General features: G+C 35.2%; 2 protein-coding genes across 8 annotated transcripts; one reads left to right on the top strand and one right to left on the bottom strand.

Annotated features, from left to right (window-relative positions):
* Positions 1-15,801: 15,801 nt before the first annotated feature.
* LOC138695874 (arginine/serine-rich protein PNISR) lies at positions 15,802-80,772 on the bottom strand. Of its 5 annotated transcripts, none has more exons than XM_069820199.1 (13): positions 80,676-80,772; positions 69,725-69,838; positions 67,260-67,475; positions 64,892-65,142; positions 63,368-63,557; positions 61,625-61,830; positions 60,867-61,046; positions 55,117-55,219; positions 54,473-54,529; positions 40,644-40,750; positions 37,693-37,879; positions 31,193-32,266; positions 15,802-25,343 (listed from the first exon to the last, which is right to left on the bottom strand). In XM_069820199.1, the coding sequence occupies exons 2-12, from the start codon at positions 69,798-69,800 to the stop codon at positions 31,221-31,223; spliced, it is 2,619 nt and encodes an 872-aa protein (XP_069676300.1). In that variant the 5' UTR covers positions 69,801-69,838; positions 80,676-80,772; the 3' UTR covers positions 15,802-25,343; positions 31,193-31,220. The 5 variants fall into 5 exon arrangements, with proteins under 5 accessions (XP_069676300.1, XP_069676301.1, XP_069676302.1 ...); XM_069820200.1 differs by having other exon boundaries at positions 80,580-80,733; XM_069820201.1 differs by having other exon boundaries at positions 80,550-80,733.
* A 71-nt stretch (positions 80,773-80,843) lies between these two features.
* Positions 80,844-101,810, top strand: Taf12 (TATA-box binding protein associated factor 12). 3 transcript variants are annotated; one of them, XM_069820210.1, is made up of 5 exons: positions 80,844-80,975; positions 81,772-81,998; positions 87,056-87,340; positions 95,529-95,721; positions 97,166-101,810. In XM_069820210.1, exons 2-5 carry the CDS (start codon positions 81,792-81,794, stop codon positions 97,291-97,293), a joined length of 813 nt encoding a protein of 270 aa, XP_069676311.1. In that variant the 5' UTR covers positions 80,844-80,975; positions 81,772-81,791; the 3' UTR covers positions 97,294-101,810. The 3 variants fall into 3 exon arrangements, with proteins under 3 accessions (XP_069676311.1, XP_069676310.1, XP_069676309.1); XM_069820209.1 differs by lacking the exon at positions 80,844-80,975 and adding an exon at positions 81,003-81,118; XM_069820208.1 differs by lacking the exon at positions 80,844-80,975 and adding an exon at positions 81,028-81,208.
* Positions 101,811-103,212: the final 1,402 nt, after the last annotated feature.

Genomic DNA, 103,212 nt, shown 5'->3' on the forward strand with positions numbered 1-103,212 from the left:
CTCAACTGAAATGATGAAAACTGTAGCCTATTTCATTGACTCTACAACAAGGCAATTCCTCTCTTTAGATCACTGCATTTGAATTAAAGAAATGGCAAAATGCTTGGCGAGCATGGCAAAGAACTTGCAATCCTTGCCTGAAAGCTTGTGTGAACCAAATTAAAGTAATAAGACAAACAGAACCTTGTGTGAGTCGTTTGTGAACTTACCAGTGAAGCAGTAAGGAGAAGAAAATGGAAGTGAAATGAGCTCTGTACTTCAAATCTTCAAAAAATATCGAGTATCATTCTGAGCTCTTGACTCATGAGTAAAACAAAGATGCAATGTATGTCGAGAATCTTAGCTCCCGTTGTTTAAAAGCCAAGCTTTTTTTTTTTTTAATTAAATCCATACGTCCAATATCCGAACATTCGCACTGATTTTGAAAATTCCTCCCAAATTCATTCAACCCTTGAAAATTACATGTCCAGGAAAGTGAGGATGTATGGTAACCTTACATTTCTAGCTAAAATTCTGAGTATCAGTGTTCGATTCCTGATAGGAAAATAAAAAATGTATAATTTTGTCAGTGGCAAAGGTTCTACAAATCTTTTGAGGCTTAGCCTATTAAATTCACCGTTGTCAGTCATTCCAATGTGAGAGGCTTCTGGTAAAAGCTTCGTAGTGATGCACAATGGCCTTGCTCACAGGGAAGCCTGAAGGAAGACTGGGGAGGAGGGGGTATCAATTCACTATGAATCAGTAGCAGAATGCGGGGCTAGCCTCAACTGTGATATGCTATGCTATGTTTGTCTTCTGTGAATGTGCTGCATTGTTGAGTGTTACTGTAATCAAAAGTGCATGCATGTATGTGTTACATACTAATTTTGTGTAAAATGGCTATACTGAGAGAACATTGAGGTCATTATTTGCAGAATTAAAAGAGAAACCATTTTCAAGTTGGGCGTATGAAACAAAATGAGCTTCGAATATAGGAGATCGACACTACATTTACATATTAAAATAGCAGATGGAGGAAGACAGAATAAAAAATTTCAGTTTTCATGATACAGTATAAAAATTGGATTGGTGTCTGCTAGAGTTCCTGGGTAGCTCAGTTGGTAGAGCATTGGTACATTTAACCAAAGGTCCTGGGTTCGATACCCAGCCCTCGAAATTATTCAAATCAACTTTACAGGGAGTTATACCTAAAAGCTCGATTTGCATAATACACGTCACTGTTCGTTAACAGAAAACCACACTTTAAGTCACACAAAGTTAGTGTGCACTTAATGTTGGTTCCTTGATGGTTGTCAGCCCACTGTGAGGTCTGTGGATATAGAGGGAAAATTGGATCGGTGTCTGGTAGAGTTTCCGAATAGCTCAGTTGGTAGAGCATTGGTACATTTAACCAAAGGTCCCGGGTTCGATACCCAGCCCTGGAACAATTTTTTCCCTCGAAATTATTCAAATCAACTTTACAGGGAGTTATACCTGAAAGCTTGATTTGCATAATACACGTCACTGTTCGTTAACAGAAACCCACAATTTAAGTCACACAAAGTTAGTGTGCACTTAATGTTGGTTACTTGACAGTTGTCAGCCCACTTTGAGGTCTGTGGATATAGAGGGAAAAATTGGATCGGTATCTGGTAGAGTTCCCGGGTAGCTCAGTTGGTAAAGCATTGGTATGTTTAACCAAAGGTCCCGGATTCGATACCCGGCCCCAGAACAATTTTTCCCTCGAAATTATTCAAATCAACTTTACAAGGAGTTATACCTGAAAGCTTGATTTGCAAAAAATGTCCTTGGCTAACAGGGTGTTCTGAAACAATTAAGTTTTATTGTTTTACCTGTATTCTGTTTGGGAGTGAAAATGAGTGGTCATCATCATCTTGTGGAGTCTGTGTCACAAAAGATTTTGATAGAAAAGCCGAGGAACATCTGCTGTATAAAAAGACATAAGGAAAGCAGATTTTTTCATCCTACCCAGTATTTACACCTTAGCTTCATCACTGCATTTTGTCAGAGACCAGCTGTACCGGTGGTACCTTTGTGTCACTGAAGAAATTTGAAATTCTATCTGACATCTACTGTATCAGTAACAATGTGGAACAGTTTGGGAAAGGCGAACGGACTGAATAACTGGTGTTTTTTTCTTTTCACAAAAGAAAGCATGTAGGTTTTGGAACAGCACTACTGTTATCTTGGTGTTTGTACAGTGTTTTATTACAAGTACATTACAGACTTTCATTTATTTCTTGTAAGATTACTTTTTTTTTGCTTTTTCTCGTAATTTAGGCCTGACAATAAATATGCATGTGAGATAAAAGATGAGCATGATGTAGGGTCAGAATCTCAATAGCATAATGTGGGAAGATAGGCTATTTATGCTTTAAATTAGTGTTTGGTTTCACTAACATTAATTGAGGACTTTGCCGGAAGAAAGGCGGATAGACCTCTACGCCCTTCTTCGGCAAAACGGTTTAAAATGTAGTGAATAATTCGCTAATTATAGTAGCGAAATTTTGTTTCGATTGTACTGTACATACCTGCAGGACAGGGCTCGTGCGTGTATAACATTTTATTCAGGTATGTTTTAAAATCTTAGACTGCATGTATCTCAATTCGCCATATTGACATATACGCCCTTTTTCCAGCAAACCCCTCAATTGTTCTGCATGGCTTTATATTTTCAACTATACATACACAATGCAGGTTACTATACCATTGAAAATATACACCGTGTACATAAAATAATGTAACAAAATACGGTAATATAAAAATATCTAATAACACGATCATTGAATTATGGTTACGGTATTGTAAGATGTTAACAAAAGATGATGATGATGATGAAATAATTTTGTATGTGTTCTAGTTTTTGTATATTAGTGTGATGTATATATCTACACAGGGTGATTCACGAGGATTTACCATCACTTACGCAGCTTATTTTCGAAGATATTCTGAGCAAAAAAGTCATATAGGCCAAAACATTTGTTCTAATCTCAATATTTTCAGAATTACACTAATTTCAAGTTGTTTGTAAAATACCTTTTTTCTTTAGTTTTAAGGATACAAGAATATTACAAATAGAGAATAAACTATTCACAAGTATCATTTCTTTGATTGTCTAGTGTTCTGAAGTTAAAAATGTGTTGTCATTTGCTTTGTACAGATTTTGTTTTTCAATTTTTAACTAAAAATGGCACCTTTCTTACGCACTTGTCACAAAAATTATTACAAATCATATGACTTTAGGAACTTTATTCTTTACAGTTTAATTATGCATCCTAATGTACAGTCTTGAAGAATTTACAAGAGTGGCGTGATTTGTAACAATTGTTGTGATAAATGCGTAAGAAGATGTCATTTTGAAGTTAAAAATTAAAAAAAAAAAAAAAAAAAATCTGTTGAAGGAACTATGGAATTTACAACAAATTTTTAGCTTCAGAATATTAGCTAATTGAAGAAATTATACTTCTGAATAGTTCATTCTTTATCTCTAATATTCTTTCACCCTTAAAACTCAAGAATAATGGTATTTTACAAACAATTTCAAATTAGTGTAACTCTGAATATATTGAGATTAGGACAAATGTTTATATGACTTTTTTGCTGAGAATGTCTTCAGAAATAAGCTCTGTATGGGACAGTAAATCCTCTTGAATCACCCTGTATATATAAATCCCACAAGGATAGCTGCCCTTCAGTAAGGGTTGCCAAAAGACACAGCACACTGAACAAATAAAAATAAACATTTGTATTATCAGTATTTTTTTTAGTAGGTTATTTTAACGACGCTTTATCAACAGCTTAGGTTATTTAGCATCTGAATGAGATGAAGGTGATAATGCCGGTGAAATGAGTCTGGGGTCCAGCACCGAAAGTTACCCAGCATTTGCTCATATTGGGTTGTGGGAAGACCCTGGAAAAAACCTCAACCAGGTAACTTGCCCCGACCGGGAATCGAACCCGGGCCACCTGGTTTCGCAGCCAGATGCGCTGACCGTTACTCCACAGGTGTGGACATTATCAGTATTATGAAGTTACCCTTGGGAAGATACGTTTAGTCAATAATTATTAGTAATCAGATACAATATAAAGTAATTTGTATATGTGATTACGTAAAATCTGAACAATATTTCATTACGTCTATAGCAGTAATTTTCAAAATTTTTAAAGGAATTCCAAAAGACTTAAAGCATTCAACTGAGAATTTTGGAATTGTTCCGCTTTTTTCTGTGTTTGTGTGGTGTTTTCTTGTTTGCGTTTAGTCTTTCTTATGATGTCTATTATGTTGGGGTTGTATCCATTTTCCTGTGCTGTGTATTTAACATACGAAAACAAGAACATATATAAAATTGCATCATCATTCAAGAAACTAAAATACATCATTGCATACAGAACACACTACAAAAACGTCTTAACACATAGATAAGACACAAATAAATACAACGCAACAGTTGCAATGACTTCTACATTAGACCAGGATGCGAATTAAGATTTCTGATGAGGGGGGGATAGAATCCTAGATAGAGAAAACCACACATAAAATTATTATTATTATCCTCATTCGATACGGCTCAACGCTTGGTCGTACTGAGTTGCTTGTCTTGCATCTTGATCATAATAATAATTATATCCATGAGCAGGCTTAAGATAAGATGTGTAATTCCTAAGTTATTGATTGTTGTCAGCTTGCTGGTGATGATAATACAGAAATATTATTTTCTTTGCTTACTTTATACTTTATAAAGTACATATACTCGTATTAAAACATATTTGTGAGGGGAGGATAGAAGTTATCCCTGGTAGGGATGTTAATATGAATTTATGAGAGGGGGGATAACTTTCCAACAGAAGGGAGTCCACACCTGTGGAGTAACAGCGCGTCTAGTCGCGAAACCAGGTTTACCGGGTTCGATTCCCGGTCGGGACAAGGTACCTGGTTGAGGTTTTTTCCGGGGTTTTCCCTCAACCTAATATGAGCAAATGTTGGATAACTTTCGGTGTTGGACCCCGGACTCATTTCACCGGCATTATCACCATCTCATTCAGACGCTAAATAACCTAAGCTGTTGATAGAGCGTCGTAAAATAACCTACTAAAATAAAAATAAAAAAAAACACGGGAAATCTACCCCATCCCCCCTCCCCGTTAATTCGCACGCTGCGTTGGACAGGCTGGAAGATCATTTCAAACACGTTACAAAGAATATATCACAGCCATAACCAGACTACACAACAAGTCAACCTACTCAGAACACATCACAAACTCCAACCACAGCTACAGCAACATAAACGACATGAAAATACCACACATCCAGCCAAAAACCGAAACATGGCACCCTAGGACAGTATGAAATTTATAAACATACAAAAACACACCTATATCACATCCTGAACACTCAACTCAATTTCAAAACACACACCTTTTTCAACATGATCATGAACACACCCCACCACAACAGAAATCAGAAGATAGCGCGGGATCTCCAATAGGCTTTGGACAATAAAGCACAAGACTTCGAAACTAGTCAAGCAAGGTAAATCCTAAAGATTAACACAATAAAAAAGTTGGAAATTTAATCAGTGATATATAAGTGTTAAAAGTGAGGGGTAATTTGCTAGGAGACGTCGTTGCATATAGACCACTTTTACACTAAACCTAACCTATTGTATACAACATATACTAAAACACTAACGTAACCTGTCACAGAGTAAGGAAAAGGTTAGGTTAGGTTAGTTTAGGGTTTTAGTATATCTTGCAAAAACAAATTTTAGGTTTAGTGTAAAAGTGGTCTATATGCAATGACGTCTCCTAGCAAATTACCAAAGTGTGTACCAGTATAGAAAAATGAAGAATCAAAATCTCAAATGTCTTTTACATAAATGTATTACACATCTTTCATGAACAAAAGGAGAAGTCTGCTAGTTTATGAATTTAAATGAAGTTACTCATATTTGATTTGAAGAATTACTTAAATTAATATTCTTTATTATGTTAGTCTTACAATATCTAGTGTGGAAAGTGTTATACTGAATGAATGTGTTGATAGTATGGTAAATAATAGTACAGGTGTACTCTCTTAATATTTTGTTGACGTTGTTAGAGAATCAAGAAACTTGTTACAATGTAATTAGACAGAAATACACAAGAATTCAGTCACCACAAAGTGGCATAACCTGCTAATTGAGCCTTCTTGATCAAATGTTACTGTTACTGTATTTGTTTGTTCATAATGAGATGTCTTTTAGTAGATGTAATGGAAAAAATCCACCACCTGCTCGAACGCATCCAATGGCTGCTTATACTGCCTGCTCATTCAATGATCAAACATGTAAAGTGAATAGAAAAAAATTGTCACTAGATGGCAACTCCTAATGGCTAGTGAAATCGCTTGTGAAAATAGGTCCTATGCTTTATGTTTGTATTATGTCATTTAAATATTACCTTGTTTCGTGACTCTAATAGCTTCTTCCTCTTCGTTAATCCATTACATTCTTAAAAGAACAAGAAAATCGAAAAACTTCTTCTGTGTGGAATTTCCTTACATTAATAAGTAGAGGTTATACGAATTTATCCACCAGAGTTTCTGACACAAGTTTGTGATGGTTATTATTCCTTCTTTTCATAGTTTAGAGGAGACATACGGATGAACATAGTATATTTGGTGCTGCCATCTACCATTCCAGCGAAAGGATTATTAGAATGGTCTTATGATAGGTGTCTAGTATAAACAGTAATCAGATGCGTTCAAGCAGGCAATGGAAAAATCATGTTTGTTTAATATTTAGTATTGAATTAAGTAAAATGTGTCATGTGGTGTAAAATAAAATACAGACAATTTAAGATTTACACAAGTTGGTATAGAAGCCATACTGTACAGTAGTGCACAATTTTTATCAATATTTTTTGCTCTTGACAGAAATGAAAGTACCACATCTAAGCTCCAGCAAGTATTATGTGCAAATGCTGTGCAGAAGAAGACCTTTATCAAATTACTCAGTTTCATTGACATAATAGCTTATCAGAAATGTAACTTCTTATTTTTTCACTTAATTATTACTGTGAAACATACAATAAATTACTTTATGCTCGACCATGCCGAAATGTAGTAATTATACACCTGGTAGCAGCCCTTTAATGGACCTTATTAAAGTACACCTATTCATTAAAGTTCAGGTGTTCCACCAATCAGAAAACACCATTGTAGCAATATGAAAGCGCAAGTATCGATTATTCTCAGATATGCAATTGAAAGACAACTAACGAGACGTCACGGAGGCTGGAAATCCAATACTGTCGCAGAAGGTTATGTTCTGTTACTATAATAATTAGAGTTAATTGTAAATAATATTCAAATAAATTCAATTTGTCATCTCGTTTTTCAATGTCTAAATCAATTTCAAGGTCATATCAAGATTAATGTTTATTTTACTCTCTAGATTATATCAAGGTCAATGACATTTGTTTCTCGGAAAAAATCAAAACTTTCGCGTCTGCGCACATCTCACAATTTACGAGATATTGCACAAGGTCAGTTCCGCTCTCCAGTCAGATAAGAATAACATGAATAATTTCAAGTTAGAAATATGGTCGAGCATAAAAAGTCGTATGAAACTTGCCTATAATGGTAATTTAGACACTCGCACGAAAATTACTACCATTATAGGCTCGTTGCATAATGTACTATTATTTTACAATACATGCGTTATGTGAAAAGGATAATACTGTACTCTATTATAATAAGCATTGTGAAAAATAAGAAAAAAGAATGTTCCTTCCACAAAGAGATTAAATAAAAATATTCCCAGATATGTATATTTGGAGTGTGAAAGTGTCACTATGCTTAAAGAATGTATGACAGTGATGTGATTATTTATTATAGCAATTTGTAAACAAGAGTTACAATATACCATGCTGATGAATGGGTTCTGGACAACTTGCATGTGTGACAGTATTTTTGCATGTGTAATTTTTATAACATTCCCTCACCAAAGACTGATCTTTAGATATAATTAGCTCTTTTCATAGGTTAATGGACTATCATTGCACACATCAATTGGGCAAAATAAGTACGTCTTCACCATCAAGTCCGCGATGATTGACTGGCTGTGTGCCTGGTGGGAGGCCGCGCTTCTGCTACTAAGATGACGTGTATTCTCGCTGACACAGTTAGTCAAGACCATTCCCATTCATATCAACGCTACGACATCTATAAATAAAACAGTTTATATGTAACTTGGCCTCTGGCAGTACTCGTTTAGCTGAGATGGAGAACAGATCGTTTTGTCATGGTAAACAGATATTCATTAAGGTAACATATTTACATATACAACACATACATGAATGGAAAATCGTGTGCTTCAGTGATGCGAAAATTCAGAAGTAAATTTTCTGACAGGCCAATACCCTCAGTATTCACTCTCTCACTTTACTCTTCAATATTCTTCAAAACTCTAACCCTAGCTACTTAGCTTCTCGTTTTCAACATTTGTCCTCATATCACGAAATAGATACTCGCTCACAACACCATATCACACTCTCCATCCCTAAACACAGAACATCCTTCTACTCTTCATCTTTCACGGTCTCTGCAGCTCATCTCTGGAACTCTCTACCACAACACATGTCAGAGACTGTCGGACATTGTCTAGTTTCAAAAATAAATTAAAATTGCATTTTTTAAATTCTGATTTCTTTCAGTTATAAGCCCTTTTCTCTGCGATAGTTTTGTAAAAATATATAAATATCTTTTTTCTTCCTTTCCCCCTTTTCTTCTCTTGATCACCAGATGAATTTATTATCATACCCTTTTTATTGTGAATTTTATTTAATTTTCGTATTTCATTTCTTTTTTTTATTATTTTATTACATTCCATTTTGTTATATTCTTCCTTATGTTCTTCATATTAATTATTTGTACTAAATGAATTGCTTTTAGTATATTTCAATGTATTTTACTTTCTTTTTTTTTCTATTATGGTATTATTTTCATGGTGTTTGGCGTCGATTTATTATGCTATTATCATTATTTTTTTTGTAATATGTTAGTATTCTGTTCTTTAACTTTTTGTTAAATTTTTTACTGATTGTATACTTTGTGACCTGGTAGAGTGTAAGAGAAGGCCCTGTGGCCTTAATTCTGCCAGTATAAATAAAGAATTATTATTATTATTATTATTATTATTATTATTATTATTATTATTATTATTATTATTATTACCCTCTAGAAAAACAAAATTACGTTATTTAATAGGTTCAATGAAACAGGTTCTGTAAATGACAGAAAAAGACGACAAAAGTGCCGTGTCCTTACGGAAGAAAAACTGGATGAAATTGGTGCAGCATTAGAGCATAGCTCAAGCAAGTCTCTGAGATGTTTAGCACAGCAGACAGGAATTTCTAAAGCATCTGCGGGAGTGTCAACAAAATTATTGAAACTAAAACCATACAGAATTCCATCATGTCATGAATTACAACCCCAAGATTACAATCAGAGACTTAATTTTTATAATTAGGTGTTAGAAAAAGTAAATAATGAAGAACCTGAGCCCTGGTCGATTTTTTTTTCTGATGAGGCTCGATTTCATCTGCATGGCCACGCAGCATCACAGAATGACATATTGATCATCAGACACCCAGATATTGTGCACGAAGCTGCATTGTAAGTTTTAATGGGTTAAGTTGTGTGAGTGCACTTGCTATCTCAGCAGCAGAAGCGCGGCCTCCCACCTTACACGCGGGCATGATAGTGAAGATGCACTGTATTACCGTATTTGCTCGCGTAATTTGCGCCCCCGCGTATTTTGCGCACCCTAATTTTTAAGGGATTATTTTGAACTTTGTTTTTGCTCCGTGTATTTTGCGCACACATTTTACGTACATATTTTTTTCAGTGTAGTAGGGATTTTCCTTCCTTACAGTCCATCGTAGATCATTCACCAGCAACTGAAGTACCTGCTTCAGAAAGAAACCCCAAAGTCCCGCTACTTTAACAATGCTTGTCCTTGGTAGAGACAAGTTAACCGGTACCGGTATAGAAAATTAGCCCTACCGTAAATACTTACCTATACATATACTAATTGAGATAAACTCAGAACAGGACCTCTTATTTGAAAAATCCGCATATTTTACGCACCCCAATTTTTCAGTGGCCAAAGTTAATTAAAAAGTGCGCAAATTACGCGAGCAAATACGGTACAATGTTTCTTACAAAAATTAACATGTTAAATTTTGAGTTGGAGATATTTTATTGCTATATACTATGTACAAGTTGGGCCAAGGAAACGGGAAATTTTAATTTTGTTGTTGGTAGTACAAGAATTTTTTTTTAGTAGACTTAGAATTCATTGTCATTGTTTAGCGTGATTGTTGCAATTTATTAAATATGGAGCATTGGACTAGTGAGCAACGAGGATTTGCTGTAAAATCTTATTATCTAAATGGTCAATGTGCAGAAGCTGCTTGCAAGGAGTTTCACTGCCACTTTGAATTCCATTGTCATGATCCTGTGTCCTCCTCACATGTGATTAAAATCTGGGTTCGCAATTTAGAAGAAACAGGCTCAACAGTAAAGAAGAAACCTCCAAGCAAAGAAAAAACTGCCAATGGTCGTGTGCAAACTGTTACGGCAATTCATGTGATAACGATTTAAATGTTTTAATGTCAATTGAGAAGAAGAAATTTTCGTATCAACAGATCAACTTGGTTTCAGCAAGATGTGCAACAGCACATACTGCAGCCATCTCTATGACGGAAATGCGAAATTTGTTTGGGAATCATGTCGAGAAATGGAGACATTCCCTGGCCTGCATGATCGCCCGATTTAAGTGTATGTGATTTCTTTTTATGGGGGTGAGGTATACGCAAACAAACTGCGAAATATTGAACAACTGAAGACAGCAATTCGTGAAGAAATTTCAAACATCACAGTCGAAATGTTGCAAAGTGTAATGAGAAATTTCAAAGAGCAATTACAAGAATGTATGCACGTTGGTGGAGGGCATTTGAAAGATGTCGTTTTCAAGAAGCAGTGGTTACACGCAAATGGCATGCTATAATCTATATTTTCGTATAATAAAAGTTAATTCAATGCAATATCTGAAGTTTCATTTAACTATTTAAAAATCTCCTGTTTCTTTGGCCTACACTGTATAATGTATGTCATCATATGTAGTTTTGATTTACGTTTGCATTGTACAATAGGAAATGAGTTACAAATCTATACAGCAATGAAAAATAAGATGCACTGTGAAAGCTAAAAAGAAAACTAGGCTTATATTTACAAAATTATCATCACAAAAGTTCGTTCATGTTCCAACCAATCACGTGGTGTACAATTGTATTTACGTATGATTTGTCCGGTCATTTATTTCCATCAAGATAAACCTTGTGTGAAGTGTACCTTAGAATAATTATGTTGATTTATAAACTTAAAAGTAAGTGTGCTAATTCCACATAACTATGAAATAACAGTATTATTTAAATACCATAAACTTCTGTTGTTTAATTAATCATTCTGTTAAAACACATGTACCTAATGAAATAGATCTTATTTTTATCATGCTTTTGTTTAGCGGTATAATTTTATAACACATGTGAACCCATGTAAACACAAGAAGTAAGTAAATATTATAAAACTAGACTGCTGAGTTTTATCCTATGTGAAGTGTACATGTTACTGTGGTTATGAACAGTACATATGTAAATAATATATTGCAATACAGCAATACTGTCTGCATCTGGAAGAATTCTGGAACTGTCAAGGCGGAGAGGAATATGATGACAAACATCACTCTATAACCTGGCTAAATGGACTATTTACCTTTTGGCTGGGATCGCTAGTGTGGGAGGAATAAAAATAAATTGGTACACTCACCTACTGATGACAACCTTCTTCTCTGCTTATTTTGCATATCGTTGCTTTACTAATGCCCAACATTCTGACGACCCTTTTTAACAATACAATATTGTGATACCATTCTTGTTCTCTACATCACAAAATTTGAGAACATTATTTATGAGTCTTCGCGCTTGACCTCATAGCAGAGACGTAATTTACGCATGGGCCATGGCATGAGGGGGAAAGTCTGGGAGAGGGGGGGGGGGGACAAATTTTTTTTTGTCCATACTCGAGCTGTGAAAATTTGAGAAATTTAACCCTTAGGAACCGTGCGTCCATTATAGTGGCCAGCTAGTATTACGGTCATGACGCGATATAATATGTTACAAATTGTATGTTATACAGGGTGTTTCCAAGGTGGTGTTACAAACTTTCAGGGATGATGGCGAAGGGCACATGTATCAATTTGAGATAAGGAACCATGGTCTGGAAATGACCGAGTCGAAAGTTATAAGCAAAAATAGTTGTGTGGAAATGGAATTGTAATTTGGCACCACATGCCCTCTTTCCCTTAACCTTTGGAACAGTCGTGGAAAGATGGTATGGGCCAGATGTCTCCTACGTGGGTACTAGGCCCGATACAATCTGTGAGCTTGTCTACTGTTCCCACTGGCTCATCTGTATTCGAAAATCAGGTCACTTATTCCGCTTTCGTGTACTCCTCCATTTCACTAGGACTGATATTAACTGAGTGTCAGCTCTGAAACTACACCGTATGAGGAAGTGGGGGGCAAGGGAACATGACTCTACAGTCTACCAGGTTCCACACCACATTCCTGCCGCTGTTTCAGAGCTGATGCTCAAACAATAGAAGTATAATTGTATGTTTTATTCATAATGTGTAATAACGAGACAGCGGAGTTTCAGTCCAATGCTGAACATTAGGTGTACATCAGTTGCAGAGAGGTACTGAGCTCATTGCTAAGCTCCCTCCGTAAACCAAGGGACATAATATCTTGTCATGTAGAGGCCAAAAATCCACTGTGTGGTAATAATAATAAGCAAATCAGGATCTAAATTCAGGAATAAATAATACTAAAAAAAATTTTTTAAAAGGTGTCTTGGCAGAATTTTTTATTTTTATCCTCCATTCTAAAGATTCCGAAGTATGTGATGCAATTGCACCAAATGTTATCATACTGTAAGAAAGGAAAGGAAGATGGGATTTGGAGGTAACATAGAGACTACAATTGCAATATATTTTCACGGATTCAATGAATCAATAGTGTTTTCTGAATATGAGTATTTTGTATTAGGATTATCATGAGGAAGATTCATAAAACATGGCTAATGAAACTGAAAATTTGTTAAAAGACAGAGAGTGTGACAGATAAAATAATATATTACTTGCCCAAATATTTGCTATTATAAATTCAATACAAAACACAAATGGAATATAAACAGACTTAAATTTTACACGTTTCAAATTATTTTTCTAGAAAGCAGGCTTCTGCCACTGATTAGAAGTTCTGTTTACATATATTAAGTTCAAGTTTTTAACGAAGAGAATACACATCCGGGACCACAAATTTTAAAGATAATGTTTTGGATGGAACTTAATGATGTAACAAGACCAAATTACTGGGCCACAATATTCAGAGATAGCTAACAGTAAAAGTTGTGCTTGCTGTCTCTTCAGTTTATGTGCCTACCTTCTTCTCATTTCCAGTTGGTAGTTTTGATAGACCAGAGCTTACATGCGAAATTGGTAAAGAAAAGGTCCCGAGTTCGAAACCCTTTTACTATTTACTATGGCCTTTCTTTTCTTTCTGTTTCGCAATGTTTTTCGTATGTTTAAAATAACATTGATACTCTCTGTAATGCAGTATGTTATTGTGAGTGGTATTCCAACAAAACTACTCAGTCATCAGAAATCAAACTTTTACAGAATACCCAGAAAATAGACTTGAAAATCCTTGTGGGGTAATTAGAACAAAGCAAAAAACTCAGTTTAAATTTTATAAGGTTTTAGTAGTGCTAATTTGAATATATGGTAGTGAGAACTGGATACTAAAAAAAACACCCTGTACAAAAGTTAGGTGTCCATCCACAGATGATGATATGCGTGTGGTGGGCTAAAGATGGTATCATGTACTACGAATTGCTTTCCAGATACGTAACCATAACAGCTGACATATATTGCTAACAACTCAAACGTCTTGCAGCCGCAATTGAAGAAAAACGACCGGGAAGACTGTATCAAGTGCTACTGCAACACAATAATGCACGCCTACACTCAACTTCAAGGAGCTTGGTTTGGAGGTGTTTCCACATCCCTCATATTTTCCTGATTTAACGTCCTCAGATTTTCACCTTTCCCATTCTCTATCCAACAATCTTCAACAGAAGTCCTTTGATAACGAAGATCTTTAAAATTTGGCTTGATGACTTCTCTACCTCCAAACCAGCAGATTTCTTCAGATGCGGAATCAAAGAACTATCCCAACATTGGCAGTCATAGAAAATGTCTTCTAATCATGTCAAAATAAAAACTTTTGTCACAGTGAAAACACACTATGAATTTTTGCATCACTCAATATTTCATGTAAGCTCTGAACCATCGAAATTAAGTCCCAGAAATGAAAAGAAGAAACTAAAAAATCAGTAGACTCTAACCTTCATTGAAGTATTTCAACCACCAATGAGCATTGTAAAATGAAGATAGTAAAGCCAAGTTATACAGGGTGGGGCAGAGAAACTTGCTTTATTTCCATTTGATGCCCTGAAGCGACAGTTGCTCCGAGAAGGGTGGGGGTAAGCACATTCGAGGGGGTGGGGCGTAAAGTTGTAGCTCCGCTTAGTTTAGTTAGCATCATGGATTGGATGAAGGTGGAGCGCGCGTTCGCTGTCGAGGCATACTTTTCTAACGGTCACTCAATCATCGCCACGCATCGTGCATTCCGTACCCATTTCATATTGTGCCCCGTGGTCGTGTTCCTGGCTGGCAGTCGATTGTTTCATGGGTAAACAACATCAGGGAAACTGGTGATGTGAAGAAAAGAAAACCTGGGCTTCCACGAACAGCAAGGTCACCACAAAACATTGATGTGGTAAGACTTTCTGTTGTGCAATCCCCTCAGTGCTCTGTTCGCAAACATGCAGCTACTCTTGGGTTGTCTGCTCGTTCTGTGAGGCGAATCCTTCATGAAGAACTGAAATTTCATCCCTACAAATTGGCGGCAACACTTCCCAGGACGCCTCATCTCCTTGAGGGGTGATCTGCACTGGCCTGCACAGTTGCCTGATTTAGCCCCCTGCGACTATTTTTTATGGGGCTATCTAAAATCACTTGTTTACAACGATCGTCCTAGGACCCTGGCTCATCTGAAGAACAACATTCGTCAAGCTGTTGCCAACATAACCGTCGATATGCTGGAAAGAGTTGAATGAAACTTCCGAGTTCGATTAACGCAGTGTATTGAAAATAATGGACGCCATCTGCATGATATCATCTTTAAAACTGTGTAAACATAAAATTTACATGTTGTACTTGATGTTGTTCAAAGAATTAAATATATATCTGCATTATTTTTGTTGTAATTGAATTTTTAAATAAGCAAGTTGCTCTGCCCCACCCTGTACATGACTGTTTTCCATACAAAAGAGTACAATAAATATTAGTGGTCCAAAAGTGTATCCGCTCCCTGTATGACTAACAAATTATCTTGACAAAAGTCATTTAGTCTCAATACAAAATTAATTCAACAACCACAACTGTATATTTTCGACATGTATAAATATTTAATGTCGAACTCCAAACAGAAATTACCGGTACTTTTATATTTTCTCGTCTTACTCGCTGTTGAAGTAATATAAAAAATATTATATCAGACAAAACTGCGTACCTGAAATTTACAACTGTCAATTCTCTCTTTCTCTCCACAAGCTTTTCAATAAGGTATCCAAAGTTCAGTTCTGCTATATATATTTACAATCTGTAAAACTTGTACAATTTTACATATGCTAAAGATGTGTCAGGAAATAATGCACAATAAAATGGATCTCTCTCTAATTACAAAGCCAGAAATCAGTGAAATTTACGATCTACAGAGATAATGGAGAAGAATTTTATAGCATTTATAAGGAAGTAAAATAAGAGAGAAAATGTTTCAAATACAAAATATTCTACATTGAAAAGAGGTGTTATGAACGAAAGAGACTTTCCAAAAGATACAACACTTAATTTTAGTGGACCTACAAAAACAGTCTTTCAATGGCAGCATTCTCCAAGACTTTAACAATGGTAGTAAACTGCCAGATTATCATTTAAAATTAATTTGGCATTTCTTTACCTATGACAAATCATTTGACAGTCCCACGGCAAGCCACTTTTCATATAGTGATTGATACCAAGCATTGGCAATTCGTCATTACATGTTGCCAAAGTTTACATTTCCTTACCAACTCTTACCTCTAGATGTTGCCAACTAATCCATCCTCACCAACTCAGGTACATAATTGTAAAATTATAATTATTTAGGAAATGAGAGGAGAATTAAGTATACATTTAAAATTATTACAATAATGAGATTTGGTTAGATGTTTTTATGTATAGATAAAAGAGCTGCTCTCTCCCCAACATTCATGCTGTAAATTTAGTTCAATTTTTATTGAAATTTACTGCATTAGTATCGTTTTCAGTATGTCTAAACCAGACCTGGACGTTATTAACTCGATTCAGTCACTGCAGATCATTCCTTAACTCCCTATCAACCTTCCCCAGCTGAGACAGTTACATTTTGGTGTGGTACAAGCGGAAAGGAAGTCAGTGACGAAGTGTATTAGGCTCTCGATGGTCGCCTAAAATTCACTACTAATGCACAGAACTTTACTCTGCATTTGTTTATAAGGTGATGTAAGCAAATTCTTCATTCCTTTAATTTTCCCTATTATGCCCAGGGCTAGTCTAAACCTTCGTTTTTCACATTTATTTCCTGTATATTTCTAAAAATCTGTGCATACGCTCCTTTTCCAGAATCTTTGTATAGCCTCTGGAGTTATGTTTTATGGACAGTTACTTCTATACTCCTCTATCAGCTTTCTTACGTTTTTTCCTGATATAATTACAATATTTAATAAAGCATTAGTGCAGACAACACAAAACAAGAGATGAAGATTGGCAAGTGAAGTTGTAGTAATGATCACATCTTTACAGTTCAAGTGTCGAATCCAGACTAATATAAAATTATTTGAGATTGATGTTTTCAACTTCTCTGGAAAATAAAAATTAATCAAACTCATCATGTTCAGCCTAGATTCTTTCACTATTTTCAAATCCCTAAATAGAACGTCCTCAGACTATTATTTTTTTCACTGTATTTGTCTTTGCTAAACTTCCCTTGTCCCTAAAGATGTATCTTTACATAGTGTCTCTTACATGAATTAATGACATTTTTTAGACAAAATGCCTGCTAGAATTAACTCAATTTAAAACAGCTGAAGATCAGACACCGAAAAGAAAACATTTCATCATATGCCTTATGTTCAACTGTTTTTGTTTCTAATTAGTACGGTCTTGAAGTTTAGAAAAACAAAAACATACCCTTTGGTTCCTATATGCCTGCTTAGCATTGCCTCAGTGTTCTACATTGATCTGAAGCTACACTAACATACACTTCATGTAATTTCCTATTCATGTGTGCTTTCATATGACCTTCAAAGATAAATAAGGAATTCCTTTGCTCCCAGTCTTAACTCCTTGGAGTGTCATGATGGTGAGCTAAAATTTAAGTCTTTATCGGTTATATAAAAAAAATCAATATATAATAATATTATTATTACTTAAATAACATATAACATAGTTATTAATCTAATCTAATTCTAGCTTCCCAGTATTGGCTGCTTAAAGTGTCTCTTGCTAATTCAGAAAAACATGTCCTCTGTACAATAGCAGATATTTCTTCTTCTTCCTCCTCAGTAAGCACACAGACATTTACTACAGCATTTAGGTACGAATGGCCCATTGTGTGCCCCCCCCCCCCCCGAATAGAAGAAATAGCAGTTAATGTGCTAGTCATTTAATCTGAGGTTCGCAATTTTAAACCACCCAAAGATGAATTTTAAGGGACAATAAAATCCTTAGCATGATTTCCTCTGACAAGGAAGTAAAGCTGTTGTCCCAGGTCTTAGATTTACGGCACATAATCCTGTGAATGACAGATAGCTCCAGATATACTTTGCAGGCCATATCTCGCTGATATTGAAATTTGGATATAGTTAAATGGACCCATACCACTAGCCTAGGTACACTTGGTCTTGTCCCAACCTTTATTCATCTATATCCCTTCTCTTTTCAGAATGTTTTATAGTATTTTATGTTATGTTCCATAAACAAGCATTATTCCTAAATCCCTGTTTAGTTTCTTCACATATTCCGTTGTCGTTAAGTATAAGACTTGGCTGATACAATGAATACAACAAAACATAGTACAGAAGATAATTCTTTGCAGTCAAAGTTTTAATAACTACGTCAACTATGTTTAACTGTTGCACTGTGTACTGCAATAAGAAGTCTTTTTATAGTAGAGGAGGCAAGACTTGTCCTCTGAGATAGTATCATGTACCGTGCTATATCACCAATGGGTAGTAGTAGAAGTAGTATATATTTATTTAACCTGCTAGAGATAAGGTCTTCTCTTCCCCTCTACCAGGGGATTACAACTACAATATTAAGAATATAATTACAATTAATATTAAATTTACAATTACAATAAAAATCATGGAGGGTAGGTTATGGAGGGGGAAGATAGGTTTTAGTCTGAGATGAACTTCCATGTCAGTAGATTCGTATAATATTAACAATCATTAAACAAACTCTCTTTCTGATAGTTCATTCTTTCCTCTCTCACACAACTCACGCCGCCTCATCTAAACATGTTACAACTCTCTTGGACAGTCTCATAAAAACTATCCATTCTGAATGCATCTCATTCAATCATCTGACATACGTCATAAGAGCCTTAACCTATTATGATTTGTTTTGAACACACAGTGGTCCAAAACGCAAATCTAGCTGGACAAACGTCATTTTATCACTTTAAAGAAAGCTGTCTCAAATTCATATTCTACATTCTTTCCTTCATCAAATGCCATATCAACTTAAACTATTCATCATGTGCCCCAGTAGTGGTTCCGTAAACATAAACATCCAAAGGTAGCATTTCTGCTGACAGAGATATGAAAGTGTTTTGTGTTACAGTGAAGTCTATTTGTGAGTGTGCAGCTTTCAGGCACTGTAAGTAGACAATAAACTGACCAAACAACAATATATGTCTGCTCGCAGTGTAGGAAAAATGCATAATGCAGATACCTGTCTTCCCTATAGTGCTCTTCTTATGGGAAAAAAGCAGTGTTACTCAAATGGAATTGAAATATCGGAAGGATCTGCGGAAGTAAAACTTCAAGCAATGCTAGATAACACTATAACTAGAATAATGTCAGTTCAATATGATTATTTGGGACAAATTAATATAGATTTAGACAAGAAAATTCACTTGCGTGCAAGATGAAGAATCAAGCTCCAATTTTGATCTTCTTTTATCCCGAACTCTTCTTCTGTTCATCATTCCTTTCAGTGCATCCTTCAGTAGACAGTTTCTTTTCAGTCTGTGACACAACCAATTCCTTTTTCTCTTCCTGATCAGTTTCAGCATCATTCTTTCTTCACCCACTCTTTCCAACATAGCTCCATTTCTTATTCTGTCTGTCCATTTGACATTCTCCATTCTCCTCCATATCCACATTTCAAATACTTTCAGTCCAATGCCACACTCCACATAAAGCACTTTCCTAGTTCTTCTCTCTCCCTTAGTTCTTTTTCCAGATATCTGCAGAAGATGCTCCTTTTCCTATTAAAACCTTCCTTTGCCATTGCTATCCTCCTTTTGACTTCCTGGCAGCAGCTCATGTTACTGCTTATCGTACACCCAAAATATTTGAAGCTGTCCATTTGTTCTACTGCCTCATTTAGTATTTGCAAGTTTACCTTTTTTATTTTTCTTCCGACAACCATAGTCTTCATCTTGTTTGCATTTATCTTCATCCTATACTGCTCATAACTGTCATTTAGCTACACTAGCATATCCTTTAGAAGATAGATTATTAACTTCGTCTAATGAGACCCCTATAATGGGGCACTTCCTCTTACACAAACGCAGTCAGTTTGTATGCAAAACAAATATGTTACCTATATGAGTTTTTAGGCTTTCACAGTGACTGTGATTGGAATTAGGCTTTTTGATAATTCACCGTGTCCTGGAAGTTGACATTTCTAGCGTTTCAGAACTACTTACAGGTTCGATCAGGGTAAGACCAGAGAGGTCGTCTACCCTGTTAGACTCGTTATGCCAGGCTAATACAAAGTTGGAAGTGTCAAATTACAGGACACGGAGGATTACCCAAAAGACTAATTCCAAATATGCTACCTGCAACTACTGTAAAAGTTTCATGAAATTGTCCTGGATAGGAGAAAAGTTATTAATTCTGTCTAAATGCATCCTTTATAATGTGGTAGTTCATCTCATATAAACATTATTCAAAGTTTGTATAGAAAACAAATATGCTACCTGTAACAACTGTATAAAGTTTCACGAAAATCGAAAATCTGTTGGATAGGTGAAAAGGTATTAATGTTGCCTAAATGCACTTCCTACAACGAGGTAATTCTTCTATGGCAGCGCATCTGCCTCCACACTAGCCAGCTCAGGTTTGATTTTCTACCTCGAGACTAGGAGAGGTGGAGATGCACAACTTCTAATCATTAAATTGTGCACCAATACGCCCGGGTTAAATCCCAAATCTCTCTGCAGTGCATGTGAAGAGAAGGCATATGTCACTGTTGATAGTGATTCATCTGTCAGACGGGGACGTTAAGCCTAATGGCCTCCTTGGTGCTATTCGACAGGAGTAGGCTAAGTGTCGGCACTGGGTTTCCCCTTCTCCCTTCATCTTCATCCATTCTCTACACTACACTTAGACGAACATTTATACATACGGGCTATTCCATCTCAAATCGACCAAAATATAGAGAAAATTGACCTTGCAATTTTTAAATACAATGAAACTTTTTCTGTCCGTTGACAACTGTGATACAATGCTTTGTGCAAAGTTTGAGGCATCAGAACTTCATAGTGTTTAAATGAAAAATATTTAAATTTATCGTATTTTCATAAAATTAGCAACTTTAAACTGTTGTGGCTCCAAAACCCTTTCACCCAATGATCAAAATCATGGTTTACATTGATGCTGAGAAATTAAAGTTTATATTGACATGTAAACAGTTTTTCTTACTTTTTATGGAAACGGAGAAAATTAGATTTTTCTTCATTAAGACCCCTTTGACCACGAAAAAATATTTTTAAAATATATGGTTAGATTCCGCATTGAAAGTACAAATAAACATATTTTTTTACTGGTGCACTGTTGATAAAAAAGTATTGAACATATCAAATAAAGAAAATAAATGGTACGCGCGTGAAGGAACCAGCTGACTCCGAGATGGGAGCTAGCCGAGACAAGCAAGGCCAGGAGACAAACATGTGATGTTTCGTCTAGTAGCGCATAGCTGGGCTAGCTTTATCACAAGTTTTCATAAACACATGAGTAAAATGACGCCCAACGCTAGCTTATGTTCAGCTCTCGGCCAGTGCGTGCGGTACTGCGCCGTTCAAGTCTAGGCGTGTGAAAATAATTTATTTAATGCCTTCGAAACTTATTGTTGAGCCACTAAGCAAACAATGCCGAATGCCTCTTAATAATGCAAGGTTCTTTTCTCAATATTTTTTACATTTTTACAAATGGGCAAAACGCCTAAAAGTAAGTAAAATCAGATTATCTGTATCTCTGTATACAATAAAAATAAGGATTACTTCTTATCATAACCTACCAAATGTCAGCTACAAAATGAGCTCCTGTTCAATGTTCTGCAGTAAATGGTTCCAGAGTTCTGACAGCTGCAAGTCTCTTGTTTTTATAAAATACGCTAAATTTGTCGCTCAATAATACGAAAACCGTTTGACTTTCGATAGTATATTTTTGAAAATGCACTGTCCTCAGCACCTTGTATAAATAGGGAAAAAATTAGAGTATTAAAAAAATGCGAGATTTTTTTACTGATCGATTTCATATGGAATAGCCCATACACTCACCCTAGTACACGACATAACTCTTTACAGGTACACATCATGCAAGATGGAGTTAGCTGAAATGGTGTGCAACTTGAAAATTGGTCAGTCCTGCCATCTATTCGCAATATGCGGAACCCGAATCACGCAAGTGGGTAGGCATTGAAAAAAAAAAAAAGCATGCACGCATGCACACACTATATTATACAAATGAGAATTGTTAGGTAGGTGAAAAGTTATAATTTTGTCCAGCTAATCTGTTTTGGACCACTGTGGAACAATCAGGTGTTCAGACATGTACTGCAAGTCGCATATCGCAGTGTAAAGTGACCTTGGTTTGGCTTCGGATTTCGACTAGGTCTGGAACAGATCCTTGCACTTAGGTTTACATTGGCCCACTGTGCACCCTGTACGATTCTCGAAGACTGACAGGTAGCCTGAGTGCTGCTGGTTGGACTATTTTGTCTCAGCCATCACAGTACCAGTTCCTATCCTTAGATGAGTACCTAATAATGCTCGGAGCCCAAAGCTTGAATTTCATCCCAACCTATTTTTAACTACTGTAGATGATAGATGAAATGAGGGGAATGTGGAGAGAGCTGATGGAATGACAGAGGAAATGGGAATACCCTGAGAAAAAACCTCTGCAACATCTTGTCCACAATAAATACCAATACAACTTAGCCAGATATCGAAAGTGTGCTAGCACTGCGCCACAAACACGGCTGTAATGTAATGTGACCTTGACGAAACCAAGTACTGTCGGACCATCAGATCTTTGCCCCTTCAGCACTGTCGTTGTTCTTGGAAAAGTTAACGCCTCTACTCACCCCATTCCACCAGTTTCTCTCCCACTATGTCAAACAGCAGGCCACGAACCTTGCCGAATAGGGATGTTGCCAAGTTTCCGTCAAACAGTGTCATGTCTCTTGAATATTGCTTATAATACTGTAAGGTTAATTATTACTTATTCATAATTTAATTTAAGTAGTCTAATGACACTGACTGACTTATGCAAAATGCTATTACTTGCTTAATAATATTTCTTTCACCACTCAGTGCTGCAGTATTCATGTTGAGTTGACAACACAGGACTGCAAGTGCAAATAAACTGTCCCGCAAGAAGGCTCAACATTGTGAGTAGTGGGGGAGAGAAAGAGAGAGGGGTAGAAAAGAGAGAAATAGGAATACAGGGGGAGAAATGAATTGCCGAAGCTGAAAAGGAATTAAGGTTCAGTTCGCATATCTTACGGGGGCACAGATCCGATGGTCGGACTATACCACACTGTTTTTTTCCCCTTTTCTTTGTTGGTAACGTAAGTTTCCATAGACAGGTGACTATCGCTGGTTAACAGCCATTTTGCATCTGGTGTGTGATACATCAATTCATATCAATTTTTGATTGTAGAATCCAAAATGGCCTTCGGAATTGCTATATCACATAAGGGTTTTGAGATGTTTTAGATTTTATATGGATTTTTAAATATTTTTACGTTGTTTGTGTTGTCATTTTTTCAGAGATATTGTATAATAAATAAGAAATATGATGGTTAAACTCTTTATTTGGATGTAAGATACGGTGAAGACTATATTTATTGGGCTACAAATCTGGAAATTGTTGAAAGATCCTACCTTTAATGCAAAGCTCACAAATCTTGAGTTAATCCCTTGGCCCTCTTTCAAAACAATTGTTTACGGATTTCTGGGTAAAAGAGACGATAAATATATCCATAGCTACTGCTCTGCTAGATAACTTCAAGAACTCAAAATTCACATTTACACTCACACCTTGACTTTTTCCCAGAAAATTGAGGTGCTTGTAGTGATTAATAGGGTGAACATTTTCACCTGTACATCCTACCATGCAGAGTTGCTACCAAGATTATTGGAACCGCTCAATGATGGGTGATTACTGCTGGTTTCTTTTTAGAGATGGATGAGACACCATACAAAAGCATCATCATCCAATTTTGCCGAAAAAAATTGATTTTAAACATTGTAAATATTAACATCTTGGAATACTGTGAATTATTTTAGTGATTTTGTTGGTTTATAAGAATTTTTTTGTTATTAAGAAAACTTTAGTGGGTTTGAGTGTTATGTTATGTTTGTATTTAAAAGTGAGTTCTGTGTGTTATGTTGTGTTTGTATTTAAAACTAGCCACGTCTGCTAATGTTGCAATACTGTCTTTGAATTAGTGCTGTGTATCTAAGAAATGTGACGTGATAGAAAGATGATGATTTTTCCACTGAATTCAGCACCCCAAAATGAGGTAAATCCATCCATTTACACACCAGATACACGAAAAAAGTTTCAATTTGTTGACTAGTGCTATTACCTTCTAATTTCTGAAGTCCTGTTCGTATTTTAACTAATACCATAGTTATTTGTGGTTAGTACTTAAAATTGGTAGCATCACCTTTAACATCAGACAATTTTATCTTGACTATTCCATGGCTACATTTATCCAAATCACTTCAATTCAATTTTCGCTTTCATTTTCGGTTTTTTCTATAAGACATCAATTTTGACAGAACTGTTTGGCCTTATACCATTTTCAAAATCCACCTCTACCTTCAACATTACTCTGCTTTACTCTGAGTGTCTCGTTTATATATAAAACTGCCCCTCTGAAAGTGACTTGTCATAGGTAAAGTTTCACCTTTAATTTTATTGTGGAAGTACTCCTTTCAGTAATCTTTGAGCATTTCAAGGTCCTTTGGGATATAGTTCAAATTATCACCTAGTACTCAATTTAATGCAACTTCTTCACATGTGCATTTGTGTGTTCTTAGAGAACGAAATAAATAACTTTTTTTAATGTTAGTTCGAAGTTCATGTTAAAACGTATAAATTACCGCGTATTTATTTGCACAACATTACTGTTTCATTTATCATGGTGAAGACCTTGAAATTACCGTTTTCTATCACATCTCACATGTACTGCCTGAATTTGAATTAAAATGAGGATCACGTCCAATAAACCCTATTTCATTCAATGAGCAAATCTCTGTCCATCATTATGAATGAATGAAATACATTTCGACTCATGTAATCATCATCAAACATTTAATATCTGTAATATTATTAAATTTCTTAGACTGTATTCTAAGAAAAGAGACCTATCATACACGAAAACAAGATAAACTCGTAGTTGTCGATACATCACAACCCCAATTTGTCAAAACTTTCTTATTTCCTCTTGTTGGTGAGAAACCACTTTCTTTCACCTTACACGAAAACACAATTCTTCTTATCTGTGCTGACACTCTTTGAAAAGGAGCCTTGAATCATATCTTCATGCTCGAAGCACCTTCACTTCTGCCAACTGAAACAATAGACAAATACATCCAGGAATGGGGAAAAAACATTCTAAGCACCAAGGAAGAATTAGTGTACGATTCAATAATTATTATTCAAATGTATACAATTCTTCATGCACGCAATCTCTCATTTTGAGAGTTAACAGTGGAAAACGAAAAATAATTTTACATCAAATTTGTGCATAGCAGCAAATAACATTTTACAAATAATATGACCTTTCAATTTTTATAGATGAATATATATTGGGAATTGGCTTAGACCACAATGGCTAGACTAGAATTAAAAAGGGAAGGAAACAAAAACTGTATAAATCATTGTTATTCTTCCTTCCAAAATGTATTTGATATTATAAAATTTCCTATATTGTATGTAGAATATAGAGCATGTATGAGTAAGAAATTTATATGCAACGTAACACAAAAAAGGATCTGTTTCTCATATAATTTACTTTCATCCCTCTTCCAAATACTAAAAAAATGACAAGATGAACAACTCTTACATTTATATTACTTTTTCCCAAAATGTTTCATACTAACGATTTTGTCACTATGAGTTCATAGTACACTGTGATTATAAAACATGGACTCAATTTCATATGGCTATATTTCCTGAACTATAATTTATGTTGTATTTGAATGACCTACAGAACATTTTAAAGATTCTATGAGATTCCTCACTAATATTAACAACATCAAAATAACAATAGAAAAAAAAAGCACTGATTCAATATGAAAAACTTATCAGATTATCAGGAAACAATTGGCATTCATACAGTCCTCTCTGTAGATTAAAAACTCAAAAAAGTTTCATATCCATGGTTCAAGAATTAAAACAGAAAATCAATATCCCGAATTTAAAAGAAAACTTACAAATTAAACCAAACCCTTTAACTCTATTAAATATAGAATATAATCTAAATTTAACAGAAGAAATACTGAAATCAGAAGTAAGCACTGAAATAATGAAACAATTGTCTTTAGAAACAATTAATATTAGGTACCCTCCACAAAACTGGCTTCATTTATACACCGACGGATCCTTGATCTCCAGAGAACAAGGTGCCAGTGCAGGTGTTACGTGCCGTCTCTTCTCACTTTATAGATCTCTTGGATATGGAACAACAAGTTTTGATGGAGAAATCGTTGCAATAAGTGAAAGTCTCAGGAATCTTCTATTTCACATCAATACATTTAAGAATGCAGTTATGTCAGACTCCAAAGCAGCTATTCTATCAATAGTCTCTAAACACACACCTTCATCTCAAACAGCAGAAGTAACTAAAATGCTCTCTCAATTAATATCACTCAATAAAAGAATTGTATTCCAATGGATACCATCCCATTGTGGAATCCTGGGAAACGAGAATGCGGATGCTTTAGCAAAGAAGGGCAGCACTGCTACTTACAGACCTGTTACTAAATCTACTTATTACTCTTTGAAAAGATTTATTAAATCTACATACGTAGACTTCAACACACAAAATTTGATAACACAAGCTCAAGGGAAAAAATGGAACTCTCTGCATCACAATCCACAGTTAATTCCCGATTTACCACGAAAATCGTCTGTAGCTGCATTTAGATTGGTAACAGGCCATGATTGTTTGGCCAAACACCTGCATAGAATTGGAATATATCGGTCCCCTAACTGCCCATTGTGCAACTCAAACCAAGAAACGGATTCAGAACACCTCAAAATCTGTGCTTCAGTGGCTGACCATGATAATATCTTTGAAAAATATTGGAGTGCAAGAGGTCAAATGACTTTATTGTCAAACGCCTGGCATTGGAAAACAACAAACAACACCAACATTTTAAAGAGGATGTCCTAAAGTTTAAAATATTACCACTAGAGCACTTCTAAGTGCATAGTAGCGTCAATTGTAAGCAAGCTGGCAACTATGCAGCACAAGATTTTTTTGTGTTTGTGAGTTTAATAAAACTGGGTCTGTGGCTGCAGTGCAATGTGCATTTCGTCGTAATTTCAACATTGAATCTCTAACGAGAAAGAGAAAGAGCATTTGCTGTTGGAATCAACAATTTGGTGAAACTGGCGTAAGGGTAAAAGCCCAGGCCAACTGCATGTATCTGAGGAGAACGTGGGCCGAATTTAAGAGAGTTTTGAGTGTAGCCCAATGAAGTTAACCAGTAGATTCGGATTCAAAAGATTTCATTTTCCAACAGAACAGAGCTTCATCCCATTGGCACTGGAATGTTCGAAGTTTCCTGAATGAATCTCTACCTCTACAATGGATAGGTCGCATGAGGAATGAAGGCCTGGCGTTTTGGCCACATAGGTCTCCTGATATCACAACTTGTGATTTTTTCCTATCGATCTTCATGAGAGATGCAGTTTATGTACCACCTCTTTCCACAAATTTGAATGACCTAAGAAACCGTATCACAGCTGTGGTGAACTCAGTGACTCAAGACATTTATCAAGTGTGGGATGAATTCAGCTACCATCTAGATGTTATCTGTGCAACCAGAGGGAGGCACACTAAACATCTATAAACTTGAATGAGTGTATAATCAAATGTAATTTACATAAAGTAAAACCTGTCCTTATGGACACCCCCAAGATATGGACACTCCTCAAATACGGACAGATTTTTATGTCCCAAATGAAATAATATATAAATAATGATAAATTTAACTCTCGTTTACAGACACTCTCAGACACAGACACGGACAGCTGTTTCACAGTCCTGAAGCTTGCGTTACCTCCTGACTGCGGACAGAACTTGGTTTTTCAAGACCTAATGTGTTATAAAAATGGAAAATTTAGTTTTGAGAACTGTGCAGAAATTCCTTATAATATAGAAATAATGATAAATTTAACTCTCAGACACGGACAGCTGTTTCACAGTCCTAAAGCTTGCGTTACCTCCTGACTGCGGACAGAACTTGGTTTTTCAAGACCTAATGTGTTATAAAAATGGAAAATTTAGTTTTGAGAACTGTGCAGAAATTCCTTATAATATAGAAATAATGATAAATTTAACTCTCAGACACGGACAGCTGTTTCACAGTCCTAAAGCTTGCTTTACCTCCAGACTGCAGACAGAACTTGGTTTTTCAAGACCTAATGTGTTACAAAATGGAAAATTTAGTTTTGAGAACTGTGCAGAAATTCCTTATAATATAGAAATAATGATAAATTTAACTCTCAGACACGGACAGCTGTTTCACAGTCCTAAAGCTTGCTTTACCTCCTGACTGCAGACAGAACTTGGTTTTTCAAGACCTATGTGTTACAAAATGGAAAATTTAGTTTTGAGAACTGTGCAGAAATTCCTTAACATGAAAGAAGACAATAAGGGTCTCGTAGGCTACCACTAGCCCAGCCGGCTACCCCTTGTTAGCTGGAAGTGGGTGGATAAACAAAGTCATAAAATTTAACCTGTCTGATGGGTCAAAGAATTCAGCGATCGTGAAATTGTATTCGACACATGATTGGGTTAGTAGGATTATTCTCTTCACTTCAATCAGTTGTTCTGTTTCGAGAGACATGGCACCTGAATGTAAAGGTGAAGTTGAAAACTGTAAATTACAGTACTGCATAACTGTAGACATAGAATAAAATTGCTTGTCACAGTACTGTATTTTCCTTTTTCGGTCTTACCTACTGTAGTTCAAAGTTGCAAAGAATTTACTGTAGTACTGTATACTGTATTTAGAATTAAACTTCAGTAATACATTTAATTTAAAGCGTGAAGGGATACATAATGCATATCATAAATTCACTGTTAGATTGGGGAGCCTCCATCCCAAGAAAGGACACTTCCCAGATGCGGACAGATTGTTACGTCCCTTCGATGTCCGTAAATGAGATCTTTCACTGTAATTCAAATACAATGTATAGTTCAGGAAATATAGTCATATGAAATTGAGTCCATCTTTTAGAATCATGCTGTACTGTGATTAATTTCTAATGTTTCACAATTTATCAATTGGGTTTAGGAATACATTACGAAGCAATAACAATATGACGAAAGATGGGGTGTATTAAGAGCAATATAAAATTATTTTATGTAGTTTAAGAGATCCTAGAAGAGGTAGAACATATAGTAATTCTTTGAAAAGGGGGAAGTGAAAAAATTAACGTCATTCTGAATAAGAGGTAAGCTAATCTCTGTTGTTGCTTTGTATTTACTGAGAATGTTCTATATATGAAGCCACTAAGAATGGCAAGATATGCACTGGCTTATCTATCAATTTATATAACAAAGTCTAAGGGTCGATTCATAGTCGTCACTTATAAAATGAGGAAACACTTAAGTAATGAGCATTTCCTTAGCACTTATTTCAGATCGTATTGCAGAGACGCTACTCATTCATATGCACTGAGCATTCCCTTGACATCGAAAGAAATATGGCAACATGGCCAGACGTGAGCGCTTTCCTACATTCAATTATTTTCCAGCGCCTTCAAATTGTTAAATCGGCATTATTGTCATACACAAATACAGAAGTATATATTATAGAGCTAAAAATTATACAAGATGTCCAGAAAGCATTTTACAGAAAAGAAAGAAGTGAGCTAAGATAACTAGTTATGACATATGGAGATATCGTCAAAAGTAAAAAAAATTGATGATTATTCTCTCCAAAAGAAGAAATTGACATGGAACAAAATTGGAGTTGAGTTTAATGCAAACTCCGAAAATATTCCTGTAAGTAAACCATTTTACTTTATTTTTCAGTTATTTTTATGCTAAACAAAGTGGAAATGATATAATTACGCAAATTTTAACAGCTTATTCCTTGGGTAGAATACAAACAAAAATGCAAATAACACTTTGTTGGGACGTGAATACTTTTCGAAAAAAAAAAATGCCCCTTAAATCTACCTGAAATGCTGCTGTATCATAAAATCTCAAAGCAGTATTTTCAGCAGTGGCAAAATCGGTAAGCCTCATGGTTGTATTGTGAATTGAAATGAGAGACACCAGAATATTCACAACAGTGTTCTTGTCGAAACGGTATTTCCTCTTAAATTGTTGATCATTATACATCTCTAAAGGGTTTTCCATATCTCTGATAGAAGAAAAGCAAAGAAGGGCAGCACTGCTACTTACAGACCTGTTACTAAATCTACGTATTACTCTGTGAAGAGATTTATTAAATCTACATACTTAGACTTCAACAAACAAAATTTGATAACTCAATCCCAAGGGAAAAAATGGAACTCTCTGCATCAAAATCCACAGTTAATTCCCGACCACGAAAATCGTCTGTAGCTGCATTTAGATTGGCAACAGGCCATGATTGTTTGGCCAAACACCTGCATAGAATTGGAATATATCAGTCCCCTAACTGCCCATTGTGCAACTCAAACCAAGAAATGGATTCAGAACACCTCAAAATCTGTGCTTCAGTGGCTGGTCATGATAATATCTTTGAAAAATATTGGAGTGCAAGAGGTCAAATGACTTTATTGTCAAACGCCTGGCATTAGAAAACAACAACAACATATCTCTGATATATCTTTTGCTTGCCGAAACTCATTTTCATTTTAATTACAGAACTCAATAAATTAAATTAAATCATAATCATCGTCTATTGTATACTGAATCAGCTGATTACAATGCATATGAGGAAACACTTGAGTAAGCTGACCAGCTACCTCATTTGAATAAGTGTTCACTTCAGTGGGCTTTATGAATTGGAAATTATTATAAGCAACTGCTTAAGTGTTTCCTTATGATAAGTGTTGACTATGAATTCGGCCCTAAGCCACAATTTCTAAAATATTGAACTTATCATTCAGAAAAAATTTTTCTCTAACATTCGCTATTTTCCACTGGTGTTGTAAAATGAATATATAATGGACCATAGAAGAAAATACCACCTTGTGTATCCACCCCCTGGTGGCTGGGTCAGTCGTTGCGGCTGTGGCCGGACTTCTTACCCAAGGCCCTCTCCCTCTCGACAGACTGCGGAGAACGAGAGCTGGAAGATGACCGCCTCCTACGGCGAGATTTCTTGCTTGGAGCCGATGAACTTGACCTGGAACGGGAGTACCTTCCCCTCTTGTCCACTCGACGACTATCGTGTCGTTTAGATGATGGAGAACTAGATCCTGAAGAGTGCCTGGATTGTCTCTTGCTCCTGCTGAGCTTCTTGCTTTTCCTACTACTCGGCGAGTGACTTTCACGCTCGTGTCTGTATGCACGGGGTTTACTGCTACCACTACTATTCCTCCTCTCACTGTCACGACTCTTCCTAGACCCACTATCAGACCCGTGTCTGCTACTATGTCTTCCGTCATCTTTTGATTTTCTCCTGTCGTTTCCATCCCTACTTCGACTAGTGTCGGATCTACTCCTGCTCCTACTTCTACTTCGACCCCTGTGTTGATCTTTTCTGTCCTTCCCTTTCCTGTCCTTGTCACCTATTTCCCGTTTCCTATCTTTTCGATTACTCGACTTCTTGTCTGATTTCTTGTGTTCACTATCGTGGCTAGAACTACGTTTCCTATGACCGTTACTGCTTCTTTTCTTTTCCTGCTTTCTTTGACTTCCCCCACTTCTACTTTTTGGGCTCTTTTTTGAGCTCCGTCTACTATCTAAAGAACTAGACCGTGATGAACTGCTTGAGACTGAAGACGACGAACTATCAGAATTACTTTTTGAACTAATATCATCATAATTCTCGTCAGAGCTCACGCTACTTTTCTCACTCTTCTTGTGATGTAAAGGTGATGATTCGCCCCTTCTTGGGGACTGTTTTATTTTTCTATCTAATTTAGGATTATCAGCATTTCGCTCAGATTTAACTTCAGCATCACGGGAAGACTTTCTTACTGAATGTGGGGAAGTAAAGAGGTCTCTAGAAGTATTTTGTAATTTATCTTCATGTTTTATACCATCCTGTGCGTGAAAGGTTTTCTGCTTTTGGTCCTGTTCTTCTTCCTCTTCGGACCCTAAAATTATGGTCAGTCTGTCAATCATTGCATTAACACTGTACATCGAGCTCTGCAGAATTATAAGCTTTACAGAGATATGAAGCAGAAGGGCATTTATGCAGTAATAAAGTCTTAATATTTATCTGAAATCAATAAGCATAATTACTTGCATAAAACATATTAACAATATATAAATTTTATCAACGTGCTTAACTCCTTTAAATATTACTTGAATTGCTACAGGTTAATAACAATGCATCCTGTTCATGAAATAACAACAGCATAAAATGAATAAGTCTAAATGATTATATAAAATAATTCAATGTTTTCCACATAATATTACTTTCTAAGATTTATGAAGCAAAACAAAACAAAAGGACAAACAAAATGTTAAAATAAAATTACGAGGTTATGTGCCAGTGGAATGATTTTGAGGAAAAGATATTTTCCACTTAACATTTAACAACCGTTAATCCATATAACGTTACTTGTAAAATTACCATAAAAGATTACTAATATAGACCAGCACAGTAAAACACTGAGTATTTAAAAAAAATCATACGTTTTGTTTTATATAATGCTGTATGACATGAAATGTAATGTGTTCTTGCATTAGCAACATCTGTTTCAAATAAAATATGGAATATCAATATCAATATTACTGTATATGTCTTCCTTTTAACTCAGTGTTTAAAGACGCTGCATCAACTAAGCAGTTATTTAGCATCGGTGGAATTGGTGATAAGACTGAATCTAACAAGACGAGTTCGAGATTACATGACATCCACGTTAGAGATGAGACAAACTTTGCAAGAAAAATCCAAGCAGTATTGCAAGTGGGATTCGAATCCATACTCTAGCATAACATAGGAGCTCTTTTGCCTTAGATGAAGAGAATGTTTATTTGGTGCTGTAAGAACAAAAAGGCCTTATTTTGTAATTCTTATTCAATTTATTTTTTAAATCAATAAAATATGATGGTGATTTTTAGAGAGCTTGAAATTTATGTTCATGTGATTATTTCTATACAGTTCACTGTATATTTTAACAGATTTTATTAATGGGAATGAAATATAAAATAATGTACAAGGAACTGCCTACTGAAGGATGCACTGGAAAGAATGGTGAACAGGAGAAAAGTTCAGAGTAGAAGAAGATATCAAATGATAGACAACATTAATGTACACGGATCATATGTGGACACTAAGAGAAAGATTGAAGCAGAAAATACGAAAGATTGGAGAATGCTGGGTTTGCAGTAAAAGACCTGACCTTGAGCAGAAAACTATGAATGAATGACCTAATATATACAATTTAGTTACACAATGATGCAAAATGAATTATAGATAAAAATTCCTTTCATATTAATATAACACGAACTTAAGAAATACAAGATTTCTTCACAGCATGATGTCGAACACATACTGGTATTTATTTACTTCACATACTCTTTATACATTTACCAGTTATTGACCATGATACCTAGGTTTCACTTACACAGATGATTTAAAAAGTAAGGCCCGTAACACACTTGCAGAGTTTTTGCCAGCGAGAAATGTGTTGCAAGAAAGAGGCGAAGAGCCTTCCTCCACACACTTGGCGAGTTCTCGCTATCACAGATCACACCTCGCTATGATCATCTATGCACTGCCTTCATGCAGAAAGCATTTTTCTGATTATAGTAATGACTCGTTGGCAGAAATATTGTAGGTTATGTATTTACGTATATTGTCGTACCGTACTTAAATATATAATCTGTAAATATATTGTCGTACTTTACGTACGAACGCTATGTTGAATCTGAGTATTCAGATGATGAAGAAATGGAGTTACATGAACATATTTTGTTAATGAAAAAAAAAAGTAGGCCTAAAATTAAAGCCAGAAATATCTGAAAAATCACATTGTATCTTACGAAAATAAGGGCGAGTTTTGGACACTGGTTTCGATTTGAATGATGATATATTTAGGCGTTATTTCAAGTTGAATGGACCACAGTTTTTTCCATTCATGATACGATAGAGGATTCTTTGCTATATTCTGATTAAAATTATGTAAACTGTTAAGACATAGATACATTATTTCAAATGTTTAATTAATACTATTAAATCTCATCAAAATAAAATATAGCCCTATTTATTTTCAGATAATCTGATATTTATCTCCAGATTTCTTCTTTAAGTTTCATGTTTTTATAGTTTTCATCCCGTGTATCATATAAATAGGCCTACGGGTGACATCGTACAAGTTCGATAAGTTCCTGACTGCAATTATCAGCAGTCTTTCCTCATTTTCTAATAAAAACAACACAATTCATCGCCACCTGTGATATATTTTTCTACATTCAATCGTCATAAAGAGTACAAATGTCAAACATCTTTGATAAATGTGTCAAGAAAATTCGCTGAGCTACCGATTCCAGCGAGAAACTCGCGCGAGGTTTTTGCCTCGAGTGAGAATCTCTTCCAGTGTGTGGACGTCCATTTGAATCCATGTTATCAATTTTTTTAATTTTCTCGCAACACATTTCTCGCTAGCAAAAACTCTTCAAGTGTGTTACGGGCCTTACACTGAAATTTACGAATCTTATTTCTGACATCATTCTAACTGAACAATTTTGAATAGTTCTACACTTATTTCCTATTCTGAGAAATGCATCATTGTAAACCAACCTGTAGTATGCACCCATGTAACCTTTTAATGTGGTCAGACCAAACATGGCTGTACTCTTTCATTTGTTAATGGAGCCATATACACTATTTGTAGGGGTGTGATTTTTTGGAATTAAAGATATACGCGAAATGTGTTAAAAACTTAATTTTATGGATGGAAAATGCAAATCCCTTAATGAGAATGAATGACCTTTGGCCGTGTGGTACATAATCATAAATTGCCTTTGGGAGTCTACTATTACTATTGCTCATTCTTTCCAAATGATGTTTCCAATTAGACTGATATTGAACAATGTAATCTAAAACTGGTTGAGTTTTTATTTCCTTTAAAATTTCACAATTTCTTTTCAGATCCCATTTAGTATAGCCCACTGTTCTTCGCATGAATCACATTTCACAAGCCGTTATTTTATCTGCTTTCCTCAGTGTCCATGCTTTGCTGTCATAGCTGAGCATTGGTCGTGCCAATGTGTTGTAGAGACGTATGCGGGTGTGTTTCTGAACCAAGGATGGTTTCATCACACTATTTATAATGCCCATAGCTCTTGTGTATTTATTAATTTTCTGTGATATGTCCAATTCTTCAAAAATGGAAAGACTGTAACCAAAATATGGGAAACTATTACATCTTTCTAATATTTTATTATCGAGACAAATTTTACTTTGTATTGGGTATTTCCCATAGAATGCCATAATTTTTGTTTTATCTGTTGAAATTTCAATATTGTATGTGGTTGCTACTTGCTACAAATTATATATTGACCTTTGGAGGTAGTCTTCTGAAAGTGCTAATAATACCAAATCATCTGCAAAGAGAATTGAATCCAATTTAAGGTGTCTGTTAATTTGTATATATCTATGACGAGTTTGCTTCCACTCTTTAATTATTCGGTTCATATAAATAATAAAGAGAATGCGTGATAATCCACATCCTTTTCTTACACCAGTATTGATGGGTGTTCTAGATGATAGCTTACCATCTTGTTTAATTGCTATTTTATTTTGGTTATATATGTTATGAATATTGTGGATAAACTGTTGTGGAACATTGTCGTCGACTATAATTTGTAATAACCTTGATCTGTCTACTTTATCAAAGACCTTCTTGAAATCCACAAAAGCCATATGTGTCTTTGATAGCCTACAATATTAGTATCTGGTTCTGATTAAAATAAAATACAGTTTCAAATTGACAGAAGATAAACCTATTGCGGGATATTTCGAAAGGTACTGTAAATTGCAAAGGCAAATATTGCGAACTTTGTTTATAAAATTGGTAACAAAAACAAAATTTCAAATAGCCAAGACTACTCAAATTTTAAAATTTCAGTTTAAATTATTAACAGGCAAAATGTTCTAGATCTTTAAAATACTGTACAGTAACTACGTAAAATTTGGAAGCAACAACAAAAAATTTAATGAATTAATTTAATTCAGAATGCTGAAATTTCACAGTTATTATCAATGTAGAATCTATCTCATTTAATTTTTCTGTCTTGTTTCGGATTGACGATGAAACTAACAGAGCAAGAACTTAAAAATCGCCAAGAAAAACACACAATTACTCTAAAACAATAGATACGAGCATTCTGTCATATAGTCAAGTACATAGAAATGAAATCAACTTCTCTCATACACAGTTATGTCATAAAATTTGATAAATGTGGTATAAAGATTACATTACATTCAGTGTATGGAAATAACTTTGAAATATAAACGCCACAGATAACGGTAAAATAAAATAACTGAGAAATAAAAGTCTTACGACAGAAGCAATAAAAATTTCTAAGTGGTGCATATTTAAGATTAAGAGAAAGGAAACTCAAAACTCTTAAAATATGAATAGTAACCACACATTAAAAAATTACTTCACAGTTTTGTATCCCAATTTGTTTATTTAAGTCTACCTCTCTTCATGAGACACAAAATAAAACATATTACAAATATTTATATGCTTTATTTGTGTGTGTATATATATGGTCTTACTAATAAACCGTGTATAGTTTTTATACGTGACTTATGCAGCTTCGAGACAGAAAACGTTACTAATAAACCATGCATAAGCCATGGATGTATAAACAATCTGTAACTATACAATGGGAATTGCTTTGCAGTAGTTATGTATACGAAACCCCTTCTTTAAGCATTGTATATAGAGAAAAAATGGCCGCCCCTCTAACAGCTGTTCGTATCGACTGTCATTTTATGATGATGGATGCCTTGTAACCACAGAAGAACAAACCAAAAAGCACAGAATAAGTAGAATAATATTGCTGTAGCTTGTACTCTTTAACAAAAATATAGTGTGGTAATCGATCAGAGCCAGTTGTAATATCGATTCTTAACACGGCACACTAGAGCACTCTACCAGAGCAATAGAGAATCTCAGATATTCTATTACCTTTCGTAATGAAGTAATGACGAAACTATGACATAGCTGTGTAACTGTTATACACGACGTATGTAGTGATTATTAGTAAGGAATTTACACACGACTTATAAACGAGCTACTCATTGTATAAGACAGTTAAACACCTGTATATAGAGTTTTTATTAGTAAGACCGATATTATATATTTTTCCAATGAAAATCCACTGCATTTATCAGCATTAATAATAAGTAAATACATTAAGTTTAATGGTCAGACTGCTGATCACTGTACCTTAGAATGCATAACATCCTTGATATGTTACCAAACCACTAAGTGATGAAGTGTAAAAATAACTCCCACTTCCATGATCCTATGGCAAAAAGTAAGAAATTTGTACTCACCCTTTTGTACAAGATGCTTTGAATCAGTTTGGTTTTCTACCTGTCTCTCTTCTCTATCACTCTCGTCACTTTCCTCACCCATCAAACGCCTTTCTCTTTCCTTTTCTCGCTCCTCCTCCTCTTGCAGTCTTGCTTCTATCTCTCGCTCTGTTTTTATGAAGTCCATCTTCCGTCTCTGGATCTGATCCTAAACAAGTATTATTGTACTAAGCAGAATGTTCCTCACGAATTCCATAATGTCTATAAAAACTTGTTAAGTTAAAACATAAGCATTTCCTGCATTTCTGAAAATATTAAATATAAAGAACTACAGTGAAACCCCGATAATACACGCCCATTTGTTATGCTATCCCGCATTATAACGCTCTTTTCGTCTGGTCCCTTGATATCCCTATATAAAACCATGTAAAATCCACCTTTTAATGCGCTCAAAATCTCGTTTAATACTCTCTTTCATCTGCTGAAAATTCTAAAATATCGTACTTTAAAGGATACTGAGAAAATTTTCTTGGACTTCAACATTTACTGCTAGCACCCTCATATTCAAGGATTTGTAGAAGTCTTTGTTTGGTTAATACAATAGAATGGAATATGTTGTTGTTGTTTTCTAATGCCAGGCGTTTGACAAAGTCATTTGACCTCTTGCACTCCAATATTTTTCAAAGATATTATCATGGTCAGCCACTGAAGCACAGATTTTGAGGTGTTCCGATCCATTTCTTGGTTTGAGTTGCACAATGGGCAGTTAGGGGACTGATATATTCCAATTCTATGCAGGTGTTTGGCCAAACAATCATGGCCTGTTGCCAATCTAAATGCAGCTACAGACGATTTTCGTGGTAAATCGGGAATTAACTGTGGATTTTGATGCAGAGAGTTCCATTTTTTCCCTTGAGATTGTGTTATCAAATTTTGTTTGTTGAAGTCTAAGTATGTAGATTTAATAAATCTTTTCACAGAGTAATATGTAGATTTAGTAACAGGTCTGTAAGTAGCAGTGCTGCCCTTCTTTGCTAAAGCATCTGCATTCTCGTTTCCCAGGTATCCATTGGAATACAATTTCTTTTATTGAGTGATATTAATTGAGAGAGCATAGAATGGAATATGACCCTTGAGTACCTGCAAGACTACTGTATTCAGAGCCTGTCCTTCTTGCTGGCAGTTTTTAATCGCATTATCAGTGAAGAATTGACGAAGAGGAAGTGGAAGCGGTAGACGTTCCAAATCCTTCTCGCAACGAAGCCCTTGCCGCGGTATCTGTGATTCGTAGATCCGTTAATTTTCTAGTAGTCAAATTACTGATGTGACTTCCAATTTAAATCGTGTGGAAAATGCAATTTATTCATAATACTGGATCAAGTGCAAGACAGAAAATAATTTTTGACTTTTTTAATAAAGTGGCACTTTATTTGATAAGACAGTGTATTTGTTCTGACATTTTCTGAAAGGAAAGAAAATAAAATAACGTTTTTATCCTGCATAATTACAGTATTTAATCCTTAAATTTCTTCCACAAATGTTTATGCTGATTCATACTTTTGTGTTAAAGTTTAAAAAATTCAAAAATACCCATTCTTGCTAATACGCGATCCTGTTTAATACGCTATTTTCATGCGTTCCCTTGAAGAGCGTCTTACCGAGGTTTCACTGTAATATGAACATTTTACGCAACTAGTGTTCACTTAAAAATAGATTTCTTTTTTGTTAAAATTTCGAGTCTTTAAATTTTTTAAATCATGTTTTATTTAACGACACTCGCAACAGCCAAGGTTCTATCAGCATCACTGGTGTGCTGGAATTTTGTCCCACAGGAGTTTGTACCAACTGCACCACTTAGGCCGATTGGAGTCTGGGTCCGCATCTATCCGCAGTATGTGGAACCCGAATCACGTTAAGTGACATGCACACACACGCACGCACACACATAAAAAAAATAGAAAGTAACTTGAAAATGATCGACTTCATTGTGATTGGCTTGCTAAGAGAGTACTGTACTCTTAAAAAAGCATATGCTTTGAAAACTAACTCTAGTCTTACTACCTAAATGACATTTCATACAAGTTGAGAGGATGCGAAGGCATTTCTTTCTCCTTCTACTTGCCCTGAGTTCATCAGTAACAGACCGGTATCTGTTATCTCTTATACCTGCACCCCCCACCCAAGTTGTACACACAAGAAAATAAAATATTAAATAAAGTACATAAGTGGATATAAAATACAGTGACACAGATGTTTGACAATTATATGTTTCAGTATACTTTAGTGCCGTTCTTACAATATTTTCAACTAATAATTAATTCAATTAAGGGATGTTAGTTTGTATTATGAAGTCGGGGGGGAATTGACATAGTGCAGATTGTCCCATTGTGTATGCTGTAGAGTAGTAACTAGTGGTGAAGAAAACATTTATCTTCTGCTGTCAGTAGCTTTTTAATGTGCCAGTTGATATAAACAACAATAAAATGAAATATAAACGCTTAGTATAGATTTTCGAAATATAGATTACTGGTAAACATTTTCAATAATAAGAATTTTCACTAAGTTCAAAGTCAATTAGTCGAACGTTAGTAAGATGGACAGTAGCATCTTCCCCTTCACAGACGGTAAAGAGTGTGAGTAGAGGGGAAAGCCTATCAACCAAACTGAAATGGGGATTAGGTATTTTAGTTATGCAGAAAAATCAGCTTAAGTCCTGAGTGCTATGCAACCTAACTCAACAAAACGCAATGTCAAATAGCAACCATGCAAAAAATTATCTCTGTTTCACCCAGCATGAGGCAACAATTCCAATTCTTGCGATGTATGATGATCGTAAAATATTAAGGAAATGGTCTTGAAAATGATCTAGCACAAAATGAACAACTTTAAGGCAGATAATGCAGAGAAAGAAGTTTACATTTCATAATTTATTCTTCCGAATCTCATGGTACAAGATCAATGTCAGAACTTACCCTTAATTCCTCATCTGAGTCTGCCCCATTAGCTCGAGATGGAGAGTTATCCCCTGCGCCATCTTCACCGCTATCTGAATCCTCACTGTCACCATACATCCCCAGACCTGCATGTGTGGGATTTCCAATTCTCAAAATATCACTGCATCATCAATATGCTGCCTTAAGTTGATCAATATGTTAAAAGAAGTAACATAGATATACTGGATCTGCAGTAATACATTATTGTACATTTTTGTAATAATTATTTGTAAAGTTATACCAAATATAAGGATTAGATGCTGAAAATCATAACTATTTACCTACGAACAAAAGAAACATTAATGTTATTTATATTATTATTTACGTGTGCAATGTAAGAGAAGATATCTTTAAACTTTTATATTTTTAAATTTTGCTTGTGTGCATATATGTGTTCTCCCCCCCCCCCCACCCAATTTCTATTCCTCTTAATTGTAACTGACAATATGTCAACTATCTGACCAACCAGATAGTTATAATAACATGGCGAACTGGCGAATTATGAAGCCATCCTAAATAACCTGTTACATCAATGATTTGTACACCATAAATTTGTCAGGAGAGAGATTTGAACTCTAGTCGTCTGCACACATAGTACATTCACTGATCATATTCTCATAAACAAAATCATGAATTCTCTATATCACAATCACAGAAATTTCTCACCATGCATTATATGTAACAATGGTTTTGTAGAAAATAAATGTATGTGTATCAGTGTGAGTGTTATGTCATATGGGCTCCTTTTTAATATAATAACCACCCACAAAATTTCAGGACTTTCAACTTTACTACTAGCACTTGGAGGTATGCTTGAAATATGCAACAACAACAAATTCCACAATTTGGGACATCTGGCCGAAATCTACGGCTGACCACTAGGATCCAAAGCAGAGGTTAAATGAAAAATACAATATGATTGCGGAGAGAATACGGAACAATGATAAATTTAAAAATAAAGTACAATTTGATTTCGGAGAAACATGAGATGAAAATACATTGAAGAGTAATGAAATGAAGTGAAAAAAAATTACATAGTATTATACAAGTGATTGTGTAAAATGGATAATGAATCTCTCAATACCATTAGACAAATTTTGTTAATGTTCTCATTAGAAAATTTAAGAGAAAGGAGAATGGTTTTGATGAAAGAGTGATGGAACGGAGAAAAATTCTCTCCGGCGCCGGGATTTGGACCCGGGTTTTCAGCTCTACGTGCTGATGCTTTATCCACTAAGCCACGCCGGATACAACCCCGACGCCGGTCAGAATCGTCTCAGATTAAGCTCCATCTCTTGGGTTCCCTCTAGTGGCCGCCCTCTCCACTACGTCATAGATGTCTATGAACGCAGGACCGAAGTCCATACATGTGTTGAGGTGCACTCGAATGAGTGACTGGTTGGCCGAGAATTTTTCTCCGTTCCATCACTCTTTCATCATATGATGATGCAGAATATCTGCATGGAAATATCATATGTACTTCGGTACATCAAAATATATATGATATGTGTAATAAATCACTTCGTGATTTAAGACGGCGCCCATACCGTCGGATCCCGGCCAACCAGTCACTCATTCGAGTGCACCTCAACACATGTATGGACTTCGGTCCTGTGTTCATAGACATCTATGACGTAGTGGAGAGGGCGGCCACTAGAGGGAACCCAAGAGATGGAGCTTAATCTGAGACGATTCTGACCGGCGTCGGGGTTGTATCCGGCGTGGCTTAGTGGATAAAGCATCAGCACGTAGAGCTGAAAACCCGGGTTCAAATCCCGGCGCCGGAGAGAATTTTTCTCCGTTCCATCACTCTTTCATCATATGATGACGCAGAATATCTGCATGGAAATATCATATGTACTTCGGTACATCAAAATATATATAATATGCGTAATAAATCACTTCGTGATTTAAGACGGCGCCCATACCGTCGGATCCCGGCCAACCAGTCACTCATTCGAGTGCACCTCAACACATGTATGGACTTTGGTCCTGCGTTCATAGACATCTATGACGTAGTGGAGAGGGCGGCCACTAGAGGGAACCCAAGAGATGGAGCTTAATCTGAGACGATTCTGACCGGTGTCGGGGTTGTATCCGGCGTGGCTTAGTGGATAAAGCATCAGCACGTAGAGCTGAAAACCCGGGTTCAATCGGCGCCGGAGAGAATTTTTCTCCGTTCCATCACTCTTTCATCATATGATGACGCAGAATATCTGCATGGAAATATCATATGTACTTCGGTACATCAAAATATATATAATATATAAAATATATAGAATGGTTTTGGTTAACTTAACTGAAGTTCCCCTAGTGCCAAAAAGAAGTCCTTTCACTTCCCATGTATTAATATTCATTTTGTATCTCTCACTGAAGTGAGGAATACATGGGTTGTAAATAGACGTCTTTTCATCGTTAATGTTATTGGCTTGTTGATCATCCTTCTCAAAACGGACACTCTTTAAAAGCTCTAAAATGTTTTAATTTAAAAGAGTTCCTTTCAATGTATACTTGCAATAATAAATGGGACTGAAATTTTAATATTCAATATTCTTAAAATTCACAATGCAATAACTTGGCATAACTTCAATTTAAGGAATTATGCACAGATTTAAATCATAATTAAAAAAATTATATTATTATAAGCTCAGTAATTCATATTATATAACCCTGTGAGTTGAAGAGTTTGAAAGTTACAGTTTAATGTCAAATGAAACAGAAAATTCAATTTGTTTTAGAAATACCTTAGTTAAATTTTCTACTTAGGAATTTCAATAAAAGTATACTTTCTTATAGGAATTTTGGCAAAAGTATACTTTCTCTATAAATTATATATCTCTACAGATATTGTGATATGAAATAAAATTTTATTTGAACAATATACAAAATCAACAAAAGAAGTTTCAGATTGATCAAGTTTGAAACACTAGCTCATTTTATTTCAGTAGGGATTCAGAAGAGGGTACAGAAGCATGTGTTCCTCCCAAAAACTGGGGGCGGGGGAAGGGGGGGAGAACACACGTTTTTATTTTTTTAACTTGATTTCAGAGCATTTTTTTCTCCATTCTGTTATATATGAAGTCCACAAACCATTGCATTCTTTGGGAATGGCATTCATTTTTGTTATTCTTTCGGACTCAGCAAATGACCAACAGAAATCACATTTCTTTCCAAATGTTTTTAAATCTTTGTGAATTGAGCACTACTGTTGTGTATGCTATGTGAATATCAGTTTAAGCAAAGCAGGGTGGTGGGTTTGAAACATTTAACTGTTAAATATTTCTCATTGGTAATATTAACATCTTTTCCTGTATTCACAGTGGCATCAGGTACTTCAAACATCATCCAGAAAAAAGATTTAAGAAAAAATAATATTTTACATTTTTTCAAGAAAATAAAATCTAATTCAGAATACATATGTAAATGTTAGGTATTTTTTATTTTCTTTTATTGGGTTATTTTACGATGCTGTATCTAGGTTATTTAGCGTCGGAATGAAATGAAGGTGAAATGAGTCCGGGGTCCAGCACCGAAAGTTACCCAGCATTTGCTCGTATTGGGTTGAGGGGAAAACCGTGGAAAAAACCTCAACCAGGTAACTTGCCCCAACCGGGATTTGAACCCGGGCTACCTGGTTTCACAGCCAGACGCGCTGACGGTTACTCCACAGGTGTGGACAAATGTTAGGTAAAAAGCGAGTGAAAACAATTATTATTATTATTATTATTATTATTATTATTATTATTATTATTAAGGAAAATGGCTACAACTTAGCATTCATTTTCTACTCTGCAAAGAATCGAGACCTACTTTAAGATCTACAATGAGGCATCAATGGCTGAATGGTCTTACTACCCTGAACATCCATAAAGAAAAATACCAAGTGAAAGGTAATTCATATATTTGCAAGGAAATATACACGGAAACTGCAGCTTCAGTTTTTATAAGGTACTGGTAAGTGAAACATTTTAACAAGTTCCAATTAACTGATCATTTAAAAGTTAAAGTAACTTTAACACTTATAAAAAACACTACTAAAAATGCAGGTGCTAGATTAAAGAAAATATAAAATTAAAAAATATGAAAGAACAAGCAAAATAAACATTTTGTCGAATTTGTTTTATGTAAGGAATATTTTGGTGAAGTTTTGTCTTGCTAATAATTTGGATGTACAATACTAAGAAAAAATTTAAATTAATAAAGATTTATGTAAATTCTCCATTAATAATGCTTACTTTTGAAGAATCCTACAACTGCGCCTGAGTAATTTATACATTTAAATGTGGCTCATTGGTGTTTGCATTCAAGAATAAGATATCTCAAGAACAAGTTAAACTGTAATTAACGTGATTAATATTTGATGACGTTGGTTCAATAATTTTTATATCACCTATAGTAAGTTCTGATTTTATGTGACACCAACTTTTGTGTAATACAAAATACGAATCTTAAATCTGGTATAACTTGACAATAATTAACTTACATATATAGTACAATAATGAAAATATGGTAGTTGAAAATATATATTTCAGAACATAACTGTAGGTAATGAAGAAGAAATTAAACACAATGGGCAGGAATGACATACTTAAACTCCCATTAGTTTCAGGAAAAGTTAAAATTTGCATTTCATCATCTCAATTACCTGAATCTGCATAATTTGAAATAAAAAGTGTACAGTATGGTATACGAGATAAAAGGGAGAGTTAAGATAAATCATACTTATGTACTTTACTTAAAAAATCTACGCAGCAAAAGCTACAGCATTAAACATTGCCTTACATAAGTAACAGTATGATGAAATCATCTATAAAGTTCATAATAATAACAACACATTTCATATAACAAGTACAACAGAATTTCAGGAATATATTATAATCTGCAACATTTGTCTTACCTTTAGAAATAGAAATGTAATAAAAAATCTACAATTGTTTAGACAAGTAAGCTGTAAGAGTACATCCACTAAGTTGTTACGAATTTGAATGTTATGTTTTTGCTGCAAAAATTAGATACTGATGACAAACTATTACTTAATAGAATTATTGCTATTTCTTGCTATCACAATTCATATGGTGTACTTGGGATGTTATACTGAGAACATTTTACAGAAAGACCCTTTTGATATTTATTCACAATATAAAATTGTGAGGACATTTCAAACATTTTCTTATAACATTTCTTTATAATTATCACCGTTCAGCATGGATTTTGCTGACTAGAAACTAAACAGTGTTTTTGGTACAGTTTTTTCACGCTGATTATTAATAAGAAATTAGTTTTTGCCTATCTCATCAGAATTTTCCATAAATTGTAAATTTTCATTTTAGATATCACCATTCCAGGTAAACTGGGAATTCTAATGGAGAAGTCTTTTTCAGAAATATTTGTTTATTATTAGTGTAAGACATAGATATGGCTCTAAATTTAAATATTCTAATGTTTTATTTTCAAAAGGAAAATATTTTATAAGTTTTATGGGCAGTAGGTAGTAAGTTTTTATGTCGGAGTGTTTTAAAATCTTGGGCTGCAATATGAGTGCAATGGTTCATTCTTGCATATCCAACTGGATTATTTTCGTGAAAATCTAGGTGCTTTTGGTGAAGAACATGGCAAAAGGTTTCACCAGGACATTAAACAAGTGAAAACTAGATACCAAGGGAAGTGGAGTGTCAATATTATGATTGCTGATTATTGCTGGATGATTCAGAGAGAGAATTTTTCCAATGGTGCTTCTAGACAGTCAAGAAAATGGGAACAATGGTTATTAGAGAAGAAAAACTCGCTCCGAAACCAGGGATCGAACCCGGGTCCTTGGTTCTATGTACCAAGTGCTCTAACCACTGAGCTATGCCGAAGTTCAATCCACAGCACTGGATCGAACCCCTCTTCTCTAGTGTTTTTCCCTTTGTGACCTGACTCCAAGTTCGACATATAATAATCATTGTTACCATAACAGGTATATTCTGTAGGACCAAAAATTAATCTTTACGTAGATTCTTCACCCAACAGTGCATAATACTATGGAATCCTGGCCACCAAGTCACTCAATTGAGTGCGCTCCTTGTACAATGATAGTTAACTTTATATATATAGTATATATATATCAACATACATGTCGAACTTGGAGTCATGCCACAAAGGGAAAAATACTAGAGGAAAGGGATTCGATCCGGTGCTGTGGATTGAACTTCAGTGTAGCTCAGTGGTTAGAGCATTTGGTACGTAGAATCAAGGACCCGAGTTCGATCCCCAGCGCCAGAGCGAGTTTTCCTCCTCTAATAACCATTGTTACCATAAGAGACATATTCTGTAGGACCAAAAATTAATCTTTACATAAAAAAATGGAAATTTCAAACACAATGTAATAAATATTAAAATTGTGTCACTCAGTGTCATTTTTTTTGTGTAGTCTATAAACATTTATTAAGAAACGTTTTTATAAAAATTCTAATACAATTGAAATTTTATTTCTGTATTGTTTGCAAAAAATTCTGACGTGATAGCACAATTTGGAGGCCATTTTCGAATTCAGCATGAAAAATCTGATAAGAATCGCCTATCAGATCTAACTCAGTTTTCAAAATGAAATTGTGTTGTTATCAAAAGCTTGGCTCTGGCAATGAAGCCATTAGCTCTCTCGCTGTCCAGTGTCTCTCTTTGATGGATTCAGCAGGTAGTGCTTCATAGGTTTGAAGATTTCTTCAGCCACTTCCTCTTCTTTGTTGCACAAGGGACAATTTGGATTTGTTATTTACATAACAGTATTAATATTATGTACAATAAGTTTCTGTGATAGATATTAACTGCTCAAGTGCATTAAAATTATAATACATAAAAATCCTATTAAGCTGATGATTAAATAATCTAATACTGAAATAAAAACATCCTTATTTCAGAACATTAAAAAATTACTTCGTGAAATTTAATGATTATCACTGAACACATTCAGTTATTTTAACTACTTTCATAAATTAAATATATTCATTTATTAAATTTAAAATAAATCTAGAACTGACGCCTATTAGTTTCATCAGTACGTCCAAAAACAAATGTCATAAAACTACTGTGTGAAACACATAAACGTGAATTTCATTGTCAATAAGCATAACAGCATTTACAACGTTTTTCCCATTGACAGTTCCACATTTCATATAAACTCGTACATAGGGCCCATTTCAAGTATTTAGCATCTATTCTGAATGTGGTATCAAAATGAAGCATTTATTTCCAATGTGATTAAAATCTATAACTGTGACACAAAAATATCTAACAAATAAAGGTTAAAAAAATATCATAGATCATTAAACATGTAATCAAATTCTAGTCAAATGAAGTTCTGATACACTAAGTTCTAATAACTATATTCTGAAAGTATAACCTCAAAAATTAGTTTCTTAAAGAAATTTCATGATACCTTAATTCAAAACAATTTTTATCAAATAAATGAAAAAAACACATGCCAAGTGATGCCTTCATGAAAGCTGCAAAATAAACCAAAATTATTTGAAACATATATTCTTATTTCAAGTTTAAAGATCAAGAACACTTTACCATTAACGAATCCTGGTCATAAAATCAGACATAATCTTGAATGATTTGTAGATTAGACTGCAGTTGACGAAATTAGGGCATGATTATTTAATAAGAGGGTTTTCATCTCTATAGGAGAGTTTACAGTAAGTATTCAGACTTCAACATAATAAATATCACAATCAAAATATATATCTTAGTTTAATGACTTACCATCAGCAAATATGTCAACTCTCAAGAAAAGAAAATTAAATTGAATTAACAAAATAGAATCACATTTCTGAACCTGTAAGTCATAATAGTATATTACTCTAATTTTTCTATTCCCTTTTATCATTAGTAATCATATACCACACAGTACACTTTTACACCAATATTTCAAAATATGAAGTCAGTTTGTTACCTATTAGCATTGTAAGCGAATAGAGAAATATTATTATACAAGATTACATTACTATATAAGATGAGCAATTGTGTCTTTTGAACATGATTGTAATTTGACGTCTAGTTATGTTTATAAGTGGCTGCACAGTAAAAATATGAAAATTTTGTCTTATGGATACACAAATTTACATAAATTTGAGTCAATTATTAAAAGCATATATTAAATCAGGGTATGTGAAATATGTGACAAATATTTCAGCTTGTCTATCACTAATGGCCTTAATGCATTTTAGTTTCTTCATTTTGAGAGTAAGAACGTAATAAAATGGTTGACTTTGTAACTTTCACAAATTCATCTAATTGCAATGATTTTATGATTCACTCATATTTCTTTGCTATTTTTTTTGGGAAGCAGGACGGAAAGAGAAGTAACAGACAACATAAAATACAGAATATACTGTTTTCATGTACTGTAAGTCAGTATATTTTACTCATTTACTTTAGAAAGGTGTGCTTCTGAAACTTTTAAGCCACACAATCCTCCAAAACATAGAAAAAACTAATACTCTGCAACCCTCCTATGAGGGGGGGGGGGAGAATAATAATAATAATAATAATAAAAACTTATACGAGCAATTAGTCCAAAACTGTTTACTCTCTTTCCAGCTAAAGATTGAAGTAAATGTAAATAAATGCACGTGGCATAATGGTTCCTGATTGACTATTGGACGCACAACGCCTCCAAGGTCATGCTTGTCATCTTCTTCTTTCACATTAAAATAGTTCCTTCTAAAAATAATAAAATGTATACTATACATGGAACAGGATAAATTAAACATGCTTAGAAGAACACTTTCTTACGATTTAAACAATAAGTTTAGATTAGTAGTTTCAGACATTGCATGATAAATCATTGTAACGTGTATTATGGCAAAGCGCATGCGTAATAGGCATTAAACGAACTCCAAAAGTGACCTCCAGCTTCACAGAGCACATCAGCACAGCTGGTAACACAGTGCGAGATTCAGTGTTGCCAACTTCGAAGAAATTTCTGTAGAATTAAAGAAAATCCACTATTCCCAGTAGAGAAATAATGAACTCTTCGATATCAACTCGCATAACTTATATCCAACTAATGAAAATTCTTCGACATCTCTTTATCCCTGTTATTGAATCACCGTGTCTGTCGGCACAAAATTCGTCTCCCCTCTGCCTCTAGCGCATGTGCGTTCTGAGAACGATCACGTGAGAGATGCACACCTTGATCACGTGAAAGATGGCTTTGTGAATCCCCAACTCCGTCTTTCTCGCACCATCTGAGGTCGAGGTCAGTGTCTCAGTTCAGTGAGTCCTAATATTTTATTTGTGGCAGACGACAGTGACTATTGTATTGTAGTAGCCTATTGTTAAGCAGTCAGTACACGAAGCGTGTGTTGTGGTTGTGCCGGATATGGAGGGGATAGAGCCGCTATCAATTTTCGATTAATAGTATACGAGTTCACGCACTGACATAAGTAGAATCTAATTATTATATTAACAACATTTTAACTTCATTAAAATCATGTAAGTCTTGTTATTAACCCTCTGTGAGCATTTTACGAGTTAGTTTAATGAATATGTTGAAATGTGGTCTGCAATATATCAGATGATGGCTACCCTGCATGCTCACTTGCTGAAAATAATGCGCCCTGGTGGCTACTTTGGTAGCTAACTTGCGATTGCGGAATAATACATTTCGGTTTTGTTTATGTCTACTTCAATCTTTAGTTGGAAAGAGTATAGCTGCCTTGATAGTCATGTTTGATTCAACATATTTGTATGCGTATATTTTGACTTACAGAGTACACTGCATCCACCCAAGTCTCAACATGCTGTTTACCTGTGTCTGTTATAAAAGAAGCTGTATGGGAGACAAAGAATCATTTCCCAGATTGCAACTGGTGCTTTCATTCCATTTTCCAGAAGTGTAATTTCAGTAACTAAATCAACAGTTCATAGCATAAATACACGTCAAAAAAATGACTTTCATACTCCATCAGCAAGTCTATCGTGCTATCAAAAAGGAGTGCGTTATATGGCAGTAAAAATTTTTAATAGCCTCCCTATCGATATAAAAAAATGAAACTCAAAACATAAGATTATTTAGAGCCAAATTAAAGAAGTACCTAATTTCTCACACCTTCTATTCTGTAGGTGAATTCATGACATTCAATAACGCTTCATGAAATTGATACTAAAACTTTGTGTTGTACTAGTAAACTATATTGTAAATCTCTTCTGTATATATTTCATCTAAACTGTGACTTTAAATTAAGACTTTATAATAGTATTAAGTTTTTTGACTTGTTCCATATTCTAGCTGTAAAGCAATGTATGAATACCATGGAATGTTAATAAATACAATACAATACAATACAAAGTGCTAATTGAACTTTTAGATTTAATATACACTCAGAAAAAAATAATTCATTAAAGATTTCTTCAAATGGCAATGCAATATGTTGTTTGCTTTCAAGTTCCATCCACAGAAAATGTGAAACCATCAAAGTTGGTTTGGCACTTAGAAATCAAACATTTTTCTCTTAAAACCAAATCCCTTGAACTTTTCAAAACAAAACATCACTTTAAATAAAAAATCAACAAGCTTCTATATGCAAAACAAACCAGAGTAATAACTCAACATTTTTTTTTTTTTCAAACATTCTATCACGTACCATTAAGAGTAGCCAAGATGTGTAAGCACCACACAAACCTTGTACTGCCTTTTGCTACTAACATAGTCAATGTTTTAATTCTGCTACTAATATAGTCAATGATTTAATAGGCACAGAACAAAAAAAAAAAATTGAAACTATTCATTCCATTTCCATTTCCCAGTGATGCTGTGTTAGGTGAATCAATAAGATGGCTGCCAATGTTCGAAGTAAAATAATTTAGAAGGTGAAATCAAGTGAATTTTGTTTGTTATTCAGTATGATGAATCAAAGTGTGTGTTGAACATTTCTCAATTTTTAATGTTTTGTCAGGTATTAATGTGATAGGTCAATTGCAGAAAATGTCGTTTTGCAAATGAATACCTGGTAGTGAAACAATAAAAGGGCTTTTTAACATTTTTACAAGGATATATAAATACTGTTTAACATTCTTTGTCTTTGGCAACCTCACCAAGTTGAGGAAGATTTATTTATTTAATTAATAATAAGCATAATATTCTTAAACGTTTTATTTTACAACAAAACTTTTCCCATAGAATGTGCACCCGAATTTTTTCTCCATATTTTCAGTAAGAAAAAAAGTGTAATATACACGAACAAATAACAGTATATGTTCGTTTTTCTTAAAATATATATATATATATTTTATTGCTTGTGTACATGTTATTTTTATTTTGCGACCCCTTGATATGACCCACAATCCCCAGTTTGCTTTAGAATGATATTTTTTTTACACTTAATGTACACATTTAGTACGACTTTGCTAATCAACATTTTATGTCTTGTAACCCACATGTATTCTCCTATTAGTATATTAACTGTATTAGTATATCTGAAGTGAATTAATCGTCGTCGTGTGTGTGTGTGTGTGTGTGTGTGTGTGAGTGTGTGTATTCCCCTTATGTTATGTAACTGATTTTGATTATGTGTAATTTTCTACTTTATTTTATATATTATGTAACCGATCTTGACTATTTGTAATTTTATATTTTGTAACTGATCTTGACTATTGTAATTTTCTACTATATTTTATGTAATTTCTAAGGTACTTTCTTTTGTGTTGTTTTGTAATCTAATTTTGTATTTCATGTGAAACCTGGTTGAGTGGAAGAGAAGGCCTCGTGGCCTTAACTCTGCCAGGCAAAATAAACCTACTACTACTACTACTACTGCTGCTGCTGCATTTTTCAATGGAAATTTTGTACTTTGTGTATCATAAACTATGCAAAACTACAGAACTGTGATAGAATGGATAAATATCCATAAAAGAAATACTGTCAACCACAAAATTGATGAGAAAATCAAATAAGGCAATCAGATGAAATAACGTGTTTTTTTTTAATCAGTTATTTATAGGATAATCAACAAAGTCACTATTTCATATATGATTTACTTACGGCTTTTAGAGAACCCGGAGGTCCACTGCTGCCCTCACATAAGCTCGCCATTGGTCGCTATACTGTGCAAGATTAATCCAGTCTCTACAATCAAATCCCACCTCCCTCAAATCAGTTTTAATACTATCCTCTCATCTACGTCTTGGCCTTCCCAAAGGTCTTTTTTTCCTCGAGCCTTTCAACTAACACACTATAGCTCACAGATGCTACCCGATCTTCTCCAGGGACATAATGGGATTTTCTGTCTATGTTTTCACATGTGAACAATGTAAAGAGTAAAAATATGCGGCATGTGCGATTCGTGAAAACCACTCACATCTTCGTCCGACTCTTCCCGTTCACATGAATGACTTTTTTTTTTTGGGCCTAGCCACAAGTGCTGTTGTTTTGGTATTTCCGGTTATTTTGGTACCGGATACGAGGGATTTTACTGTAGATACGTAAGTACGTTAGAACTGAGGATTAATTGAACCCCTCTGTAAATGCCATACCATGCCAAATAAGGAAATTATTGGGAGAGTGTGGAAAGATGAAAATCACTGCAATCAATTTTGAGCAAATAACCATTTTTTCGGAATATGTATGGTAAGACTTTCCTGTGTTAAATTCCAAGTACCTTGTTTACATGTTTCGACCTATTTATGGGTCATCTTCAGAACTGGTCGTTGTTGGTCTTGGCGCCACTTGTTCTGTTTCCTGTGAGGGTGTGTTCCTGTGGCATAGTGTAGAGTCGAAGAGTGTGTGTGTTTTGAAGTTGAGTTGTGTTGAGAATTTCGTGGGTGTGTTTTTGTGTGTCTGTATATTTCATATTGTTCTAGTGTGTTTAGTTTGTGGCTTTTTGATTGGATGTGCAGTATTTCCATGTCTGTGTTGATGTCTCTGTGGGTTGGTTAGCATTTTGTGATGTGTTCTGCATATGTGGAGGTGTTTTGTAATTTTGTTATGGCTGTGATGTGTTCTTCGTAACATGTTTGAAACGATCTGCCTATCTGTCCTATGTAGAAGTTGTTGCAGGTGTTACATTTGAGTTTGTATACGCCTGTGTGGTTGTATTTGTTTGTTGGTGTGTTCAGATGTTTTTGTAGAGTGTTATTTGTTCTGTATACGATGTTGTAATTTAATTCCTTGAATCAGGTTGCACCCCAACGAAATTCTCAACACACAACTCAACTTCAAAACACACACACTCTTTGACTCTACACTATACCACAGGAACACACCCTCACAGGAAACAGAACAAGTGGCGCCAAGACCAACAACGACAAGTTCTGAAGATGACCCATAAATAGGTCGAAACATGTAAACGAGGTATGTTGAAATTTAACACAGGAAAGTCTTCACATACATATTCCGAAGTGATACAATCAAGATGTATAACCATTTTTTGCTTTTATATAGGAACATATCTGTCATAACACCATTTCGTAAGCAGATATAAATACAATTCTTAGAACATTTAAGAAGAAATGACTGTTCAAGAAAGACCAATTGCATGCCAAAAGTACTTTTTTGGTATGATTAATATCGAAAACGTAATTTTCATTAAAATCCTGGAACAGATTTTCTGCAGCTTTAAACTCGTGAACTAACAAATTAACAGAAAAGTAGAACTAATACTCATATAGCACACAATTGCTCATCATATACCATGCGTTTGAACAATTTACATGTAAAACCCAATTGTCTACAACGAGCATAATGCATTCTTGTATTCAGATATAATCCGAACCATTTCATTGCTATCTCAAATGATTTACATAAGCCTTGAAATATCACTTACCCAGCTTGCCAGTCAAAGATGCTAAAGCCTGGGTCTTCCGCAGTTGCAATGCTGGAGCTTTGTCATAAATATAAATGTTTAGTACAAGGCGACTGACACACATAAAGGAGAAGGGAGGATGTTTTAATTCTGTTCCCTAATGGACCACTGCACAGCCTTGAGGGTGAAAATCATCTGCTTGCCACCTTAATCTGCAAGTAGCCCACAGCTGATTGTTCTTTACATAACACTGCATACTGCAGCATCCTTGTAAACAGATCCATAGTAAGCAGAGAACATACATCTTACTGAAAAACTATTATTTATCAAGAGAAAGAGATTAGGATGATCTGAAAATTCAAGACAGTAAATAACCTCATTTAATATAAAGAATAATTTTAGTACACTAGATCGTATCAATGCATACATCAGTAAAGATTTCCACATATAAGGCTCTTTAATGCAAGTATCTGATTCTAATATATACTGAAAACAGTTGCTAAAAGCATAATGCGTAACATAGAATGCAATATTTCTATGTACAAAGCAGGCAAGATGTTGTTTAAAAAGTTCTCTATCTTGCACTTGACAATACACTTTTGATACTGAACGTGAAAATAATGAACTGAGCAGAATTGTGAATGTGTAATTGAAGTTTCTAGTACCTTTCGCCTTTGCTTTACTTAACACTTCATGTGCTACAGCTTCCATCTCCTCAGTTGTAACTTCCAAAAGAATTTCCGTCAATGTACGACGGACCTTTAACATCTGAAAATTAACAACAAAATCAATAGTTATTAAATTAGAAATAAGAGAAGATTCTGTAGAAGATATACTCGAAACTACCTCATTATTGCCAAAGTCAGACATGATCAAAATGCACTTTTCACAATGAAATTAGTAAAAGCCTACATGTAGGCAGTATGCTTTCACTGAAAACAGAACAAGATTTACATAGGGTCAAGTAGGACTAATATGATACAGTAAAAAAAGTCAGGCTAATTTGATACATACTTCAAAATCTACCAAATGCTCAGTTTAAAAATAATTAAAACTGCAATAGGGATATCCTGAACTAGCACCAACAGATAGCACGTGTGTACTTTGAGGGATGCGCTTTGCATGTGCATTTGTTTTCTGGTATATAAACATTGAGGATTTATGTAGCGTATTAGTACATTAAATACTCTTAAAAACAACTCAAAATGGCAAATTTTTGTATGTTCCTATATGTAAAAATCAGGGAAAGCCTTTTGTCTTCATTCAGGTCCCGAAATATTCTGAATATATGCTTTGAACCTTAAAAATTTAACTAACGAAATTGCGCCTTGAAAGTGTTAGCAATTAAAACTACTTCAAGTAAGGAATTGCTGGCTACAGTTTCATTTTGGAAGAGGAAAAAGTTATTTTCTAATGCCAGGTGTTTGACAATAAAGTCATTTGACCTCTTGCACTCCAATATTTTTCAAAGATATTATCATGACCAACCACTGAAGCACAGATTTTGAGGTATTCCGAATCCATTTCTTGGTTTGAGTTGCACAATGGGCAGTTAGGGGACTGATATATTAATAAAAGCATATGCAACCTCGACAGCAAGCTATGTTAGCTTACATTATATTCAGTACTTCTAGGAGTCTCTGAAGTTTACGCCTGCAGAAACTCTCGATTAACTGAGATGTTTATTATCTAGGACAATCCATAGTGAAATCCATTTCGTAAATAATGTTTTTAATGTGCTGTAGATTAATTATTAAAACCAAATTTTTACTTAAATTTTCAAAATCATCCTACATAGTATTCAAAACTGCATGTCCTTAACCTATAAAACACAGGAATAATCGTGATACTAGTCTTGCGATCATATTATATCATCTTATCAAACATTGGATTTAATCTTTCTGCAACTAGAGAAAAAAATACGAGGAATTCAATCTCGATAGTCCCTTCCCTATAAAAAAAATTGGTGGCTGCATATCCTGTTTTTAGTGTAGGCCTACGGTACTTACAATACTAATGATTAAAGAGGTAATATTTACCATACTTTCAACAAAGTTCCTATTTTATTTACTTATTATTTTTATTCGTGCACCTCGTTCTCAAAGTTCTCGTTTATGTTCATGCATATTCAATTTACTCGTATTTATATCCTGCATACTGCAGATTTCCCCATCCATCTCCCAGTATTATACAAGTTTACGCTATTATTTATTGTAAATTAAATTAAATTATGAGGTAAGAAAGTAAATTATACTAGGTTATATAAAATAATTAGAAATATAATATTGACACGCACAAAAAAACTTATTTACCCAACAAAGGGAGAACGTAATCAACTGCAGCATATGGCATAATATAGCCCTACAACATGTGCTGCATGGAACGCTCCTGCCATCTAACGGTAAAACTTCGCATAAGATATCCCTATTATAGAAATACAGATATGGAAATAAAATTTGGAGAGCTCCCTTATTGTAAGCAATACTTATACAATAAGGGAGCTCCAAATTTTATTTCAATACGTGTAATATTGAACAAAGTTAACAAAAATCATTATCAGTCTCATAAATGCATTTAAAAAAAAAAGGTAGTTTTGTGTATGTAAAAAAACTTTGACATGATGCTCGGTTACTTTTGTTATTGTTCTCAAATGAATAAAGATAGAATAATTTTTAAATTTTCCTTTTACTCAGAACATGTCTGCTTCATTTTCCTCTAAAGAAAAGCTGTGAATGTTGAGCAGTCTTACACTATAAGTTAAAAAATTACACATATAGAATTATTTACCTAACAATTTTAGCTTAATAGTCGTTCTTTTTACTGCTAAAATTTAACACAACTTTGGAAAATACATTCATCATTACTTAAAAACGTATTTTAATTCATTTTAGCAATACAAACTGTATCATAATTTTGTCAATCTATTTCCTTAGGTACCGAAAAATTACCTGGACATACATCAATTTTCTACACTGGCAGTAAGTATTAAAGTTTCATTAAATTGTATATTTTATTTTATGAGAAAGAGCTGTCATTACAAAAATTGCTAAATCTTAATCAATTTTAATGTGACTTCAACCAAACTTCTACAGGTCACACATTAAACATCTGTGTGTATGACAATAGCCTTACTTCATTGTTCTGTATAATATGGCCAGATTTATAGCACTGTATCAGAATAGCCCTCTGGGTGTATCACACTAGTCAACACAGAGGGCAAGTACGATACACTGTTTTGTTTTAATTTTATTCATTATCAATCAATCAATCAATCAATCAATCAATCGATCAATCAATATTCTTATGTAGCAAGCAGTCGTGGACAGCCGATGAGGGGTGGTCCTCCAGTTTGGGGGTTGGGCGAAGGGCTAACAACCCATCACCGTAAAAAACAGCTTGTTATGAAACCTTCAAATAAGCCTCGGAATAGGACTGATTCTCTGACATGACCACAGCAAATGTATGGGCGAATTCAGAAATGCATATAGAGTGTTAGTTGGGAGGCTGGAGCGAAAAAGACCTTTGGGGAGGCCGAGCCGTAGATGGGAAGATAATATTAAAATGGATTTGAGGGAGGTGGGATACGATGATAGAGACTGGATTGATCTTGCTCAGGATAGGGACCAATGGCGGGCTTATGTGAGGGTGGCAATGAACCTCCGGGTTCCTTAAAAGCCAGTAAGTAAGTAAGTATCCAGCTGTTTGCTGACAACATACATAAAGCCCACTACAGTCCATTGTAGTCTTTATCCATGACTATAAATGAAAAATATATATATATATATATATATATATATATATATATATAACTCCAAATCCTTCATATACGTTTAAAGTAGCACATCACTTAATTTTTTTAAGCTTGTATATGCTTTGATAGAAAAATTAAAACAAAAGACTGATATTTTGTATCAAAATAGCGCTATTTGACTCTACATTTTTTATTGATTATTTAACAATGCTGTAGTATCAACATGAAGTCATCTAGAGTTGACGGCAATTCGGAAGGCGGTTGTCTGCTAGCGTTTGCATCAAGAGAGACAGATAGAGAGAGCAAGGCAGCGTACAACATTGCCACATCGTACTTCACGAGCACGTGCAATACAAATAGCGCAGGAGAGAATTTAAATTATCAAAAGACAATAATGACCTTAGCCATTGATTACTGTAAGCATGACACCAAACAAACCCTCTTCCCTTCACTAACAATATTCTTTGCACGGTTCTCAATCCCACACCACATGCTTCTGCAGTCGTTTCTTGCATGTTGGCAACATTGCTCCCAGCATCAAGATGGCCGGCAGCGTTCTGCTCGTTAACATTTTTAAAATGGCTGCAAAAGGGTATCTGTCGGATACAGGGGGGACAGCCATTAATCCTTCCCATTGAAGGCTTTAAGGAACCAACCTGGACAAATACCCAATGTCCCATCCCTACGTTCCTGTGGTGCAGCTGTTAGTAAGCATAATTTTACGAGCTGAACTAAAGGGAGGGGCTACTCATCAATTAGCACTGGTCAGCTTGATGAGTTGATGACTGAATTGGTATAATTTTCCTCTATCCAATACCTAATTCCCTCTTTACCCTTTCCTATCCAGTCCTCTGACTGAACTCTTACTTTCTTCGATCCCGACGGCATTAGAGCATTCGAGGCCTAGGGGTTCATTTCCCTTTCCTTCCTCCTCTTCCTACTTTTCTGTTCCTAGTGCTGACCTGCTATGGCACTAAAATCGTCCTCCAGTGGCTTAAGGAGGGAAAGCTGGTGATCAACAAGATCTCCCAGCTATGTCCAATGGACCCGTCAACCAACAGCAGGTGTGGTCCTCCAGACATTCTGGGGGTTGTGTGTGAATGAAGTAGGCACCAAAACGTTAAAATATGATGTTCACTTAAATCGGCTACAACTTGCCGAAATCTGTGCTTCATTGGCTGGTCATGATAATATCTTTGAAAAATATTGGAGTGCAAGAGGTCAAATGACTTTATTGTCAAACGCCTGGCACTAGAAAACAACAACAACATTTTTAAAATAATTATACACCTTAAACACTATTTTCCGCGCCTGCTTGTGTAATACTTGTCTTTTTACAGTCGCTTCTTCCATTTATTTACCTTACATACACACAGTAAATGTTAGTTTTACTTATTCAATGTATTGAAACACTCGCACGTGAACAAACGAACTCGGGAAGTGCTTGTTATAGACTGATTCCGATTGGTTCTACTGTACAAGCTTGTGATGTCACATACCAGAAATGCTACGGCGCATATAGAAGCTAACCACCTTCCGAAATGCCATCTAGTCTAGCATTAGCAGAATTGGTGATAGGAAAGTGATATTTTGGCTAAATGAGGCTGAGATTCACAATTTTTTTTACATTCACCTTATAGCCAGGAAAAAAAGTCAAGCAAGTAAATCAACTCCAGCAGGATTCGAATTCACATCTGAGCACAGCCTTGAATCGCAAGCACAGTTTGTTATACCTGAGCTATGCTGGTGGCTAATTTATAGCTTAACAAGACTACAACAGAATACCTGGCAATGAAGTGGCAAATCAAATGACAAAAAATAGTACATTATGCAACGAGCCTATAATGAAGGTAATTAAGAAGTGAGTATGGATATTTATGAAACGAGCGCGAGTTTCATAATTTTCATACGAGCTTCTTAATTACCATTATAGGCGAGTTTCATACGACTTTTTATGCTCGACCATATTTCTAACTCGATATTATTAATTTTTTAGCAATGTCCCGTATGTTGTGAGATGTGCGCAGACACGAAAGTATTGATTTTTTCCGAGGAACAGATGTCCACATTGACCTTGCTAGGCCATAAGAACCTACAGAGATAACATTAAAATTAAATTAGACATTGAAAAACGAGATGACAAATTGAATTTATTTGAATATTATTTACAATTAACGCTAATTATTATAGTAACAGAACATAACCTTCTGCGACAGTATTGGATTTCCAGCCTCTGTGACTTTTCACTAATTCTCTTTCGATTGCATATCCGAGAATAATCGATACTTGCGGTTTTATAACGGTGGAAAGCTGACCTGTCATTGGCTGAACAATTGTAACCTGAGTCGTCATTGGCTGAAAGACCTGGCCTTTAATGAGTAGGTGTACTTTAATGACATGCATTAAAGGTCTGCTATCAGGTGTATAATTACTACATTTCGGCATGGTCGAGCATAAAGACTATTATTTAACTCTAAAAAATAGCAGTCCATTATTTTCTGTAAAGTCAAACATATAATCACAACATTAGGTCAGAATGATGGTATTAACAAAAGTGAAATTCCGAGAAATTTGTTCAGAACTTAAACTCTACTGTAGAAACTATTCATCTTCTTAATGAACTGAATACTAAGTTTGTGTGACTTCTATTAAAAATATACTCACAACTTCTTGCATTATTTCTTCACGAGACTTTGGTGGATCTGGCTCAATGCTTGAAAATCTTGAGGGCTGATGGGGTGATGAATTTGGACTGTCAGCATTTCTAAACCGCGATTTTCTTTTCAAAGATGCCTGGGAAGGAGTTGGACTTTCTCCACGACCAGATTCTTCTGAGTCACTTTCCTATTACGAATTAGACATTGCAGTGATAAAATTTGTATTCTCCATTTACAAAGAATAATTTTTCATAATCATACATATGTACAATCAACCCTGTGAAAACATATTTTCTTCAATGCTGAGCAATAGTCATTTGCGCCTCTGTCCACTTTTTGGCGACTATGAAGAAGAATACTGCTCTAAGATTGGTCATCCATTAGGTCGTGTTCTGTTAGCCCTGTATCTAGGCTTACAAACTTTTTTTGGGGGAAAAAAAAATACGGGAGACTAAGGAACTGACAAAATTTCACATAGAAAATGGACACATTAATCCAGTTCTGTTACTAAACAACAATGTTATTCTATGATTTAGCAGCTAGACTTAAATTTAAAGTATTTTGGGACAGATTTTGTCTCGTGTAAGGAGTTTCAGAATAAATCATCAGCAATAACATGACTATTGGATTATGTGACTGTGTGCAAACATATGGGGACTACTCCGAAAGTAACATACTGTAGTTGATTGAGAGTATAAATACATTTTTTATCAAACTAGTCAGACCTCTATACAGGTGAGAACTATAAACAATTCCTCTACTTACAAATTTGCTTTTCTTTGGAATCATAGGTTGACCACTATTCTTTTCTAATTCATTCATAGCATTTTCTTCTTCCTCTCTTTTCTTTTGCAAATATGCTTCCCGCTCTTTAATTTGTCTTTCCCTGTCTATTTTCTTTTGTTTTTCCCTTTCCATTTTTTCCAAGCCTTCTCTGATCCAAGCAGGCAACTGTCTCCGTTTTGCAGCATCTGTAAAAAAACTGCATTAGTCAAACTCTACTGTCAAACCTGTGAGTACCAACAGCTGCATTAAGCATGGACATGAAATACTATGCCATGCCGATGAATTTTATACTTTTATTAACTATATGAAGCAAACAAAATATTAAAGGCAGAAGATTGAAATGCATGCTTATGCTAATGTTTTTACAAGCTTGTTTCCATTAATGGGGGAGCTTCAAATCCACAATGATACATAGCGAAGGTGTTAAAAGAACATGAAACTCCCTTTACTCTGTTGTTGGCGAAAATGTCACCTTTATAAATGATAAGGCCCACCCCACAATGCTCACTGCAAGAAGAATACTTTGAAATAACAGGATATGGACTCTGAATTGGCCAGCATGAAGTCCAGATCTCAATCCCATTGAACACCTGTGGTATATGCAAGACCAAAACGTACATTTAACTTCAATGCCCTGAACCAAATACGGACAGCATTGTTCAATGAGTGAACACACAATCCTCAGCAGATGATCCAGGATCTTGCCAGCATATTGCAGCTCATGGAGGTCTTAATCAGTGATGATGACATCTAATATTATGGCAAGAAAGCTGCCATTGTGGTCTAGTGACTAGAGCACTTGGCTTATAATCCTGTGCACCCAGGTTCGATCCACAGTGTGCTCCCGATTTATAACTTGTGTTGGGCAACCTGTGGTCCAGGTAACACAAGTTTTCTCTGGGAGCTCCGGTTCCTCAGTGGCATCCCAACAAATTCCCATCATCATCTCATCGTGGGCATAGTGTAGAACAGACTCCTATGGCACACCTTGGGTAACGACTCCCGTTGGTAAACTGGTCTACACAACTGGCTTCATACGGGTGAATGACTAACAGTCAAGTACCCATCATTAGTAAACCAACATATTAATGCAAGATATAAGCACAATGACAGCACAAAAAGTTTCAGTGGCATAACCATGTAGTAAGGTCCCAGTAACTTCGTGTGATACATTTCTTGACATTTGCAAAGATTAAAGAATTTTAATAGTAGAAACAAGTGTTTGTCCAGCATAATCGTGTTTAGTCTTCAGGCAATAATGTTTGCATTATGCCCAATATGGTACACATTATCTAAATTTCTCGATTAACCATTAATCTCAGCCTCAGTTGTCGTAGTTCAACTGTATAGTTTTTTTATTTATTTAACGACGCTGTATCAACTACCGAGGTTATGTAGCATCAATGAGATTGGTGATAGCGAGACGGTATTTGGCGAGATGAGGCCGAGGATTCGCCATAGATTATCTGGCATTCACCTTACGGTTGGGGAAAACCTCGGAAAAAACCCAACCAGATAATCAGCCCAAGTGGGGATCGAACCCGTGCCCGAGAGCAACTTCAGACCGGCAGGTAAGCGCCTTAATCGACTGAGCCACACCAGTGGCTTTTTCAACTGTATATCCTATCCCAAAGTAAGAAATGATAATACTGCTTTTACAGACAAAGTAAACAAACATTCAAAAGTTACTACATTACAGGTTAATTATGTATATTGTCTAACCAAGAACAGTAGTTGTATCTTCTTCATCATCTGATTTCTCTGTTGTTCTGATGCGGTCATGTGAACGGTTATTTCTTCTCCAATCATGACGGTTGTGTCTAATGAAAGGTGATGGACCAGCTCCAGGACCAGGTGGTACACCACCTGTATCTGCTGGTCCACCTGAAGTCCAATAACCGCCAGCCATTACCTGAAAATAACCAGCACACAAAAATTAGTTTACTTATTTGACTGAGTGATATAAGAGTTCTACCGAAGAAATTTAAGAGGTTGCGGAGAGGTCTTAGGCAAGTATTTTGAGATAGGGAACTAGGGGTCTGCAGGTTCAAACTTGCACGTAATGGTGTGAAATATTTTTTGGACCAGTACGTCACTGATTGAACCTGCATGTGGCATGGCGGTACATTTAGAAATGTTGTTGTTGTTTTCTAATGCCAGGCGTTTGACAATAAAGTCATTTGACCTCTTGCACTCCAATATTTTTCAAAGATATTATCATGGCCAGCCACGCAAGCACAGATTTTGAGGTGTTCCGAATCCATTTCTTGGTACACATTTACAAATGTGCCAGATATAATACTGCTATGTCTCTGTGACACAATCGGTAAACACTGTAGATGGTTTTTATCAGAGGATAAAGTCTAACATTCAAACTTCAGCAGGTATGCAACTGTTTACTGTATGTAACTGTAGGGATTCCTGATCCAGTCGTAAATATCCAATGATAAAGAAGGGAAATACTGGTCAAGATTTCCTGACAGGGATTGCAGATGGTCGGAAATTTGAAATATATAATCTTCATGCTTGAATGCTTGAGTCTGGAACTGAGATAAGTATAGAAACGGCAACTGTATCTTTCAAAATATGTTTTTTTTTTTTTTTCAGCTAAGTTAGTGCAATGTCCGATGGAAAGAAAGGTATGGTTGAAATGCGACTGTTCATAAAAGATTTAACAGTATCTGCAGGACTCCTATTGTCAGGTCGCGGAACTCCCAAGGTTCCGCTGAACCTCAGCTGGAAAACGCTGTCCTCGATGTACAATGTATAATAGTCTCAGTATACAACATAACTGTTCACACATACACATCATGCACAGTGTGGCCCACTGAAATAGTGTCCAACTTGAAAATGGGTAACAGTCCTTCCACCTATCCACAATATGTGGAACCTAAATCACGCAAGTGAAGTGGATAGGCATTGGATATACACACGCACGCACGCACGCACGCACACACGCGCACACACGCGCACACACACACACACACACACACACATATATATATATATGTATAGCAGTCTTACATCAGACATTGCATTGATTTCCCTGAAAACAACTACCTGGTACCACAATTTCTAGTGCATTCTATAAAATGCAGAGTTGCATAAAATTGAAAAGGAGTAAATGAATCACCCTGGGAGTGTATGTGAGTGTGTGCATAAAATGACCAATTACTTGTTGTTAGAGAAATTAATAAAATATTGTATAATGAATAACAGTGCTTACATGAACATTTAATTGCATACCTGATTATAGTGCTCTGATCCAGCTGCATGGTTGTAGTCATATACACCAGTTCCACTGCCATATGCCTGAGAATTGTGTGGAAAGCCATACGGTGGTACAGCTAATGTCCCTGTAGATGGTGTACCCTTTCCTGGCACAAGTGGTTGTTGATTTGGTGGAGGCACACCTCCAGGAGGCACCATGCCTCCTGTTGCACCCCAATTCCAACCCCACTGCTGCCAATTTGGCCATGCTCCCCACGAATTTGTTTCTAGAAGTAAACAATGCAATTTAAATATTATAATACTAGCCGTACCCGTGCGCTCCGCTGCACCCGTTAGAAATAAATATAAAGTAATTAGTGTAATTACATAATTAAAATATGACATTTGATCCAGGGAACACTCGTGTTTGATATAAGGATAAATCGTTTATTTTGTTACTTAATTTAAACTGTATTTCCATAATTAAAATGCGATCATTTTGATCCAGAGACCACTCATTTGGTCATAAAATTATTTTAGGAAATACAGGAAACGAATGTACAGAATAGCCTATCAAGTTTTCTGTGCATAAGAAGCTATTTTAATCTTACCTGTCCTCGATTCATTCAGAAGTTACTGTAATAACATTATAGCATTATGTCCATACAGAGAAACTACACTTTCCAATGGTGAATTAATAATTAATTATACAAATCGGTTAATTCAGCTTCCGATATTACTTCATACAAACACAGAAACATTATCTGTAGGCTATCTTTCATAGCTTTCGATTGTTGCTGTCCAAGGCCCCTTATAGACGAAGTCATTTGTTTTTTAATTCATTACATGGCCTTAGATGGCAGTTATTTTAATTTTAAAACTCATTTATCTCATTAAATATCAGTCCTATCAAAATTTTTCAAGGAATAAAACTTATCGGAAATTATTTTTAAAGAAACTTTTGTTATGTAACATTTTTCACAAAAATCAATAATAAGCGAGATATTTCGATTTATTTAATTCAGGCCCCCTTATAACCCCCCTTTTAAATAATGTATTTTGAATGCCATATAGCCTAAAATATAAGTTACAACGAACTTAATTTATATTCCAATTTTCATCGAAATCCATTCAGCCATTATCGCGTGAAAAGGTAACAAACATAGACAGACAGACAGACAGACATACAAACAAAAATTTCAAAAAAGCAATTTTCGGTTTCAGGGTGATTAATTATATATGTTAGGACCAATTATTTTTGGAAAATCGAAAATTACCAGAAAAATTTCAGCTACAGATTTATTATTAGTATAGATTACTATATACACACCCATATACAGGGTGAACCGTAAGAAATGTCATTAATTTTAAGGGGTTATTCTTTGAGATATTTTAAACAAAAATGTTTAATTTCAAACATATCAGCACGTTAAATCCAAGATAACTCAGTATGTACAGACAACTGTCTTTTCAGAAACAGGGCATTAATCTAAAGAAGCAGGTTTTAGCTATGTTCAATTTTTATTTTTTTAAGCTATGCGGATGATGTGGTCATGACCGGAAGAAGGATACAAGACGTTGAAGAAGCCTTGATAGCATTGGATTACGAAACTCAGAAGCTGGGATTTAAAATAAATACAAAGAAATCTAAATTTATGTCAGTCACCAAAAGACAAAATGATCAAGTGAAGGAAGTTAAAATGGGAACATACAAGTTTGAAAAGGTAAAAGAATTTACATATCTCAGATCAATATTGACAGCAAATAATGACCTAAGGAACGAGGTACAAAGAAGAATAAATCTGGCTAACAGGGCATATTATTCACTTTTACCAACTGTTAAAAATAAAATAATATCTAGAGAAATCAAAATCAAGATTTACAAAACCCTAATAAGACCCGTTATAACATATGGTACAGAAACATGGGTCCTAAATAAAAAATACATGCAAACAACTAGCAATATTTGAGAGGAAAATCTTCAGAAGGATTTTCGAAGCAATTGAAGCAGTGGATGGATGGAGAGCCAGATATAATAATGAGATATACGAACTGTACAAGGAATCGGATTTGGAGACGCACATAAGATGTCAAAGCTTGAGATGGTTGGGACACGTCACAAGGATGGAAACAACAAGGAAAGTGAAGATTGTCTTCAATAACAACCCAGATGGAACCAGATTAAGAGGAAGATCGAGAACAAGATGGTGGAACTGTGTACGAGTGGATGTGAATAGATTAGGAATAAGGAATTGGAGGGAGTTGGCGATGGATAGAGAAGGATGGAAGAGAGCCATAGAGGAGGTTAATGCCCACTTGGGCTGTAATGCTAAATAAGAAGAAGAATTTTTATTTTAAGAACATAGTCGTAACTCTGAATAGAAAATGCAAATTTTAAGTTTACCTCCACTCTGAGTATTAGATGAATTTGAATTATCAGGCTCCTCTTTGGTGTCCATATCCATTGGTGCTTCCCCTCCTTCAACTTCTAATTCTTTTTTCTTATCTCCAGATTCTGTTTTGTCTCCAATTGGAGGTGGTGGAGGAGCAGGAGGAATTTGTTCTCCTGGATGTGTTTCTTTCATTTGGATCCATTGCTGTGCTAGTGCTGCCCAGTCAACTGACACAAAATGCAAGAAATTAGATGATGAAATTTAAATAATAAATAGTAAACCTGAATACAATTTCTTTTCAATAAAGAACTAAGCAAAGCTGACACTAGTTTCAAAAGTCGTATGAAAAGAATGGCCCAGAACAATACCCAATAAACACGATTCAAAACTGTCACTCTTTCGCCACTTCTTATACGTCCTTCCATTCTAGTGCTTCAGAGTACATTCATCAGTCATCTTTCATAACATATGTAAACTTTTACTACTATTCACTATCAGTCAAAACAATGCTTTTCCTCACAAGTCACAAAATATGCATTCAAGAAAATTGTTGTTGTTTTCTAAATGCCAGGCGTTTGACAATAAAGTCATTTGACCTCTTGCACTCCAATATTTTTCAAAGATATTATCATGGCCAGCCACTGAAGCACAGATTTTGAGGTGTTCTGAATCCATTTCTTGGTTTGAGTTGCACAATGGGCAGTTAGGGGACTGATATATTCCAATTCTATGCAGGTGTTTGGCCAAACAATCATGGCCTGTTGCCAATCTAAATGCAGCTACAGACGATTTTCGTGGTAAATCGGGAATTAACTGTGGATTATGATGCAGAGAGTTCCATTTTTTCCCTTGAGATTGTGTTATCAAATTTTGTTTGTTGAAGTCTAAGTACGTAGATTTAATAAATCTTTTCACAGAGTAATACGTAGATTTAGTAACAGGTCCGTAAGTAGCAGTGCTGCCCTTCTTTGCTAAAGCATCCCCATTCTCGTTTCCCAGGATTCCACAATGGGATGGTATCCATTGGAATACAATTCTTTTATTGAGTGATATTAATTGAGAGAGCATTTTAGTTATTTCTGCTGTTTGAGGTGAAGGTGTGTGTTTAGAGACTATTGATAGAATAGCTGCTTTGGAGTCTGACAATATAACTGCATTCTTAAATTTATTGATGTGGCATAGAAGATTCACGAAAATTAACAAAGGCCATACTTCCACACCTACAGATCATAATATACTCATTTACTATATAACATCCTCAGACTGCAGCTGCTTCCTTGATGTAATTAGAGTAATCAGGAATGTTCAAGCTGGGGAGAACAAGACTGTGTTATAGTGCGCAACTATTACGAGCTACATTCTGCACTCATAAATAAAGGATTCTGGAAAAAAATGTCCACTTCCCTGTCTTCACATTTCTATAACAACTAGTTACCTTAAAGCCAACAATGCAAATGAGCACAATTAAGGACAGAGAACATTCTGAAAGTGAAGAAACCACCAAAATCTAATATAGAAGTCAAAGGGTGACAAATCAGGACTGTAAGGGGGTGTTTCAGTGCCTCCCAACTGAATTGTTGCTGAGGTGTGACCATGGCATTTGTAATACAGGGCCTAGCATTGTCATGAAGAACAACAATTTCCTGAGACAGCTTCCCCCAACAATTTCATCCTCATGGCTCATGCAGTAACTCACAGTAACAGACAGCACTGATGATCAAGAACTTTCCACTTCTGGTGGAACAGTGAGCTATTTTCGATCTTGATTATCCTGGATGTTACTGTTCCATATTCATCCGTTACTGGATCAAATCATAAGCACCATGTCTCACCACCAATAACAATTTTGGACAAAACCTGATAGCCATCAATATGGAACCAAATCAGGTGTTGAAATACAAAGCCAATAAGATGTTGTGGTATCCACTGTAAGCAATCCTTGCAATAAGCCACATATTTGTGCAGTATCAGCACTGATGTGGAATGTAAGAGCAATTGCATCAATACCCATACAATAATTTTTCCATACCATATTATCCACTGCTTCAATGTTGTAGTCAGAAATGACGACATATGCTTGACCAGGTTTGAGGAGATCAGCAGCTTCCACATGCCCACTCCTGAATTCTTTGCATCATTTTAACACTGTATTCTTTTTGAAATACATAGAGGCTCATATATAAATACCAACTAATGTTATTCTAAACATATAATAATTATCTCTATATCATTGGGCATTTTTGTGTCATACTAGTCAAAAGACTTGATTTGCGGTTTTGTTTTTTTACAATAAATAGAAATTAGCACTGTGTGCATTAAAATAATCGTTAATGTCTTCTGCCACATTCCCCTAATAAGTAATTAACCATTTACATTTAGAGTTAATAATCAATACGAATATGTTTATATCGTAAAACAACACTAAACATTTAAAACTACAATTTTATATTTACAGCATAATGCATATAATTCTTACCTTCTTCATGTGACACATTTTGGTATGCTGATGGGTTCAACGCCCATTGGGAGTATTGTGGGTCCCCTGACCACATGATTAGAATTTATATTATCTCTTTTCCTAGTAATACACCTGCAAAACAGAAGGTACTGTTGTGTTAGAATTCAAAAACTGTGTAACTTATAATTCAGGTTAAAAAAATGGAGGTGTGTTTTCAATAAAACTTCATGTAATCAAATGTATTTTTAATTTGTTATTTTACGATGCTTTATCAACTGCTATGGAATCGAATGTAAAACTGGAAGACATGAAACAGTTATGTGAGCAGAAGAAAGGTCACATAAAACACAACTAAAGTAAGACCTGCAGGATAATATACTATTACTTAGTAGATTTTTGTTACATGAAACAAACTGCAGTAAAATCATCTTCTTCTTCCTTTCATGTATTAGGGATAATAGCCTGTTATGGTCCCATTCCACTATTTTAACAGACAGCTCAAAGATATTTTTCCTCATAGATAATAACTTATCATTTAGCAAACTATTCTTTCAGAAATTATTCAAATTAACTTTACAGGGAGTTATTCCTGAAAGCTTAATTTGCATAATACACGTCACTGTACGTAACAGAAAACCACAATTTAAAGTCACACAGAGTTAGTGTGCACTCAAATGTTGGTTGCTTGACGGTTGTCAGCCCACTTTGAGGTCTGTGGATATAGAGGGAAAAATTGGATCGGAGTCGGGTAGAGTTCCCGGGTAGCTCAGTGGGAGAGCATTGGTACGTTTAACCAAAGGTCCCGGGTTCGATACCCGGCCCCGGAACAATTTTTCCCTCGAAATTATTCAAATTAACTTTACAGGGAGTTATTCATGAAAGCTTAATTTGCATAATACACGTCACTGTACGTAACAGAAAACCACAATTTAAAGTCACACAGAGTTAGTGTGCACTCAAATGTTGGTTGCTTGACGGTTGTCAGCCCACTTTGAGGTCTGTGAATATAGAGGGAAAAATTGTATCGGAGTCGGGTAGAGTTCCCGGGTAGCTCAGTGGGAGAGCGTTGGTACGTTTAACCAAAGGTCCTGGGTTCGATACCCGGCCCCGGAACAATTTTTCCCTCGAAATTATTCAAATTAACTTTACAGAAAGTTATTCCTGAAAGCTTAATTTGCTTAATTTGCGTATTCTTTCAGAAGTCATTCTAAGGACAAGAGATGTCCATTTGGCTCTATAATTTTGAATATTTTCTAAAATTGCACTGAATTTTAATTCCTTTAAAATGACAGTATTTTATTTGTTGTCTAATTTAGTGTAGTTCTTAAGTTCCTAAGAACTTCATTTCACTGGCAGTGGATTGGGTGTTCATCACATTTACATATTATAGTCCAAGCTTTACTACCTACCATATACAAGAATTGAGTTTTTTTTTAATTGGGTTATTTTACAACGCTGTATCAACATCTAGGTTATTTAGCATCTGAATGAAATGAAGATGATAATGCCAGTGAAATGAGTCCGGGGTCCAGCACCAAAAGTTACGCAGCATTTGCTCGTATTGGGTTGAGGGAAAACCCCGGAAAAAACCTCAACCAGGTAACTTGCCCCGACCAGGATTCCAACCGGAGCCACCTTGGTTTCGCGGCCAGACGCACTGTCTGTTACTCCACAGGTGTGGACACAAGAATTGATCTTGCCATGTCTTGTAGGCTTTAATTTTAGCATGTTTTTCAAGAAATGAGGATATGATAAAGTTATTAATGGCATAGAAAGTAATTTTAGCAGAGATAAGTTCAGACAACTACTTATCACAAAAATTACCAATTTTTATAAAGCTCAATCAAATGTAACACAAATAAGCAAACAGAAATATTTTTAAGCTCATGTTTTCAAATGTATGTACCGTAATTATTTCTGTTCAACCCTGTTACACATCCAATCTGCACATAATGTGATGGACATTGTGGCACTGTGACACAGTGCATGAGGATTGGCCAATAAATGGAAACTAAGAGATGGAACTTAAAATGAGAAGATTCAGTCTGGCATTGGAACTGGAATCCAGTGTGGCTTAGTGGATAAAGTGTCAGCACATAGAACTGAAAACCCGGGTTCGAGTCCTGTGCCAGAGAGAATTTTTCTCCGCTCCACCCATCCTTCATCATATGATAATGCAGAATTCCTGCACGGAAATATCATATATACTTCGGTACATAGCAATAATATGATATGTGTAAATAATCACTTAGTGATTTAAGATGGCGCTCATAGTGTGTTGGGCATTGTGCCACTGTCACACATCTGTGACACAGGGCATGAGGGTTGGCCACTAAAAGGAAACTAAGAGGTGGAACTTAAACTGAGAGGATTCAATCTGGCATCAGAACTGGAACCCGGTGTGGCTTAGTGGATTAAGTGTCAGCGAGTAGAGCTGAAAACCCGGGTTCGAGTCCCGATGCAGGAGAGAATTTTTCTCCGCTCCATCCATCCTTCATCATATGATAATACAGAATTCCTGCACGGAAATATCATATGTACTTCGGTACATCACAGTAATATATGCGTAAATAATCACTTATGATTTAAGACGGCACTCATTCCATCGGATCCCGGCCATTTAGCCACTCGTAATGAGTGCACCTCTGCACATAGTGTGTTGGACATTGTGCCACTGTCACACATCTGTGACACAGTGTATGAGGGTTGGCCACTAAAAGGAAACTAAGAGATGGAAGTTAAACTGAGAGGATTCAATCTGGCATCGGAACTGGAATCTGGTGTGTCTTAGTGGATAAAGTGTCAGCAAGTAGAGCTGAAAACCCGGGTTCGAGTCCCGGAGCCGGAGAGAATTTTTCTCCGCTCCATCCATCCTTCATCATATGATAATACAGAATTCCTGCACAGAAATATCATACGTACTTCGGTACATCACAATAATATATGCGTAAATAATCACTTATGATTTAAGATGGCACTCATTCTGTCGGATCCCGGCCACTTAGTCACTTATAATGAGTGCACCTCTGCACATAATGTGTTGGAAATTGTGCCACTGTCACACATCTGTGACAGTGCATAAGGGTTGGCCACTAAAGGAAAACTAAGGGATGGAACTTAAACTGAGAGGATTCAATCAGACATCGGAACTGGAACCCAGTGTGGCTTAATGGATAAAGTGTCAGCACGCAGAGCTGAAAACCCGGGTTCGAATCCTGGTGCCAGAGAGAATTTTTCTCCGCTCCACCCAACCATCATATGATAATGCAGAATTCCTGCACGGAAATATCATATGTACTTCGGTATATCACAATAATCCACTATTATTATTTAAGAAATGGTTTGTAGTTTAGGTACATTCACTAACAGTTAGTGAAAACTAAACATTGGTCTTAAATAATCTTTTCATTAATAATTATTTGTGTTGTTGCATTCATCATTTAGGGAGCATTTTCAATGGTAGGCTTATCAATATGAAATAACTTCAAGATAGTCATCCGTCATACCACATTCAAAACTTCACACACACAAAAAAAAAAAACATGCACACACATACATAAAGATAAGATATATATATGTGTGTGTGTGTGTGTGTGTGTGTGTGTGTGTGTGTGTGCGCGTGCGTGCGTGCGTGCGCGTGTATACATACAAAGTGAGTGAAAAGCATGGAATAATGCTTACACCTTTTTTTATTACTATTTTTTAGTTTTACTGAAAAACGATATTTAATTTAATTAATTTATTTAATATTTTACACTTGAGCTACATTAGGCATTGCAGCCCGAAAGAGCAGAAGCTCATGGTCAGGTGCAGTTCAGATCAGTTATACAAAATATAGAACAACATTAAGAGAGTTCATTGAGCACAATAACATTAATAAATAGTAAAATACATACAGCATGTAATAATAGGGTCTATATACAAATAGAAAATATAAAACTACATAAATATATTAGAGTATCAATTTTTAACTCATTTAGCTTAAACAATTAAATAATTAATCTGATTTGTTTCTTAAATCTATGGGTGTTAAGTGTACTTAGCTCAGGATAAGCTCTAATTAATGCATTATATATTTTGGGTCCAAAATTTCTGCTGTGTTTTAATCCAGCAGTTGTGTGGCATTTGGGAGTATTTAGAAAGAAACTGTGGTTTTGTCTCGTATGGTATTCGTGAGGATCAAATTTAAATTTATTGTAGTTTTTATGGAAGTAAATAAGCAATGTTTGTTTATAAATTTGTTCTAGATTTGATACACCAAATTCCTGAAAAATTAATTTTGTTGGGTAATCAAAAGGTTTATATAGACAAATTTTGATAATGATATGTATGTGAATTGCTTGCAGTAAACCAAGAAATGTTGCACATGTTTGCAAAACATTAATTTTTCAGTTTCTACAAGATAACTTATGCAAAATAATACACAGAGCAACTCAAATTTAAGTTACTCCTACCAGCATTCTTACTGAGCCATGAGGTTGTCTTCTTATGAGAATTAAGTATGTTAAGTTGTCCCAGATAGCCATTTCCTCTGACCCAGGAACACAATTCTGCTCATACTTTGCATTGTAAATCTCCATTAATGAGTTGTGTGAATTGTATTCAGAAAGACGTATTTTCAATCATAGTCAGATGCACAGTACAACAACGCATTTTCTGTGTTGGAACACCTACTGAAAAAAGTCATACAAGTTCTATTTACACAAGTTTCAGTAGCGCTTTTTAGAGCCTACACAGCTACTGAAACAGTGAGTTAAATTATTATGTGGTGAGAAAAGGCTGGTCCACAATAAACCGGAAACGGAAATGATAACAAGAACGGAAATATTGTTAAAATAAATGTATTTAAATGTGAGCATTCACAATTAACGAGAAGCTTACCAGAGCCCGGTAACATCAAAATTAATTGTGAATGCTACATGCATTTATTTTAACAATATATCCGTTATCGTTCCAGTTTCCGTTCCTGGTTTATTTTGGACCAACCTAAACAGGTTCTGTTCTCAACAACAAGAAATGCCCAAAACATAAACATAACTTGCAAGTTACTGGTATAACTTCTTCAATAGGGAAGTTTCAATGAGAAAAATGCGCTGTTAGCCTGTGTATCTAAATATGGTTGAAAATATTTATTTTTTAATAAAGCTCTGATAAATCGTTAATGGTGATTGACGATGCTAAATACCAGCAGAAAAAAAAATTATTTATATATCTATACATATAATTTGACCTGGTAATGGAAATTACGGGAAAACGGCTGAATGGATTTTAATAAATGACCCCTCATTTTGAAGCTTGAAACCCAAAGTTTTTCAGAAAAATAGTAGTTTTCAGTGATATGTTAATTTTCCTACATCATTTTCCTATTTTCCAAAATCCATCTATCATCAGTTTTGAGAAATAATGGTTTTTCAGAATAAAACAAAATACAAACACACTACAATAAACAATAGGCTATTACACGAAGGCCATGACCTGCAGGATTGCTGACATATTTAGAGTTACAATTCAATTGGTTATTAAAAACTTCAAGACCTACTAAAAATAATTTACAGGTCTGATTCTTTGGTGTGTAATTTTCTGAGTACAGCTGTGAATTGGATATTAAAATCTACAAAACTTGAGGTTGTTTGAGGACATTATTACCATTAGAAATGAAATATTATTATAGTTAATGCCATGATGTGACTATTTTTCATTAATTATTCATATTAATGCTATATTGATGATATGAATGTGAAAAGTTTTGGGGATATATAAGTAGATGTAGAGAATATCTTAAATTAGATTTCTATAATTTACTAAGTGGCAGCTATTATATATATAAAACTACAAAACTTACATAAGATAATAACATCACAGTCTAGTATACTCGTATACAGTCACGAAGCTCAATACGTAGTAAATATGCATCCATAGATAGTTGCTAACCACTAGGATCGCTACTATCACCTCATTACAGACAATGTGAAATAGCATCTGCACAGTCTATTGTTCCTAGCACCCTCACAACTGAAGCTTCGTGACTGTATATACTAGACTGTGATAATATTTTTATAGTTATTAATCAAGTGGGGTTGGGTCTTTTTCATATCCTTAATGATGGTATGATGTAGATATTTATATGCATCATTCTCTTCAGTATTGGCTCAAGAGAGCGCAAAAATTACAGTTCCTAAGGAAAGACCAAAAGGTAATTATTTACTGATAAAATAAGAGGCCTATAAAATTTTGTAGTCTCCCGATCATTTCACGAAGATCTCTTAGAAGACTGCCTCCGTGGTCTGTTGGTCAGCAAGCTGGCTTCCGGGTTCAATTCCCGGGCTCGGCGCCCAGTGAATTTTTCTTGAAGAAGAAAAATTACCTGGGTGTCTAGAGTCTGGAAATTTGTATGATCTCTTAGCACGATAAAATGATTTTATCCTCAACATTTCAAGTTCTACATGCAGCAGCTATACCAAGATGCTATGTCTATTGTTCGAAAACATGGCAAACCTGACTTTTTTTTTTAACTTCCACCTACAATCCACAATGACCTGAAATAAGCTATTGCTTTACTCTCAAATGAAAAACCCACTGATCGTCCTGACATTGTTACTTGCATTTTCATGTTGAAACTCAAAAATTGAAGGTGGATAAGTTCAAGAAAAAGTATTTGGCATAAAAAAACCATACAGAGGGAGTATGTTTCATTATTATGGAAGCAAATAACTTTCAATATGTCTGGTATTCATCATTGAAAATAAATCTGAAAAAATTTTATTTGAACGTCTAATGAACTTAGTTTGCAGCAATTGCTGCACAAGCCACTAGTATATATATATATATATATATATATATATATAATACAGAGTGGAAGTGAAATAGCCTTGCAGATTTTCAGAACGAATAACTTTGCTCATGTTGTATGTAACAAAAAACTATAACATCATATTGTCCTCTGATTGAGGTTCTGGCTAATATGTACATCTATTATCAGGCAGTACGTCTCACTTGACGATATGTGTCAGAAGAAGAACAATTGTTTGTATGCATCTGAAGTCTGACTAATGTAATACGGGCGATGTATGCAATGGAGGGGGAAAGTAATTGGCCACTGTACTCCATTAACTCCTGGCCTACTTGCCTCATAAGTGATGCCTTCTTGATATCACTTGTCGGATTATTTAGCATCCATGGGATTGGTGATGGCGAGATGAGGCCGAGGATTCGCCATAGATTACCTGGCATTTGCCTTATGGTTGCAGAAAACATCGGAAAAAAGCCCAACCAGGTAATCAGCCCAAGCGGGAATCGAACCCACGCCAGAATGCAACTCCAGATCGACAACCAAGCACCTTAGCCGACTGAGCTATGCCGGTGGTGATGACACAGAGTATCATCCAGATGTCTTAGCTATAGAAGATGAAGCTGAGTCGTATCAGAAGACGAAAAAAGGGTCTTCTATTCTAAGAGAAGTTGAGCTAGAGCTTAGAAATGTTAAATGTTATGTTTTATTTAACAACACTTGCAACTGCAGAGGTTATATCAGCATCGCCGGATGTGCCAGTAAATCTACTGACATGAGCCTGTCGCATTTAAGCACACTTAAATGCCATCGACCTGGCCCGGGATCAAACCTGCAACCTTGGGCATAGAAGGCCAGTGCTATATCAACTCGCCAACCAGGTGGACCTAGAGCTTAGAGCAGTAGTGTCACAGTTGTAACTCCGAAACCGGTTGTGGTGCTAGAGACGTCCAGTTGGAGCGTGAACTTGCTTATGTCTGTGGAAGCACCGGAGCTCGCAACGAGTTTTTAGTGGAGCGCTCTGCTCCGTTTAGGCTGTGTCTGGCAACGCTGGCTTAGAGAAATGAAGAATGGGAATGAGCTGATGGAATCTCCATAGACTAGTGGATGGATGAAGACAAGAGGAAATTCAATCATTACGCAATGAAATATATGAGGAAAGGCTAATGGCCTGAAGATTTCACGGAGACAGTGTTACTCCCAATAGCCAAAGAAAAATAATGCCAAGAAATGTTATGAGTTCAGGGCTATCAGCCTAATATTGCATTTCGGTGAAAATCCTCCTGCAAATACTGAATCTTATATTCTAAGGTGGAGTGCTGGAAGAAGACCATTTTGTCTTCAGAAAGGGAAAGGGTACGAGAGATGCAATTGGACTGCTGCAAATAATCGGCAAAAGAGAGAAAAATAAAGAAGTGTACATAGTATTTGTGGACCTGAAAAAGGCTTTTGAGAGAAAGGATTAGAATAAACTTATGAGGTCATGAAGAAAATTGGTGTGGATTGGAAAGAGAGAAGGCTATTCAGTCATCTATATACGAAACAAAGATGTAAAGTCGGAATAGGAGAGGAAATGTCAGAGGGAAGTCGAATAGAGGGAGGAGTACGACAAGAATGCCCTTTAACACCTTCCCTGTTCAACATCTACTTGGAGGATTTAGTGAAGAACTGTTTTCAGAACATGATAGTAGGAGGAAGAAAAATAAAGTGCATAAGATTTGCTGATATGGTGTTATTAGCAGAAGAGAAGGGATATGTTATTGGACCTAAATGACAGCAGTGAGCAGAACAAGATGAAGAAAAACGCAAACAAGACGAAGACAGTGGTTATCAGAAGAAAAAAATAAAGTAGACGTGCGAATACTAAATGAGGCAGTACAGCAAGTCGATAGCTTCGAATACTTGGGGTGTACTTTGAGTAGTAACATGAGCTGCAATCAGGAAGTCAAGAGGAGAATAGCAATGGCAAAGGAAGCTTTTAATAGAAAAATGAGCATCTTCTGCAGGCCTCTGGAAAAACAACTAAGGAAGAGACTAGTGAAGTGCTTTGTGTGGAGTGTGGCATTGTATGAAGCAGAAACATGGACATTACGACGAAGTGACTAGAACAGGAATGCAAAACTGTGCTACAAGCCGCAACACGTAACTCATCCCTTCCCTTCAACCCTCGCGTCATTGTAGGGTAAGAGGAGAAGAGATATGTATTCAATGTGCTTGCCAAACGTCACAGAAACGTCACTGAAAGCTGCGGCCTTGTGGACGGGGAACAAACTCTTTCCCCATGCTCCCACTCCTCTCTTTCCCAGTTGTGCAACTCTGGACTAGAAGCATTTAAAATGTGGATATGGAGAAGAATAGAGTGTGTGAAATGGAAGACAGAATAAGAAATGAAGCTGTGTTGGAAAAAGTGGCTGAATAAAGAATAATGCTGAAAGTGATCAGGAAGAGAAAAAAGAATTGATTGGGTCACTGGCTCAGAAGAAACTGCCTACTGAAGGATGTACTGGAAGTAATGTTGAACAGGAGAAGAGTTGGGGGCAGAAGAAGATATCAGATGACTGACGTCATTAAGATACCTATGGATCATATGCAGAGACTAACAGGAACGGAGAAAATAGGATAGATTGGAGAATGCTGGGTTTGCAGTGAAAGATCTGTCTGGGACAGTACATTTCGGCCATGTATGTATGTTGCACACCAGGGTAATACAATGGCTTGAGTAGGCCTGTACAGGCTAATTTATTTACACTGTCCCATTAACAACGGCTGAAGTAGTTATATCTAGATTCTCGACTTTAGAAATTTCCATATGGCCTATATAATCTGGAATAGCTAATGAATTTTAATATTCTTAGCAGGATAATTGTCCTAACGTTCACTTATGCTGTTCTTGCGCTGAACATGCACGCATACTTCTAACACAGTGAATGAAAGACAAATGTATTTTCGTAAAATTTGAGTTATTCTATAGCTGCTTCTATGTTATATAATACTAGGCTAGGCCTATATAGTAATCCACGATAATACCAATACTATAAATCAATCAATAAAATAAGAACTGTATTTTCGTAAGAGAAAATTAATTTACCTCGAACTAAAATGCAATACAAATGAAGTAAAAATTAATGGACCAACAGAGGGTAAAGAACATATTACTGTTGATCACTATTGGGGCCAAAAATATAATGCTCGGTAATTTAATGGCATGTAGTAAGCAATGGCCAGGCCATCCTCCCGCATTGGAGGTACAGGGTACATTACATTATCAAATGTAGGCTATACATAGGCTTATACTTTAATTAAAACATTTTGTCAGCCTCTTACACTCTTAATGGAAAAGTATACTCCCTGGACCTGTATTGCGAGACGGCGGCCTGGCCGATAACAATTACCCTACCTATGAAGTAAAAATTAATAGTTCACCGTGGACCAATATATCGAACTCGTCAGGTTCCATAATATGACATAAGTGAACGTTAGGCCGAGTATACTACCTACTGTTCATTTTAATAAAGATATAATACATGAACTTTTAATATATATATATATATATATATATATATATATATATATATATATATAATACATGATAAAATCGAAAGACATAAGAACATGTCAAAATGGATCCTGATCTAAGCAAACTACAAAAATTAATTACTCTTGCTGGAGACGAATATTGCGGGCCCATACAATTTGACATCACTAATTAGAACCAGTCAATGACATAATTATATTTTTATAACACATAGAATTTAAAAAAAAAAAAACTGTACTTGTTTAAATAACTTCGTACGACTAACAGTTTCCAAATATTAAATTTAATAACGTCGAATATGAATGCAAAACCCTGATCTGTGCAATAAAACACATAGGTCTATATATTAATGTCGAGAGATATACAGAAAATACTTTTCGCTGAAACCAAACATTCAAAACTATTTTTCACAAGAAATAACACAAACACATGAATAACAATGTTTTAACTTAACAGAAGAGCTCACGTATGAAGTTATAAATGGAGGCCAGAATCAAGATGAGCAAGGCAAGTTAACATACACATGAATACTTCAGAGTTCTTATTCACACCTCTCAAGTAGTTCTTGAATTGGATTATTCCCAAAGAATACAAAAGATGTATAAATTGTAGATGTACAATATAATAATTACAATTTAGTTTCAAACCTTAAGAAATTCCATACTAAACACGAAACAATCAACAACTTCCTACGACTTCGATATGCCTCATCGCAGAATATCGAATGAAATCGCCGGTGTCGATGTAATTTTCGTCCATTAGATCGATATATTGAAGTATTGCCACAACATCGCGTTAATGACAAGTTGTATAATGTAGATTTACAAGAGTTATGTTTCGTAAGCAGAATTTATAAGTGATACATGTTATATACATTTCCATTTTAATTGTTAAAGCTTCAGTCAAAGAATTACAATAAAGCACTTAATTATAGGAGATTGTGAATGGTTTGTATTTTCTTTAGTTTGGTCATCCTTAATTGCGTAGGTGTTTTGTTTTTGTTTCGGAAGTGAGAGAACTGGTTTTATTTTATTTTATTTTCAGTGCAGTGAAGAATACAAATTAATTAAGCAGCAGTGTCAGTAAAGATGTGTGTATTATTATTTAATGGAGAAGTATTTCCGTTATATATTTTTAATTTTTCCCATAACTTGTAATATTGTTTCATCTTTTTTCATGTGTAAGTTTATATAATTTAATATGCGTCTAGGTTAAGGGACCATGTTAGGTTAGGTATTTAATCACAAATAACTTTGAATGAAACCATATTATAGCTATTAGTTATATTTGCATATTTAAATGGTTTCATTGTTATTATGTTTCCAAGTCCACTCGGATATTGATTCTTTGCAAATTTCATAACTCAGCTTTGTTGGAACGTAAAAATATATTGTAATCTAGCTCTTAATCAGGATTACATTACATTAGGAAATAATATTGACACGTTTTATTACAGTACAGAAGTTAGTTTAGGTTGGATAATGATGCCGTAGTTAGATGGGAGGTTTCTACCTGAATTGCGAAAAGGTTCATGAAAATTTCATCAGCATTGAAAGTCGTAAACCTCGTGAGATTTATACAAATATTCAAGTTTTATTACTGAAATACTATTTCTGTTGAATATAATTTACATGCTAGTTATGCAGTTAACAATTATATTGTAGAGGAGTATGCCTTATTCCATCAGCTGTAGGTATCTTACTCTTTTCCGTAGACCTAATAAGCTAATTTTTCTTGTTTCAGTATATTTTTAAAAAGAAGAAATGTCTTCGAATCTTGGAGCGAACTTGGGTCAGGCGCAAAATGCTGTCACGACTATAGGAAATATTACTACTGCAGCAGGAACTATTGTAACAATCCCTCCTCAACAACCTCAGCAGTCGCAACAGCAGCAAACGCCTCAGCAACAAACGGTGGCAGTGGGAACAAGCATTGATGCACCAATGGATATCGACTCAGCCATGCAGTCTGTAGGTGAATTTTATATATCAAACATTAAATTACATTCATTGATTAAAGTTCACGTTGACACTTTGTTAAAAACATAAAATTACTTAGTCACACGTTAAAAAGTGTTAAAATTTTAATCTTCATCTTACGATGTTGGATGACGTATATACGTCCGTTGATGTGACATATTAATGAATTTAAATACTATTATAGTCACAATAATGCCATGGTATGAAAGAAAAATTCCACAACCTCGAGCGGGATTCGAACCTGCGACTTCCTGTACTCCCTGTACTCCGGTCAGGCGCTCTACCACTGAGCTATCGCGTTCGTCTCACGCCAAAGGCTTGGAATTATCCTTTCATACTGGCGACTCTGTTATAGAGTACTGTCCATAGCGTCTGATCTAGTCAGCACTGCTTATGGGTGGGAAGAAACTTTACAAATGTAATCTTCATCTTACGATGTTGGATGACGTATATACGTCCGTTGATGTGACATATTAATGAATTTAAATACTATTATAGTCACAATAATGCCATGGTATGAAAGAAAAATTCCACAACCTTGAGCGGGATTCGAACCTGCGACTTCCTGTACTCTGGTCAGGCGCTCTACCACTGAGCTATCGAGTTCGTCTCAACTTTTAATCTTTTTAAATTTTTACCTTCGACAGACGACCCGTTTCGACGTGATGTTACGTCTTCATCCGTGTCTCTTAAACTACTGGTGATCTTGAATTCTGCGATGTGCATTTGTCGATTGTAGGGGTGGGGGTATGTTGCTCTTATGGTGGAGCTGGTTGTTTGTGTGTTATGACGTATCATGACGTCGAATAATGTGTGGGTATTGAACTGTAATTGTGTATTAAGTATATGTTGTTGGTATGTTATTGTATGTTTATATATTTCGTATTGTTCTAAGATGTTTAACTGTGAACTTTTTGGTGTGATGTGTAAAATTTCCATATCTGTTTCTATATTATTGTAGTCATGATTATTGTTGATAATGTGGTCTGCATAATTTGATGTGATGTAGGGTTTGGTTATAGCTTTAATATGTTCATTATATCTTGTGTGAAAGGATCTTCCTGTCTGTCCTATGTAAATGTGGGCAACTATTGCATTTTAGTTTGTAAACTTCAGTTGAATTATATTTATTTGAATGTTTAATGTGATTATTTAGATATTTCTGTGTTGTGTTATTTGTTTTGTATGCTATCTTGTATTTTAGTTTTCTGAATGAAGTTGCAATTTTGTGAGTATTGGTATTGTGATATGTTAATGTTATGTATTTATTCTCACGTGGAGTTTGTGTTGGTTTCTGCTGTTTTTGTTTTGCCTTTTTTATTAGTGTGTCTATTATTAAGGTTATATCCATTGTCTTGTGCAATATATTTTATTGTGTTTAATTCTTCAGTGTAGTTGTCATTGTTCATTGGTATATTAATTAATCTGCGTACCATTGTACGGAAAGCTGCATGTTTATGTTGTATGGGATGGTTTGATGAATTGTGTATATGTGTTGTGGTTGTAGTGGGTTTCCTGTATATTTTGAATTCGTGTCTGTTATTTGTTTTGGTTATGGTGATGTATTTTGTTGAGTTGTTGATGTAGGTTTTCTATTTGTCTTTTGTTTCCATTATATAGGACTATTATGTCATCTACATATCGATGCCAGTACATTATTTTCTCTGTGTGTTGTTGTTGTCAGTGTTTAGTATGTGTGTTTGTTCTATGTTGTGAATAAAGATTTCAGCTAATATACTTGATATAAGTGAACCCATTGGTAATCCTTTAGTTTGTGTAATCCTTTTTAACGTGTGACTAAGTAATTTTATGTTTTTATTAAATTACATTTTAGATATGCACGATACAGACAAATAAGAATACAAACTGTCAAACAATTGCAGTAAACTTTGTGTTTTAAATGTAGACAGCTTTGGCAGTCTTTCACGTTACAATATTGTTTAATTTTTTTTTTATAAAGTAGAACAAACGTTGACACCACAATATGGCCGCAATGTCACAACTGTCACAAAAACAACTGACCGCAATTTTACAATATCGCATTGTAAAAAAGAACCCATCTGCTCTTATTTATAATTTATGATATCAACACAATTTCACAATATGGCATAGTAAAAAAGAACTTCGGAGAAGTATTCAATAGGGGCCTATGACTTTTTTTGGAACAAATGCACGATACTGGAGCTTGTTTTTCCTCTGTCAGACTTTTCCATATGCCAGTTATGCATTAACTCAAGTGTCTTATGGGATTGTGGAAGTATAGGGTTTGGGAAATAAAAACTCTCCTGTTTTCTCTTTAATCTACCCTTTTCCTTCACATTTTCTCCCTTTCTTCTCACTTCCTACTGCTATTTCCTATCTTTACTCTACATTTATATCAACACATACCCAGACATTCTGGGGGTTGTGTGTGAATGAAGTAGCCACCAAAACGTTAAAATATGGTGTTCACTTAAATCGGCTACAACTTGCCATTTAATCTCAAAATCTGTGCTTCATTGGCTGGTCATGATAATATCTTTGAAAAATATTGGTGTGCAGGAGGTCAGATGACTTTATTGTCAAACGCTGGCATTAGAAAACAACAACAACATATTAATTATATTTACTATATTGGAATCACCGGGAGTTGATCTAGAAACCTTCCGCTAGCTAGGTTTTGGCTTTCATGGAAAACCTCTGCAACATGAATATATAACTGATTTCATTCGTGGTCTTCCCGATCTTATTTATCGTGTACTGAACCAGTTTCTTCAAACTTCCTAATTAATGTACACTAAGGAAGCATTATGCAACCAAATATATGAGAAAGGCGAATAGCCTGAAGATTTTGTGGAGACAGTGTTGCTACCAATACCGAAAGAAAATAATGTCAAGAAATGTAACGAGTTCAGGACTATCAGCTTGATATCGCACTAGGCGAAGATTCTTCTGCGAATACTGACTCGACTTTTATGTTGTAAGTTGGAAGGACAGTTGAAAAAAGAGCAGTTTGGCTTCAGGAAGGAAAAAGGTACAAGGGATGCAATTGGTCTGCTATGAACAATCGGCAAAAGATATTTCGAGAAGAATAAAGAAGACTTGTATGTAGTACTTGTGGATCTACGAAAGATGTTGACAGAGTGGATTGAAGTAAAAGAATAAGAAATGAAACTGTGGTGGAAAAAGTGGGTGAATAAAGAATGATGCTCAAACTGATCACGAAGAGAAAAAGGAAATAGTTGGGTTACTGACTCAGAAGAAACTGTCTACTGAAGGATGAACAGGAAGGAATGGTGAACGGTTCAAGGCAGAAGAAGATATTAGATGATAGACGACATTAAGACATATGGATCATATGTGGTTGCGGAGACAAAGAAGAAGGTATAAAATAGGAAAGATTGGAGAAAGCTGGGTTTGCAGTGAAAGACGTGCTCTTGGGCAGAACAGTATTTATTTATTTATTTATTTATGTCTATAACAGAGCAAAGCCCCAATTACAATAGACAGTACAGATATTCGTTTAAAAAAAAAAGAACGTAGAATTGCATATAACATGAAAAAAGAGATGAAACAGATACAAATGCAAGATACAAGTGTAAATACAAATTAAAATGGAAAATGAGAAAAGAAAAAAAAACAGACACATAGATACTACCTAAATAAAAGACACAGATATAGATTTCAATGAAAAATACAAAATAAAATAAATGAAAAATAGTTAAGTATAGATATCATAGCCAAAAATATAAAATGTACCTATAGTTGGCAAATTAGAGAATAACAAATAGCAATATTATATAAAATCAACTTACTTACTGGCTTTTAAGGAACCCGGACGTTCATTGCCGCCCTCACATAAGCCCACCATTGGTCCCTATCCTGAGCAAGATTAATCCATTCTCTATCATCATATCCCACCTCCCTCAAATCCATTTTAATATTATCTTCCCATCTACGTCTCGGCCTCCCTAAAGGTCTTTTTCCCTCTGGCCTCCCAACTAACACTCTATATGCATTTCTGGATTCACCCATACGTGCTACATGCCCTGCCCATCTCAAACGTCTGGATTTAATGTTCATAATTATGTCAGGTGGAGAATACAATGCGTGCAGTTCTGTGTTGTGTAACTTTCTCCATTCTCCTGTAACTTCATCCCTCTTAGCCCCAAATATTTTCCTAAGCACCTTATTCTCAAACACTCTTAACCTATGTTCCTCTCTCAAAGTGAGAGTCCAAGTTTCACAACCATAAAGAACAACCGGTAATATAACTGTTTTATAAATTCTAACTTTCAGATTTTTTGACAGCAGACTGGATGATAAAAGCTTCTCAACCGAATAATAACAGGCATTTCCCATATTTATTCTGTGTTTAATTTCCTCCCGAGTATCATTTATATTTGTTACTGTTGCTCCAAGATATTTGAACTTCTCCACTTCTTCAAAAGATAAATTTCCAATTTTTATATTTCCATTTCGTACAATATTCTCGTCACGAGACATAATCATATACTTTGTCTTTTCGGGATTTACTTTCAAACCTATCTCTTTACTTGCTTCCAGTAAAATTCCCGTGTTTTCCCTAATCGTTTATGGATTTTCTCCTAACATATTCACGTCATGCGCATAGACAAGCAGCTGATGTAACCCGTTCAATTCCAAACCCTCTCTGTTATCCTGGGCTTTCCTAATGGCATACTCTAGAGCAAAGTTAAAAAGTAAAGGTGATAGTGTATCTCCTTGCTTTAGCCCACAGTGAATTGGAAACGCATTTGACAGAAACTGACCTATACGAACTCTGCTGTACGTTTCACTGAGACACATTTCAACTACCTTCAGTATATTAATAAGAAAATGTTTGTATTCCATGTAAGAAATGCAGAAATCTAGATTCCATGTTTTACATATTTCATTGAAATTTGAACACATTTTTAACACTGGTGAATTTTTATGTGATGAATGAATGAATCCAATATAATTGGATTATAGAGGTATAAACATTTCTCTTATAATAGAAGTGAAAGAAATGTACTATTTTGTATACTATATTGTTTGTTTTCTTTCAGTCCGTGGTATCAACGGCACCAGCTATTATATCAAGTGTGAATGCTTCCGCTGCACCAGTATTGGGAAATCTCCAGTCAGTAGTAGGATCTGGTATAGGGAATGCAATTACTACATCGTCAATAGTAACCATGTCGTCGCATTCTCCCCTCACAACAGCCTTGCAGAGTGGGAACAGCAACAGTCTGACACCCAACCAGTCTTCCGGTAATACCCTGGGAACTCAGGTGAAGAATATGTCCACGACTGCAGCAGCCTCCACAACGCCAGTTTCCCATGAAGCTCAGGTAACGCAGTTTCAGTGGTGAATGCAGAATTTTTTCAAAGGGAGGGAAAATGGGAGTGCCCCAGGGATCCGTATTAGGGCCTCTTCTATTTGCTGTCTACATAAATGACATATCTGATTCTTTAGCATTTGATTCTATTTCTTGTAGGTATGAATGAGAAAATTTTGTAGTGATCAAAGGTTTTATTGAAGAATATGAGAAATTAAATTTAGATTTTTGTTTTAGTGTTGTGCCTTTCTTGGCAAGTGTGTCTGCGGTTTCATTCCCCATGACTCCACAGTGTGCTGGAATCCATTGGAGACGGACAATCTTATCAACTTTTTGGAGTTGTGTTAACATTTTGTAGCATTCTCTTATTTTTGTAGACTTCTTTGTAGCATTTGAACATATTCCCTGAATTGCAGCTTTAGAATCTGAAAGAATTACTGTCTTGTTATATTTATTTATGGGAAGATTTAATAATTGTCGGAGAGCAATGTGTATAGCCTCTATTTCACCATCATAATTTGTTGTGTCTCTGCCAACAGAATGATAAAAGGAAAAATGTGTACATGTAACTCCAGCTCCAGTAAGGTTTCCTGTGGTTGATCCATCAGTATATATGTGTAGCCATTCTTCTGTAGGGTATCTAGTATTGACTGTTTCCAGTGCTAGAAGTTTTTGTATTTCTTTTGGTGTGTCTGATTTACTTATTTCCTCTGTTAATTCCAAACTGATGGTAGGTTGCAATAATTCCAATGGATTTTCTCTTATAAGTAAATTTTCTCTTTTGTTAGGAATGCTCAATTTGGATTTAATCTGTGTTACCTTTTCTAGGAAACTACTATGAGTTTTAAGGATTGAAGAAGGGAGGTTCTTTTCTGTACATTTAGAGTTTGGCAGTCGTAACATTTTCTCATGTTGGAGCAGTGCTTGTTCTTCTATTTTTGTTGTTATTGATGGGATCCGTGTTAAGGCAAGCATGGCATCAACAGGTGTGGATTTAACTGCTCCAGTGATTAGGCGAAGAGCCTGATTTTGTATTTGTTCAAGTTTATTGATGTTAGCATTTGCTGCTGTTATTAAAGCTTCAGAACAGTACAAGAGGTTTGGTTTAATATACATTTTGTATGTTGTATTAAGGACTCTCCTTGAGCAGCCCCATTTAGCAGCAGCTAACCTTTTTCAGGATTTGCAGTTTCTTTTCAACCTTTTCTGAGATGTTTGTTATATGTTTTTTCCAACTAAATTTTCTGTCGAAAGTGATGCCCAAGTATTTGGCACCATCAACTGCTTTGAGTGGTTTATCATTATAATTTATGGTAATATTCACTGGTTTATATTTTAGTGTAAATAAATCATAAGTTGTTTTTTCTACATTAATAGTCATGAGGTTTTTGGAGCTCCATTCATGTACCTTGTTGAGGGCTGTTTCTATTCTGTCTTTAATTAATTTAGGTTTTTTTGGAGAGCCTGGAGTCAAAATGACTACGTCGTCAGCAAATAAAGCAATTTTAAAATGGATTACACTACTTTCCAACCCAGATATAATCCCCCAGAGACCAAGGAAAACAGCAGTTGCAGCCTTCAGACTATTGACAAATCATGACTGTCTAGCAAGTCATCTCTACAGAATAGGTATCTCAGCTTCACCCATATGTGTCCTGTGTAACGATCCAGCAGAAATGAATGAAGACCACTTGAAGACCTGTGAAGCATTAAGATCAGAAGAAACTACAGTTCAAAAGTATTGGAAAGCACGACTGCTAATGGCTTCATTGCCAAATGCAAGGCACTAGATAACAACAACAACATATCTGATTCTCTAAAACACAGTAAATACATGCTCTATGCTGATGATGCCGTTATATATGCACATACGCGACCTGAAACTCTGACACAACAGACCAATTGAACAGTGGCTTGAACTGAGTATCAGCATGATCTACAAAATTCGACTTAACTTTAAATCCAAATAAGTCGCAGGCAATTCTAATCGGGCAACAACGACTTTTACGCATTTCAAAAACCGCTATTATAAATTCTATAAAATTGAATGAAATTATTATCCCATTCAGTCCCTCTGTTAAATATCTAGGTGTGTACATGGACGAGAGCCTCAAGTGGAATGTCCAAGTCACACACACATGCAAGACCGTCTTCTCCATACTTCATTCATTAAATCGCCTGAAAAATTTTCTAGCCCTTCAATTAAAAAGAATTCTCATACAAACATTGGTGCTGCCACATTTTCACTATTGCGACATTCTTCTAACAGATTTAAATTCTAACTTAGCCCAAAGATTGCAGCGCGTTCAAAATGCCTGCATACGTTTCATTTGCAAAATCCGCAAATGCGACGACATTACATCTTCCCTTGAAACGCTCCAATGAGTAAGATTACAGGACCGAAGATATATCCATTCACTAATACCCTGAAACTTATTATCGAAGCTATTTCTAAACCACTTGCCTTTATATTTAATTTGTGCATATCTCAAGGTGTATTTCCCTCAGCCCTAAAACATGCTGTGGTGATACCAATTCACAAGTCTGGTGACAAAAATAATCTTAATAATTACAGACCCATTTCACTATTACCCAGTCTCTCTAAGGTATTTGAAAAATGTATAAAAACACGGTTAATAACATTTTTAGAAAAAAATAAACTACTAAATGATAATCAATTTGGTTTCAGAAAAAATTTGTGCACTGATGATGCTATTATGGCAGTTACCTCAAAAATAATTCAACAATTAGATGTAGGAAATAAATGTCTAGGAATTTTTCTAGACTTACAAAAAGCTTTCGATACGGTCAATCACAGTATACTTTTGAATAAAATGGATAGATTAGGAATTAATGGAATTGCTTTAAAATTATTTAAATCTTACTTAAGTAACAGAACTCAAGCAACTAAAATAAATGATCACCTTAGTAAATCACGTAACATTGATATAGGTGTACCTCAGGGGACGATTTTAGGTCCTGTTTTGTTTTTAATATATATCAACGATTTACTTAAAATTGACATTGAGAAATATTCTGATACTCTGTATTCTAATGCTGATGATATTGTGGTTATATTTAGCGGTTCAAGTTGGAATGAAACTTATCAAAATTCTAACAGTGGTATTAATATTATTAAAGAATGGCTGGATGCTCGCTTACTTTCTTTGAACGTTTCTAAAACAAAATTAATACCATTTTCATTAACATCACATGGCCTTGAGCAATAAATAATAATATAAGTATAACTATACATGATTGTAACCTACCTACTTGCTCATGTAACGCTTTGAGTATATCCTCACAAGTTAAATATTTAGGCATTATTTTTGACCAACATTTAAAATGGGACAAGCATATCTCCTTTCTGTGTAACAGATTGCGTAAAACAATCCACAAATTTTCCATTCTACGCTCTTATTTACCTGTTTATGTTCTGCGTACTGTGTACTTAGCTCTGTTTCAATCAATAATTCAGTATGGTATTTTAGGTTGGGGAGGAATGGCAAAATCGACTCTCCGTCCTTTAAATCTGCTCCAAAAAAGAATTATCAAAATTTGTCTATATAAACCTTTTGATTACCCAACAAAATTAATTTTTCAGGAATTTGGCGTATCAAATCTAGAACAAATTTATAAACAAAAATTGCTGATTTACTTCCATAAAAACCACAATAAATTTAAATTTGATCCTCATGAATACCAGACGAGACAAAACTACAGTTTCTTTCTAAATACTCCCAAATGCCACACAACTGCTGGATTAAAACACAGCAGAAATTTTGGACCCAAAATATATAATACATTAATTAGAGCTTACCCTGAGCTAAGTACACTTAACACACATAGATTTAAAAAACAAATCAGATTAATTATTTAATTGTTTAAGCTAATTGAGTTAAAAATTGATACTCTAATATTCATGTACTTTTGTATTTTCTATTTGTATATAGACCCTATTATTACATGCTGTATGTATTTTACCATTTATTAATGTGATTGTGCTCAATGAACTCTCGTAATTTTGTGATATATTTTGTATAACTGATCTGAACTGCGCCCGAGCACGAGCTTCTGCTCTTTCGGGCTGCAATGCCTAATGTAGCTCAAGTGTATAGTATTAATAAATATTATTATTATTATTATTATTACTAATTTTCCTATATCGCATCATCAATACTTCGCCTAACTATCTCTCGGTGCGTTTTAATTTCTTATCCTCTTATCACAGCATGGGTACTCGTTCTAAAATGACCCTTTATTATCTATGCCTTGCCATAAAACAGCTCACTATTCTTCCTCTTTCACAGTTTCAGCAATTCGTTCCTGGAACTCCCTACCCAGCTCCCTCAGGAACTGTCGAACGATATTGCAATTTAAAAGTGAATTGTTTAAACACGTGACCAGTGTTCAGGTTTAGTTCTCCTTTGTGTGTATATGTGTATATATTATGTAATTTTCCTCAGTGTTGTATAGTTATAATTTACTTTTGAATTTGTTATTCTTGTAATTTGTAATATTGGTTCACTTACCGCTTGCATAATCATTGAGTGTAACTTCTAGCCTTATAGTATTTTGTAATTATTATTTAGTATGTTCGCATTATTTTACTCGACTTTTCATTGTATAACTATATAAATTTTTATTAGTGTTCTTTAAATATTAGTCTGTAAAATTGTATCAGCTTCTTTTGTTTCTGGCTAAGTGGAAGAGAAGGCCTGATGGCCTTAACTTCGCCAGAATAAAGAAATAGATATTATTATTATTTTATTATTATTAAAATTGTTTATAATTTACATTATCGGTATTTAAAATTTTGTGTATCATTATTATTATTATTACTTATTTACTTACGGCTTTTAAGGAACCCGGAGGTTCATTGCTGCTCTCACATAAGTCTGCCATAGGTCCCTATCCAGAGCAAGACTTATTTTGGGGTTTCGTAATAAGCTGCTTTTTACGGTGATGGTTCTTAGCCCTTCACCCAACCCCCAAGCTGGAGGACCATCCCTTATCGGCTGTCCGCAACTGCTTAATATATTCGCAGCTACCTTCCATATCTGGAGAATTATTACTATTATTATTATTATATTATTATTATTATTATTATTATTATTATTATTATTATTATTACTATTACTATTATCATCATCAGCTGAGTTTTCATAAGGGGATGTGAAACTATTTCCGGGAAGAACGTTTATAAGAGCATCCTCACTTTGCTGCTGCGAAGAAATATTTGCCAATGTAAAATTTTCACTAATCTTTCTAGAATCACTATGCGACTTTTGCTAATAAATTGTAAAATCGAGCTTAGCGGTCGTTTAGACATATCAAAGAACCCAGTACGATAATGTGAAGTTCATATTAAAAATATGAACTGTCAAATGCACAAAACAATAAACGAACGTTTCACAATAAAGTCAGAACTAAAACTAACGAAAGAGTGAATACCGCCCTTAAAATGTGTTTAAAATCGACAGTGCACAATATTTAACATCTGCACTGTAGAACTGTCAAAACAACCTTTTTTCAACATGTTTCACAACAAGTAAAATTTCATATTGTGTCTGCTTTATTTTATTACAAGGTCGGTACTAGATGGTAGGTCTCTATAATAAAGATAAAATCGAAGGATTATTTGAAGGAGGGATGTGTCTTAGTAAAACTTACAGCAGAGTCCGTATAGGTCAGTTTCTATCTGATACTTTTCCAATTCACTGCGGGCTAAAGCAGGGAGATGCACTGTCACCTTTACTTTTTAACTTCACTCTAGAATATGCCATTAGGAAAGTTCAGGATAATACAGAGGGTTTGGAATTGCACGGGTTACATCAGCTTCTTGTCTATGCGGATGACGTGAATATGTTAGGAGAAAATTCACAAACAATTAGGGAAAACGCGGAAATTCTACTTGAAGCAAGTAAAGCGATAGGGTTGGAAGTAAATCCCGAAAAGACTAAGTATATGATTATGTCTCGTGACCAGAATATTGTACGAAATGGAACTATAAAAGTTGGAGATTTATACTTCGAAGAGGTGGAAAAATTCAAATATCTTGGAGCAACAGTAACAAATATAAATGACACTCGGGAGGAAATTAAACTCAGAATAAATATGGGAAATGCTTGTTATTATTCGGTTGAGAACCTTTTGTCATCTAGTCTGCTGTCAAAAAATCTGAAAGTTAGAATTTATAAAACAGTTATATTACCGGTTGTTCTGTATGGCTATGAAACTTGGACTCTCACTTTGAGAGAGGAACAGAGATTGAGGGTTTTTGAGAATAAGGTTCTTAGGAAAATATTTGGGGCTAAAAGGGATGACGTTACAGGAGAATGGAGAAAGTTACACAATGCAGAGCTGCACGCAGTATATCCTTCACCTGACATAATTAGGAACATTAAATCCAGATGTTTGAGATGGGCAGGACATGTAGCACGTATGGGCGAATCCAGAAATGCATATAGTGTGTTAGTTGGGAGGCCAGAGGGGAAAAGACCTTTAGGGAGGCCGAGACGTAGATGGGAAGATAATATTAAAATGGATTTGAGGGAGGTGGAATATGATGGTAGAGACTGGATTAGTCTTGCTCAGGATAGGGACCGATGGCGGGCTTATGTGAGGGCGGCAATGAACCTCCGGGTTCCTTAAAAGCCAGTAAGTAAGTATAGGAGGACTATGCCTTATGTCAATATAGATTTTGTTACTCTGACAATAAAAAATTAGAGAAGGGGAAACGATTATGCATAAAAAAATACTCAAATCTGTTGTTGTTGTCTAGTGCCTTGCATTTGGCAATGAAGCCATTAGCAGTCGTGCTTTCCAATACTTTTGAACTGTAGTTTCTTCTGATCTTAATGCTTCACAGGTCTTCAAGTGGTCTTCATTCATTTCTGCTGGATCGTTACACAGGACACATATGGGTGAAGCTGAGATACCTATTCTGTAGAGATGGCTTGCTAGATAGTCATGATTTGTCAATAGTCTGAAGGCTGCAACTGCTGTTTTCCTTGGTCTCTGGGGGATTATATCTGGGTTGGAAAGTAGTGTAATCCATTTTTTGTCTTTAGCATTTGATTCTATTTCTTGTAGGTATGAATGAGAAAATTTTGTAGTTATCAAGCGTTTTATTGAGGAATATGAGAAATTAAATTTATGCTTTTGTTTTAGTGTTGTGCCTTTCTTTGCAAGTGCGTCTGCGGTTTCATTCCCCATGACTCCACAGTGTGCTGGAATCCATTGGAGATGGACAATCTTATTAACTTTTTGGAGTTTTGTTAACATTTTGTAGCATTCTCTTATTTTTGTTGACTTCTTTGTAGCATTGGAACATATTCCCTGAATTGCAGCTTTAGAATCTGAAAGAATTACTGTCTTGTTATATTTATTTAAGGGAAGATTTAATAATTGTCGGAGAGCAATGTGTATAGCCTCTATTTCACCATCATAATTTGTTGTGTCTCTGCCAACAGAATGTTAAAAGGGAAAATGTGTACATGTAACACCAGCTCCAGTAAGGTTTTCTGTGGTGGATCCATCGGTATATATGTGTAGCCATTCTTCTGTAGGGTACCTAGTATTGATCGTTTCCAGTGCTAGAAGTTTTTGTATTTCTTTTGGTGTGTCTGATATACTCAAATCTAAATATGCCACTTTTTCAAAAAGTTCGGGGGGGGGGGGTGGAGTTCAAACCCGGTAAACCGTCCCCCTTGCATATGCCCCTGCACAGTTTTATGTGGGTATGTAAGAGTGGCCATATTCAGATTATTGTTTAGTTCATGTGTTATCTGCCTCTAATGTTAGGTAATGAATTATGAAAATGATATTATAGCTACAAAGAAAATTCGAACCTATTACACTTACCATTAGATAACTTTTATATTTAAAAATGTATACTGCAGTATATTGTTACTGAAAACAAAACAAAAATGGAACATTTTTTTAAGTAGTCTTTTCCACATAGAAAAAAGACACGACACGATATGTAGTGATTAAAAGGTTATTTTCAAATCACAACAGTGTTATTTACCACCATCATGATGAATTCACTGGGTGGTCTGGGGGAAGGTGGAGATTTAGGTAAAAATATAATGTATACAATGTTACATGAGTTTTCACATAGTTGTTACATTTCGTCGTCTACTTGTTTTATAAATGGAAATATTTCATTATCTGTTATTATTAATTTGTTTTACAGATTTTAACAAGACCACGTCTTCAAGATTTGGTGCGTGAAGTAGATCCAACAGAACAATTAGATGAAGAAGTGGAAGAACTTCTCTTGCAGTTAGCTGATGATTTTGTAGAATCAACAGTAGGTGCTGCTTGTCTGCTGGCTAAACATAGAAGAGCGTCTACTGTTGACGTTAAAGATGTCCAGCTTCATCTAGGTTGGTTTTTATCCTTTCTTTGTCTTTCAATGAACTTAAGGAGTAGCAGGTTTCAAATGTTGTTCTGAACGTATTCTTGAAAGTGTATGAGAAAGAGCTTTCGCAAATTACCATTTTGGTCATTTAAAAATAATTACAATTTCTCTTGGAATTTACAGTTTTTAGGTTCACTATAACTGAAGTGAGGGTTCACTGTAAGTGAAAATATTAATGTGTATTTTAATGTATGCGGGTTGGGACTAACGATGTAGATTCACTATAGCCGAATGTTCATTGTTAAAGGTAAAAGAGAAGATGGAAACATACGATAAAAGAACTTAAATGGGAAACTTTGGAAACCAGACGTAGGAAAACTAGAATAACATCATTGTATAGGAAACATCTAGGTCAGAAAGCATGGGTAGACATAACGGCTCGGTTAGAAAAGCCAGCGTACTATGGTAGGAACGATCATGATTTTAAAATCAAATGTAGGAAACAGAAAACGGATGTAGGTAAATTCTCATTTTTAAATAGAACTATAAATGATTGGAATGACCTACCTGCAGCGGTCTTTGAGGGCTGTCCTTCCTTAAGGAGATTCAAGAATAACTTAAAAAGTTGTGTATAAAGTGCAAATTAAAATTAAGGTGACATGTATTTATTTAGCCTGACGAGTTACTTCCTGGTTTGAATTGTAAATTATTTAAAAATAGCGTGTAAGAGGGCCTTAGACTAGAAATGTTTAGTTTAAATGTAGTTCTGTTTATAAGTATGCATAAGGATGTAATTATTTGACTTATTTGAACTGTTGTATCAGTGAAGCGAGGTGAGTCAGTGAAGTTATGGTTTTTACAGTGCAGTGAACAGTTCCGATCAGTGATAATTTATAGCGTCAATGAAATGTGTTCTATAGTGTCAGTGAAATGTGTGCTAAAGTGTCGGTGAAATGCGTCATAGTGTCACTACAGGGAATGAGATGAGAGTAAAGTGAAAGACTATTGAAACTTATGTAGGGCCTATACATAATTATGTAGGTTGTATTGTAAAATTAGGTATTTTATTTAGGTTTTATTATTATTGTGTTAAATTGTATTGTGTATTCTTATTGTATTGTGTATAAAATTGTATATGTATTGTAAAATTGTATTGTGTATTGTAAATTTTATTGTGTATTGCTTATCATTTTATTGTGTATTGTTTATATTGTGTATACCACTGCCACCAGGTGCTTGCCCACTTTCAGTGTAAATAAATACATACATAACCGAATTCACTATATCCAGAGTTGACTGTATTTGGAATCAGATCCATGTTCATGTTAACTTTTTACTTAAAATTACCTCAGAAATAAGTTCCATAAGTACTGATTCAACTTTGTGAATATTCCTACATAATTTTGTTATATTGTCATTACATTGTGTAAAAAAATAACTAACATTCTGCTTTCATGAATTGATTTCAGAACGGAATTGGAATATGTGGATACCAGGGTTTGGTACAGATGAACTACGACCATACAAGAGAGCATCAGTAACAGAAGCTCATAAACAGCGTCTTGCATTGATTCGTAAAGCATTGAAAAAGTATTGATTTATTTTTGTACATATAGAATATAACTGCAATTATTTCTGTGCTGAAACTCACTGAAGTGACTCTTCTCACCATTTCATACATAAACTTTATTTTCACATTATGCGTGTGCAGCCACTTTTCGCACACTTCTTTTTGTGTTTCTGATTTTCATTCTGTGTAATGTGGTCATCAATCTAAGAAGTGCAAAACAGTCAGTATGCTTATTTGCATTTCTTATCATTTACCTTCTTAACTATGTACATATAAAATTAATTATAGCATTTCAATATGTACTACAAAGCCTATATTGGATTGAGTGTTAGTATTAAGAATAATATGATAGTGTGATGCAGCAGATGTAAAATAATTCTTTATAAAATGCTAATTACAAACAACAATATGCAATATGAACTTACAGTAGTAATAAATGAATAATATTTAACATTGTCTGCTCCTTTGATCAGTTAAAATTGAGATTGCCTTATATTAGATCTTATATTAAAACATTTGCTACATTGTTTTATTTACACGTAGGTGTAGCAATGATCAAATTAAATGCAACTCATGCATAGTACAGTCAATAATTTCGTGGACTAGCTGGTTTGCATTGTGTCTCGAAATTCATTTTACATGCAAGTAGTGTTATAGTTAACACCATTAATCAGTGATAAGTGATTAGTCTACATGTGTTAGATGAACATTAGCTTATGTGAAGTGTGTTATATAGAATTTATATCCTCGAGTGCAATTGGCTTTCATTGTTGAAGAGACTTTTAATCCCAAACTGACCTGGACTGACCTCAAAAGGGGAGAGGATGGTATTTTTTAAAACTTTTTTCCTATTTTGTGTAAAATATTAATTTTTTGTATGTAGAGAGCTCATAGCTGTGGCAACTCAACCAAATAAAAATATTTTGAAAAAAAAATTATTTGGGGGCCCAAATTTGAAAAAAATATACCCAATGCAGGATTGTACTAAAACCGATATATCTAAACTGTTTTTAAAGATAGATTCAAACAGTTTTTTGCATTATATTTGCAAAAGCATGTTCTACAAACTGTCTGTAACAGAATTTTAATATTAGTCCCTACGTTTGTAAAATAAACAATTAAATTTAATAACAATTTTCTGATTTCCTTTCTTGCAAACAAACGGACGTATTTTTAAAATGAAATCAATTAACAAAATTCTGTTACAGAGAAAAGTTTCCTAATAGTCTAAAGAATGTGTGATCTAAATTTCATGCATGTATCTTTAATAATTCAGAAATTATATCTATTTTTGTCTGGCAGTGTAGCAAAAAAAAAATGAAGTTACTGGAAACTGATAAAAGCGGGCGTGTGATTTAAAAATCCATAGCGCAGAAAGTTTAAAAATGACGTCTCAATATCCGATAAGGGCACAAATACCCACAAAATGTTATGCTATGCATTCCACACATATCACAGAGTATTTTGGAGAATTTTTTTTTTTTTTGAAAATTTACTCATTTTTCACCAAAAAATACCATCCTCTCCCCAATTGGGCTAATTCCTTCCTTGACAGTGCTGTCAATTTGATTTGCCTCTACTTCTACAGTCAGTGGCTTAGCTGGATTGGAACACACTGAAATGCCATTCCGGAAAATAAAAATGTATGGCTGTCGGAAACATGAGAATGCCACAATTGAGACCCACTACCAATCCATTTGGCGTTTGCTAAATTGATAAGGTGAGTTCCTGTAAATAATTTTTTCCAACTAAATCACTGGCTACACTGCGATTATTTAGATCTGATATTGGTTCAGTGGGAATGAGAACAGGGTGAGTTAGTGGATTTTTCCCCTCACCCGAATTATTGTGCAGTGGGACATCCTACACCATACAGACATCTAACCGAACTGAATATCATTCCGAAACTAACCTAATACCCCTCAAAGTGAACATGTCTGACAGTGGACTCGTTGAGTACATATACATACAGTGTTCTGCCAAATGGCAGGTCTTTCACTGTAAACCCAGCATTCTCCAATCTTTCCTATTACCTGTCTTTCTCTTAGTCTCTGGATATGATCCATATATCTTAATGTCGTCTATCATCTGATATCGTCTTGTGCCCCAAACTCTTCTCTCGTTCACCATTCCTTCCAGTGCATCCTTCAGTAGGCAGTTTCTTCTCAGGCAGTGACCCAACCAATTCCTTTTCCTCTTCCCGATCAGTTTCAGCATCATTCTTTCTTCACCCACTCTTTCCAATACAGCTTCATTTGTTATTCTGTCTGTCCATTTCACATGCTCCATTCTTCTCCATATCCACATTTCAAATGCTTCTATTCCCTTCTCTTCACTTCGTCGTAATGTTCATGTTTCTATTCCATACAATGCCACTCTCCACACAAAGCACTTCGCTAGTCTCTTCCTTGGGTCTATGGCGATAGTGAGCAAATATATTCATATAATAAGAGCTGTTGGAAAAACCCTTTAAAGCCAAGTGCACTTGAAGAGTTTAAATTCTACTACACAATAGTAGTACTGGTGGTAGCTGATACCAACATATTGTTATTTCAGCATCCTGTAGATATCAGATGATGTTAAAAGTTTTGTGAAAAAGCATGACATATTCTTCTTCTTTCACATGAAAGACCAACTTTGTGGATATCATAATGTCAGAAGCATGTCATTGGTCTTTGAAGTAACTGTAGTCCTCAGAGTTATTGACCTTTCACATATTAAAATATTGTTAACACATAGACAAGTATAAGTTCTCCAAGCTAATGGAAGTATATATTTTTCTTAACTTGTAACGACATGTTGATGAATGGTTTTTGGTGTTTACATCATCAAAGTTCTGATTTTTTATTATTCATTTTTTAACCTGTCATGCAGTAAAATAGCACATTTATCAAATTATGATATTTGTTAAATAACATAAGTGATTTAATTGCGATGTTGTAATTATAAAAAGAAAATGTATTAGTATCAACGCCATGTCAGAAAATATAAGATTTTTTTAGTGTTTCATTTTTAATTGCTGAAAATTGAATGAAATGTCGACACAGAAAAGCGTGCATATAATAGAACCTATCTACAAAAGAATTCTTTTAAGAACTCGTGAATTTAGCCATGAATTCTATGTAAAACAGCCTGTACGTTGTTGCGGAAACTGCCCAATGCAGAAATTAAAATTAATATTAAGAATAACGGAAAATACATATTTTTTGTTACAACATCACTCAGACATAAGTCAAAGTCTAAAGGTATGGTCACACATCACTACTTTTGCAGTGCAACTTTTGTACTGCAGCTGCAAAAGTTGCGTGTCGTGTTCACACGTAAGCCAAAAGTAGCGCGCTGCACGCTACTTTTCGTGCTGCGCAACCCGAGTGCAGCAGAAGTTGCAACTGGAGGTTGCGAGTCTGTTCACACACAAGGCGCTACTTTTGCAGCCGCAGTCATGCTGCAGGTTTCCATCTCCGTGTTGACTTCTCAATATACATTTTGTGGTTATGTTCGCATTATTAAGAAACTCATGTGAAAGCTTCCTTATCTATTATTTGCTTTTCTGTCATATCTAGTATTCAGAAATTGACATTATTTTTACTATAAAGCTTTTAAAAACGCCTATATACTGAAATGATAACCAACAGTATATTCACATAATCAATGTTGGCAACCCTCCTGTTTGGAACTACGCTACGGAGAATTTAAAAAAATGAATTATATCGTCAGTTATACTCAGACTGTGTTGTGCATTTAATAACTGTTACAAATAATTTATTTTAATCACATTTAACATTAAAATATATCCAAACCATAAAAGTATCATTGGCACATTTGGGTGGTAACACTGGTTGCAACCACAGCAAAAGTTTCAACAAAACCGATATCAAAAATGCTGCGGCTGCAACCCTGAGAATCCTGTTCACACGTCGCTACTTTTAAGCTGCGTGCAGCATGGAAAAGTAGCGGGCAGCAGGTTCGGCAGCCGCTACTTTTCGGGTTGCACCGTTGTTCACACGTCGCAGTACAAGAGTTGCGCAGTTTTTTGTACTGCAGCGCTGCAAAAGTAGCGATGTGTGACCGTACCTTAAGACTGGATATTGAAGCATTGGATTTACCTTTTTCAAGACACATTTTGCAGACAATGACTACACCAAGTTGAATTTAAGGAGAAAATTTTTATTAGGGATGCTACTGTATTAAAATGTTTCAGAAGCCTTGTAACAGAGAATAGTGTTTTAAAATCGTGAGGTTATGGTCAGGACGTGTTATACAGTGTCCAGTGTTATATACATTTATGCAGACAGTGCTAATATAGTGTGCAATTCATTGTTCATAATCAGCTTCTGCATCAAAAGTTCCTGCATTGTCAGTGGATGTACGTATGAGATAATATACTTTTACAGTTCCTTATAAAAACTGTAACAGCAGAAACCTGTTTTTAACGGGAATACATTTTAGTCATATGGAATTCGGTTACAGACAAGTTTTGCTGTATAATGAATACTGAAATAATTGATTTTTAATAAAATAAATTATTTTCTTTCCTCTTAGAATTTGTTATGTGCCCATACTTAATTTTAATTTTTAACGATATTTAGTAGTAGTAGTAGTAATCTAATGCCAGTGGCGGCTTCTCAAGGGGTTGCAGGTTTGTACATCTCCCAGTAATGTTGCTAATCTCCCGGCTTTGTTACTATTAAAAATATAATTTTATTTTACAATTTTCATTCATGACTATCTGCAGCTGACATCTTGTTTTGTACATATGCAGGAGCCTCCAAGCCTCTTGGTTTGCAGAGATGTTGAAAACCTATGGAAGGTAGTTTATAGAGATGTTCGGCTAGTGCGGGGACAGGGGGTTAGAGGCGTGGTCTACTGCTTTCCTCATTGAGAACGGTTTGTCGCACTCCCTGACATGGACACCAACGTCAGTGCAGAAGAAACTAAATTCACTGGGAAAGTATCTGTTTCAACTAGGCATTTGTCCGAAGTAATAAGCATGAAAAATGTTTTCATTTGGCTTGTGCAATGGACAGTCGCATATTTCGCATATTACTTTCTCAATCTACATGCACATAAATGGCACAATGCATACAGAAGCTTGTGTTTTGCTTTAAAGTTCTAACAGTTGTCGTTCTGACAATAAGTGCTGCAAGCTGCATTTGAATTTCATGAACGAAAACGTTGCACTTGGTACTTGGTAGCATTCTGATGACGATTCTGTGTTCAAATGTTTTTCATGAGGGTAAATCGGAATATAGAGAATGTAGAAGCTTTGCCCTCGACCCCTTCCACTTTTGGACTTTCTGTATAAATAGGTATGGTTGTATTTAGTCATTTTACTTATTAATTGCATATAAATTAGCTTTATATGTATAAGTCCTCAGGTATACACGGTTTTAAACTTTAAAGTAAAGTATGTTTAACTCCTCTTCGATATCCATTGTGCACCACCATATTTCCAACCACCAGCCGCCACTGTCTAATGCCCAAATGCTTGGATATATTTCATTTGCTTTCTTGCTTTCCAATAAAGTCCAGTCAGCATTCTTGTAGGTGACGTCTTGAGAGCTAAACAACTCGAAAGGTTATCCTTGTTCATTGTAGAATTGTCTTTACAACACACGATACAATTAGGAGAGTTGAAGATTCCAATTTTATAAAAGTGTGCAGCCAAATAGTTGTGACCTGTCAACAATCTAAATGTTGCTACAGCATCAAGTCTTGGGTGTTCAGGATTTAAGTACCATATGTATTTTGCAATATAGCTGCCTATGATTTGTCATTACTTTGAACTTTGAAGTGCTCCAGCAGTTCTTTCTGGAAGTTTCTTTTAATTATGATTTTTGCAGAATGATAGGATAAACTTTGATTTTGTTTCTGTAAAATTTTGGTGCCCTTCTTTTCCAAAAAAATCAGCAAAGTCATTACTGTGGATCCCTCAATGAGAGGGAT

Source organism: Periplaneta americana, chromosome 3 (genome assembly GCF_040183065.1).
Source record: "Periplaneta americana isolate PAMFEO1 chromosome 3, P.americana_PAMFEO1_priV1, whole genome shotgun sequence".
Lineage (NCBI taxonomy): Eukaryota > Metazoa > Arthropoda > Insecta > Blattodea > Blattidae > Periplaneta > Periplaneta americana.

Excerpts from the sequence above, each read along its gene's own strand:
- LOC138695874 (XM_069820199.1), bottom strand. The coding sequence starts at position 69,800 with ATGTGGTCAGGGGACCCACAATACTCCCAATGGGCGTTGAACCCATCA. Across the intron at positions 55,220-60,866 it reads AAGAAATAATGCAAGAAGTT|ATGTTAAAGGTCCGTCGTAC; the intron begins GTGAGTATATTT and ends GTTAATTTTCAG. Across the intron at positions 54,530-55,116 it reads AAGTAAAGCAAAGGCGAAAG|CTCCAGCATTGCAACTGCGG; the intron begins GTACTAGAAACT and ends TTTATGACAAAG.
- Taf12 (XM_069820210.1), top strand. The coding sequence starts at position 81,792 with ATGTCTTCGAATCTTGGAGCGAACTTGGGTCAGGCGCAAAATGCTGTC. Across the intron at positions 81,999-87,055 it reads TCGACTCAGCCATGCAGTCT|TCCGTGGTATCAACGGCACC; the intron begins GTAGGTGAATTT and ends GTTTTCTTTCAG. Across the intron at positions 95,722-97,165 it reads AGATGTCCAGCTTCATCTAG|AACGGAATTGGAATATGTGG; the intron begins GTTGGTTTTTAT and ends AATTGATTTCAG.